The 144,179-nt window shown below is 39.3% G+C and overlaps 1 protein-coding gene, 1 long non-coding RNA gene and 1 other non-coding gene across 3 annotated transcripts; 1 reads left to right on the top strand and 2 right to left on the bottom strand.

The window, feature by feature from the left end:
* Positions 1-35,692: 35,692 nt before the first annotated feature.
* Positions 35,693-142,778, bottom strand: CYYR1 (cysteine and tyrosine rich 1). Its single transcript, XM_027041774.2, has 4 exons — positions 142,115-142,778; positions 136,738-136,840; positions 52,013-52,170; positions 35,693-40,522 (listed from the first exon to the last, which is right to left on the bottom strand). Exons 1-4 carry the CDS (start codon positions 142,185-142,187, stop codon positions 40,338-40,340), a joined length of 519 nt encoding a protein of 172 aa, XP_026897575.2. The 5' UTR covers positions 142,188-142,778; the 3' UTR covers positions 35,693-40,337.
* On the top strand, positions 95,066-134,824 carry LOC128315130 (uncharacterized). The gene is made up of 4 exons (XR_008297579.1): positions 95,066-96,556; positions 102,439-102,522; positions 126,284-126,394; positions 134,796-134,824. It is a non-coding gene; the product is annotated as an uncharacterized LOC128315130 (long non-coding RNA).
* LOC113594452 (U6 spliceosomal RNA) lies at positions 122,710-122,812 on the bottom strand. Its single transcript, XR_003414839.1, has one exon. It is a non-coding gene; the product is annotated as a U6 spliceosomal RNA (small nuclear RNA).
* Positions 142,779-144,179: the final 1,401 nt, after the last annotated feature.

Below are 144,179 nucleotides of genomic sequence, written 5' to 3'. Positions count from 1 at the left end.
TTGGGTGTTTGGGGGATAAGGGCACATGGAAGAGTTTCAAGAGTTGGGGAAGAGTCAGGGATTGGGACAGACTCGAGCATACGGATACCTTAAAGAGGTGAAGAGTTGCCCGGGAATCTGGGCCTCTTGGGATGATGCATATAAATAGTGCAAACAGCTATCATGTGATGAATCCTGGCAGTCTCAAGGCAGAGTGGTGTTGAGTCTTCAAATAGGGAAAGGTAGTGAGGAGTGAGGACACCCCCTTCATGGCTTCTGAGTGATGTGTGGAGGCTGGGGAGACGGGGTGTTATTTTGAGGACATGAGGTTTTCTCTTGTCTCCAGAAGATGGGAATTTTGAGTTATGGAGGGGGCACGTTACCTCAGGATGCAGAGCCAAAATTATTTTAATTAAAGGAAATGCTCTTGCAAATGTTTCCAGACTCAGGGAAAAGAAACCCAAACGATTACGTGGCACACTGATGCAACATATTGGAAAGGGCCCCCCCCCCCCCATGGCTGGTAAAGAAATCCATAAACAGTGAGATAAGAATGTAGGAGAATTCCCACCATCTATCCATCTCTTCGTTGGTTAATTCAGTTTCAGTTTTCTAGCTTTTACAGATTTCGTTTTAGATGTTTCTTACCCAAATTGCCCAAGTAGTCGCTTTGGCTTAATGCTACACTTTAGGAACAAGGCCATTAAGATTTCTTGGCAGAGTCCTGATCGGTAGGCAATCTCAGATATTTTGTTTTGGCGTTCCTTTAGACCTTAATTTCTCTGGATTTGGTGGCATAAAAGTCATTCCAACTGGAATTTATTGAGTTTTGGTATGCACAGTAATTGGTTATGCCCTCTGAGAGCTCCAGAAGAACTCTAAGACGCTGGGTAGCTTAAATGAAAGTGAATGTTGCTTTGCATTTCTCAGCACTTTTTCCTGCTGAACATTTCCAGATAATATGGAAAGTGCACCCCGAGCTTCAATTAGTTTTATTATGGCTATTATTAAAATTAAAATCTATAATTTAAGAGAAGGCCTGCACATTTAGAAACCCCCACCTGTGGACATTAAATTGATTATAGGGCGGAAGCTATTTTATAGTTGTAACCAGAAAATCTGGGATACATAAACAGCCTTCAGCTACTGCCACACATCTCTGTTCTTTATAGCAAAATTCCTGGAAGATGTTTTTATCCTCGTTGGCTACATTACCATCACCTTCCACGCTCCCTGGTATCCACTCTGTTCAGGCATTGTCCCTGTATTGTTCATGGAGGCCATTAATGCTCTCCAGCTTGATTTCCATGCAATGAATGTTTAGTCCTCATCTTGTTCTCTCAACCATGTCTGACTCAGTTGATAATTTTGTTCATCTCAAAATACTTCGGTTGCCTTCTCGGCTCTCACATTTTCTAATTTTCCTGCTTCTTCCCTAGAGATTCCTTATCAGACTCCTTTGCTGACTCTTCCTGGCCTTCCATGTCTGTAAGATGCTGTTAAAAACTCAGGATTCCGTCTTTGGCTCTCTTCTTTCTGAATAGACACTCATTTTGCAGGTGCCCTCATCAACCCTGTGGTTTTAAAAATTATCAATAGAATGGTGTTTCTCCAATCTTTCTTTCTAGCTGTGAGCTCTCCCTGAACTGCAGTCTCAAGTGTCCAACGGTTAGACATCTCTGTTTAGATGCCTAGTGAATGTCTCAAACTTACCAGGACCCCAAACTGAACACTGATTTCCTCCTCTCTCCAGTATTTCTCGTTTCGGTAAATGACACCACCCCTCACCTGCTTGCTCAAGCCCAACTATCATGGCTCTTTCCTCTTATGCCCAAAATACATTTATGCATCCTCTGGCTCTGTCTCTGAAATATGTCTAAAATCCAACTACTTCTAAGCTCCTCGTCATTATTGCCCTGGTCAAAGCCTTTGCCTGGAGTGCCACCAAAAGCCTTATAACTGGTTTTCCACTCCTGTTGCTCTCCTAGAGTCTAGTTTGCATACAGAAAACAAAGAGACCTTTTAGAAATGCCAGTCAGATTATGTCCCTTCTTATCTCAGAACTTTCCAAAAGACTTTGCATGACACTGACCACTAAATACAAAGACAAGGCCCTGTGTTTCTGCCATGCTCCCCCTTTCCCATGCACCTTAGCCACACGGGTCTCCCCATTCCTTGAACACCCTAGATATGTTTGGACCTAGATTTTCACCCTTGCTCTGTCCTTTGGCTACAGTGCTTTCTGCCAAAATCCATACAAACTTACTTTATTATTTTATTCAGGTCTCTGTGAAAATGCCATCTACTCAGAGGACTTCCTAGACCACTGTTTCCGAATACTAACTCCCCACCTGCTCCCAGCTATCTTTCTGAACTTTTTACTGCCTAACGTTAAATTATATATGTATGTGTTTGTTGTCGTTTCTTCCAATGGAATGTAAGCTTCTTAGAGTCAGAGGCTTATTTTATTTCTTTGTTGTGTCTGGGGCACCTCGAACATTTTAAGACTGGGAAAAATTAAATTATTGCTGGTGAGGCGAGCCAGAGTTGGATCTTCCCCAAGGAGAGTTTTGAGAATGGTAAGCATTTGACAGATGGCCTGGAGTTATCTTCTTCTAGCAGTTGTGATGGTCCAAGGGACTATTTCTGATAAGGAAACAGAAAGAACATTTGAAACATTTTACATTTTTATGTTTTAAAACCGCACGGTGAGGAACCAGACCCATAATAAGTGCTCCGCAACTTTTTGTTGAACAAATGAAAGAATGAATACAAGTATACGTATATGGGATACACAGAGATCATGTTACAAATTACTAGATCGTCAGATGATTTATTTTGTGGCTACTATCCTTCCCATATTAAAAATGTTATTTAGTGTGGTAAATAAAATATATTTCACTTAGCTTTGTGAGTTTTAGAAAGATCGTGACATCCTTTGTCTGTGGCTCCATTAGGTTTCAAGGTAAGAACATTCTATAAGTGAAAGAAAAATATGAGTGTATCTTAATTAATTAAAGATATGAATTCTTACAAATATACTTAAATTGTAGTCTGAGAACCATTGAAGACAAAAATTATCTGTGTTTTCAAGCTTTCGCACATCAGGTAACTCCACATGACAGGAATTTCTTGAAAAACTGTATATCCACAGTAAAGACATATCCAAATATAAGCAATATAATTTATTCAATTTTGGAGTATTGTTTTCTTCCAGTCTTGCATTTTCATCATACAAAGAAGTTAGGGTTTGACATTCTTGGGCATGAAATTCTGTCCCCTCCTTTCTGTGCTGATCAGGTTAAATGCTTCTTTCCTTTGCATTTCACCCAGAGCATAACAAGAACTGAGTGTGGACAGAGCAGAGGTTTGGAATGAACATTGGTTAAATTGTCAGGAAATGTGGCTTCCAGTCTCCATTTTACCTCTCATTAGCCATGTGACCTTGGGCAAACCACCTAACCTCTCTAAAAAAGAAGGTATTCTTCTTGGCCTCTAAGAGGGCTTTTCATTCTGCAAGTCTCTGGATTTATGGAGTTCCCAACAATGCATTCCAGGGTGAGATTTCCTCCCACCGAAGTGCACCCATCTTCAACATTGCATGCCAAGGACGAGACCAAAGCAGAGTGGCTTAAAATCATTTGGAATTCTAAATTATGGTCACTCTTTTCATTGCTTCGGCATTAACACGATTCACATTCCTATGTTTTTAAAGTCAGTTCTTTATCAGGAAATAACTTGGTTTGCATGAAATATAAGCAGCATTCAACAAGAGTTGGTTAATGTTATGCACAGGATGAATGGGCGTCTTTTTGCTGATTTTAATATGCCGGCTCTAATATAGTTGAAGGATGCAGAACAAAATCAAGGTTTGTCCTTTTAGCACACTATTGTGCTTAGAGAAGAACGCAAGTTTCTAATATGCATTTTACATGTCAGAATTTTCAGACATGTCCAATTTTTCAAAATCAACTTTATTGGACTATAATTTACAGGCAGTCTAATGCACACGTTTTAAGTGTACCGTTCTATGAGTTGTGCCAAATGTACAAGCCATGGGCTATGAGTTGAATTGTGCTCCCCTCCCCGCAAAAGAGATATATTGGAGTCCTAAACCCTAGTACCTTAGAATGTGACCATATTTGGAGAGTCTTTACAGAAGTGGTCAAGTTCAAATAAAGTCATTTGGGTAGGCCCTAATTTAATATTACAGTTAACTTTATAAAAAGAATAAATTTGAACACAGGGGCATGCACACAGAGAGAATGTCCTATGAAGATTGAAGTTACATTTCCAGAAGCCAAACAACACCCAAACTTGAAGAAAGGCTTGGGTCAGAACCGTTGGTGCCTTCCGGGGAAACATGATTCCGCTGACCCCTTGATTTTAGATTTCCAGCCTCCAGAATAATGAGACAGTAAATTTCTGCTGTTTAAGCCACTCAGTTTGTGATACTTAGTGATGGTGGCCCTAGGAAATTAGGATATACCATGTAAGATATACAACATTCTCCTTGCCCCAGAAACTTCCCTGGCGTCTCCATATGCTCAATGTTTACTCCCTACTCAAGGAAAAATACTGATCTGATTTCTATCACTATAGATTAGTTTCAACTATTCTCAGACTTCATATAAATAGGATTGTGCAATATATTGTTTTCTGTGCCTAGCTTCTTTCACTCATCATATTATTTTTGAGATCTGTCCATGGCTTTGAGGATGTCAGTAGTTATTCCTTGTTTATTGTCAAGTGTTTCCTACTCTCTGCCAGTTGTTGCAACTCAACTGAACAGAAATGTCTGAGTCTGTTTCTGCATTCTCTGTTCCGAAACTATTTTGAAACTATTTTTGTTCTGCTACTCCAAGAGTAACATGAAAATAAATAATTAGTATGCTCTCAAAATAAATTATTGCTGAAACTCAACTCCAATCCTAAAAGAAATGGTTTGACCCAGTAAGTCAGTCAGTCAGTCCCAAAAGATTAATATTATCAACACATCTTCTGGTAGAGAGAACAAATGATGCCATCAAAGAAGCCATTCAGGCTACCATTTTGTCTCTCGTGTAAGATCCAAATACTTGAAGATATTTACATACACCCTAATTTAGGGATATTCCTTCTTTTTGCTTCCTCTTTCTCCATACATGTGCTTCACCAAAAATCCTCTACACGAGCAACCCTGTCATGCCTAGATGCAGAAGGTGGCCCATTAAATATTTATGATATATCATGAAGCTTATCCTTAACTTTGATCCACCCCCAATCAGATAATAATGACTCTTCTCTCAAAAAGTTACTATAAAAATTCCTTAACGTTTAAGTGGTACTAGACCTTGGCATTCTATACTAAGTTTACATTTTCCAACACACTATACCCATTATAATCATGTCATTCTTCAACCTGTCCCTCATACGTGTGCATGCTTGTAACGTTTCACTTGGAATGTTCTTTATTCCTGCTATCTCCAGGGCCTTAAATGGATTTCTGTTTCTTCTACAAGACATCCCTTAACAGTTCCATTTGGCAGCGACCATTCACTTGGTCTGCTGCACCAAGCACTATAAGGAATGCATGATGAACACTGTGTAAATGTTTATTGAAAAAATGAAAGAAATAAGTGAGCACATCTTGGTAATGTTTTTCTCCCTAACTCTTAAGTTCTATGAGGACAATAGTAATTTCCTGAACATAAGGAATTTTACATGAAAAACTAATCTTCAAAGTTCAAACCATATAATAATTCTAAAATGATTTTTTAATGAGATTTCATTTTTAAAAATCATGCTCTGGTGATAATTTACAAATAGTCCACTTTGATTGAAGAGAAGGATGCGTAGTGAAAAAGTGTTAAAGATGTATGATCTGGGGGTGAGCTCTAGATATTTGATGTCAGTCTGTAAGCTACAAGGAACCATTGGAGGCTTTTACAAAATATTTTCTTTTTAAGGAATCTCTACACCCAATGTGTGGCTGAAACTCACAACTCCGAGATCAAGAGTTGCATGCTCCACTGACCGAGCCAGCCAGGTACCCCACCATTGGAAGCTTTTAAACAGAGAAGCCTAAGGACAGTTATAGGCTGGACTGAAAGAATGGAGGGCTAAGAGAATGAAGCAGTTACAAGAGTATCATAAGAGTTAGGATTATGCAGATTTGGGAATCTTGCATGACACCACTATACTGGCAGAGTCGATGGTATGATTATGAGGATTTGGAAGAGGCAGCAACCGAGGGAAGGGCTAGAGTGGACGTATATTTAAAAGACAGGTGTATTGACCAGTTGGATATAGGAAATGGAGAGTGAAGGGATTCCAGAATGTCTTAGTCTATTCAGGTTCCTAAAACAAAATACCATAGACTGGGTGGTTTCTAAACAATAGCGATTTAATTCTCACAGTTCTGGAAGCTTGAAAGTCCAAGATCATCATGCTGGCATATTCAGTATCTGGTGAGTGTCTGATTCCTTGTTCATAGACAGCACCTTCTTACTGTTTCCTCACATGGTGGAAAGGCAAGGGGTCTCTCAGTGGCCTCTTTTATAAGGGCACCAATCCCATTCCTGAGGACTCCGCCCTCATGACTTAATCATCCCCACAGGACCCACTCCCAAATACCATTACATTGGGGATGAGATTTGAACATATGAATTTTATGGGAAAACAAATATTCAGTGCAGAGCATAAGACATCTTCGATTTTTAAATGAAAATATATCTAATATTTTCAATGTTCTGATTCCTCTCCATTTATTATTATTATTTTTAAATTTTTTATTTTTTAAGTAATTTTTACACCCAGCATGGGGCTCAGACCTACAACCCCGAGATCAAGAGTCACATACTCCACCAACCAAACAAGCCAGCCACCCCCAATTTCTCTCCATTCTACTTTCCCTTGTCCTCTTTCTTTTTCTTAGAGTGTAAAGAAAGCTATAAGGTCAGAACAGTGGCTTCAGAATTTGTCTCCATTAGATGGAGTCTCTGATGAATAATAGACATAGCCACTGTATTATGTAGACATTTTAAAATGAAATCTATTTTAGTAACGTTTTTTATGTATAATCAAGTGTATCGAATTAAATTTGATACATAAGGACAGAAGACTTACTTGGCTGAAAATCAGGAAAATGACACCATTTTGAAGGGAGAGCAAAGCAAAACGTACAATGTGGGAAAGATAAGAAGGAAAACAGAGGAAGGGCTGTTGGTAATGTCTTCATGCTTTTGAGCTAATGCTAATCTTCCGTCAGCGATAAGTGTGCAGACATTAGCCAACAATTGCTCTTAATAAATAGCATTTCTGATTAGCCTGACATTCCACATTCCTTTTGGCTTCTCTGTACTTCTTCATATTTTATTGCTTTTGGAAGGTTTTTCAACCTGAAAGTAGCGTATTCCCTATACGCTTCGGTAGAGAAGTAAAAAGAGAAACAAGGAAGAAATGAAGTAAAAGAGAAATAAAATAGAGATTAAAAAATGTCTCACATTATCCTTATACGGTCACAATTGTAGTGTATATTTGTAGCACTCAACTTTCTTCACATTTCACTTTCTTATTTTACATTTATGATAAAATTGAAAAAGCGACCTCACCCCCCCCCCTCATTTTATAGATAAAGGAACTGAGTCTTTAAACATTTAGGTGATGTCTAGTATTTTATAATTTATCATTAGCTTGGCTTTTGGTTCCTTAACTCTTTTTTCAAGTTTCTTATTCCACTGTGGATTGTTTTTGGGGGTTTGTTTTCTTGTTAGGGTAGGGGGGCATGGCAGAAATAAGTGGAAGATCAGTAGAGAAAGACACTTTCCTTTTCTAAGCCAACTGTCTCCTGCACTCCATCTCACACACCCGAAATTCAATAGCAGCAGTGACAGCTATCTGCAAAGCGAGTCTGGCCAAATTCCATCACCTTCTGTGTAATTTTCAGTGGGTATAAGTCGCTGTAACTACTGTTTTGTTCTGCTGTCCTTGACTGTACAGTCTTGGAGATATGGTAGTTTGCTCCCTACATTATCTGGTTGGTCACTGAAGTGGTTTCACACACCTAATTCTTCTGACACATGAAAAGTGAAGCAAAGCTGGAACAAGAACTAACCAATGTGTGCCTTTTGTCCAGAGTTTAAAGAGTGACATCATAATGGGAAAGCAGACCCATGAACTCCCCATCTCCGTGGTTCCCCACCTGTCGTGTTAGTGAGTCACCCCTATGACATCTCTTTGGGTCCCAGTCTGGCTTTGTCTTGTGCAGACAGAGCTCAGCTTTGCTCTGACTCAGCTGGTTGCTGCTCTGACTTGATTGGTTCCCGTCATCTCTCTCAGAGCTGCTGCCAACTTGCGTCTTCTGCAGTTTCTAGCTCCAGCAGCTCTTGGCTTCCTGCCTCCTGACCACTCACCTCTCTGTTGCTAGTTAATTTGCCTCTGTCTGTCTTCTTTACCCCAGACTCCCCAATCCATGTGGCATTTCCCTACCAGCAGGGAGCAAGTACAGGTCTTTTGACTCTGAGATTTGCCTTTTAGTCACTTGAATCCTGTCTTCTCATTGCTCTTGGGGAAAGGGCTACTGGACAGTACCTACCTTTGTGCTTTTCATCTCCTTCCGCATCTGACGGGGCCTTGAATGAGGTGCATGTCTTAGCTTAGAGTGAGGATCTATTTTCCTAAAGGTTGCAGCCTGACCACTGTCTTAACTTAAGTGGGTAGGGGAGGTCTTAGCTCCTCATGGGGCTTGTTCTCGTTATTCCTGGGGCCTGCTACTTAGGATTGAAGAGCTCCACCAGGAAGTGTGAATTAGATTCAAACAATTCTCCTGATTGCTCTAGCAACTGGCAAAGACAGAAGATCTGATTCATGCCCAGTATCCCCTGAAGGTGTCCTTTGAAGTTGAAGATCATGACTCCTCATCTATAACAGTGTTTCCATATTAAAATAATAGAATACAAGTATATTTGAAATTGCACAAAATTCTAATTGTCCATTAAGTGTCTGAAGAGACTCGTATGCGTTAGCAATCGCCTTCTCTTACCGATTTAATCCTTTTGGTGGCTGTGTTCTAACAACATTGAGGCATAGCTGATACCAACGTGGGGGAGAAGCAGGGCCTTAGACACTAATACCACCTATGTCATGACAGATTTCAGCAGTAAATTAAAGCTGAAGGAGTCAAATATGAGGCATGTCGTGCTTAGGATGACAGGGCCATATCCAAATGTCGCCAAGTTTGGCTGTGGCTTGGGCTGGCATCTCCAACAATACTGTAAGCCAGTGGGAGAATGGAGAGACCAGGACTGAGAAGAACCAGTGGTGGTTGCAGAGGTGGCTGCTTGCTCAAACAAGTTCATCTCAGCTTGATCTGGGCTGGCCTGGATTCTCCTTCTGGAACTAATGGGAGGTTTGGAATAGTGAGAGGAGAGCCAGGTCTGGGGGTTGTTGTACAGAAATGAGGGGAGTAGTGGAACTCACTATCAGATGAGAAGTTGAACTGGTTCAAAAGAAGACTCTGGCCTTCATGAGGGAGTACAAATGGCAGGCATAACCCTCTCGTGGGAAGGGGGGAAGGGCGTGGCGCGTTGTTAAACCCATAGATGAGAGGTCGGGGCATTATAGCAGGATTTCAGATCCACTACAGGAATTTTTCTCAGTAGGCAAGTATCTGGCCAATGTCCTCTTCAGGCCCATTAGATGGCAGGTGAGAAATAGAACCACAAATCTAAATGGCGGTTCCTTATATAAAGTCTTTCTTGGTTGAAATGAAATCACTAACTGGGTGGAACGGAATCTTCTGGCTGAGGGGAATTAGTTCCTATAGGCTGTGGGTCAGAGTGACAGTAGCAGTGACGTGGTGACATGCGGTGACTAGCCTTCCTGGTTTGTCCAGGATTAAGAAGAGATTTCTGGGACGTGGGCCTTTGAGTTGTAAAACTAAGACAATCCTGTTTTAACTGCTGGTCACCCTACGAGGAAATAAATATATCTGATAGTCTTGGTCAAGCACCTCCTCAAGTATTAACTCAGGGTTAAATATGAAAAAAAAATTAGCTCTTTATGTTTATACAAAAGTGTGAAATGTGGGCTTGGCAGTAATTTTGGTGAGAAAATAATATTCACTCATTTTTTTTTGCTGATGTATTTAATCATAGAATCTTAGAATTTCTGAGTTGAGATGGAAATTAGATGTCATTTAATCTCTCACTGAGAGAATGATAAAATTGAGAGCCAGGGAGTTTCAATAAATAACTCAAGTTTGGATAGTTAATTAAGGGCATACATTTTTTGCTTGGCCATCCAAATTCTTTGCTTGGCCTCACTAATTTGTTCTGCAGCACCTAAAGCTTTTTCCTTTTTCCTCTTGGCAAGAGACTTTAAAAGAATAGATCCTAAGAATTCTCATCACAAGGAAAAAAAAAATTTCCTTCCTTCCTTCCTTCCTTCCTTCCTTCCTTCCTTCCTTCCTTCCTTCCTTCCTTTTTCTTTCTTTCTTTCTTTCTTTCTTTCTTTCTTTCTTTCTTTCTTTCTTCCCTTTTTTGTGTTTGATGGTTTTTTGTTTTTTGTTCTTTATTTTGTTTCATTTTGTTTTGCTTTGTTTTGGTATCTGTGTGTTAACTGAACTTACTGTGATCATCACAATATATGAAAGTCTAGTCACTATGCTGTATTCCTTGAACTTTTATGTTGCTGTGTGTCAATGATATCTCAGTATAACATGGGGGAAAAAGAGACTTTACCACACATAGAATAGGCTGATTGTTCTTTTTTCAGTTAGATTCAGTCAGCCTTCTTTAGAAAGTTGTATTCAAATCTATTATAGAACTCTAAGAATATCAGGCTGCAATGTTTCTATGACAATTATTGCTCTTACTACCGAGAGCATGACTACCATTATCACAATTACTGTAGTATGTGGGGGAATAGAAGACAATGCTTGTTTCAACCCCAATTTCTTAGGTGGGTTGCAGTGAAGAATACCATAAATTCAAGGAGTCTAGGAGTACTTCTTGGCTTACTATCTCTTCATGGTCCCTACTGTAAATCTCTGAGATGGATGCTGAGCTCTGGGGTCAGTCGATTTATTCTTTCTTACATGTTGTCATTTTGGTTATTGCCTGGGCTATAAGTCATGTTGAGTTCTTGCATCCCTGCAATAGGAAAAGAAATAGAGTATTGCACAGTGACCAAAGCTTTGACCCTGTACACTGTTACAAGAGAATTCCATACCTGCAGAGTGAGTGAAAATGACAAATAACTCTTTAAGCTTCAAAGTTTAAAGGAACAGATCGATTTCACCTGGAGGGTCAGCCTGTCATTTTTCCTTCCATGTATTGTCAGGTCCATCATGTTTAACATGCCCAGAGTAGCTCCTGGGGGGATTGTCTGCTACCGAGAGTCACCAATAGAAGAATGTTTTGAACAAGTGCATGGATAAGATGTGTTCGGGGGCGCCTGGGTGGCTCAGTTAGTTAAGCATCCGACTTCAGCTCAGGTCATGATCTCGCCGTCCATGAGTTCGAGCCCCGAGTCGGGCTCTGTGCTGACAGCTCAGAGCCTGGAGCCCGTTTCAGATTCTGTGTCTCCCTCTCTCTCTGCCCCTCCCCTGTTCATGCTCTGTCTCACTCTGTCTCAAAAATAAATAAACGTTAAAAAAATTAAAAAAAAAAAGATGTATTCGTAGTTTAAAGGTGCTCCAGGTAAGTTCTGAAACAAAAATAGTTCAGATTCTTCACTCCTTAAAATTTACTCCAGATGATCCTTGAAATGGCTCGTTGGTGTTTCATCTGGTCCCCTTCAAGGTTGCACTGAGAATAAATTTGATCTGGGTTAGGAGTTGAAGACATAGACTCATAGTTTGTCTCTTCAACCTCTAAAATTACCAAATGAAAGGTCAAATAATTAAATATCATCACCAATGATGTTGTTGTTGTTGTTAACATGACATCACAGATTTGATTCGGTTGAATAAGAGACTGATTTATTTGCCAAAAAAGTGCCTTGATTATTTTGGAATTGAATAGACACTATTTTTGTGAAAAAACAAACAAACAAACAAACAAAAAACCAAAAACTTCTCATTGTTCCTAGGGAAATTATGGATTGTTGGAATGGTGAAGAAAGAAAATGGATGTTGGGAGGAGTCCAGGAAAGATGTGTCTGGCACGAAAAACTGTGTTCTTCCACAGTAGCGTTGAGCCAGGGAAGGGGAATTGATGTTTCAGAATTAAATGTTTCATCCCTAGAATTCCAGGACTTATTTTCTAAACCACCCCAGAAACTTAAACTTTAGTTTTGCGCCTCTCCAGGTAGTTCTAAAATTCCCTTGTTGACCAGTAGGGAATTTCTAATGGGGAGTTTTTAAATTTGGCCAATGTCACCTCTGTCATGCTCTCACATAAGCACTAAGTTTAATGTTATATAAGTGGTAATAACCTAGAGTTTCAGGTTTCAGTAAATATAAGGCCTATTAAGTACTAAGTGAGGTTCGTTGCTTTTGATACTTAATAAGTGTTTAGCTTAAAATAGTCACTTTTTTAAAATTTTGGCATAAAAGACCTTACATGTACTTGTTGGACAATTAAAGATTAGCTTCATGAGAAGATCAAATTTAGATGGTTAATAAACCCACACCAGATTGCTCTCACAGGCAGAATAAGAGTTTTTCCCTGTAATATATTGTTTTCAATAAAGAATCAGTCCCTACATTAGCTATTCCAATATTCATTACAAAGGAAAACATAATAAACCATATCTTGTCGGATTAAGAAGCTCTTGAATCAACCTTCAGAAGACAAAGTGGAGCTTCTGAATAAACAAATTATATTATGCAGGGCAATGCCAACAGGCAATCTTAATTATGCTATCTTCCAGCATGTGATAGTATTTCTTATGAATTATTGTGGACAAACACTTGGGACAGCCACCAATAGTGTAATTTTTAGAGTAGCTGCATTGTGTGGTGGTTCTTACGCTTTTCTGTTGTGCTTAAGAATGCCTAGTTTTATCATCTTTCTTTAATTTGATTTAACTCACATTTGATCTTGTAATTTGACCAAGAATAAATCTCTATCTAATTAACAAAACGCAGAAGGGAAGTAGGGACAACACATCCCATGGTTTAGCCACATGCAAATGAGCAGGTACTTTCTTTTGGTGCATGCCGTGGAGGTTGAAAACCTTTACATATTTTCCTGTACTGATACACTAAGTGAGAAAGGCAAGCCAGAACCATCTTCTAGCTTATTTTCTCCTGTATAAAAATGGAAAAAATTGTAGTTAATGGATGCTACTTTTAGAAGGATGGTACAAAAAAAGTAGCAAGGAATTTGCCTCAAGCAATATAAAACATTATACCCATGTTTTATGCACAAAAACATTGCTGAAAGTTTTCATTGTATATCTAGATTATAGGAATAGAAGATTAAATTCACTAAGGTTGAACGGGTTATTTGAAATGTCATTGATTAATCTTCCTGCAAAACAGATTTTCATTTCTCATGCTTGCTGGAAGCATGACAGAAACCATCAATAAAGCACCTGTGTTTATAATAGACTTCATGAAGGTAGACAGAGTTTCCATATTTTGTGATATGAAAATCTGTTTTGTAGCCAAAGTTTGGTATAGCGTTAGAAGCACTTTGGGTCATTTTTCAAGTCTGCCCAAATCAAGGAATTCCTCTGAAATGATCTCACAAAATTTGTCCGGATTCACCCGAATGTGCTTCTAGATCAAGGTTTCTGCATAAAATATCACAGAAAAGCAAATTGCCTTTGTCAGTTAGTTTAGTAGTCTTATGTATGATGCACACCTTTCTACTACCTTTGATATATAAGCAATTTGAGGTCAGCAGAAATAGCTTCTAACCAACAGTTTCATTCCAACATTTCCGACATGTACTGTCTAAAATGTGACCAAGATAATGTGATGATTGCTTTCTGAACTTCTCCTGCTATTTCCTCTATAAAAAGCATCTTTATGGGCAGATAATCTGTGACGAGCTTGACTTTTTTAAGGTAGTTTCTCAAAGTGACAACCGTGGCCTATCTAATTTATTTTCCCCCACCTATATGACAGCAATCAACCTGAATATTTAGGTTTTCTTGTGTCAGATAAGATGTCCTAATATTAATGAAGGATAATTTTATGTATTTCAATTTTAATTTTATTTAATTTTTAAATAAGCAATATATTCACATGGTTCAAAAGGCACCAAAGAATATTCATTGAAAATTCTCTCTTCACCCTTGTCTTTCAGCCACCCAATTACATTTCCTGGAGATAAGAATGTCACCAGTTCCTTGGGTATCCTTCCAAAGAGATTCTGTGCTGCATATATAAACATATACATTTACAGATATAAATATGCTATATGTTGGGGAGCCTCTAATGAGCTATGAAGAGTTTCCTGATTTCCTGTGTGGTGTTGGCTCCCTCGTACTTCCAGACAGCACATGCATCAGAATGTCTGAGTGGTTTCCACAGGTGTACCAGGCAGTAGCAGCAGAGAAGCCATTGGGTAGAAAGTGGTGGTGGTGGTGGCGGGGGGGTGGTACGGATGAGAAGAGGTGCGCGAAGCTACACTTGCGGTGAGGTGGGTCTTGAGTGACAGCTTGCAGTAAAAAGTTGAGCCAAGAGGGCATGAGAAAAGGCACAAGAGACATCCAATACACGAGACATTCTGGTGGGATACACAGCCAGCCCATCAAAGTAGACAGGTCAGGAAACAGGTGTTGATACTGAGATTATAGCACAGACTCAGATTTTAATACAATCTAATTCTAAAAAGAGACTCATCTTGAGAATTTTCACTCCATGGATTGGCTTTTCCTACTAGGCTTTTTATTTTGTATTTTTATGTTTTGGGTAAAATGTACATAACATAACATTTCCCATTTTAATCATTTATAAGTGCACAATTCAGCAACATTAAGTACATTCACATTGTTGTGCAACCGAAGAGGCTTTTGTAGAAGAAATGCATGGTAGAAACTTTCAAATATTTGCTCACATTGCAAGTTGCTATTTTATGCCTGTTTTTTCACTTCGGCCCTTGCTATATCCAAAAGTGTATGACTTTGAAGTCTTTCTGTGAATTCACCTTCTGCAGATCCCATGCCATGGAGATCATTAAAAGAACAGTGTTATGTCTGGAGTTCTAGAACTCCATAAATGGCTGAGAAATTCCAGGGGGGAAGAACCATTAAAAATGGCCATTAAATATTGTTTTGAGAAATGCCACTTTCTGAAGTACCTGGACATGCATTATTTGTACTGCTGATAAGCCTGGGCGACATTAAATTGTGCAAAGGTCATTCTCCTAAGCGGAAAGAGGGATGGTTGATTCATGATAGGAGTTGGCTTTAGATAAGTGCTTTATGAAAAACCACATCAACTTCAGATTGTGTTGATGACCATTGGTAGAGATAGGATGTGTCTTGATTATATAATTCTGAGGGAAAAAATATATCTTTCTACCTTTTAGTGGGTTTGTGCACTGGCTGGTGTAAATACGATTTTTCTCCTTTAAATCCACAGTTCCTTAAAATGTGCCTTGGGAAAATACCTAGATACTTTTCAATAATCAAGCATCTCTAATGGCATGTATACTGAATACTAGAATACAAAATTCCAAGAACATGAAGCATTTTCCTCTCAAGAAGCATTTGAGCCTTCCTCTCTCTGTAGGATGGATGAAGCTTCTCACTAATGGTGCCACACAGCACATTTGTAAACTCCTACTTCAGCGATGTCATCAAGTCTGTGATTGTTAGACTCACAGACACAAGCATGTACACAGACACACATTCACACATACAAACCACTGGTTAAGGATCTTGACCCCAAAGATCCTAGTTAGAAATAAGTCATATCAGAGTCACCTTCCATCTTGTACACACAAAAATTTATAAGAATGGGGGTAAATGCTGCTGCTTGCTCTTAGTCTGTTGAGGCTGCTATAACAAATACCATAGACTGAATGGTCTGTAAACAACAGAAATTTATTTCTCACAATTCCGGATGCTGGGGAGTCCAAGATCAAGGCACAGGCAGATCTGGTGCCTGGTGAGAATTTGCTCCCTGGTTCATAGTCGGCTGTCTTTTTACTCTGTCCGTGCACCTGTTGGAAGGGGCAAGGGAGCTCTCTGGGTTTTTTTTTCCTTTAATTAAAAAAAAATATTTATTTATTTTTGAGAGAGAGACTGAGTGTGAGCAGGGGAGGAACAGAGAGAGGGAGACACAGAATCCAAAGCAGGCTCCAGGCTCTGAGCTGTCAGCACAGAGCCCGATGACACGGGGGCTCAGACTCACAAACCATGAGATCATGACCTGAGCCAAAGTCGGATGCTTAACCGACTGAGCCACGCAGGTGCCCTTCTGGGGTTCTTTTCCTAAGAGTACTAATCCCATTCATGAGGTCTCAACTGTCTTGCCCTGATTGCCTCCAACTGCAAAAGGCCCCACTTCCAAATACCATCACACTGAGGATTAGGTTTTAACATATGAATTTGGGGGTGGCACAAACATTCAGTCTATAGTAGTTCTTAAAGCATCTTGTCTAGGGAGATTTACATATAACAAACTTTTAATCATCTTATGCTCATGTTAATAGTTTAATCTGAGCTCTTTGGGGAAATAACTTGCCAATTTTTTCTGAACATGTGGCTATTCTTAAAGAATCTGTGCTTGGTATTTTTGACTTTGCAAATGGAACATAAGTAAATTGTTCAGTGCCTTTGGTATGCCGAACTAATCTGAAGATGTTACTGTGTCTGAAGTTTCCTGTGTCTTATCAAAGAGCAAGAGAGATATGCTTCACATTATGAGGAGCACAGATATTTGCAGCTTTGAAGTTATTTCTGTGTCATGTTCTATTGGATTATTTGGGCCACTGAAATAATTAATTCCGTAAAGGAATATTATTAGAAGACTTTATTATAACTTTTATGCAAGGCTCAAGGCAGTATTTCTCAACTTCGGCACTATTGCCATTTTGGGCCATCTAATTTTTCCATTTTTTTTTTCAATTGAAGTATAATTGATTAGGTAACTATTGTGGAAACCGTAGGACGTTTAGCAGCATTCCTTCTGTCTACCTTCTAAGTGCTAATAGCTCCTTCCCCCATTTGTGACAACCACAAATGTCTCCAGGTGTTGCCAAATGTCCTTTGCAGGGAAGAATGCCCACATTTTGTACTGCTGGCTTCAGGGAATCCTGATTTAGGGCATGGTTTCTAGAATTAGTCTTAATGCCAGTTGCATAAATCGAAGATGCATAAGAACAGCTGTAGCATAGTTAAAATATGGAAATAATCTTCAGCCAATAGCTAAGTAAGTGCATATTTGTCTTCCTTCTTTTAAATCGTGTCCTCAAAGTGAAAATATAGAGTCAAAACATATGCACATTTCGCATTTTGGTGTAGGTTATGTTATCAAGCTGCTCTTCAGGAAGATTTGCCCAACTTACATGCTAATAGGGCGTGAGTTGTCCCCGTACCCCACATCTTAACTAGACACATGTCTTTGGAAATAGGTTTTTCGATATGTTAAGAAAGCCACCAAAATTTTGAAATCATGAATTGGTTTAATTTGACTGTTGAAGTTTGTGATTGTGTTTTCGTAAGCCATGATCATAAAATTCAACATCTTCCCAAGTGAAATCATGTTAACTATATTAGAAGGTTTCAGGGACTCTAGAGAGAGATGAGAGTAAATTATATGTCTGGTTATTGAGACAAAAGACTGTATCAATATTCTTACGAGAATAGTGTCAACTCTGTAGTTGAGCTGATTTTGGTTTAAGTTTCTCCCTTAGAAATTCTGGTAAGGAGTGGTGATGGTATTTAAAGTATTGCATTATTTTTATCACATTCAGTGGCAAAGAAAAGCCTCACCTTCACTTTATAGTGCTTCTTCTCATGGAGTTATTTTTGAATCCCTTTTCTTCAATTGCTTTTGAGAGGCCAGAGCCCAAGTGAAACACAGCTTGGGTCTGGGTTTGATGTGAGATGGTTTCCAGAAATCAGGCCAGTAGCTCTCATTTAAAAGATAATGATGCCAGCCAGGCTTAGAGCCCTCTCCTCTGGTGGAATAAGGCCCAGCCTAGGGCTGAAAGATAGCAAATTACACACTGGAGTTGTTTTTTGGGGTTTTTTTTTTTGTCCCAGGAAGCTCCTGTGAGAGAGCCCATCCTGTGCGACTTTCTTTCCTTCTGCCCCCTTCCCAACTTACCTACAAAGCCCAAAGGACAAAGGCAGTTTGCTTTCAGAATTTGCCTTATGAGTGGATCTCCTGTAACTTTGGGGGTGGGGGAGAAGGAGTAATGGGGTAAGGGACCAAAATTTATCAAACATGTGCAGCATTCTAGCCCCGTACTGGACTTCTTTCATTTCCATGGCAACAACATGACATAGTATGTTAGTCAGGGCTCTCCAGAAAACAGAACCATGTTGTGAGTGAGTGTGTGTGTGTGTGTGTGTGTGTGTGTGTGTGTGTTCAGAGAGAAAGAGAGAGAGAGATTTTATTTTTAAGGAATTAATTCGTGTAATTGTGGGGACTGGCAGACCCAAAATCTGACTGGTAGGCTGAAAACTCAGGCAAGGTTTCTATGCTGCAGTCTTGAGGCACAATGATCTCCTCCTCCTTGGGAGAAACCTCAGTCTTTGTTCTTATGACCACCCATAATTTGGAAGGTAATCTATTTCAGTCAATTGGTTGCAATTGTTAATCATATACACAAATACCTTCACAGCAACATCTAGACTAGTATTCGTCCAAACAACTAGGCACTGTAGCCTAGGCAATTTGACACACAGAATTTACCCTCACAGATGGTTCTTGGAAGCTTAGACAAAGCAATAGCCCACACTAAATGGTGTACCATTTATAGATGAGGAAACCTTGGCTCAGAGAAACTATGTAAGTTCAACGAGGTCCTGTAGCTTGTAAGCAGTGGGACTGGGATTTAAATCTGTCTCTGACTGATTCCCAAGTCTACTGTGTTCATTGCATGTTCATGCCCCACCCCCAACATATACACCTACATGCATTCACACTTTCACACACCCACATATTCATATTCATGCAACACACTCGACCTCACACACACACCTCCTCTGGCCCCACGCATTAACTCTCTTACCCTTTTAGCCTGATCCCTGGAAAATCCACGTCATAGAAAAGAGAAAGTAACCCCTATCATCTCTCATAATCACTGACATCTGAAGGGGGAGGATGCACCATCGAGTGGGGATAAACTGAGTCAGAAAGGAAAGCAGCTCTTACGCTAACAAACTGAAACCTCATGATTTTGTTTAGGCCGTCTTTTAAGAAAATATTCCGCCATTTTCAGACATATGAAAATTATTCAGGGATCTGTAATTGGGGCTGAATCTTCTATGAGCAGAGCTGAAGAGGAAAGTCAATAACCCTATCAAGTGTTTGAAGTATTCTAAAATATATATATTTGGAAGCATCAGTCTTCATATTTGGGGAGCATTTTAGAACTTTTTAGACTCCTTTCTTACCCCTTCCCTCTTTTCAGGGAGATTAGAATATTCCATTTTTTATCAGATAGCTATATCTTAGGGTATTGCGTACCCTCATACATTCAGTGTGTGCACTGAAGCCACTGGGAAATATAAAATGTGAAATTTAAGCAGTTAGAAATCAAATGGCACTACTTCATTGGAATATAATCATTCAACCCCTAAATCATCATGTTTTGTCTGTGAGTTAAGAGGGGGCATGGTTATTTCAGAAAAAGGAAATTTGATTGCAGAGATAGCAGATTTCTTGAAAATGTCCACATTTATCTTTTTTTCCTTTGACTCACCTTATGAGGATAGCTTTGGGAGAAAGCTGGGAAATGCTATGAACTCTTGACTCAAGGAAAATGCTGATCTTACAATGGAAAACAGTGTAGCTATTTTCCAATTGGAGATCTCTCCTTTGAATGTTTTAGGTAGGTGAGCAATTTAAATCTGGTAATTGACATAGAAGACATTTGGTTGGTTTGTACGTTTTATTTAGTAATTGACTAATTTGTGGACGAACAATAATTTATATTCATAAACATAAGATGAGTTCTCTAGATTTTAACATTACCTCCATATCCATCTGCTATGAATGCTTAAATGAGCATCAGACACGCATACACACACCAAATTACTCACCATTAGAAATGTCGAAAGTATTGAAAAGTTACAGCAATAAACTAGAAATTTCTACTTTAGATGTGCACACACTCCTTAAATTCATTTTAAAGGGGAAGGGTAATAATATTTCCCATCTTTACTTTATATCTGCCCAAAAGAATGCACAAAGAATATTAAATATATACCACAAATTACAATACCTTTAGGAAGTGAAAGGTTCGTATGCTGCATGTCAGTTCTGGCAGAAAGCTAGTAAAACATTCCATAAGAACATTCATAAGATCCCAGGACTTACCAGTCCTCATATACTTTTAGTTATTGGCACAACCTTTCTCGTCTCTATTCACCAGCCATAAAAGGGATGAAATCAGCTGTGTATTTTTGTGTGGTAGCGTAGAGATGATAAACATTCAGAATTATAGACAGAACCACACATAGAACCTGATTCTCCAGTCCAGGAAACAATAAATAGAGTGGTAGAATATTTCAGGGAGAAGACCTAAGGGCTTTTAAAAATGAAAATGAGGGGAGCCTGGGTGGCTCATTCAGTTGAGCATCCGACTCTTGATCTCACCTCAGGTCTTGATCTCAGGGTTGTGAGCTCAAGCCCCCATGCCCAGTGTGGAGCCTACTTTAAAAAAATAAATTAAGATGAAAATGAATATTTGAGACCTAATCTTATCCTGTGAATTTTTATTTCTCGATGTGCCTTTCTGAGCCAGCTAAGAAGGGCTGGGTAGAACTTGACCACAGTATTCTCCAGGCATAAGGCAGGGGACATTTAGAAGTAAAAAACAACTCCCCCCCCCCCAAAAAAAAAACCACCCAAAACTTCAGGGAACCAGAAATCCTCCCTCTTAGCTTTTGCTCTTCCCTCTCCCAGTACATCCTTTTTAAAAAAATGTTTATCTATTTATTTTGAGAGATAGAACGCAAGCAGGGGAGGGGCAGAGAGAGAGGGAGAGAGAGAATCCCAAGCAGGTTCCATGTGCCCTCAGCACAGAGCCTGATGTGGGGCTCGAACATTTGTTTGGACAAATGTATAATGGACATGGGTCCACCATTAGAGTAACATATATTAGTTTCACTGCCCTAATAATCCTTCCTAAACTCTGGCAACTACTGATTGTTTTATTGTCTCCATCGTTTTGCCTTTCCCATAATGTCTTATAGTAGAATCATATACTATGGAGCCTTTCTTTTCACATTGGCTTCTAGAAAGGGCTTTTTCCAACCGTAACATACTTGAGCCTTGCTAAAACAACCCAGAAGCAAATGAACCATAGTTGTATAACCAAAAGGCTTAATAAACAAAACCAAATGAAAACAGTCACCATTAAGTAAGTCACATTAAAACAAAACAAAAGGAAAACTCCTGGGTTTCGAAGACCATTGTTCTTCCGCCCCCCCCCCCCCATATATTCTTTATTCAGATACACCAATTTTTTTTAAAATTTTTTAATTTTATTTAAATCCAAGCTAGTTAACTAGTATAGTGTAATAATGGTTTCAGGAGTTGAATTTAATGATTCATCAGTTACGTATAACACCCGGTGCTCATGGCAACAAGTGCCCTCCTTAGTGCCCATCACCCATTTAGTCCTTCCTCCCACTCCTCTCCCCTCCAGCAGCCCTCAGTTTGTTCTCTGTATTTTAGAGTCTCTTTCGGTTTGCCTCCCTCTCTGTTTTATCTTACTTTTGCTTCCCTTCCCCTATGTTCATCTGTTTTGTTTCTTAAATTCCACATATGAGTGAAATTGTATATTTATCTTTCTCTCATTGATTTATTTCGCTTAGCATAATACACCTTAGTTCCATCCACGCTGTAGCAAGTGGCAAGAATCTTTAGATGACATGAGCTATGAGCCTAACTTTAGCTGAAGTGCACACACGGTTGTATTTTGTCTCTTAGTGGTCCTGTCAGCCTTAGGTGTGGATGAAGATCTTCTCTGCTTCCTCTGTGTTTACCTGGTAAGAGCCCCAGGCTGGCTGCTTCCTCTGATTACACTCAGCTAAGCCATTTCACCTCCCAGGATGTCAGCATTCCTGCCTCTGAGATAACATGTTCAATCTTAATGACCTATAATGTTGCTCTTAGGATAATGTGACCTGACAGTTGCATTTGATAAATTCCTACAATTGAATTTAATACATTAATTTTGTAGTGACTCGTGTTTTGTGTTGTTTTTTTTTTTCCTGTTACAGAACACGGAGATTACTGTAATCTCTATGAGTCAAGGGACTGTGCCCATTTCTTCATTGCTAGCAACCCAGCCTTTAGTGTCTGACACAAAATATGTTCTCCATAAAAATCTGTTGATTGAGTAAACGCCCGAATGCATGAATAAGTGGATAAAAGTGATTTTAAAGTGGACGCCTACAAATGTACCAGGCTTACTTTTGGGTAACCTGATGGACTTTTCTATTTTGTTCCCCTTCATATAAGTAGAAATATTGCCTCTACTATTTTAATTTTAACGCTATCTCATAGTTTTAAGGCCTGACTTACTTAAATCCATGCTGAGGACAAGTAGAAGCCAATGTTTTTATTTCCAAACCATATTTCAAGCCTGATGACATGAAAACAGTGCTGCCTGATTGGATTTTCCCCTAATGAATGGACACCATAAAAAGGACTTATGTTCAATGTCAGTTATTCATATTCCCAACAACTTGTACACTCACAACTTATCACTGGCCTCTTCCCCGACAATAAAATGAAGCTCCGCTTTGAATAGAATGCAGGTTGCTCTCAGGTAAAAATACATCCTGACTCGAACAATGGATATTTGCATCTGTCTCTTGGAGGCAGCAACGTGTGGCCATCACTTGGGTGAAATGTAGCAGTCAAAGCAAAATTGCAGTGAGAGAGGCCAATACGCTACTTGAGATATTCTTGCTGTGTAACCATCAGTGTCTGAAGTTCGAAAAAGAGAATAGAGGTGGAACGTTTACGACTCCCTTTGTTCCTCAGGCCAGCCAGTCAGCTGACATTGCTAATGGCATGTGTTAGGGTCATTAACTATCTGAAACATTAAAAATTAATGATACTTCACGTAATCATGGATTTGTACCTTTTGGGTTGACTCGGAGGTATCTGAGGAAGATCTTGGAGAAAATATTGACCCCTGGGGCATTTGGGGCAGGACGATTTTTTGTTTTATGTGATTGCCATCTGTGGTGTACTAAATGCCAGTAGCATCTCCATAGACATAGTGTCACCTGAAATGCTACCACATTGTTTCAAAGACTCCCTGGTTCTTGGTGGTGGTGGTACCACCCGTCATTCTGAATCATTCCCATCAGGGAAGGCTATAGAGAAAAGAAGAAAAGAGGGAAGGAGATCGTTTCTTGAGATGATCACTTCAAATTTAAGAACTGTGGGCTTAAATTTAAATGTTCTCTTATTATAGCATTTGGGCAATGACATCCCATACCCTAGTTTGCAGTTCTGGAAAACACATTCAGTAATGAATTTAACAGATACTTTTACTGAGTGCCTATATTTTTCCAGACATTTTACTGGATGCTGGGTATAGAGTTAGACATTAAACAGACATGCCCCTGGTCCCAGGGAACTTACAGTCTAATGGAGAAAGGGGACAGAACAGAAACAAGTAAACAATATTTAAGTACATCTGGATATAAGTGCTGTGAAGGCAGCACACGGGAGATAGTGCTGCAGAGCAATGGTAAGGCGCCGTTAGAGACCTACTCAGATCAGGTTGTTAAGGAAGCCCTAATATTATCATTTGGTATTTCAAATGAGATCAGGAAATAAGAAAGACGGGGCATCAGTATGTGCAAAGCACAGGAAAGGGTGTGGCAATAACACGCTGAACCAACAAGTGTGGAGAGAAGTGGCATAGTGCAGTGGATAAAAGCAATGACTTTGAGGTCCTGATGACGGCCACTAAGAAGTTTGCTTATCACCAGTGACTTTGAAAAAGTCTGTCTATTCTGTGTCTATTTCCTCACTTAAGAAATAGGGATGTTACATGAAAATATCCTTATGAGTCTATGCAATTATTTTTATTGGCTTGTTCATTCTTGGAAGGTGCCAGAAGAAATTTGTTAGTTCCTCCTAGGATCACAGAACTAGAAATGATCTTAGAGGTCATTTAATCTAACACCTTTATTTTGTTTTCAAGAAAACAGTGGTTCTGGAGAATTCTTCATGGTCCTGAAGCTGGTTAGTGGTAGAGCTGGGACTAGAGTTCAGGTGTCCTGCTTGCTTTCTCAAATAAATAGGTAACAAAACCCAGAGCAGTCGAGAAGAGACCTCTGGTCTATTTTAATATATTACATGATTCATATTCAGATATATGTTCTTAAGAATGCATGTTTCGGGCACCTAGGTGGCTCAGTCGGTTAAGCGTCCGACTTCAGCTCAGGTCACGATCTCACACTCCGTGAGTTCAAGCCTCGCGTCAGGCTCTGTGTTGACAGCTCAGAGCCTGGAGCCTGCTTCGGATTCTCCCAATCTCTCTGTCATACTCTGTCTCTCTCTGTCTCAAAAATAAATAAAAACATTAAAAAAATTTAAAAAAAAGAATGCATGTTTCAATCAGGACAAGAAACAAATGGCACGCTCAAACTGGGTAATTGGAAGAGCCTTTAATGACATGTGTGGGTAGAGTATAGGGAAATTGCAAGTGGTTGCACAGTATACCCAGGCTAGTATCAGTGTGGAGTGTTACCAGCCCTGGGTCTGAATGGGGCAGAGGAAAGAGCTGGCAGAAACAGCTGCTTGATGAGTGAATCCCATGAGAATCAAGACTTCTGTGTAAGAGGCACAGCCCAAATAAATAACCCAAGTAAATACCCTATCCTATTCTTTGTTTTCCTTCTGCTCTCTTGAGGGGGCTCCCTGTTGGCCAAACTCAACCAGAAGCCCAATAGTCAAGGGAGCCCACTGATGTAGTCCATACAGTATGACTCCCTGGGAAGAGATACAGGGGAGTGGGGTGGAGATTAGATCTGGATGGACAGAATGGGAGGTATGTGATACAGAAAGGCTTTATGCAAAGAGTATTTTTAACTTTTCTATCTATTCAGCGTTTTTTTTTTCATCAATACTTTAGGTTATCTTATGTCATGCCGTATATTTGCTTAAAAATTATTATATGATAGATAAACATTTGGCCTTTATTTTGGTTTCTACTGACCTGTCTTTAAGAACATGTCTACTGATTGCCAAAATGACAGTCAAATTCACATAAAAAATTGAAATAAGTAATGAGTCCATCTAAATAGGTTGATAAAATTATTTTCTCAGTTCATCTGAATTTGACCAAACACTAGTTTCAATTAAGTTCTGCTTTATGGAAATTTATTCTTATTTTTTTAATTTAAGTTTTTAAAGTTTATTTATTTATTTTCATAGAGAGAGAGCACGAGCAGGAAAGGGGCAGAGATAGAGAATCCCAAGGAGGCTTCGTGCTGTCATCACAGAGCCTGATGTGGGGCCCAAACTCATGAATTATGAGATCATGACCTGAGCCAAAAATTAAGAGTCAGACACTTAACCAACTGAGCCATCCAGGCGCCCCATGGCTATTTGTTCTTTACTGGGAGACATACTGGGAGTCATTGAAACCACTGTATTTTGCTTGTAGTGCAGAATGCAGTTGCCCACTTTGAATTTCAACTGTTCATTCCCAGCATGTCCGAAAGTCTAAGTGGTAGAGCAGATCCACTGAGATTTTATTTGTATGAGAGATGATGAAGTCTCCTGGGCAAGTTTCATCTCAAGGGAGGAAAAGAGGCAGAATTACGTTCCCATAAAATGTCCTAGTTTTCAGAGAAGAGTAGAATTTTTTTTTTTTTAATGAAAAGAGCACAATGTCTATCACGAGAATTTGTCCTACAGTTATTTCCTTGTAGATCTATGGTCTAAGTTTAAGGGAGAGAAAAGGATGCTAGGTCAAAAATGAAAGAAATAGTTTCACAAGATAGCCCCTGAGACATTGGGAACTGCTTTGAGCTTGGCATCTTCAGTAAAAGAGAAAGAGTTCTTTTCTCATTTAGCTCAGGGTACAACATTTTATTCGTTTGTTAAAAGATGGAAAGAATATAGGAAGCGCTAGCATATTGGGGACTCTACCCTTTCAGTGGCCCAGGCCTCAAGGTGTCTGTGTCCTAACTTTATTGGAGTCCACAGCCAGTAGGTTTCAACAACAGCCAGAGGCAGACACAGCACCCCAGTCATTCTCCAGGATAGTTCTGCCGCTGCAATAGTGGACAGTGACGATGCAACACAGGATCTCCCGCAGCAATGATGGTGCTGGTGGCTGGGCACACCAAACCATCTTACCAGTGTCCCTAGCAGCATGGCAGTGCCACGTGACCTTCGTGCAATTTAGTGGTTGGCATGTCCGGTCAATAACCTCGGTAAAAGAGGAGGTGCAGAAGATGCTACCTGATAACTGAGAGGTCCCAGAAATACTCTGGTGACTCCCAAATCTAATCACAGGTTATACTTTTCAGGAGTCTGGAAGTCCTACAGTAACGAATGAGGCCCAGAAAGGGGCAATACCCTTTATTAGATTGCTCTGGCCTGGAGAAACGCAGACCTCATAAATATTTTAATTTTGACATTCATTCATATATAGCTTTGTGCTGGGCAAAACTACTTTATTCCTGGATTCCTGGAGAATGCTGCTGTTTATGCAGAATTATCTAGAAGACTATTACTGCCTTTTTCTTATTTAAACATTTCCCCTAACTCTTCTAACATATTGCTATTGTCTAATTTATTATTTTATTGCTTGTAGGTATTTTTCCCTTTAAAATTCTGCAGGGATCTTGAGTTTTTTCTTTTACTTTTTGAATGTATAACAGAAAGCCAACAACCAGTTCCATAGGAATATTGAGATACTGACAAAGTAGATGCCAGTGTTTACAGTTTTCATATACTCTATCAACATTCATGACTGTCCCTTCAAAATCACTTAAAAATTTACATCACTCTGCAGATATCCTCTTCCTTTATCTCTCTCTTTTTTTAAAAAATAAATATTGACTCATTCATTTGTACTGGTCCAAAGAAATATAGGACATTCACAGAAAATTCAGAGTGGTTTCTGTATTGGTGAAAGTCATGCCCTGAGAGATAATTGGGTGCAGGTGTCTGCTGGGACCAGGTGCTTTATCAGGGAACAGAGGGACCTTTTACTCTCCATCACATCGAAGTGTACATAAAAGTGGGAACTGAAGAAGAGAAAGTGATGAATTGCAACAGAAGGATGAAAGGAAGGATATGAGTCATTAAGATTGTTCAAACACGTAAAATTATCTGTTTAGAACCCAAGCCATGGAAAGGCAGCTTCTGTGATCAGTGACAGGATCACCACAGGTAGCTCTACAAGCAAAGAGTAAATATGGATATATTTCTTTGCATCATTAGAAATCTGTTCTCACCGAAAGATGTTTTTTTTTTTTTTAGGACTATGAAATGATACATTTACAGTTCCTAGATCTGCAAAATGAGGATGATAATAATACCTATACGATGAGATCGGCAGATTCAATGTAATTAAATGTAAAATGTTTAGAACAGTGCCTGGCACCAAAAAAATTATTATGATGTAAGGTAATACATTTCTAAGGATCATTTCATTGAGAATCTTTTTACAATCGTATAACTGCTTTTTCAGAACTTGGATAAACGCACTAATGCTCTCTATACATATCAAATGATAACAGCACAAAGGATGGCAGCCATTTTATAACCTATTTCCACCAGTTTTCTTTTTCTTTCTCCTTTTTTTTTTTGCTTCATTTCTGAATATTCAGTGTTTTCTTTTTTCTTTTCTTTTCTTTTCTCTTTTCTTTTCTTTTAATTTTTTTTAACATTTTATTTATTTTTGAGACAGAGAGAGACAGAGCATGAACAGGGGAGGGGCAGAGAGAGATGGAGACACAGAATCGGAAGCAGGCTCCAGGCTCTGAGTGGTCAGCACAGAGCCCGATGCGGGGCTCGAACCCACGGACCGTGAGATCATGACCTGAGCCGAAGTCGGACGCTCAACCGACTGAGCCACCCAGGCGCCCCTCTTTTTTTTTTTTTTAACATACCCTGAGGAAATGGTAATGGGAAAACGATGAAATCTTATTTGAGTAAAAATGCCTGTAGCAAATCCTTTGGACACTGCTTGTGAAGTCTAAATTACATTGTAATCTGTTCTATGGGAAATGTGATTTATGAGACAATTATTTTCTGATATTTGGTTGGTATTCTTTTTATGTAAAAAATGAGCCCAGATTTAATCTGAAGAATTGTAGGAGCACAGCTCCCAAACTGGTGTGTGGTCTCGTTCCCACTAAGTGAGTCAGTCAAGAGGAGCATGTTCATTTACTTGAGTGACATGTGTTAATACTGTACTTAATGACACAATCCAGCTACATCTGGATCGATGTATACCATCAATTAAAAACTGAGACTATAGCCTTTGTGCCAGTTCTCTGACCCCTATCTTGGATTACGGACCCCACTGAGAATATGCTACTCACTGTAAACTCTCTTCTTCTAGTTCTTTTTTTAAAAAAATTTTTAATGTTTATTTATTTTTGAGAGAGACAGAGCATGAGTGGGAAGAGGCAGGGAGGGAGAGGGAGACACAGGATCCGAAGCAGGCTCCGGGCTCTGAGCTGTCAGCACAGAGCCTGACGTGGGGCTCAAACCCACGGACTGTGAGATCATGACCTGAGCCGAAGTCAGAAGCTTAACCTACTGAGCCACCCAGGCGCCCCTCTTCTAATTCTTAAAAACAGACATTTAACAAATCTGTAACAAGGGATACAAGGAGAGTACAAACTAGGTAGAAGCAGGGGCAGAAGTGGGAATCTGTGAATTTTGATGGGAGAAATCATCACACCTCCCAGAGTATAAGCCCTTTTGCTACATGTGGGAAGATGAGCAGGGGGTCCACAGAAGTGAGAAGCCTTTTGAAGAAGCAAGTTTGGGGGTGCCTGGTTGGCTCAGTCTGTTAGGAGTCTGACTTGGGCTCAGGTCATGATCTCACGGCTTGTGAGTTCAAGCCCCACGTCAGGCTCTGTGCTGACAGCTCAGAGCCTGAAGCCTGCTTCAGATTCTCTCTCTCTCTCTCTCTCTCTGCCCCTCCCCTGTTCGTGCTCAAACTCTCTGTCTCTCAAAAATAAATAAACATTAAAAAAGAAGAAGAAGAGGAAGAAGCAAGTTTGTCTTATGTGTTCAGGGAGTGGTGAGAGACCCAGGGAGTGGTCTCCAAATGCATTTTCATAGACAAAGCAGAAAGGATTGGACTTTAACGACTTAATTCTTCTGAACTGCCTTCACGTTCTTCCCAGTCCACCACGAAAATAAGGCACAAGTTGTGTGATAATGGAGACATTAACTCACAATGAGATACAGAAATGGGAAAATCAGATCACTTGGTTCTATCCATCCTTCAGACCATGGAGACAATATGAGATCTCTTATTCACTTATTGCCTACGACCAAATGTGATTCAGAAAGGAATCCCCCTGCCTCCCCTTCGCACTAATAGTAGGCGGGCTGCACACACTCGAAAGCTGCTCAAAGCTGGGTAGGAAAAGGGAAAGCAGAGCTGAAACAGGTTAAAATCGAAGGGTCTAGCTGGACATTTTAAAACCATTTATTTCTTAATGCATCCAGAGAAGGCAAAGTCCCCAGCACACATTCCTGCGGTTGCAAACATTTCCTTAGATTTGTTTCCCATGTTTAGTGAAGGTATTCCAGATTAGGTTAAGTAGCAGCTTGGTCCACTGAACACTCATCTGGAAACTCGTCTGGGAATTCTCTTCTTAATGGAGATTAAATATCTTGGCACGAAGTTAAAACAAAGGTTAGAACCGGGGCCACGTTAAGACTTGTCCATAAGGTATGTGGTACATGGTTTACTTCGTTCCCCTGCCAAAATTCGATGTGCTGTATCGCAGCTCATAGATGAAGTTCACGAGAGACACAAACGTTGTGGATCTCAGTTCAGTGTTCCTTAGGAATGCAACACTCACCCAGTCAGCATGCCTCTGGGATCGTCGCGGCTCCTTTCTGCCCCCGTCAGTTCACTAAAAGCAATTTGATCACAGCCAAGCTTGGCCCTGTGATTCTTTCACCTGTGGAGCTGGTACAGTCCTGTTAGGAAAGATTGCCTAAACTCCACATAATGGATCCATAGAGGATGAGAAAAAATATCCCTCCTGTGGTAGGCTGACTACTAAGATAGCCAGTGCTCTCACCTCCTGGTATTTGTGCCCTTGTGTATTCTCCTTCTCTTTTGTGCAGACTTGACCTGGTGCCCTTATTCGAAGGAACTGAACGTGGCGAAAGTGATGGGATGTCAGTTCCAAGATGAGCGTTTAACTCTGTGACTCCCCTCTCGTTGGCACTATGTTTTGCTAACGTGTTCTTTTGCCTTATGGCTCTCGTTGCTTGCTCGCGCTGGGGAAGCAAGCAGACATATTTCAAGTTGCAGGTGGTCCCTGGCCAACAGCCAGTGAGTAAATCGGACCCTTAGTCCAAAAGCCCGCCAGGAATAGAAGCCTGTCAACAGAGTCCTCCAGGAACAGGAAAGAGCTTGGAGGCAGGCCCTCGTCAGGTGCACGTGGAGGTGACCCATGGGAGTCCCTGAGTCAGAGGACCCCACTAAGCCATACCCAGGTTCCAGGCCTACAGAAACTGAGATCGTTAACGTTGTTTCAAGGTGCTAAATTCTCAGGTAGTTTGTTACGCAGCAATGGATAACTATTATATCTGCTCACAGAAGTGGTAAGGCTCAGAAGTGGGAGAACAAGCATTGGAAAGAGAATTGGCATATATATTTGTATCTGTCGGACTCACCAACCCAGAGAGAATCTTTATGACAGTTGTTTTCTGTATACTGTTTATAATCATGGCAACAACCTGGCAAAGGTGGTGGTATTCCCATGTTTTGGGTAAAACCGAGGTTGTGGAGACCAAGTTACTCGGCTCAGAACACATAGCTAGAAGGCGACGGAGGTGAGAGAAAACACGGTCTCTCACTCTGAAGCCTTCATTCCTTCTTCTGCCTTAACCATTGTAAGTGGCAAGGGGTGTGGTGGGGATTAGGGTGGAAATCAGAATCATCTGGAGATCTTTTTGAATCCAGTTATGTTGCTTTCGTTTCTGGAGGTCCTGACTCGGTTTGAAATGAGTTATACCACACAGTGGGGTCATACCAGAAAAGCACTGGACTTACAAGTTCAGCTCTCTCCCTTGCAACTTGGCCCTTTAATTAAAACCGCATTTCAACCACATTCAGATTGAGGATCTGGAAAGCGATTATGTGACCATATGACTTTAGCATTGTGGTGTTAGGGTGTTTTAATTAAGTTAAAAATAAAGCAATAGCACCCAGCTCTCCACTATTTTGACAGACTCAACATAGTCTGATGCATCCTGGACTTGACCTCACTTACGGCCAAAAGTTGGCAAAATGGGTTTGGCTAAGCAGGGACGGATTGGGAATAGAATGGAAGAATGGTAAGCGCGGCTTTCATTTGGTGGTGGGAACAAGATTATGAGATAATGGAAGAGCACACCTCAGTGCCTCACCTTAGGAAGATACGTTTGGCCCTGGATGCTCCTATAATTGCTTCCACAGTGGAGCAGGGCAGTTCAGCAGAACTGAGTAGACTTTGAGATGGGCCTCTGGTTCTGTCTCACCAGCTCCTGGGCCAGGGTCCCTCTTCTAGATTCAGCCCTTCAGCTCTTGCAATACCTCCCCTGCTTCTGGCCCTGAGGAGAGACCTAGTGGGCTTCTTGCAGACCCCAGCCTCACTTCCACAGCAAAGGCCTCTTTGCACATATTTGTGGAGGATGTCACCATTAGCTGGCAAAGCTCAGTTTCTCCTGGACGAGATGACTGTATCCTTCTTCATAACCTCCTTCCTGCTACCTCACTGCACTTTGCCTAGATTTTTCTAGAGCAGCACTGCCCTGTATGGTAGCCACTGGTCACTTGAGGCTATACAGCATTTGAAATGTGTTAGTGAGACTAAAGACGTGAATTTTCCAAAAATAATAATAATAATAATAATTTTTCATCTAATTTAAATTTGATTTATTTAAATTTAAATAACCATATGTAGCTGGTGGCTAATGTGTTGGACAGCACGATTCCAGAGGCTGCTGTCCTTACGTTATTCTTTTGTTAACTTATTTTTGGTTAATATTTAGAGAACATTTTCTATGTGCCAGGCACTATACTTAGAATTTTGCATGTATTCATCCAATTTTCACAAAACCTGATGAACCTCGTTATATTATTTACATTTTCCAGAGCAGAAAGTTAAATTTCATAGAGATGAAGTGGCCTCTCTCAAATAATACAGGCAGGAGTCAGGATTCAAAATAAAGTCTATCCAGCTTCAGCCCTGGGTTTCTGTACAAAAGAATGAGGCTAAATCAGCAGAAATGGAGGGTGAAACAAAACGGACACAAGACAATTAAAATATAACCCTTGGTATAATGAGTCATTTCACTTTATTGCATACTGTAGACACTGGCCACAGCACACACATTGGTTTTTGAACAACTGTAATTCAAAGCTTTCACATTATATGCTGTTTTCCTTTCAGATGTATCATCTATGAAAATATCAGTGAGCCCCAAAAGTCTATACTGGTAACGTTCACCTTTATGCTCTTGTGACACTAACTACAAATAGTAAAAATAGTCATCGGTTGTAGGTCTTTGGGCCTGTGCTGAGCCTTAAGGGTAGCCATAAAACAACTCAAAGAAGAGATATGGTGTGGACTGAAATGGCTCCTATGGGGGTGATGTTTGCAGAACACAGGAGGTACGCAGTAAATGTTTATTGATGGCGAAGATGAGGAGAATTCAATTTCCGCCGTTCCTTTCCTCTCCATTTTTCCTAAGGAATTTACGGTTCATTTGCAACCAACACTGTGAACGTCACAGAGACCCCAGCACTGAGTCACATAGCTGCAGTGTAATTGGATGTGATCACACTTACAGGAGAGAGAGAAAGCACATGTACTGTTAAAACTGTGCTAAAATCTCAGTCACTAGAATAGTCTGGAGCTCTTGAATGCTTTGTGTCTTATAAGCCAGAAAATCGTCAGTGCCTAAGACTCAAGCAAGTACATTCAAAACAAATCCAGCTTTTAGATCTCACTGACAGAGTGCATTTCAGTCAGATCAATGTATTTGAAAGAAAAATATGCTACATATATTAACTACTAAGTTTCCTAACTACGAGGACCGTAACTGTAATTTTAAACCTTAAGGCATTTCTTTTGATTATTTTATTCAGCAAAATTCTTAGTGTCATTTTGGGATTTCACCAAATTATGATAGTGACGTTGGATTAAACTTTTTAGATTTAATTGCCAAATGACACAAACATTTGATCATCTGCTCCCAGTGTTCTTTTAGGCATGCAGTGCAGTGTTTAAACAGACTTGTAATAAAGATCTTTCTAACCAGCTACTAGAAAGTTATGATTATCACAGTGTTCTTTCAATGAACAGAAGTGATACACAGTTTTGTTGTTCAGTTTTATTGAGAAATAACTCACATGCATCACTGTGTAAGTTTAAGGCACACAGCATGAAGGTTTCATTTATATATGTTGTAAAACGATTACCACAATAGGTTTAACTAACATCCGTCTTCTCATATAGATACGATAAAAGGAAAGTAAAGAAGAATAAAAGAAAAAATTGTCTTCTTACGATGACAACTCTTGGAATTTACTCTCTTAACACCTTTCCTATATACCATACAGCAGTGTTAGCTCTAGTCATTATGTTGTACATTACATCCCTAGTGCTTATTTATCTTAAACTGAAAATTTATAGCTTTTGACCACCTTCCTCTTATCCCCCCTCCTCCCACCTCCCACCTTTGGAAACCACAAGTCTGAGCTCTTTATCTATGAGTTGTTACTGTTTTAAGATTCCGCATATAAGTGAGATCATACAGGATTATTTTTGTCTTATTTCACTTAGCATATTACTTTTAAGGTCCATTGTTGTTGTCTCAAATAGTAGGATTTCTTCATTTTTTAATGGCTGAATGACATTCCATTGTGTACACACACACACACACACACACACACCACCCTACACCCCATACCTTCCTTATCCATTCATCTATTGATGGATACTTAGACTGTTTACATGTCTCGGCTATAGTAAATAATGCTGTTATGAACTCATATGAGGGTACAAGATATCTTTTTTGAGGTAGTGTTTTCAGTATCTTTGGTTATGTTCTTAGGAGCAGAATTGCAGGATCATATGGTAGTTCTATTTCTAATTTTTTAATGATTCCTCCATATTATTATTTCCCATAGTGGCTGCACTAATTTATGTTCTAACAGTCTCTTGTGTTCCTTTGAATTTCTATGGTAATAGCTGTAATGTTTCTTTTTCTATTTGTAATTTTGTTGATTTGTTTAATTTTTTTCTCTTATTTCCTTGGTTGGTCTGGCTAGGATTTGGTCAATTCTATCTTTTCAAAGAAGAACTCTTAGTTGGTTTATCTTTTCTGTTGTTTTTCTATTCTCTATTTCTGTGCTGATCTTATTTCCTTTCTTCTGCAAACCTTGGGGTCAATTTGTTCTTCTTTTTCTAATTCCTTACGGCATACAGTTAGGTTGTTTGAGAACTTTCTTACTTCTCATGTAGGCATTTATTGTTATGAACTTCTCTCTTAGAACTGCTTTTGCTGCATCCCATAAGTTCTGGTGTGTTGTGTTTCCATTTTCATTTGTCTCAATAAACTTTTATTTCTCCTCTAATTTCTTCTTTGACCCACTGGTTGCTCAGGAAAATGTTAATTTCTATGTGTTTGTGAATTTTCCAGTTTTCCTCTTATTACTGATTCCTAGTTTCACACTACTGGTATGAGTTCAGTCTTCTTGAATTTGCTGGCCTGTTTTGTGGCCTAACATATGGTCTGTCCTAGAAAATGTTCTAGGTGCTCTTGAGAAGATTGTGTATTCTGCTGTTGGACAGAATGTTCTGTGTACATCTGCTAGGTCTATTTGTTCTATAGTGTTGTTCAAATCCACTGTTTCCTTATTGATTCTCTGTCTGGATGATCTATCCATTGTTGAGAGTGGGGTATTAAAGTTTCCAACTATTATTGGATTACTGTTTATTTTTCCTTTTAACTCTGTTAGTTTTTGCTTTATGTATTAAAGTGCTCTTTTCTTGGGCACCTAAATATTTACAATTGTGTATCTTCTTGATGTATTGATTCCTTTATCATCACATAATAACCTTCTTTGACTCTTTTTTATTATTTTTAAAGTTTATTTTGTCTGATATAAGTGTAGCTATACTTGCCTTTTTTTTCTTTTATTTAAGGTTAAAGTGAGTCTTTTTTAAGGCTGATATTGTTGAATTTTTTTATCCGCTCTGCCATTCTTTTGATTGAAGAATATAATCCATTTACATTTATTGTAATTATTTATAGGTAAGGGCTTACTATTGCCATTTTGCTAATTTTTTCTCATTCTTTTGTAGATCCATTGTTCCTTGTTTCCTATCTTGCTGTCTTTTTTGTGTGTGTTTTTGATTTTTTTTTGTATCAATATAGTTTGACTTATTTATTGTGTTCTCTTGTGTTATTACTACAAGATTTTCCCTTGTGGTTACCATGAGGCATGCATAATATAACTTAACTTATAACACTCTATTTTAAACCTATATTAAACCTATTAATAACTTAAATAGAATTTTTATACTTTACATTTTTATTTCGGCCCCTCACATTTTAATGTTTATTTATTTTTGAGAGAGACAGCACGAGCAAGGGAGGGGCAGAGAGAGAGGGAGACACAGAATCTGAAGCAGGCTCCAGGCTTCAAGCGGCCAGCACAGAGCCCAATGCAGGGCTCGAACTCACCAGCCGTGAGATCATAACCTGAGCCAAAGTCAGATGCTTAACCAACTGAGCCTCCTAGGCTCCCCTCTGCCTCTCACATTTTAGATTATTGTTGTTACAATTTATGGTTTTTTTATATGGTGCAAATAACAACAGGTTATTGTATTTATGGTTATTTTTGCTACATTCTTAAAAAATATTTTTAAACTAGAGTTGTGAATGGTGTATCACTATTACCATATTGCATAATCCAATTGTGACTATATATTTGCCATTGTCAGTGAGATTCATGCTACCTTTTTGTGTTTTTATTTTTGTGTTAATTATAAGGGGAGTTAAAGAACTCCCTTTAGCATTTCTTGCAAGATAGGTCTGGTTGTAATGAACCCCCCTCAGCTTTTGTTTGTTCAGGACAATCTTTATCCCTCCTTCACTTTTGAAGGACAGCTTTTCTGGGTATAGAATTTTTGTTGACAGTTATTTTCTTTTAGTATTTTGTATGTCACCCCATTTTCTCCTGGCCTGAAGAGTTTCTGTTGAGAAATTTACCAATAGTCATATGGGGGGTTCCTTGTATGTAAGTTCTCTTTTCTCCTGGTGCTATTAAATGTTGTTGTTGTTTGCCTTTTATTTTTGGCAATATAATTATAATGTCTCTTAGAGTAGCCCTATACCCTTAGGTTCAACCTATTTGGGATCCTTTGGGCCTCATGGATCTAGATATCCATTTATCTCCCCAAGTTCAGTAAGTTTTCAACCATTTTTGCTCTAAGTAGACACTCTGTCCCTTTCTCCTTTTATTCCTTTGGAATTCTTATGATGCAAATATTGTTGGTTTTCATTATCCTTTAATTTCCATAGGGTTTTCTTTGCCGTTTTAATTTCTTTTTTCTCCTTTGACTGGGTAATTTCCAATGCCCTATCCTTCAGGTTGCTGATTTGTTTCTCTGCATGTTTAGGTCTACTTTTGAAACTCTCTATTGAATTCTTCAGTTCAGTTATTGTATCTTTTAACTGCAGGATTTCTGTTTTTGTTTTTATTTTTTGCTGGTTGCTATTTCTTTGTCAAACTCTTTTTGTTCCTGCATTGTTTTCCTAATTTTGTTTAGTTGTCTGTCTCTGCTTTCACGTCATTCACTAAACTTCCTTAGGAGTATTATTCTGGATTTTTTGTCTGATAGTTTATAGATTTCCATTTCATTAGGGTCAGTCACTGGGGCTTAATTTGTTTCCTTTGGTGGTGACGTATTTACCTGATTTTTCATGAGCCTTAATTTCTTGCATAGGTATCTGAGCATTTGAGTTATTAAAAAAATTTTTTTAATGTTTACTTATTTTTGAGAGAGAGAGAGAGAGAGAGTTGGAGAGGGGCAGAGAGAAAGGGAGACACAGAATCTGAAGCAGGTTCTAGGCGCTTTGCTATCAGCACAGAGCCTGACGTGAGGCTTGAGCCCGCAAACTGTGAGACCATGACTTGAGCTGAAGTCAGACACTTAGCTGACTGAGCCACCCAGGCAGCTCTGAGCATTTGAGTAATTAACCTCCTTTTCCAGACTTTACAGGTTTGTTTTGGCAGAGATAGCTCTTCAGTAGTCAGCTCATTTTAGGTGGGTGTGTCTGTTGGAATGCCTTTGGGCAGGTGGGACCTGCTATTATGGACTTCTTTGGGCAAGGCATCTATTCAGACACTGAAGAGAGGAATGGAGTGTGTTTACCACTGGCTGAAAATACTTGGATATGCTTGCTGGCTTGGTTCCCTATCCATATGAAGCTATAGGATGGGGTCCTCAGTTGTCTTATTCTCTGCTCAGACTTACTAGATGTTTGGGACTGGGTCTATATTCAGTAGTAGATGGAGCTATATTACCTGCTTCTCTGCTCTGGCAGGGCAGCAGCCAGGGCTCAGGGCCCATACAAATCATTGTTTGGGGCACAAATCAGGCCTGAGTGTCCACTGAATTCCCTTGTCAGGTGATGCTGTGCAGATGGAGGAAGCCAAGGGCTGCACTCTCTTCGAGTCCCACGGTATGTAGGGCTGTTAGATGGGCTATGCAGCTTCCTGTGTGCTCTGGTTAAGTTCCCTGCTCAGATAGGCTGCAGGCTGTCTTCAGCAATAAGCAAGGCTATGAATTAGATTCCCTGCCTGGATGCAAGAAGAGGAGCAGCTCTAAAACCAGTAAAGCTCTTTGTTGCCTTAACTCAAGCAGACCCACACCACAAGTTCCCTGGCCAAATGAGGCCATTGGCTCTGCAAACTATCACCTCTGTCTGCTCTTCTTTCAGCTCAAGTGTCACTCGGTCACGCAGCTTCCAGGAATTGTCTCTAGCCCTTCTGGTCAGATGGGGCTGAAGGCAATCTCCACAGTTGGTGGGGCTGTGACTCAGTACCCTTCCTGGGTGTGAGAAAACTGGGCTGTAGGGCTGGCGAACTTCTTGTTTGAGGATGTTAATAAGGCAGATCTGCACCCCTCTGGGTTCCCTGATCAGAGTGTGTCCCAACTTGGCTCTACAGATGAGCAAAGCCCCTGGTTGAGATTACTATTTGGGCACCGCCAGTATGAACTTGGTCTGCCAACATCCATGGGCTGTTTGTTGCAAGCTCCTCCTCATTCTCTGTCACAGTTATATTTACAGTGGCTGAGCCCTGCAATTCCAGTGGTATGAGATCAGAGTAGGGGTTGCCACAGAGTGATCCACCATCCTGGGGCGGGGGTGGGCAGTTAGTTGTCCTCCTTTGGGTTCTCTTTTCCACTGGAGGAACTGGAGGCTCAGGAGACATCTCTTCCCGTGGTGCTGCACTGTCCTGAGGGAGGGGCAATGCAGTCAACATGTAGTCACTTCTCTTACCCCTCTACTACAGTCTGTCTTGGTCTCTGAAGTTCAGGGGGGTGCTTCAGCCTCACTCCTGTGTTCTAGGATTCTCTCAGTGGTGTCTTGTTTTGGATAGTTGTTACTTGTTCTTCTTGTGAGGGGGAGCAAATTCAGCAATGATGTAGGTCACCATCTTGGTGACATCACTCTCCCCCAATATTTTGTCAATGTAAATTTTAAAAACATGAAAGGACCCACATAAAAATATAAATGCTAAGGTTACTTGCAGCAAAATATGGCACATTAGAATTATTTAGTAAAAACTTTTATAGTTGAAGGTAGGCACTTCGTAACATTTGGATTTTGGCAAAAGGCAACCGTTTGGTGTCACTATCATAACCTTTCTATTAACTGTATAACTTTTTCAAGGGAGTAGGTTTTTAAAGTATTACAAAAGAAAAGGGAAACAAATTTGACTAAGCTACATATGAATGGAATTCCACAGAACAGAATCCAAATTCTATTTTCCTCTCTTCTTTCTGTAAATTGTTGTATATCTTTTTTGTCAAGTTCTACGAGTCTACTCCTTGATGTAAAATCCCATGGGAATATTTGGCTTCTAATCTCTTAATCTGAAGAGAAGTATTTGTTGCTTCTGGAACTCAATACGGTTCCCCCCCCCCCCCCACAGTGGAATAACCTTTTTCATAATAAAACACTACTTAAAATCACATGATTTTTAGATAGCAGTAGCTAGCACTTGGCTTTAAGCAGCTGTTGAGTCCCTTTGATCTTGTTTTAGCTGTCAAACTAAATAGAGAAGATTCAACTCTTCCAGTTGTTTTAATTCTTGGAGGCATAGAGACTTACTTCACACTTACCTAAAACATGAACAGAATGTTTGGGGCCCAGTGGATCCATCTACCATTTGATTTAGCTGTCCTTTCTAGAGCATGTCTCTATCAGATAGACAGATTCTGTTTGAAGTCTTGGTAATAGAGAACTTCAAAAAACAATCTAGTGAATAAGGAAGCTCCAACTCCTCTTTCTTATACTGAAACCAAAGTTCCTTGTTCTCATCCAGAAACCAAAGTTCCTGTAGCTTCCATCCAGTGCTTCACAAACAGTGGAAGACACAGAGTGAGCTCTTAGGCACTTGAATAGTATTTATTGATGAATGAAAGAATGAATAATTCTTGTTCCAACTTTTAAAGCAACGCAGAATATAGTTGTCTCCTTAGGTAGTCCAGGCTGTCTTCCTGTCTTTCCTAATTCTTCACTTTTCCAGGATCAGTATTGCAATTTCCTTAAGCAACATGATTTTCAGATGTTTTGTCTATCTTGTTACTCTTCTCTGAATGTGCTTACATTGACCGGTACATCTCTTCAAATATGATACCATCAAATCGAACAGTACGTCAGATGGGGTCAGCTCAGAGAAGGATAAAAACTCAGTGTTTCTTAGCCTGGACATTCCACTCGACATATTGTTTCACCCAAAAATGTATTCCTTAGAGCAAGCCTTTTATTCCAAGCAAGATCTCTGATTGGCACATATTCTGTTCTGGGAGAAGGACTGTTTTCTTGAATTTCCAGGATAAGGAGGGGGTGGAGAACGCTGCGCGGAAGCCTGTGGGGTCGGAGAGTAGGGAGGCGGCAAGTCGGCACAGTATTCCATCTCATGGTCATAACTATAGGGTGGTGGTGCCACTGAAAAAGAAAAGGTAAAGGGCGTCAGACATTTAGCAAATACTTAAGTGTCTACTATGTTTCAGCCACTGGACTGAGCACTTTGGGAGGTGACATAATTTTTGTCTGAAAAAAATCTTAGTTTTATTTGGTTGAAGATGCATGTATATGAAAGGGTAGGTGCTATAAAAAATGGCGCCATTGGCCAAAATGTTTAGAATTGGCTGCTTAGGGAAGTTTCTTGGAAATATGTGAAAGGGCAGATAAATTAAAGACTAGGGGCTAATTCAAGACTGAGCAAAAGCACAGAAGCAGAAGAACACTTTTGTTGAAAGCAAAAAGTACGTGGAGGGTGGAAATGGGAAAAAGTGTTGAGGAATCCGATTGTAGCATCATCATGGAGGGCTCTGAATATCACATAAGGAGTGTGTGATGTGCATTTACTAGATATATAGATATAGATATAGAGATAGAGATAGATATAGATAGATATATAGATATATATTTAAAATTTTTTTACATTTATTTATTTTTGAGAGACAGAGAAAGACAGAGCACAAGTGGGGGAGGGGCAGAGAGAGGGAGGGAGACACAGAATCTGAAGCAGGCTCCAGGCTCTGAGCTGTCAGCATAGAACCTGACGTGGGGCTCGAACTCACAAACCGTGAGATCATGACCTGAGCCGAAGTTGGACGCTCAACTGATGGAGCCACCCAGGCACAACAGATATATATATTAATATGCTGGTAAATATGCTTTGGGAAGGTGATTGTCTCAGCCGTATGGATTGAAGTGGGCAGAAGGAAAGGAGAAATGATGTAATAGCATATGTGAAAGAGTGTAAGGGAGTCATGGCATTGAGTGAAAAAATCAGAAGAGATCTTGAGCAGCTGAGTGCTTACTTGATGACTGGGCAGGTGAAGAAAGAGATGGAGAGTGAAAGAAGGTGCCCAGGTATTGGGCACCCTTTATTGGGCTCCTGCAACTCAGAAGGTCATGGAACCATTATAGGAATAAGAAAAAAAGTGAGGGTTTTTCTCCCTTTAGGCAAGCACATTTGTGAATAGGAATGAAGAATTTCGTTTTCAAAGTATTATTTGAAAATTTTTCTTAATTTTTTATTGTTAGTATATGTCAGTGTGTTTTAAATCATATTTAATACACTTTATCACGACTCTGTATGGATGTCTATTTTGTAGTGTGCCAATCCCGTGTCGAGGGTTGGAAGAGAAGCACCCCTTATGTACTCTATGTCTTCAAGAGCCAATCATTCTGCAACATCTGAGCAACCCCTCTGATGATTTGGCAGTAGTTGAATTATCATCACGATCATGATTCTAATTGGAAATTGACATGACTTAATTGCTTACTATGAATGTAGCCTAAATCACAGGACTACTGTCATAATGATGCAAAAAATGGCCAAGCCTTTTAAACATTACAATGGAAGAAAAGAACAAGCAACATTTCAATAAACTTATTTCTAAAATATCTTCCAGGGTCACCTGGCTGGCTCAGTTGGTGGAGCATGTGACTTTTGATCTTCAGGTGGTGGATTCGAGCACCATGTTGGGTGCAGAGATTACTTAGAAATAAAATCTTTAAAAAAAGTCTTCTAAATTGTGCTCTTACCAATAAGATTACGATAGTGTTCTGATTAATATGCGTGCACAAACATAGGGCTTCACCCTGTATGCAACACGAACAATGTTTCTTCTGGATCCCTTTAACTTGGCTTGCTTTACCAAGAGCTTGATGACTTGAACCACTTACTGATCTGCCTGTACTCAGGGATGTGAGGACACAGGATTGAGTCACCTGAGAAAAGAGGAAAATGGAGACACAGAACTGGGCAGGATGTCCTCTGAGGACTGCTCTACTGAGCAAAGGCTTTGCCAGTGTCTAGTGGGCTCTACAGGCCAAGGCCTCATGGCAGAGGACGCAGCTGTATACAGCTTCTCTAAGCCTGCTTTAATTAAACATTTGGAGTCCGGGCTATCACAAGCTTTGTTTTCTATAACAAAATGGAACAACTCCTGTGGACTCAAAGCACACACTCCCGCTGTATTACACCCACTCCTTTGCTTCATTATATCTAGGAAGACTGAGACAAAGAGATTTATAATATACTTCATCCAAGCTAAGAAATGCAGGCTCCATGTAAAACAGGAAGTTACAGCTGGATACCCATTGAACTGTTTCTTATAAGCATGTGGTTCTAAGCTGTTTTTATACGGAAGGTTTCCCTGCCTCCCACTTGAGGAGCACACGTAGAATGATTCTACAGATTGACTCTGCATCATTCTCTGTCATGAAGCCGTGACAGTGTCTATTTATGTAACAAAGTGTTTATGTTTTGCCATCTGCATTAAAACGGCTAGAGGACATTTCAGTGAGATTCCCTATGGTTTATACAGCTGCATGTTGAACATGAAAATTTAAGATATGATTAGAGCCATATAGCTTTCTACTCATACAGCCTTTGAATTTTGATAAAGTGATAACATAATGCAGAAGAGCAATATTTTGAGGACTATCCATCATGAAATAAACATGGCACATCTTTTATAGCACCAGCTACTGGAAAATATTTTGAAATAAGACTTGTATAACTGTGGACTGTGATAATCTTTCCTTCTTGCGATAATAAGGTTTCACTAGGAAGTAAACTTTTTAAGGTATCAATTCTAGAAAATTCCTGACTAACTCTAAGAGGCTTTGTTCTTAAAGGTCAAATCATCTTTCAAAGATGTATGGATGCAGCTGGAGGGATGGTGCCTTTGAAATTCTTTCATAATCAATATTCCAATTCTATGATTTAAGTAGGGAAAATATGCCATTTATCCTTTTTTAAAATTTAAATTTATCTATTTTATTTTGAGAGAAAGAGAAACCATGGGGAGAAGCAGGGGAGGGGCAGAGAGAGAGAAGAGAGTGAGAGATCCAAGCAGGCTCCACATTGCCAACATGGAGCCCGATGCAGTGCTGGACTCACCGATCGCGAGATCATGACCTCAGTTAAAGTCAGATGCTTAACCAACTGAGCCACCCAGGTGCACTTATGCTGTTTATCCTTAATGTCATTATAGTTTTCTACAATATTATAAAATTTACAGACATTATGTAATTCATAGAAGAAACATAATGCTTTTCATCCACTCAGGCCAACATCTCTAAAGCAAACGTAAAGGGGAAGATACACAGTGTTACCAAAACATATACAACATTATTTAAAAAAATTTGGAAGCAGGAAAATCATCCATAATTTTGTCGCCATGATTTAACAACTATCTTTATATAATCTCTTCTAGTCATTTATGGTTTTTATATCCTTGTAGTCATGTAAAATGGGTATATGCTTTTTTTACTTTGTATTATAACATGGTCTTTTTCATTCTACTACATATTCTTCATAAACTTTATTGTTAATGTCTGCATATTATTCTGACTCTTCAGTTATTTTGAAATTAACAATTTTTTATTATTATAAATAATGGAGTGATGACTTTCTTTCTACACATAGGTTTTTTTGGTATTATTATTTTGAGTTAGTTTGTTAAAATAAAATTCCAAGAATCAACTAACTGGCTATCACTTAACACTTTGGTAATTTAGTGGTAAAAACAACAGCTCTTTATTTTACATTTCTTTGGTAGTAGCTAGATTTCACATTGTTCTACAACCTGTTTGCTGTTTGTAGTTTATATTGGGTGATTTTTAGTTTGTTTTAGGTTGGTAATTTAAAAAGTGGGATCTTAATTCGAATCAAGATATAATTAACATAATATGATATGAACAAATATACAGAAGTGTGTATCTTTTCTAGGTATTTTTCTAAAAATAACTGTCAAAATGATTACTTATATTTTTTCACTTGACATACCAGAGTTGAAAACTTGTACTTAAAATATATGCTCCATCTTTTTTTATCTCTTCTGTGTTGTTTCTAAACTTAGACATTTATCTCCTCTTTCAGATATCTGATACGTGACCAAACTATTTCTGAGGTTTTCCATTTAAATTTATGTATTATTTTATTTGGTGTATATTTTCATCAAAGTTTATTTTTTCTAAATTTAAAATTTTTGGCTAAGCCAAATTATCTACGTGCCTTCTTAATCCTCATTTTTCACATTGCTTTGTTGTCTCTCCTTTTGTTTGTGAAATTTTAATCTATTTGTTCTATCCCAATGAACAAGGCATATATTTTTGTACTAATATCCCATTTAGTTATTACTGATTTTAAATGGTTTTAATATCTGGTAGGCCAGGTGAATCTCATGACTTTTTTTTAACATGTTTCAAAAAAGATTTTCTTACTAGATAAATTGACATATAGCATCATGTAAGTTTGAGATGTACAAAATGTTGATTTGACATGTTTATATATTGCAATATGATTACCACCTGTAATATTAATTAAACAAGGAGCCCACTACACTGAGGTGACTCCACTGTCATGGTAAGCAAACCAAGATGTAAGCCTGTAAATGCTTCAAAGTTACAAAATCAAAACACTAAGGCAACCAATCACAAAGAGCCAACTAGGATTTAAGTTGTAGCTGAGCATTTCTTCACTTCCACACTTTCTCTATATAAGGCAGGGTACTCCTAACAACTTCTGGTTGGTGCTGTCTGATTCAAATCAATTTTTGCTCAGATAAACTCTTAAAAGTTTTAATATGCCTCAATTTATCTTTTAATATACTTTAGCGTTTGCTCACAACTTATTTTTAATTTTTTAAAAATGCTTATTTATTTTTGAGAGAGAGAGAGAGAGAGTGAAGGAGAGCAGAGAGAGAGAGAGAGAGACAGAATCTGAATCAGGCTCCAGGCTCTGAGCTGTTATCACAGAGGCCGATGCAGGGCTCAAACTCACGAATCACAAGATCGTGACCTGAGCTGAAGTTGGCTGCCTAACTGACTGAGCCACCCAGGGCTCCAGCTCACAACTTATTTTTAAAAATAACTCCTAATATTATTGCTAGGAGAAAATCTTCTCCTCCATTGTCTCCCAAATCCCACTACTCACAATTTGCCTGAACCGTACTCAGAGCAGAAGCCCACAGAGCTCCCAGCAGGACCTCTCCACTGCTTCCATCCCCACCACACAGACCCAGTCCTGCCCACTTTTTCTCAATAGTGGCCTAAGATGCGCTTCCCAAAAAGATGATATTATTAGAAGCTGTCATTCCCCTTCCCCTCAGATGACATCAAGACCTAGTCCAGTCATGTTTTACATTTCTCTGTTACCAGAGAAACAAGCTACTAGACAAGCTACTAGAGCATCCTTCATTGTAGACCTCTAACTCTGGAAGGCTTTGCGCATGAATTTAATTAATTGTCTAAACTTTCCCCACCCCCTTTCACTGTACTCAGTAGACCACAAAGTCTGTCGTCAGAAAAGCCCTTTGTATCCTCACCTTTTCATCCCTTTACACTTTACTCTAGCTCAGAATATGAGGAAGTCTTCTTCTAATTGTGCCTGTTTTCCAGAGAAATGAGATCTGCTGAGAGCGAGAAAAATAAAGGGGTTTTTGAGCTTTTGAGAAGAAGGAAGAATACAGGAGATAATTATCTCAAAAAGTGAACATTTACTTTCTGTTTTCATTCAAGTCAGATTTGTCCTGAGAGGGCAGCTTCCTCTACAGCAGTATTAAATCAGAGGTCTTCTTTTTCTCCCGTATGCTATGTCCTATAGGGCCAGCAGGTGCACTGGGTGTCTTCTGGGATTCTCATAGCCATTTTTCAAACCGTGGCTTATGTGCCCTCTTTAAAAACCTGGGCTCTTTTGTAGCACACACTATGAGATTATACTACTTTCTACTCCTCCTCGTTATCAATACCTGTGGTCTGCTCTGCTCTAGACTCTCATCCATTGAAGATTTAGCATCTGGCCCATTATCTTTCTCCACATCATGACTTCTATTAACATTGTTGATGATTTCAACATTCATGTGTTGAAGTAATTTCTAGCCCCAAGATGGAGCTTACTTCTGCCCAGGGTGCTATGGCAGCAAACCAAAGCTTAGATAACCGTCATGTTCCTACGAAGCTCCACTTGACCTGGAACTTAGTAGATCCAGTCAGCTAATCCCCAAACCCCAAGCCAACTCTGGGCTCTATACTTACTTCCTGTTCCTTCTCACTCCAAACAAGGTTTATGCGGCAGCCAATCAGATATTTCCTATTTTTCTCTTCTTTGTTCTTTATTTTTTTATCCTCTAAAAGCTCCCTTCCTTCCACCTATTTTGCAGCTTTCTGCATGAAGACTGTCCACTTCATGAAGTGTTAAACAGTATTTTTAACACTTGAACTTTTTTGCCTGCAAAAATCTTCTTCTCACCCTTGCTGTAACCAATAACGGAATGGTACATATGTAAATCTGACCGCGACTCTTTACCTTTCTAGAATGCGCATGCCAACATATCTTGAACTTCACCTAGATTTCCAGTTTCACTGATGACATTTAAAAGAGTTAATTTAAACTGATGTCACCTCTTTCCTGTCTTCCTATCTTTATTAAGCTTAAATTTATCATCCATCAGTAAAATTATTTCTGTGCATTTATCAACTTTCTTATCTCTTTTTCTCCCCATTGCCTGATAAATCTCCAATCTTGATTAAATTCAACATTTTGGCTCTCCCAGACTGGTACCTAGGAGCTTAAAGTGGCTAGAGAAAAATGAACAATTATAACAACTGATTTCACTTTCAAGGAATGACTATATTCTTAAGTGTGGAAACCCTTGGCATTGCTTGGAAATTATGTATTTCTTTAGGTATTTCCCTGCCCCTCTGAGATTCCTTAACTATAAACATCTCCTCAACCCACTTTCAGAACAAGACTTGTTTCTAATTTCTGTAAGAATATAGGCACAATCAGAAGATACTATCCTCATATCACCAAATCCTTTGATAAGTATATGAAAGTCTTTGTGTGTTCAGTGCAAATACTAATAAGGTTACCCTCATTTGTGAATTCAATGATGCAAATAGATTTTTGATTTCTTTTTTTGAATGTTTAATTACTTTAAAAGAGAGAGACGGCATGGGAGGGACAAAGGAAGAGGGGAGAGAGCAGGTTCCACTCAGCACAGGACCGGACACAAGCCTTCATCTCATGAACTGTGAGATCATGACCTGAGCTGAAATCAAGAGTTGGCCGCTTAAACAGCTAAGTCACTCAGGTGCCCCTAGAGTTTTGAGTTTTTTAAAATTCTTTAAAAGCTTTATTTATTTATTTTAAGAAAGAGAGAGCATGAGCAGGGGAAGGGCAGAGAGAGGGAGAGAAAGTATCCCAAGCAGGCTCTGCACTGTCAGTGCAGAGCTTGATGCAGGGCTTGAACTCACAAACCGTGAGATCATGACCTGAGCCGAAATTTAATCGACTAAACCTGCCAGGCACCCTAGAGTTTTGATTTCTTAATGAAATATTTCCAGGAGATTTTAAAGACCATAAGTCAGTTATTTTATAGAATGCTTCTCAACTTGGCTTTGTCAGATTTTTTTTTTCTTCATGCTTAGATTCAAGCTGTAAACTTTCAACCAGAATCCTACACATATACAATTGTGTCATCTTCAGAGTAACTAATACCCAAAGGTACAAGATGTCCATCTGTCCTTTTTTGGTGACTTTACTGGCTGGTCAAGATGTTGTTTGATTTCTCTACTGTCTGGTTTCTATCTTTCCCCTTATAACTAGCAGCAAACTTGGGAGTAGATACTTGCAAATGTCCTGCCCCCCTGCAGCCTCTTCCCCCAGATTCAGCATCATTAATGACTCTTGTCCCAAACTTTTTTTTTTTAGGTTTATTTGTTTATTTTGAGAGAGGGAGAGAGGAGCATGGAGGGGCAGAGACAGAGGGGAAGAGAGACAATCCCAAGCAGGCTCCACACTGTCATTGCAGAGCCAATGTGGGACTCAAACCCACGAACCATGAGACTATGACCTGAGCCGAAACCAAGAGTTGGCTGCCTAATCTACTGAGCCACACAAACACCCCTAAACTTTTCTTATGATGGTTTTAAAAATGATGATTTTTTCCAATTCCACAACCCCTTTCTACATGTATCCTTTGTCATTTTTCTGTTTGCAAGAACTTCCCCCTCCTTTTCCACTGTTTACCCAAATCAGTCTGTCTATCTATCTATCTATCATCTATTAGGCAATCAGTAGGGGACTCAACAATATACTTCGGATCTCAGATTTCTTGATAGCATTGAAATTCCTTGCTTTCCTTTTGTTGATTTTTATATCTTTGCAAAGCCTTCTGTTGTGGTCTTTCTGTATTCTTTTCTTTCAAGTGTGTATCATCCAAACCTATTTTTAAAAAAAGGGTTAGCACGATCACTTTCCTTTGCTCACAATGAAGTTCTGGAAAGTAGTGGAAGTTATAAGACTTGACAAATAATTGTAATTAAACTGGACACTGTTCACTCTACCCAACATGGCGGGAACAAAAACTATTTTGGAAGGTCATTGTCCAACAAAGTATTGGGGGGGGCAGACTACCTTTTCTCAGTAATCTCTCTAGTGCACAGAAATAGCGTTCACTGCAGGTGTCCTCACTGAGCCCTTTCAGCAAGGAATAAGAATGACCTTGGCCAAATTATTTTGGCCCGCAGGCTGTAGGACTATACAATAAATTGGGTTGCCTCATTTATCACAAGGTTATTTAATTACTGTGAGGAAAAATATGTAATATGTCTACAGATGAAAGATTTTGAAAAGCATTCAATACTACTCTGTGTGTTTTCCTATCTCTTAAGTAAAAGCTTAATTAGTTACTTTGTGAAGGAAATGAGAAGTGATCAAGCACATTATGTCTGTGAAGACCTAGCCTTTTTGCAGTAAAAATGCTTCCACCATAAGGTTTATTATGTTTCTCACGGTATTCGGTTCCCAGAACAATGCATTTACTGAAAATGCAACATGCTGTCGTGATCTGCCAGAATATATGATATATTCAAAAACATGTATCCATGCACGAAATAGAAACTTCAAACCCGAGAAAACATAAGCCCTCACATTCAAATATGTTGTATTTTACATTCTACTTTTATAAAAAATATTAAAAAAATTTTTTTTTACATTTATTTATTTTTGATAGAGAGAGAGCACAAGTGGGGAAGGGGCAAGGAGAGAAGGAGACACAGAATCCGAAGCAGGCTCCAGGCTCCGAGCTGTCAGCACGGAGCCTGATGCGGGGCTCGAACTCACAGACCACGAGATCATGACCTGAGCCGAAGTCGGATGCTTAACCAACTGAGCCATCCAGGTGCCCCCCAAAATATTTTTTAATGTTTTAAAATGTTTAATGTTTAATTTAAGCTTTTTTTGGTCAAGCAAAAGTGTATCTGGGGGCTCCTGCACCACTCAGTTTGGTTGAGTGTCCAACTTTGGCTCAGGTCATGATCTCCCAGTTCCTGAGTTTGAGCCCCACGTCGGGCTCTGTGCTGAGAGATCGGAGCCTGGAGCCTGCTTCGGGTCCTATGTCTCCCTCTCTCTCTGACCCTACCCCACTTTCTCTCTCTCTCTCTCTCTCTCTCTCTCTCTCTCTCTCTCTCTCTCAAAGATAAATAAACATTAAGAATTTTTTTTTTAAGTGTATCTGGAATATTATCTACAGAGGGCTTCTCCTTGCCTTCTTTCTAGTTAATGTCTCTCTCTGACTCCTCTCTGTTCTCTTGAGTTATGGGCTGACCAGGTAAAAACAGGGAGATGTGAAGAATAAAAAACAACCCCCCCCCTTTCTCCCCTTTCCTCGAGTTCTAACATCATTACACTAATCCCAACAAAATTTTTACTAAGTTGGAAAGAATCCACATTGTGAATTGCTTTTGTGTGAGTAAAGGCTACATATTCCAGGGTAGAATTTAAAGTAAATTCTCTAGGTTTTTGTATATAACTACATCAGATCTTGTCATGAGTGGTGTTCCTCTCTTGTTCAACTACATCTGTTTAAATGGCCATTATGTGCCAGTCCCGGTATTATACTTGGGATTGAGTGGTGAACAGAATAGACAATGATTTCTTCTTTGTGGAGCTAATATTCTAGAAGGAGGGGATGGACAATAAACAGTAAATGTAACAATGAGATAAACTATACGGTATCTTAGAAGATTAAAAGTACTCTGGGGAAAAAAAAACTGGGTAGAACAAGGACACAATGGGGAAGGACACAATACACTCTTAAATAGAGTGGGCAGAGCAGCCCTCAGTCAGGAGGTGATTTTTGAACAAAGAGTTGAATTGAGTGCGGGAGTCCATGTTCTAGGCAAAGCCCTAAGATGGGAGTGTGCCCTGTTGTGTTCACAGAGTACACGGAGCATGTTTCTGTGTTCAAGGAAGAGTGTGACTGGAGCCAGAGTGGCAAGAGGGAGTAGAGAACGAAATGACGTCAGACAAATAAAAAGAGGAGCCAGTTCATGCATTGCCTTCTAGCCCCCAGTCAGGAATTTGCCATTTACTTTGGCTAAAATGAGGAACCTCTGGCTTTGACTGTTCCTCTGGAGAGGGTACCCTGAGGTACCCTCTTTTCTAAAGGAGCTGAGAGGGCACCTGGGTGGCTCAGTTGGTTAAGCGTCCGACTTCAGCTCAGGTCATGATCTCACACTCCATGGGTTCGAGCCCTGCGTCGGGCTTTGTTCTGAAAGCTCAGAGCCTGGAGCCTGCTTCAGATTCTGTGTCTCCCTCTCTCTCTGCCCCTCCCCTGCTCATGCTTTTTCTCTCTCTGTCTCAACAATAATAAAAAAAACATTAAAAAAATAAAAATAAATAAAGGAGCTGAGAAAGAACATACAGTGGATGGGAAATTATCTTTTTAAGAATGTATTACATTTAAAACTTGACTCCTTTTTATATGTCAAAATGTACATATATAGACTGACTTAGAAAACTCTACTGTGTAATCACCTAATGTAAAATGGAGTCTTTTGTTATAGAGTCATATGTATTCAATATGTTTATATGTAGAACTTCTAGCAGATTCTCGTCAAATACCTGTCAAATTATTAATGTATTACCTTTGCTGAGAATTTTCTTTGTTGAGAAGTTTGCTATTATGTTAAGAGGGTTTTCCTTGCATAAAGAGGACACATAAAAACTTTAGTTAATACTTTTCCTTAAGACATACATACCTACTAGGTCAGATGCCAGTTTGTTAACACATGTCACTTACACTTTCTCTAGAATTATTTGTCAGAACTCTGCCTGGTAGACACAGTGGGCGTGAATTGTCTATTTCTCTTAACTCCGGCTGATTGGGAATTGCAGTCAATGAGACAGGCATTAAAAATACGAATACCTTCAGATGTGAGGTAGATTTTCTTACTTGGACCTAATTAATCTCCATTGAAAGTTAGAGCTTCAATCTACGTTAATTTAGAAATGCCCTACCTTCTTGGAGATGATTGTGGTGACCTCTTCAATGTTTCCTCTCTCCAAGGCATAGAGCATAACTAACAAATCTGACTCTTCCTTCAGAAGGAGTAAGCGATTGTGCTTACCAGGATAGGAGGAGATGGCATTGATGTGGGTGGTCCTGATGACGCCCACCCGGGTCCCACGGTTGTTTTTCATGCACATGCAGATACATATGGCAATCCCCGCAATGACCCCCATGATGAATACAATTCCAAACACGATGCCAGCAATTGCGGTGCCCCTAAAAAAGAAAAACAAAAGTACATTTGTTGAAAAGGCTCAAAAGTCTTTCAAATACAGCTCCATGACTATGTGACTAATGCTCCTTTACAAATCTTCTTAAGGATAATGTTAAAAAAAAAAAAAGATAATTCCCTGAATCAGTCAAGTGAGTAGTCTTGTGTATTTCAATAGATAGGAAAACGTTATAAGCCGTCAGGGAATCCTCTTTCAGTACAGTGAAACTATCATTCAGATTCTGGTTTTAGAAATCCATATATTTATACGAAACACAATTATCCAGATATGCTCTCGAAAACAATAATTAAAAAAACATTCTGCTGTGTACTTAAGCAGCAAAGGATTTACCTATTGTCTGAGTACACATTTACTGAAAACAATTTGATAAATACCAAAATATTAAAGAAAATTTAACGTTTATCTTTATTAAAACTCTTCACAAAGTAGAACTGGGATTTTTTTTTTCTTAACAAAACAGAGAAAACCAAACCAAACTTTTCTTTTTAAGTTTATTTATTTATTTTTGAGACAGAGCGAAAGAGAGCATGAGCTGGGGAGGGGCAGAGAGAGAGAGGGAGACACAGAATCCAAAGCAGGCTCCAGGCTCTGAGCTGTCAGCCCAGAGCCCAATTTGGGGCTCGAACCCACGAACTGTGAGATCATGACCTGAGCTGAAGTTGGACGCTCAACTGACTGAGCCACCCAGGTGCCCCCAAACCAAACAGTTTTAAAAAATTATTCAGAAAACAGTTACGACAAACAATATTCTCATTAAATTTGGAAACAATGCAAGCGACACCTTTGTTCTTTAACGTTATGTTTTTCTCTGGAAGGCTTTTATCTCTCACAACAAAATCATAGAAGGGAAAAATACCGCATGAAAGAATCACCATTATCATTATGTGCATACAGTATGATTTGTCAGAGTCTACATTTGTCCACATTTTGGAAAGTAATGGGGAAATCTTTGTGAAAGGTAAATTTTCAACAGGCAGCATCATTTCTAGCAATGATTTCTGAGGAAATACAGCATGTGTGGGCACAAATAATGTAACAAGGGTATTTCTCAATGTGTTGTTGCTAATAACAAAATATCAGAAGCACCTTAATATCCATATCAAGAATATTACAAAAAGAAAAAAAATGTAATACACCAGAGAATGAATCCTATATAGTGATGACTTAAAAAGGTGAAGAGGTCCACATGGGTTGGGGTGAAATGTTCATGGTACATGGTTAACTTAATACTACAAGTGAAAAGGCAAATATTCACAGAATACCAGTATTGACAGATGATTGCAAGGAGAAAATTATATTTTTATATTTCAAAATTTTGAATGTATATCTAAAGATTTATTTTAAACATATGGGATCGGTGCCTGGGTGGCTCAGTTAAGCGTTCGGATTGTCATTTTGGCTCAGGTCATAATCTCACAATTTCCTGAGTTCGAGGCTTACGAAGGGCTCTGCACCGAGAGCATGGAACCTAATTGGGATTCTCTCTCTCTCTCTCTCTCTCTCTGCACTGTCTCTGTCTCTCTCAAAATAAATAAATAGACTTTAAACAAAAAACAATGTATAGACATGGGACAATAAAGAAAAATTTCACTTTCTAATTTGGGTAACTCCCCAGAAGTAACCATTTCAACTCTTTCAAACATTGTTTTAGTACCTTTCATCTTATTTCTCATTAATACAGTTACATTCCTTTATTTTTTTTTAATGTTTATTCATTTGAGAGAAAGGAGAGAGAGAGCATGCACAAGTGGGGGAGGGGCAGAGAGAGAGAGAGAGAGAATCCCAAGCAGGCTCCAACATGTCAGTACAGAGCCAGATGAGGGGCTTGAACCCACGAACTGTGATTTCATGACCTGAGCCGAAATCAATAGTCAGACGCTCAACGGACTTGAGCCACCTAGGCGCCCCTTTATTTTTATGGATTATCTATTGGCTCCTCTTAGAAGTATTTGGGAATTTCGATCCCACAGACAAACTTTATCCATGGTTAAATCAGTCATCAGTATTGACATTTACCATGATATTGCTTACTGCTGAGTCAAGCAAGGTACACTGGTAACTTTCATCTCTCTTACACTTACTTTGTTTATGGAATTTCCATGAGTTCCCATCTTTCCATATGCGTGTTGCTATTAGCCCCCACCCCCAAATTCTTAAGAAAATTTTCAAACAGTTATCAGAAGTTGTTAGCATTTTCTTTTCACTAGTATTCTGAAGTTGCATAATGTGCTTGGATTTTTTTGTAAATTATTTTTCCAGTCCCTTAGGATTCTTCATGTCTGGAGACTCATTCTTCAGTTCTTAAAATTGTTCCATAAATGGATGATTTCCATTCCACCATTTTATGTGTTTCTCTTTCTGGAAGCTTTTTCTGAAATAACTTCCAGGATAACTTCTTTAAGTTTTCTGATCTCTGTTTTCTTGAACTACTTTCTGGGGAACTTCATTGACTTTACCTTCCAAAGTTTCATTGAATTTTCAGGTGTCAGATTTTTAATTTCTGGATGCTCTATCTTATCGTCCATTGCACCCACCCCCTTATTGTATAATGTCTTGTTTTCCTTTCATGGATATAGTTTCTTCTAATCTCTGAAGGTACAAATAGATGCTCAACCAACTTGAGCACCCAGGCGCCCCTTTATTTTCATGTATTATCTATTGGCTCCTCTTATAAGAATGGTGTACAATGATGTATAATTTTTTGAAATGTTCTCTTCTACACTTTGTATTTCTTCCATCCTGTTTAGGTTCCTTTTTATGGATTATTTTGATCTGTTTCATGTTTGGCATTTTCCTTAAATGTCTGGTGATCCTAAATTTTCTGCTCTTTAAAAAAGAAGCACTGACTAGCTGCTTGAAAGTTCAGTGTGGAAGGCTACCATTGGACAGATGAAATCCACGGTGTAAGAGCACCCATAGTTTTTTCTTTGGGGCTGTTCATGGTGCCCAATGAACAGGATCCTCCAATGTTATGTATGAGGCAGCCTGACACTTTCTTGGAGCCTAGAGTTTTGCCTATAAGGGCATGAACTTCAACAAATCCTTGTGCTTTTAACAGAGACTGCATCCCACTCTGCTGCGACAGTGGAACCATTCAAAATTAGTCTTCAGTAACATAATTTTTGTGCTTCGAAAGAATGATTTCTAAAGCCAGACTGCCTGGGGTTCCAGCTGTAGCTGAGTAACCTTGGGCAAGTTGCTGAATGCCCCCCACCCACCTAGTTTTCTTACTAATTAAACGGAGGTCAGCCTGGTGATTATCTGACTCTTTTCTCAGATTTCATATCACGAAATATCTGTACTCCTGGACTCATTTGCCAGATATATATCTGGCATATTTTCATGCCATATAAATATCTATCCTATACTTTTATTTATTTAGTTAGTTATTTCATTAGTTTTTGAGAGAGAGAGAGTGTGGGCATGATAATCAGGGGAGGGACAGAGGAAGAGTAAGAGAGAGAATCTTAAGAAGGCTCAACACTGGGTGTGGAGGGCTTGATCGCACAACTGTGAGATCATGACCTGAGCCAAAATCAAGAGTGGGCGATGCTTAACTCCCTGAGTCACGCAGGCATCCCTCTATCCTTTTTTATCCTATACTTTGTTTCTATCCTATAATCTGTCCTAGACTTTTCTAAGACAGGTCTGTGATTCTCGTCCCAAACCCTTGAGGCCAGATATTTCTCTTAAATCAGAAATTTTAAGATTTTGTAAAGGGAATATAGTACATACACCATATATTGTAGGATACTTCTTCCAGGGCCAGCATCCCGAGCACATACACATTTACATTTCCTTAAAAAATTTTTTTTATGTTTTTATTTTATTTATTTCAGAAGAGAGAGAGAGAGAGAGAGCACCAGCAGGGGAGGGGCAGAGAGAGAGGGAGACACAGAATCTGAAGCAGGCTCCAGGCTGTGAGCTGTCAGCACAGAACCTGATGTGGGCCTCGAACCCACAAACTGTGAGATCATGACCTGAGTGAAGTCAGATGCTTAGCTGACTGAGCCACCCAGGCACCCCCACATTTACATTTCTGCAGTAAAGGTGAGAATATTTTTTTAAGTTTATTAATTGATTATGAGAGACACAGAGAGATAGAGAGAGAGAGAGAGAGGCTGAGAGAGAGGGAAAGAGAAACCCACGCAGGCTCTGAGATGTTAGCGCAGAGCCTGACGCACCGTGAGCTCATGCTCTGAGCCGAAATCAGGAGTCGGATGCTTAACCAACTGAGTCACCCAGGCGCCCCAGTAAAGGTGAGGAGATACATATATTTGTCATTGTTTTGTTTGGGGGATTTCAGAACTGCAGATCAAGAATTGTGAACATGTATTTGTTCTTTTCAGAAGAGATTTCCTTTTTATGACTTTTCCCGCTCTTAAAAAACAGAATGCCACTAATAATTCCAATAGACTCCAATAGACTTCTTTAAAATATTCCTACATGTTGAGGCACCTGTGCTGCTCAGTCGGTTAAGCTTCTGACACTTGATTTCAGCTCAGGTCATGATCTCGTGGTTTGTGGGATTGAGCCCCGCATGGGGCTCCACATTTGCAACGTGGAGCCTGCTTGGGATTCTCTCTCCTCTCTCTTTGCCCCTCCCCTGCTCATGTACACACACTCTCTCCCTCTCTCAAAATAAATAAATAAGCATAAAAAAGTAAAATAAAATATTCCTACATGCATCTTAACTTTGTTAGTAAATTATGAAAGCAGAATGTGAGATGTATTTGGATGTGCTGTTATTAGTACTTAAAGAATGACAGAGTCTAACAATTTAATACATAAGTCTTTTCAAAAAAGAAAGATTTATCAAAGGAAATAATTTGAAATAAGTAAACCAAAAGTCATCTGGAAACCTTTTTATTGTAATTTTGAAGTCCAAATAAGATTGATTTGGTGGGCTTAATTTATGCTTCAGAAGTAATCAATGGCCCAATTATTCAGGCATAGAGTTTCCGAAATAAGTGTTATGGAAGCTGTTAAGATATCAAGTTGGTACATATTTATATTCATTAATTCATTTTTTAAACAGAGGAAAGTAGAAAATGAGTCACATTTTGTTTTCTTGTCAGCAGCTCCAGCAAAAGTGCCTGCGAGGTCAATACTGAGGGTGCAACTAATGTGTTAAATGAGGTTTCTGATTAAATCATGATTTTGGTGTCCTTGATCTTTTGACACCCATTAGCAACTGTAAATTAGTTATTAAAGACATGGCACGTAAAACATTTATAGCATTATTTACTCCATTATTAATTAAGAGAAACAATAAACAAGCAGTAACCTTCTGGCACATAAATAATTTGGTTTCGTCAACTGTCGGAAAGAGAGAAGCTATTCGTGTGAGAAATTGGGCATCATGAAAACCTTGAAAAAAAGTGTAGGGAATGTACTTTTTTTTGAAAGAATGGACTGCCAGGTGTACATACTTTCCTTTTTAAACTTTTATTTTGAAATAGTTATAGATTCCTAGAAAGTTGTAAAAATAGTACGGAGAGATCCTTGTGTCTCTTCCGCCCGGTGGCTACAGTACAACGTCAAAATCAGGAAGGTGACATTAGGATGAAGTGTGTGCATAGTTCTGTGTCATTTTAACACAGGCAAAGATCATGCAGTCACTATGGCAAGCAAATATTTTGCCCACAAATATTTTCCCCGTGCTGTTTCTTTATAGTTAGACCCATCTCCCTCCTCCCCACCGTTAATAACTGCTCAAATCACTAGTCTGTTCCCCATTTTTATAATTTTGTCATTTCAAGAGTGTTATGCAAATGGAGTCACATAGTATATCACCTTTTGAGATGGACTTTTTTTACTGAGCATAATACCCTTGGAGCCCATCCTAGCTTTTGTGCAAACCAATGCATTCCTTTTTATCATTAAGTAGTATTTCATGGTATGGATATAACACAGTTTGGTTATCCAGGACCTATTGTTGGGCATTTTGGTTATTTCCAGTTTTGGCTTTTGCAAATAAAACTGCCATGGACAATCATGTACAGGTTTTTGTGTGGGCATAAGTATTCATGTTTCTGGGATAAATGCCCCAAAGTGGGATTGCTGGGTTATTTGAAAAGTATATGTTCAATTTTAAAAGATACAGCCAAAGTATTTTCCTGAAGGGCTGTACTATTTTACATTCCTACCACCAGAGTATGAGACATCCAGTTTCTCTACATCCCTGCCAGCATTGGGTATTGTCATTATTTTGTATTTTAGTTTTTTTTTAATAGGCGTGTAGTGGTATCTCATTGTGATCTTAACTTACATTCCCTAATGGCTGAGGGCAGGGATATAAACATCTTTTTGTGGGCTCAGTTACCATCTGTGTATTATCTTTTTTTAAAAAAATATTTATTTATTTTTGGAAGAGTGCAAGCAGGGGAGGGGCAGAAAGACGGGGACAAAGGATCTGAAGCGAGCTCTGGGCTGACAGCCTAACAGCAGCGAGTCTGATATGGGGCTTGAACTCACAAATCATGAGATCATGACTTGAGCTGAAGTCGGACACTCAACTGAGTGAGCCCCGCGGGGGGCCCCCTATCTGTGGATTTATTTTTCAGTGAAATATCTCTTCATGTCTTTTATTCATGTTCTAGTTGGATTGTTTGTGTTTTTACTATTGAACTTTTAAGAATTCTTCATAAATTCTAGATAGAAGTCTTTTATCAGATATATACTTTGCAAATATTTTCTCAGTCTGTATTTTGTCTTTCCATCCTCTTAACGGTCTTTTGCGGAGAAAAAAAGTTACTTTTAATAAAGTCCAGTTTTTCAATTTTTTCTTTAATGGATTAAGCTTTTGGTGTCGTGCCTATGAATTCTTCACCAAGCCCAAAGTTCTGAAGACTTCTCCTATGTTTCTTTCTAAAAGATTTATTAGATTTATGTTTGACATTTAAACCTATGGTCCATTTTGGTTTAATTTTTGGATAAGGTGTCAGGTTGAGGTTGAGGGTAATTTTTTTGCCCATGGATATCCATCCAACTGCTCCACTACCATTGATTGAAAACACTATCCTTCCCCCATTGCATTGTTTTTGTACCTTTCTAAAAAATTAGTTGGCCCTGGGGCGCCTGGGTGGCTCAGTCAGTTAAGCGTCCAATTTTGGCTCAGGTCATGATCTCACAGTTTGTGGGTTCGAGCCCCGTGTCAGGCTCTGTGCTGACAGCTCAGAGCCTGGAGCCTGCTTCAGATTCTGTGTCTCCCTCTCTCTCTCTGCCCCTCCCCTGACTCATGCTCTGTCTCTCTCAAAAATAAATAAACATTAAAAAAAAATAGTTGGCCATGCTTATTTGGGACTATTTCTGGGGTTTATTTTTCTGTTGTTGAATAGGGTGTTTGGTAAATGATTAGATTCAGCTGGTTGATGATGTTCAGTTCTTCTGTATCCTAGTTGATTTTCTGTCTAGTTATTCTACTAACTGATGAGGGAGGATGTTGAAGGCTCCAACTATACTAAATATTTGTCTGTTTCTCCCTTCATTTTCATCAGTTTTGCGCCATGTATTTTGTAGCTCTTCTGTTGGGTTTGGGCTCCCATTTGACCTTTACTGGTAGATGTTAGGATGGGGCTGTATTTGTTTCCTTTGTGGTTTTGTAGTCAAATTGTTATTGTCTAAAAGATTTCTGTCTTGCGAGGCTGCCTCTTTACTGGTGCCGCGGCTGGAAAGATTAGGCTTTTGTTGGGGCTTTTATTGTATGTGTCCACTGGTGTTTCTGGGTTGCCGGTTACCTCCAAGTCTGGGATAAATGAGTCAAGAGAAAACACAAGGAATTCACTCTTGTGTTCTTTAGGCATGGGAATCCTAGCTGCTCTAGCACCTTCTCTTCACCTTTCAAACTTTTCTTGTTTGTTTTATAAATAACATCTAGGGTTTTCAAGTTGTGCTTAGAGGGAAGAATAGGAAAAAGTAGGTCCAGTCAGGCAATGGGGCTTTGAGAAATAAAATACTGCCCAAAAAGGTAATTGTTTAAAATTATAAAGTGATTTTTTTAAAGCGAAATATAGAAACACCTTTTTAGAAGAGACGAAATGTGATAAATATCTTTAAACATATAGCTGTTAATTTAGGCTGGCGGGGCAAAAATCGTGTGTCATTGACATACATATATGATTCCAAAACTTTTCCTGTGCATATTAGAGGTGCTCAAAAAATCTTTAATAAATCAATGAACGAAGCTATCTCACATTTATTTAACTGTGATGGAAATATCACCTATAAAATTCTTTCCCTGTAATGAAAGTATTTCTTTGTTTAATTGAAACGCAATTGACCTACAATGTGCCATTAGTTTCAAGTGGTCAACGTAATGATTAGCTAACTCTGTGGTTTTGCTACACTCGAGTAGCTGCAACCTGTCGCCATACCACGTTATTGCAGGGCTACTGACTATATTCCCTATGTTGTGCCTTTCATCCCCCTATCCATTCCATAACTGGAAGCCTGTGTCTCCCCTCCCCTTCGTTTACTTTGTCCACTCCTCATCCCCCTCCCCTCTGGCAAGCATCAGATTGTTCTCTGTAGTTATAGGTCTGATTCTGGTTTTTTTGGCCTGAGGTTCATTTGTTTTGTTTTTTTTTAGAGTCCACATATGAGTAAGATCATACGGTATTTGTCTTTCTCAGTCTGACTTACTTCGCTTAGCAGAATGTTCTCGAGGTCCATCCGTGTTGTTGCAAATGACAAGGTTTTACCTTTTCTTGTGGCTGAGTAATATTTCATTGTATGTATATGTATGTACATATATACATTAATATATCAAATAGGTAATATTTATTATATACAATATGTATCAATATAAAAATTATATATATTTTAAAGAATTTCATACTATTTTCATACAGTGGCCACACTAACAGTGCACAAGGGTTCCTTTGCCTCTACATTCTCGCCAACACTTCTATGTCTTCTCTTTTTGGCAATGGCAGTTCTGACAGGTGTAAGGTGATGATAACTCACATGGCTGATTAGTGAATGATGAGTGACGCTGAGCATCTCTTCATGTGTCTGTTGGCCATCTGTAATGTAATGGAAGTATTTCTTACTGGCACTTCTTTATTATTAAATTAAACCTGAAAGGGCAGTTTTCTTGAGAAAAGAAAATGCTGTTAATTTTTAATATTTTAAAAATTTTTGATGCTATTAATTTTTTAAATTTTAACTTCTGATTTCTGGATTATAAAGCACAATTTGAGGGACCACTGGGTGGCTCAGTTGGTTGGGCGTCCGACTTCAGCTCGGGTCATGATCTCATGTTCGTGGGTTCGAGCCCCATATCGGGCTCTGTGCTGACCGTTCAGGGCCTGGAGCCTGCTTCAGATGCTGTGTCTCATTCTCTCTCTGCCCCTAAACTGCTCATGCTCTCTCTCTCTCTCTTTCTCTCAAAACTAAATAAACATTAAAAAAATTTTTTAAAGCACAATTTGGATAAATATGTATGCAAAGACAATTTTCTGTTTTCAGGAGACTACTGCAAAACCTTTCATGAATTCTAAAAAAAAATTTCAGAAATAATTATCTTCTCATGGTATTGAAAAATTCTGTAAGCTTAGTACTAAACAAAAACATTCAGTTTTCTTGGTTATATACAACAATCAATAGGCAAAAATCCAAGTTTGTTAAAGCAAATTACTTTTTTAATTGTTCATTTTAATCATTTATTATAGTGAATGCTGTTTTACTCAGCCTAGTCCCACAGTAGGCAAACTAAGGCCATGCCTAGTTGTTTTAGCAAATAAAAGTTTTACTGGAACAAAGCCCAACCCATCTGTTTACATGTTGTCTGACTGGTTTGGTGCTCTAATGTCAAAGTTGAATAGTTGTGAGACCACATGGTCTATAAAGTCTAAAATAGTTACTCTCACCTGTTACAGAAAAAGTATACTGATGTCTGATTTAATTCACTTGCGAATAAATTAATGTTGGTTTTTCCTAGATGACTTTTTCTAAAACGTTATGCCACTAATGATATTGTAACAAAGCAAGTGGTTGCATAGGCCGGGCAATTTGTACTGAAGATCTAACAGTCTATGGTATTTGGAAGATCTTTTAATTCTATTAATTAGAAACTCATGAGAGTTGCCAAGTTTGAATATACGTTTTGATTACCCCTACTGATATTTACCGTAGTTCATTTCTGTTGCTACTTCAATACAAAAATTACTCCTGCTTTGTGGTATAATAAAAAAATAAATAAATAAACATTTGGTCTGGTCCCAGGGTCCTGGCATACAGCTCTTCAAACCCTTAGAATCTACAGAGTGATAAAAGTGTCTTTTGTTTGCTAATGAGATCACTGGTAGCTGGAGGCCCCTAGACAGCTATAAGAAGAGGGCTGATCTCTAGAAAAAGTCCTAAGCACTATTAATGGGTTGGAACTTTCAGCTCTACTTCTGACCTCAGAGAAAGAGGCCTGGGGCTGCAAATTAGTTAATCACCAATGACCAGTGATTTAATCATGCATGCACAGGGAGACCTCCAAAAAAACCCCTACGTGACGGGTTCAGAGAGCTTCTGGGTTGGTGAGCACAAGATAATGCTGTAGAAGGGGGAGTATCTAAAAAGTGCTTGAAGTTCTGGAAGCTCCATGCCCCACCTCCCCCCAGACCTTGCACTATGCAGCTCTTTCATTTGCTGTCCTGTATTGTATCCTTTATGGTAAGCTGGTAATTCCAAGTAAAGTGTTTTCCTGAGTCCTGTGAATTCTAGCATTGATTCAACCCCGAAGGAGGAGGCTGTGGGAATCCCTGACTTTACAGCCACGTTAGATGGAAGTGTGGGTAACCCGGGAACATGATCCTGGTGACTGGCATCTGAAATGAGGACAGTCTTGTGGGACTGAGTCCTTAAACCTGTGGAGTCTGACGCCAACTCAGGGACTTAGTGTCAGAATTGAGCTGAACTGTAGGACACTCCGTTGACAGAAGTGATTCCTGTCAGGAGGAAAGACACCCCACATGCTTCCTTCTCTGTTCTCCAAAATATTTGCAAATGCCTATTAGTGTGTATTGTTTGACTCCATGGGTAGATACTGACCACCTGCTGATAATGAAAAACTTTTGAATGAAATTATAGATTGAAAATCTGTACCAAAATGAGACTTTATAATTAAGATATTAAATGTATTTGTAGTGGCTCTAATGATACTATAAATCTGTGGTCTATAACAAGGCTCAGAGATAATATATTTCATTCCATAAATAGCTTTTCATAAGTAAAAAAGATTCTCATAATGTTGCCATTGGCACAGTAATACTTACGACACACTTTTAGGGTCAGCACTGTTATCTAGCAACTTAATACAGATATCTTGACATAGTTTTACAATTAAATAATGTTTGCGGTAAATAGTAGATATGAAAAAATACCACTGTGATATTTCTCTTCTTCTCTGACATAACCAACTTACAAATGCATTTTATATGAAAGGGCGGGCCTACGCCAGCCGACTCCATCTTGTTCTGTGTCCTTCACCTTGACCACACCTCCTCCCCTTGAGTAACCCCCCCCCTCACCTGCCTAACAGGACTCGACCCTTCCCCAGGACCCTTCCCCAGCCAATCGGCTGAGGCCATAGCCATTACCTCACCAACTGCCCCCAGGCCCCAATAAAACCTTTGTCCTTTTGAAACTCGCTCTCTTTCCCTGGTATCTCACCGCTGCGTCGGTGCAGGTAGGGGATTGAGCTCGAGCTAGCTCGAATAAAGGCTCTTTGCTTTTGCATCGGACTCGGCTCCCTAGTGGTCTTTGGGGATCACGAATTCTGGGCATAACATATAAAACAGCATAATACAAAGGACAAATGAATATCCTATGCAATCATCTAATAACACCAGTCTCAATAAAATAAGATAATAAAAAGGGCCACAGAAATATTCGATGCCCATACTAGATACAGGCAGAGCTACAGAATATTTCCATTAGGAGAAACTTTGCATATGGATGAAAGAGTTTTTAAGAAGTACATGAAAAATAAGGGAGAGACAATTTTTAGAAGAGGGAGTTTTCTGGGGAAAAAATGACCACGATTTCAAAAGAATAAACTTAAAATGGCCTCATCTCCTATTACAATGAAAATTTGTAAGTGAAACAGAGGCCCTCTTTATTAAAGAAGGGACTACTAAATAATCCTATTTGTTTATGGTGATCCATATGCAATGAATTAAAGCAAAGAAAAAAATATCCCAACTGTAGTGCTGAAAGTAAAATGCACATGTGGACAGAATAAAGCTTGGCAAAATTTTTTCCTCAATCTATTATTCCATTTGCTCAATAACTGTTCTTTTATCCAATGCATTAAAATATTGTGGTATAATATTTTCATGTCCAGAAGTCTTTAAAACCAATATTTTATTCTAAATGTATTGACAATCGATAAGGTATAGGATTTAGTAAAATTCTGAACTGCTTAATTTAAAAATGATGCATTTTCTTGCTTTGATAAGTTATTACAGAATGTTTAGAAAGAAAAACAAACCCAATGGAGTATGGTTTTCAATATTAAAAATATTTAGTTCTGTAACTTCCATTAATTACAAGAGGACCCCGGAACTACATATATCTATGTTTATATCTGTCTCTCTCTAGCCAGCTACACGTACACCTATAATATAATAAAGAATTTATATATTCTCTTATATATAAATCAATCAGAATATATAAATCAGATATATATATCTGATATAAATATATAAATATATACAGATATATTTATATCTGATATAAATATATAAATATATGCAGAATATATAAATCAAGTAAGACTACTATAATTTCAAATGGTTAAAGCATGACCAAATATTGTTATAACCCCATATGTAAAATGCTTATTTTAGGAGGGTAGAAACATCAATCCATAAGATTCTCCCAATAAGTCTATGTTACTTGCAAAAAAAATCCTGTAAAATTCAGATATGCTCAAGATAATTTATTTTGCCTTTTATCATGCTAATCTTCTTTACTAACTTCATTCAAATTATCCTTTTGGGAGAGGTGGTTTACCGGTAACTTCTCTGTTATCCTCATAGTCAAATTAGAACCTAGGGGCGTCTGGGCGGCTCAAGCAGTTAAGTGTCCAACTTTGGCTCAGGTCACGATCTCACAGTTTGTGAGTTCGAGCCCCACACTGGGCTCTGTGCTGACAGCTCAGAGCCTGGAGCCTGCTTCGGATTCTGTGTCTCCCTCTCTCTCTGCCCCTCTCCCACTTGCGGTCTGTCTCTTCCCCCCCCCCCCACCCCCGCCCTCGCAAAAATAAAATAAGCCCTAAAAAATTAAAAACAAAATTAGAAACTAATGTTTCTCTGTATATGTGCTGCCAAAGTGAGCACAATGTTTCCCTACATGAATAAATCTACCTAATCTCCTGACTCAATCCTGTAGTAGAGAGTTGTCTACTTCAGTATTTGTTCTGTATGTTTCCCTTAATAAAAGAACTCTTGCCGGTTAACTCATGCCTACCTGAAATAAATACGATTGCTTACCTCCCTGATTCTTAAAGCTGGTCTTTTTTTATGTGATAAAGTTCTGGAAAAGTAAGTTGTAAGTAAAATATTTTGTGACATCTCTCAAGAAACCTCCTTAAAAAATTGCTTGAATGGGTTTTTTGTCCCTCCATCCTACCCTCCATCTGTCCTGCTTTGTGAAATGAAGACAGCCCTCCTCGGGATGGAGGTTTGAAGGAGATGCTGTATCAGCCTTGAATTGCTTATCTCTGGATTTCATGAGAGAGAAAGAAATGCCTTCAAAAAATTATTAAAACCTTTGTTATTTCACTTTGTGTGTGTGTGTGTTTTTTGTGTGTGTGACACAATCCTTGACCCAAGCTTACATAATACAGATCCTTTGCCAAGATTAGCATACAGTATAAAGAAAAAGAAAACTTCAATATGGAAGAGCAGTTTTAAGTAGCATACAGGTACTCTGACATCCCCGTGAAAAAGTTCCAAAAAAGCATGTCAAAACCAAGAAAGCATGAGAGACTACATCCAACTTCTATTAAATTGGGATCATTCATCTTGCATCTTATATACAGCTAAATTTTAATGATTCAGTGAGAGACCTTCAAGAAATCACTACAATGCCTCGATGTCAAAGAGAATACAAAATGAGAATGACAAATGATCTTGAATGTGTTGTGACTGGTAGGGTGATCTACACAATAACATTTTATCACTGGAGTTCAATGGTAAATGATTTGACCGATGAAGAAAGCAAGAATAATTCAAACCAGAAGATACCCTTTGAGGATTGGTTGCTTTTCAGTTATCTCCACTGACCAAATTTTCTGAACAAGTTCCCCATACCTATATTAGATTTATGAAGTAAGTTCAATGAAGATCAAATGCATATAATAAAATAATAGTAATATTGATAATAATGGTTATTTATAAATTTGACTTTCATTTAGGAAAACAGCAATCTGATTGAAGATTCCCTAAACTATATTCCATGATATGTTCTATACAGTGTGTGGATTCCAAATATCATTTATCCGATTAGCTGCCAATATAGACTTGGGATAGCACAACATAATGTACTGTCAGTCAATGTCTAAATGCAACAATTCATAGTTACAGAAGGTCCTAGAACCTTTTTCTTGCAAATGCAGAAAATGTTTCATTTCATTGTTTATAAAACAGCAACATCTCAAAAAGTGGTATTGATCCACAATTAAATCAGCTTATTTTCCAGTCATGCCCTTGAGGTGTTTGATTTAGTTCTAGCATTATGCCTGCAATTCTAAATGGCCGCCGCTAGATAGCAACATTCATTATTTCATTCATGAAATCGGTTCTGAGCATCTAATGTGTGGTAGCCACTCTTCTGGGTGCTGAGATAAAATCTGAATGATACAAAAAAAATTTGAATGGTATATGGTGCCTGCCTTCAAGAATTTTAGACCCTATCTGTAGGCATATAAGATGAAGACAAGAAAATAAAGGATTTGATCAGACTCAGCAAAAGAGAACTGTTGTTGTTTTTTAAACAGTATAAATGTCATAGACTAAAGACAGCAGCAATGATTTCTTAATACTTCTTAGTAGCATATAAAAGTTTTTGATCTGCAGGGTACCGTTATGAAATAGAAACGGACCCGCTTGTTTTGCAAGTGAGAAAACCAAATCTGTGAGAGGTGAAGATAAAGATCTTCTAGCCAGTTTCATGGTAAAGAATAGAGCTCAGTGGTCCTAATCCCCGCTACAGAGCTGGTTATATTCCAGTGGACTGCCTGCTCTCATTGTCTCATCCATTCAGCAAAAGTTTACGGAGTCCCTTCACTCTACTAATAAGCACTAGGCATATAAAGATGAACAGTCTCGAAGGAAAGCAGAGAAGGAGAGGAGAAAGGATTCCTGGAATGTGTGGGAAATTGAAGCTCTAAGACCTGATGACTGATTGAATTGGAGAGTAAGCAAGAGGCCAGAGTGCAGAATGTCTTCGGGGTCATGGCCCCTTGCTGCATGAAATGCAGTTCATAAAAATGTGTTGAAATGAAGACTATATGAGATATGCAATCATAAGCTAGATTTAAATGGATACATAGGTTTTCCCTACATCCACATAAGTTTGTCTTTCAAACCTAAAAAATTTCCAATTGCTTGTAGATATAATACTCTCATTTATAATGCATTGGCACAGTTCACCGTTTTGAAGTAACCTTTGCTACAACTTCATACTGAGCTAATTACCTTAACTTGCTTATGATAATTACTTTAGGCAGGACTATCTTTTTCTTTCTGTACTTTTTTAAGTCATATTTTGAGTGGGGAAAAAAATCACAAACCAGTTTCTTAACAGTGACTATGGGGATTTCTACTGAAAATGTATTTTGTTGAGATTTAAGTCCTGAGAGTATCTAAGATGTAAGAGAGTGAATCTGAATATGAAAATTCAGAGCCCTCAGAGTAATCTGTTTTCCTTTTCATTGACTCCAGCATGGAGAGAGGCTCACACAGTTATGGACCTGGCAGAATAACAGCTGCCCTCCAGGCGTAGACTTCTAAAAATTTAATAAGGTTCCCATAGGACTTGGGTGGATGTTGGAGGTTGTAAACCTTTCCAAATTAACTGCTGAAGTTGGTAACAGACCTTGATATTGTAATGGGTCGTTGGTAGCGAGCCCATGTGCTGCCTAACCTGGTGTTTCCTCATGTGGTTTTACCAATGGCTAGACTATACATTATACATTGGCCTTCCCACCCTAACAACTGTGATCTTCTTCCTGGACCTTAGCAAGTCCCCATCCTCAGCTGAGACAAGCCTGAAATTGATCACTGTCTGCTGGGGCCATCTTGTGTTTTAGGCTTGTCAATGATTTGCTCAGTTCTGACATTTAGTATCGGCTAACAACTCTCACGAGCCTGGGACTGCCCAGACCCAAGAGCTGCTGTTGGATCACACCTCTCTGCACGTCTTGCTCACAACCTCAGCTGTGCCAGCCTGATGTGGTTGATCGGAAGTGTTACACTTTGGCTTCTTTGTAGGATCTAGCCTCAGGCTCATTTTAATGACTCTTAAAGTCATTCACAATCCATACATCCTTACCATAGCATCAACATCATTCTTTTTCACCGTAGGTGGCTGCCTCTACACAGCTTCAAACAATTTCTGAGCTTTATGGCTTACAATTAGCCATGAGAGAAAAACTGATTTCAACGATGTGTCATTCCAGTAGTTACACTTCCAGTGAAGGAATGAGATTGGCCTAGCTGGAGTTGGGGACCTACCTCTAGATCAACCCACTTGCCCACAGCCAGGAATATCACAATTGGCCCAGCTTGGCTCGGATGCTTGTCCCCAGACCTGCAATATATAACCAATGAGGAAAGATGTGGGGGAAATAGAGATGGTCAATTCAGGAAGAAAGGAAAAGTTTTGGCATACAATGACACAGACTATCACACACACTATAACTTTGTGTAGTTGACATGATTAGGATTCCAGGTCCAAGTTTGAATTTATGAGTATGGGCTACAATGATAGAGAATGAAAAAGACAAATGCCCTCAAATCCTGGTTTTGTCTGTCCTTCATCCAAATATATTAAAGGTGCCACAAAGTCAAAAAGGTAGCGTCAGGCAGGTTTGCACGTGTAGAACTATGAGGATTTCTAGTGGCCATCTATTCTAGCTGACTTTATTAAAAAAAAAAATAATTTAATCTCAAGGTTGGAGAGAATCATGAATTATGCAATATCAAACACTTCTTAGTATCTCTTCTAGCTTAGACACGATGTTGAAGGTTCAAGAAACACAAAGACTGACGAAGACACAGACACACATGCATGTAGTCATGCATGGCATTAGGTGCAAATGGGGAAGCCTAGTCCAGGTTCTATGAGAACAGCCAGTGCCGATTCCAAATGTGTTAGTGTATGTGCTAGCACGTGTGGGTAGAGATTGGGTACGTGTGAGAGTGTGAGTGAAAGAGGGTGCAGTGTCTAAGTGGTTGGGGGGTGTTTGAGGATGGATTCCTGAAGGAGGTAAACCCCTTCTGATTACTAAAAGAAGATTAGGACTGAATCAAAGGGAATTGAGGAGATTAGAGCAGAAGCACACTCAAGATCAAAAGAACAACATATAAATGCCATAGGAATGTAGTGTATCATGAATGTTAAAGGGATTATGAAAAGTCAAGGGCTGCTGGACTAGGAAAGAGGCAAATCTCTTGAAGAGTAAGCCACGATTTAGGGAGCAGATTGGGAGGATCTTCATTGACACTGCCGAGATCTTGGTTTTTTATTGTAATTTATGGAAAACAAGTGAAAAGCTGTAAGCACAGGCCAGTCAAAGAGTAATATGGAGTGGAGTGGAGTTGATGGGTACCAGGCTGTGTCCGGGCAGTCCTATTACAAGATCTTTGTAATTATCTGGGAAAAAGATGTCAAGAGACTGAACCTGACCACAGTAGTGGGATATGGAGGAAGGCAGACAGGAGGGAGTTCAAGAACAGCATAGAAAGTAGAATTAGCAGTGCCTTAAAGTCATCAAGTTCAAACTCTGAAAGGATTATCATAATTCTGTGTTATCCACCAGTCATCCAAAGCTGTTGGACATTCCCAGGACTTAGAAGTCATTGAATCTGGAGGCACCTTATTTCACTGTGCAACACTACCCTGTAAATGTGTGACACTTCAGTGGGATTTAGTTCACCAGAAATCTTATCTCTCCCAAAGAAGAGACCTGTCACAGGGAAGAAGGGAAGGGTCCAGCCCAGAAGGTGCCATACCAAGCGCAGGAGATAAATTTTCCTGGTCTCTCTTTAATCAAGTGTGTTTTCCAAAGATGAATATGTTTATAAAAGGCATATCTGCTCCGTAATATTGTATTACTTAAATTTTGAACATAACGAGCATGCAGGGGTAGAAGGTTTGCTTTATTTGTATAATCAACGAGCTCTTAACCATCCTTCTTTGAAACAACTGTCTTTAAACCTCTGTAAAATGTATATTAAAAATAATAATCTTTGAGTTTTTCTTAGATTGCTTCATGAAATCTGATCTTCTGATCCAGGTCTTTGTACAGTTAGAATCTAACTGGATCAGATGATGCCAGAGGTCCCCTCCAGCTCCCTACCACCACAACCAGTTAGCAGAAATTCCACTTTAATCACACAGCGGCTGCAGGTCAAAAAAAGGAAAGCAAACCAGAGGTGGAAATCTCAGCCTAATGAACATTGAGAAAAGATTAGAAGAGGGTTAAATTTCAGTGTGATAATTAATTACACTCCAACAAGAACAGAATTTTATGAATGTTGGCTAATTGTAATTCAAGCTATATTCATTCACACAAATCTCTTTCCCAACATCACCTCCAATTCTGAGGTGGAAAGAGACTATCTCTTTTCACTATTTCTTATCTCATTTATAGTTAATACAAACAACAATCTCAAGTCTGTGGAGATGTAATTAATTATCAAGGTAGTATTACATATCTTACATAAGTAATTATAACTGCAGGTACTCATTCATATTATCTAATCAGCTCTTAATTAATTATTCCTACTTTGGATGTAGTTTTATCTTAAGGATCTTGACAAAAAATGGTTATACCATGACACAACAGAATAGAAGATATCTTACATGCTATTTTTTAATAAAGAGAATAAAAGATTCAAAAATCAAGTGGATTCTGCGCATTTTTAAGAGTAACTATTACAATGTGATTGAACATTTCACTGTATTCTTTGACATTCCAATAGGCCAAGGGGCTACTCATTCCTTGAGCCATGCCACCTACAGGGAAGGAATTATGCCTGGTTTGAACCATCTGAGTGAACCATCTTTTTGCATGTCTCAGAATTCAGGCAAACTTCATCCTATCCCATCTATTAGGAAAAACTAAAGGCAGGAGGAGTGGCCTGAGAAATAACAATTCTACCAGCGAGAAGAAAACTAGCCAATGTAAACTGTGCAGCCTGGCAGAATACCTATACTTACTCAAGTAACTTCTATTGCCTGTGTGGACAGGCAGAATAGCAAATTACAGTGTAAGTCATTACTGTAGATTAAAGATTCTTCTTTAACAATTCTTCTGACAAATTAATGCTGATTGGACAGAAAGAAGCAGATCCAATAAAGAGCAACACAGCCACAGGAGATAAAGGAAATAATAATCTTTCGTTCCGCAGAGGCACCTAAGGCAGGCAGTTGCGGCAGGAATAGTAACAGCCACGTGCTCCTCTCCATTTCTCATCTTCTCCTGCAGTTTGGAGGGGAGGGACTGTGTGAATAATTCTTCCCGACAGAATCTTAAAGGGAACGATGCATCACTTCCTGTCAAGGTTAGTTAAGATTTGGTGTTTCTTCTTCACCTCTTCCACCCTAGCCTGTCTATGTGACTGGAAGCAAAGGATTCTGGGATGGTAAGCTCACAATATGGGAGGAGGCTGAGTCACCGAGGCATGGCTTGAGACAGCCATGCAGGTGAGCTGCTGATGTGATCAAGAAATAAAATGGTGTTGGGCCAAGCCATTGAGATTTCAGGGTTTATCAGTTTCTGCATAATTATCCTGATTAATGCACTGGTGTGAGTCAGAGCACAGGATATGAAATCAGCATACCAGTTTTTGAATCCCGTCTCCATTATCAATGAGCTCTGTGACTTGACCTCTCTGAAATTCTGTTTTGGGGGCAAGAATCTTGATGAAAGAAAGAGACATTGTAAGGAGTTCCAACTCAGGCAACAAAATGAAGCCCATGGGTGGGCCCTGGAAAGACTACCTTCCAAGAGAGATGAAACTTCCAAGGACCCAGGTTATCAGGCTCCCAGAATTGTAGAGCTGAATAGGCCCCACAGGGCACCTGACTTGGTATAGAATATGAAAGCCAGTCTCATTTTGTCTTGGAATGAAGGCTGCAGTCACCTCTGGATTCGCATTAGATTTAAATTATATCACAAAAATACTGATGCCCAAGCCCTAACCCAAATCACTTAAATCAGAATCCCTGGGGATGAGATCCAGCTAGGGGTTATATTTTTAATGTTACCCTGGTGGTGCTAATATGAGTCAAAGTTGGTAATCAATGACTAAGTGTAACAAAGAGGGTTTAAAGCTGCTTAAGGACTTTCTGCCTCAGTTGAAATTGGTTCAGGAGGTGAAGGATGGAGCCCAGGGGAAAAGTCAGGTGGATTCAGTGATGTGGAACTGAGGAAAAAAGGTGATTTTAGCAGCAATTTCTCAACAAAACCGAGACAGTAGTTTAAGTCAACACATTTTCATTTACAGAAATTAAATGGATGGAGTGCTGTTATGAATGCTATTATTTTCTTTTCAGTCCTATTTCAGATTCTCAAATCTACTAAATGCACTTAAAGTGTGGAAAGAAGTTACAAAATTAATATTCAATAGAGAAAAGTATTTGATTGTTTATATACAAAATTAGTAAAACATTAATAAAGTGGTACAGAAATTAAACAATGCTTGCAACCTTTACATGTATAGCCATTAAAAGAGATGTTGGACTATGAAAATAGGCAGATTGCTGTTTCCCAAATGAGGAGAAAATTTAGCCCAGCAATCTAGAAATTGCCATACTGATTCAATCCCATTGTTTCAATGTCCTATTCTATTTATGATCAACCCACATTTAGCAAGGGAGATCAGTTTCCTACCAGATGTGAATGAATCTTAATGGGAAGGTGACCCTTAATGTCCTATAGTCATTTATAACCGTTACTCAGATTTCTCCTGTTTTTGGACTGCTAAGGTTCAGTGAGATGACAAACTCAAAACTATCTGCTGGTAATGACAGGTATTGATTGGACAGTGACATATTAATTATTTGCTTTTGATGATGTACAGAGGTTACTAAAGAATACTCAGCTTATGTAACTAAGTTGCATCGGCACCAAAGCTTTCTATTTTTTCTTCTTAACTTAAAGTCAAAGTCAGCAGTCTTAATAATTTTGAATAGTCCTTAAAATATTCACACATCTGCTCAGATTTAATTTAAAAATGATCCTTTCTCACCAATGTACCCTCATTAGGAAATACAAATCATAAAAAGTTTTAGGGAACAGCACCAATAACTGATTTCATGCAAACAGTTTGGGATTATGCCAATCAATTCACCATTTTGTGATTTCAAAGACTGTTTTATCAATCTTCTATCACTCAAGTCACAGAACATAAACCATTAACAAGAATTTGGATTTTAATCTATAAGACAGACAAGGTCATTTTTTAAAAGCAAATCAGCTAGCAGGAGTGCTGTGAGAAGCATGCCTACAAAGAAAAGTAGCCATTGAGCCTTTCAGCCCCATTCCATAAATCTTGACCTCTTTTTTCCCTTTTGCTACTAGAGGATAGTTTGCTTCTCATATCATTCCCTAAGGGAAGTTCTTGCACCACATGAGGCTAACAAATGTAATTTGGTCTTTTACTATTTTAAGTTCAAGTTATTAAAATGCCATGGACTCAGTGAAGTGTGGCTCATGTCACATGACCAACCTGAGAAGGAGTCATACATACTGTCCCTGACAACAACATTATGACAATGTGAAACTAATAATTGCTTTTTGGGGTCTCAATCAATTTAGGATCAAGGTGCCTGAATGTTGTGTTTTAAAACATAAGAAATACATATTCTTTTCTACACTGAAAGCCAAGCAAAACATGGTGTTTTTAGGGAGACCCAGGTGTAAATATTGATTTTATGCTCTCCATTGAATTAGAAAGTCTGCATTGAATCTCACGTTTACTTTCTTTATTTCACCTGTGTCATATTTTCATTTGGTTTGAAATTTGAGCAGCTAAATTCGTCATCAGCTGTACAAGAGTTCCATCTTTTACATTTGATAAGTTCTTGAAAAAGTGTGATGGATATATCTCTCCATGTATTCATCATCTATGGATGAAGTACCTATTCAGGTATACGTCTAGAAGCTGTGGACACAACAATGACATAGAAGGTGTCCGAGTGGCCTCTCTACCAGGAAAGAAAGACAACTAAACAAAAAGACAGTAAGAAATATCAAGGAAGTGGTAATTAAAATGAGGTTTGAGAGGTGAGTTAGCCCAGGATGAAAAGAAAGTACTCAGGAAGAAGAAACAACCTGTGGAAAAGCAAGAGAGAGAACAGGGCATATTTCAAAACAGAAAAGTTCAGTACAGCAAGCACTGTATACAGTTTTGATGGCAGGAGGATATCTGACTAGTGGTTGCACACGAGTTTGGTGAGCTAAACTGGGATGAGATCATGAAGGGCTTTGAAAGCCATGGTAAAGGGGAAACTATAAAGCAGAAGGGTTGGTAGCAGGAATAGAGTTGTGTTTCAGGAAGATGGCAGAGAATATCGAGCGGAGGCAAAAATGGAGACAGAGATGCTACTCGGAAGGTTGCAAAAGAGACAAGGGAAGTAATGGGCAAGTATAGTGGTTGGAATGGTGGTCCCCAAAAGATCATGTCCATGTCCCAATTCCCAGAGCCTGTGAACGTTACCTTATTTGGAAAGAGTCTTTGCAGATGTAATTAAATGAAGGATTTTGAGATCACAAGATGACCCTGGATTACCTAAATGGATTCTAAATCCAATGACAAGTATCCTTATAAGAGACAGATAGGGGAGATTTGGCAGACCGAAGAAGAGAAGGCAATGTGACCATGGAGGCAGAAGTTTGAACATGAGCCCAAGGAATGTCGACAGCCATGAGAAACTGGAAGAGGCAAGGAAGAATTCTCCTTTACAGCCATCAGAGGAAGCACGGTCCTTCATACACCTTGATTTTGGATTTCTGCCCCCAGAAATATGACAACAAATTTCTGTTTTTCTCTGTGAAGCAACAGTTTTTGGTAATTTGTTATAGCATCCACAAGTAACTAATACAACAAGGCAAGAAAAAGACACATGAGGCAGAAATACAGTGCATTTGGGACACCGAAAAAAGCCCGTAGAGCAGAATCCAAGGGCATTTGTGAGTGAGAGGCCAGAAATGAGGTTGGACAGCCAAGCAAGAGGCTATATTGGTGAAAAGATGCTGGGTCTGAATGCACATGGGATGCCAAAGTATCAGTGAGTGGATCAGACTGGCTGAAGAAGAACCATGGTCTTGAGGAATGGGAAGAGAAACTGGAAAGGGAGGAAAAAGGAACAAAATGCAGTACTTTTTGGCAGAAAGGGGGTCTGTGGCAGTGCAGAGAGGGAGGGGGAAAGGTCTGGGTGTGGGGAGTTTGCACCCCAGCAAGTACAGAGCAGTGTCTTAGTCAACTCAGGCTTCGATAAACGTACCACAGACTATGCAACTTAAACCACAGGCATTTATTTTCTCGACAGACCTTTCTGGACTCTAGGATGTTGAATATCCAGGTGCTGGCAGGTTTGGTTTTGGGCGAGGGCCCTCCTCCTATCTTGTTCCTGTCTTCCTTCCCAATGAATCTTCCCATGGCAGGGAGAGAAAGCTCTAGTTTCCCTTCCTCGTCTTAGAAGGGCACTAATCTCACCATGGGGCTTCACCCTCATGAGCTCATCTAAACCTAGTCACCTCCCAAAGGCCCCACCGCCTAATATCATTACATTGAGGTTAGGACGGCTGAGGAGAAGCTCTAGCTCCTTAAAAAAAATAACGTTTATTTATTTTTGAGATAGAAAGAGAGAGAGAGAGAGAGAGAGAATGAGAGAATGAGTGGGGGAGGGGCAGCGAGAGAGGGAGACACAGAATCCGAAGCAGGCTCCAGGCTCCAAGCTGTCAGCACAGAACCTGATGAGGCTTGAACTCATGAACTGTGAGATCATGATCTGAGCCCAAATCGGATGCTTAGCCGACTGAGCCACCCAGGTGTCCCGAGAAGCTCCAACTCCTGAAGACTGCTGTCTGAGGGGCCCAGCACAGGGTAAGAAGCTGGCTAGGTATTAGGAACTGAGCTGGAACTTTCCTGTGCCCTTCTTTTCACTCTTCTGTCCTGCAACTTTCACATCGGTTGGTTGGATATACACTGGGGGGTGGGGGGGTGGGGGGGTGGGGGGAGCTGCTGGGTGGGAAACGGGTGGGAAAAAGCACTTGGCCACATTTCTCTTTCCAAACACAGGTGACCCACCAAATACTGTCCACACTGAGAAGATGGGGAGAAGCCTGGGCCGAAGTTTGAAATGTTTGCATCTTAAATTAAGCATTTAAAATTTCCAAACAGGAGGGGCGCCTGGGTGGCTCAGTGGGTTGAGCGTCTGACTTCGGCTCAGGTCATGATCATGGTTTGTGAGTTCCAGCCGCCCCGCGTCGGGCTCTGTGCTAACAGCTCGGAGCCTGGAGCCTGCTTCGGATTCTGTGTCTCCCTCTCTCTCTGCTCCTCCCCTGCTCACACTCTGTCTCTCTCTCAAAAATAAAGATTAGAAAAAAAATTTTTTTTAATTTCCAAACAGGAGTGTTTTGAACTTAGAAGATTTAAGGACTAAGAGTGAGCAGGAAAGTCACAGATCCACCAAACTTTCAGCCACGGCAGGGGAAAAGCTTCCTGTGAAAAGGTAGTGAGTTAGAGTTGAATTTTGCTTATCAAACATCCTGCTTGTTCAATATACTGTTTAGACATTTAAAGAAAAAGACAGACATTTCCTCTAAGACATCCCAGTAATCAATGTATTTCCTCAGAAAACAATCACTAAGGTGGTAAAGGTCCACTCTGAACAGATGCTTCCCCAGTTCTAGTGCTAAATTTAGGATACCTACATCATGGTGTGATTATTAAGCAATGTTTTTCTGTAACTTTGCTACATCTTATCATTCTTAAGAGAAGTTTTTGTACAGAATGCATCACACACAGGTTCCATTTGTTTTCCCTAGCCAAGGGAAAGGTGTGCAACCAGGTAGACACAAAAGACCTAGGGTTGAGCAGCAGAACTGAAAAAGCTTTTCCATTCCATTCACACAGGCTCCCTTTTCCTCCTTGGTTCACCACTTAATCTTTTGGTCTCATTTCCTTCATCTGTACAGTGGTGGTAATGGGTCTCAATTTCATTCTGTGTTCTTGATGCATGGATTCCCACAGTTAGACCAAATACAATTCTGGCCAGTAATGCCCACTTATCTACCTCCCTGAAATGTCGTGAGAATTAATGATGGTCTGTAAAATGCACTGAAGATGAAGAGCACATCCTAAGGGAGTTGTTAAGTATCATTTAAAAGTATCAGTCGGCTCAGGTCATGATCTCGCGGTCCGTGAGTTCGAGCCCCAAATCGGGCTCTGTGCTGACAGCTCAGAGTCTGGAGCCTGTTTCGGATTCTGTGTCTCCCTCTCTCTCTGACCCTCCCCCGTTCATGCTCTGTCTCTCCCTGTCTCAAAAATAAATAAACGTTAAAAAAATTTTTAAAAAAAACTATCAATGGATAAGGATATTTTAATAAATATGGGAAATTCATGCAGCAAAAGGATCGTGGCTTGCTTGCCGTAATACCTCAATGAGTTAGGGTAGAAAGGAATATACATATTATCCAAGTAGAAAAATAAAGCAAAACAAAATAAAGCAAAAACAAAACCTGACCACCCATGACCGTAAACACATGAATAGAGAGATATTCGTTGCATCTTAAAAAATCTAGCTAAATTTTTAAAATAAAGCACTGGTTCACACACCCATGATGTAATGTATGCCTTGAAATTTTAGAATAGTCTGTGCAGGAAGGCAAGGGACTAAAGACAGAGATGTTCAGAAATAAAACCGAGGCAAAGAGATCAAAGATACTTTCCTCCCCAGTTCAAAATGCGGCATGGGCAGAATTCATCTGCTGTGTATAAATTTGATAACTGCTTTTATTGTTGTTGGTCTTGCAAAAAGAGATGAAATGGAGATATGAATATTGCTTGCTTTGGAGGATAGTCGGGGAGCAGATGAAAAGGCACAGCAAGTTTGACAGTAGTAAGTTACATTTACAGAGCAATAAGAGACGAATATGTTATTTATGAATCTGAGCATTTTAAAAGAAAGTTAAAGTCACTGTTTCTTTCCTGCACACTAATTACTCCAGGCTGTAAAGCCCTCCAGCAAACTGGAAATATTAAATTATTTTGGCCTTTACAGTTTCTCTTGGTCTTTGCACCCAGAAGCATTAGGTATGGCAGTGTCTGTCTTTTCTTTGAGAGGGCTCCAATTCCTTGTATACTTTAAAGTGCTGTCCAGGTCCATTCATAATATATTTAATGACAAATTTATTTTCTCTCCCATATTGTTTGTCTTTATGTTGTAATGCACCAGTGGGCTGTAGCTAATTTTAATGTTAAGACGTTTAGTTTAAATCCTCAAAAAATTAAAAATAGAACTACCCTATAACCGAGCAATTGCATTACTAGGTATTTATCCACAGGGTACAAAAATGCTGATTCAAGGGGCGTCTGGGTGGCTCAGTTGGTTGGGCATCAACTTCAGCTCAGGTCACGATCTCAAGGTTTGTGAGTTCGAGCCCCGCGTTGGGCTCCGTGCTGACAGCTTGGAGCCTGGAGCCTGCTTCAGATTCTGTGTCTCCCTCTCTCTCTGCCCCTCCCCCACTCGTGCACGCGCGCATGCGCGCGCTCTCTCTCTCTCTGTCTCTGTGAAAAGTAAATAAATATTATGTGTATTTACTTTTGAGAGAGACAGAGTGCTCCAAGCTGTCAGCACGGAGCCTGATGCGGGGCTCGAACTCACAGGCCATGAGATCATGACCTGAGCCGAAGTCAACCGCTTAACCGACTGAGCCACCCAGGCACCCCTAAAAAAATTTTTTTAAATGCTTATTCAAAGGGGCATATGTACCCCAATATTTATAGCAGCACTATCAACAACAGCCAAATTATGGAAAGAGCCCAAATTTACATCAACTGACATGGATAAAAATATATGGCATACACACACACACACACACACACACTGAAATATTACTTGGTGATCAAAAAGAATGAAATCTTGCCATTGCCATTTGCAACACTGTGGATGGAACTAGAGTGTTTATGCTAAGGGAAATAAGTTAGTCAGAGAAAGATATTATATGATTTCACTTATATGTGGAATTTAAGAAACAAAACAGATTAACATGGGAAAGGGAAGCAAAAATAAGATAAAAACAGAGAGGGGGGCAAACCATAAGAGACTCTTAAATACAGAAAACAAACTGAGGGGTGCTGGAGGGGTGTTAGGTAGTGGGACTGGCCAAATGTGTGATGGGTGTTAAGGAGGGCATTTGTTGGGATGAGCTCTGGGTGTTACACGTAAGTGATGAATCACTAAATTCTACTCCTAAAAAAATAAAATAAGGTGAAATAAATTCTCTGATCTTTAATACCATGTGGAACAGATGGTGCTGTGCTCTTATAGATAAATATTTTTTGTGATAAATTTTTTTTCTTTTTATTCTTTATTCACATATGTTAGTTTTTTCCCCCAAATGTTTGTTTTTTCCCCCAAATATGGTCTCAGTGTATGTGCTGTAGTTAGAGGTGTCTGTTTTATACTCAATTCTGGAGGTAAGTGAACAATGAAAATAAAAGGAGGTGGATCCTAATTTCAGTAGGGCAATTTTATCACCATTAAAAACACTTGGAGATACTATTATAATGGAGAGAATATTCAGGGACTTCATTTATTTTGGATACTAGTGACATAATTTAGAGTCTGTTCTTTCGCCGTGGGACACACTTTGAAACATGTAAGTCCCGCCTTCCTAAACTGCTTATTTTAGTCTTTAAAAAGGATAAAAGTCACTTGAGCATTTGATCAAATTGAATCAAAATGATATTTTCAGAGTATTCTGCATTACATTTTACTGATAAAAATGTAAATGCTATTAAACAAGTCCTGAATAAATGATTAAAAATGTCATCTAACTTAAGAAATAAATCCTAGATTAAAATTTTTCTCTCAACACCTATCTCCAAGATACTAGAAAGTTCTGATATATATCTATATATATCTCAAATACATCTACATTTCTGCTGAATTCTTCCTTTCTTCAAACTAACCGTCTCATCTCATTTCTGTTCACTTTTGTGTCCTCTCTCTGCAGTAACTGCCAGGGATCCCGTTGCCTGGAGACCACTCTTGAACATCCATTGCTGTGGCCTCTTGGAGATTTAAGGCATCTAATAAGGAGCTGACAGAAACCATCAGCTTGCTCCTGAGAAAGTAGCATTTTTTTTAAATCACCATAAAGCACTTGTCTGGATATTACGTATTTCAGGTAACTGTAACAACGAAAGCATAGGATACAAAGAAGGAAAAGTACCTTTAGAAAAATCTAAATTCTACGAATCCATACAAAAAGGAGGTGGGACAAAAAACCTAAATGTGCACTTTTTAAAAATTTTTTTAATGTTTATTTATTTCTGAGGCAGAGAGAGACAGAGCACGAATGGAGGGTCAGGGAGAGAGGGAGACACAGAATCTGAAGCAGGCTCCAGGCTCTGAGCTCTCAGCACAGAACCCAACGCGGGGCTCAAACTCACGGACCGTGAGATCATGACCTGAACTGAAGTCGGTCGCTCAACCGACTGAGCCCCCAGGCGCCCCAACTTTTTTTTTTAAATCGAAGAACGTTTCAACTCCCCCCAATTTTTCAAACTATTTTTTTCAAACTATTCTAAAAGGCTCTACTATCTGTATTTTTAGCTCTGTTATTTTTCTATTAACATTCTTGTTAGCCCAAAGGAGTTGTGATGCAGAAAATTCAATAAAATTACATAAGGCCAACTGTGAAAAAAAGTGAGTGAAGGAGATAAAACACAGCTATAAGAACTCCATATTGCAAAATCAACAAAATGAAAAGGCAGCCTACAGAATGGAGAAAATATTTGCAAATCATACATCTGATAACAGGTTAATATCCAAAATATATAAAGACTTCATACAACTTAATAACAAAAAAGAAAATAATCCAATTAAAAATGGGCAAAGGACCTGAATAGGCATTTTCCCAAAGAGGTTATTCAGATGGCCAACTGGTACATGAAAAGGTGCTCAACATGACTGATCATCAGGGAAATGCAAATCAAAACCACTCTGAGATACCACCTTATGCCTGTTAGAATGGTCATCATCAACATGACCAGAGATAAATGCTGGCGAGGATGTGGAGAAAGGGAAACTTCTCTGGGTGCACTGCTGGTGGAAATGTAAGTTGGTGCAGCCACTATGGAAAACAGTATGGAGGATCATCAAAAAATTAGCAGTCGAACTTTCATACCCAGCAATTCCACTTCTGAGTACATACACAAAGGAAAAGAAATAACTATAATTAAAGCTGTATGGTGTATTTGAAAGCTGCTAACAGAGTAGATCTTACAAGTTCTTATTACAAGGGAAAAAAAACCTTTTGGTAACTACATGAGGTGACAGGTGTTAAGAATGATGACATAATTATAATTTTGGAATATAATAAAATAATACGGACAAATCCAGTAAAGAAAACCCAGAAGAGCCTCATATCACCTTGGGGCATTCTGATTAGGATCGAAGAGTGCAGCACAACTTAATGGTGTCCAAGGATCAAGAAGAGATTAATATTTGGTGGAAGGTATGCCCTGTTTAAGAAGTTAGGATGTATTTGAGTAATATTTTGCATTTCTGGCAGATAAACCATTTTTTAAATGTTCATGCTCAAAGGAAAAAAAACTTTTGTAAAGTAGAAATTTAATGTGAATTAAAACGCAGCTCAGAGATGAAATTAGAAAGAAAACAATGGCCCTTCTTTGCTAAACATTTATGGCTTTGATGCTCTTAATTACACTTTGTTTTGCATACAGTGCCTCATGGTCGCCAAGGTATGGTACATTATTTAGAATTAACATTTCCTCCAAAATTCTTTATCTCCAAGCAAGTAAAAAGCCATACAAGCCTGAACTGCAATTAAGATGTGCCTCTCCATGAGCATTTGGAGGCTGCTGGGAGGTGGTACATTCCAGAAAGCTTAAGAGTGTGCTTTAATAACAGACAAAACTAAATTTCTGCCATATTTCACAATGTGACCATGTATTGGCTGTTCAACCTCCCTAAACTTCATTTTTCTTTTGCAAGAAAAATGCACGTATTTATTGTATTGAACTCCTAAGGTTGTTATGAAAATCAAATAAGTAGGTATGAAACCAGGTCCCTGGAACTTTATAAGCACTTAATAAACAGGAGCTATTATCATTATCATTCCTATTAAGTTATATTAAGCCAATAGGATCATAAAGTTCTGAGACTGAGTTTGAGGGCAATGACGGAGTCACATAGCTAATTGCGAACTGCTGTTTAAGAAAATAAAAGGAAGCTATTTTCTACATAGTACGAAAGAGTACATTCTGAAGAAACTAGGTTAAGATTAGAAATAAAAGTGTTTTTAATGCTTTTTGGAGATGTGAGAGAAGAAATGGCAGTAATGCTGCATTAGGAACTATTTATTCTAGGGAGAAGTATAAAATCAAGGTCCTGCACAGTTCTATCCCATCTGTTTTGTTTGTTTTGTGTGTGTGTGTGTGTGTGTGTGTGTGTAGGTATAACTTACATAAGTAAAGTACATAAATATTAAAAATACTGCTTGATGAATGATTTTATGCATATGTCATGTAAACCCCTACTCATCAACATGTAGATCTTATCCACCATCTCAATAAGCCCCCTTGTGCTCACTAACAGTCAAAACACCATCCAGGCCCCAAAGGCAATCACTCTGTTGATATGAGGCTTCGGATCCCCTTCCCAATCTAGAAAAGGGGCTTGTGAGACATTCAAAGCCTTCATTCTGTACCCTAACTAGACTTGACTCCTAATCCACTGCCTTTACTTCACCCACCTTCAATGTCCCCTTGCCTCTAGCCAACAGTCACCTTGTCATCAACATGCCCTTAATCTAATTAATCTGTACTATGTTAAGTATTCTCTAGACAGGAACAGCTGATGAACTGTGTGACATTCTTCTGATATTTAGGGACTTTCCCTCCACTATACATTAATGACGTTTCATTGCATTTTTTGATTCACAAATTCTACAACCATCATTGCACTGTATTTTCCAAAGCATCCTGGGCCAATGCTAAGAAGGTGCCAGAGAAAATAAGCTTTAAAAAGACCTGAAGGTGAACTGTACAGGTAGCTACATTTTTCTTTTTAAAGTTTATTTATTTATTGAGAGAGAGCCAGAGAGAGAGAGAGAGAGAGAGAGAGAAAGCACGTGGGGGAGGGGCAGAGAAAGAGGGAGAGGGAGAATCCCAAGCAGGTTTTGTGCTGTCAGGACAGAGCCCGACACGGGGCTTGAACCCACAAACCATGAGATCATGACCTGAGCGGAAACCAACCGTCGGTTGCTTAACTGACTGAACCACTCAGATGGCCCCGGGCAGCTACATTTTCAAACTCAAATTCCCCAAAGAAGATTTTCTGGTCCTAGTTAGAGTTAAATCATGGTGCAACAGCAGAATGAGCTTGGTGTTCTTGGTCTGAAGCAGCTCTCCACATGTTTCTATCATCAGTGTGTTCTATGCTCTGAATCTTACCTCGGATACCTGACCCAGGTGCCCAGCCTGGGAATCCTTCCATTTTAGGGAAGAGAAACAGGCCCAAAAGGCGCACTGACCTTTGTAGGCTCCCTACCCGATCTAGGTGGGTGCCCACTTGCCAAAAGGACACTAACCCCTCATTTAAGCACTAGACCACTGATGACTGTACAAGAAAATAAGCCCATAAATGAGCAAAGGATCACAGTTTACAGACGATCACAGAAAAACTCAAATCATTTCTAATATCATCCTTTTCATAACAGTGCTAGTGAGTTCTGAGCTTGGATTTTTCCACTTGCTGCATGAAAATACAAGGACTATAATAATACAACTGGGTCAAAAATCAAATAGTAGCTACAAAAACCCTCAGCCCTCGGGTTGTCATGATTTTCACTTGAGTACGCTCAAGGGTTCATTTTACGTTTGACTTTAAAATTCACACTCAATTTTGACACGAGATGTATGACTGAGTTCTTTACACTACCATCCTGTAAAAACAGATGACTCAGCCACCAGTTCTAACAGCAGATTATTGCAGTCATCATCCAAACATGCCTTATGCTGACTAGAGAGGGCTTTCAAGTTAATGAGGCAAAAACAGCAATGTCCCAATAGAACATACGCTATCCTGTAATAAGAAAAAAAAAAAAAAAAGAACAAAATATAAATACTAAACAATGTGGTATCATTAAAATGTAGTCCCTTAAAAAATCAAGCATCTTTACTTTTTTCCCACTGTTGATTATTACTTTTAGAGTAGCTGCTCTCTTAACTCAAGTCTATTTTTACACAGCTTTAGAATTCAGATCCCCGTAGGAACCAAGAAGCTAGAGGCTGATTTTTCGCAACAGGTTTCCCCTTCATAGTCAAAGCGTCCGCTGGACAAGAAAATGAGGTCAGCCCTAAGAAGAATGGTAATCATTTAATAACATCAGGTGCAAGCCAAAGAATTACAAAAATAAGTCAATCTGAAGCAATAAAAAGCCAAAAAAAAAAAAAAAAACCCAAACAACCCAGAAACCTGAGCAAAAACAAATTCAAAATTAGTGTTTTTTTTAATCAACTTACCCAACAAACTACTTAAAGAAATTACTACATTCTCCCTCAAGAAGGATGTGGTAACACAATGCCATTTTTCTACCCACTGAGCAGCACAGGATGCAGGTCAGCATACAGATGTGACATCCCCTTAATTATATTAACACCAGGCAATAGAGTCAGAATGGTAGAGTTATTAATTCATTCAACGTGGACTAATCACCTACTATATATATCCTTTCCCTCTGTCTCAGGGGCTTGGCATATAAAGTATTGTGTGGTGTGGGCAACAGATATGAGTTCTAAGGCACCACTGAAATACAGTTACATCTGAGGGGCCCTGGAGGCGGGGTCGGGGAAGGCTTCACAGTTGGTATGACCTATAAGCAGAGGCTGAAAGCGGTAGGAATTTGCCAGTCAGACAAGGTGAAACGATATTCCAGCAGAGGGCACGTGCAAAGTCACAGATGTGTGAAGTAGCTTAGGATTTTGGAAAACAACAAGCAGTCTTGTGTAGCTGCTGTAAAAATTGCAATCTAGAAGTGACAAGAGATGTGGCTAAAAATGCACGCAGGAACTTGATGGTACAGGATCTTTAAGTCCAAAGAGTTTAGCTCATCCTTGCAAAGAGGGGAGTGACACAATCAGATTCGTGTTTTAGAAAGATACTTCGTGTAGCTGTGTGCAAAGCATGGGACCTAGGTGATCCATTATGGACTGTCCCAGCAATTTGCATGAGAGGGAACACGGGCTGGATTCGAGGTCGCACTGGAGAAAGTGAGGGGAAAGGGTTGAATTGTGTAGGACAAAGAACTTTCTAGAAATGGTTAGCAATCTCTGGGGTTTCTGACTCGAGCTACTAGAGTAATAAGGGTTTTCTGAACAAAGACCAGGAATCCAGTGGGCCTAAGTTCTGGAGTAGTAGACTGGTGCGAGTGGAGAATGGTTCCATTTTGGGAGACACTGAGCCAAAAAGTGTCTTTTGAATATCCAGATGGAAATGACAAAGCAAAGAGTTTGGAAGATTAATGTCTTCATTCTGTCATTGCCTAGGACACTTCAAGCGCTGGTTTGAAATTATATGCAAGTATTTTTGATGATTTACAGTGGAGGTTCAGGAGAATAAGGACTCTTGCAAGGATTTCTTTGATAGCTTTATGGCAAGTGTTTCAAATAAGGGCACTGTAGTCTAGGGTGTCACTGGGAACCTTGATAGAGGTCTGATTGTCATCCATATAATTTTCAGTGTGAGTTAACACCACCAGCGTCGGTTTGGTGTGAATTAGCCATTCATTCAAACCCCACATCCTGAAATCAGGGTTGTATTGCAACAACATCATCCAATGTAAATAACTGTTTAATGTCATAAATAGGCTTTTAGCAAACAATCTTTTAAAAATATAAATTAAACTATGTCACTACACTTCCCGGTGGTTTCTGCTTTCCCTCAGAGTAAGAGCCAAAGTCCTTATAACAGCCCACAAAGCTGTCCATGATGTGCCTCTTTCTCCTTAACTCTCTGACTCCATTTCTCATTACTGTCTTCCCCCAGTCACTGTATTCCAGCTACACTGGCCTCTTTGCTACTCCTCAAATGTCAGAAACGTGACCATTCCCTTTTGCTGAGAATGTGTTTCCTGCAGATTTATCTGCATGGTTTTGACTTATTGGTCAAATGTTATCTTTTAAGTGAGTCCTTCCTTGACCATTGATTTTAAATTGTGGCAACTAATTTTTTACCAATCCCTATTACCTTCTTTTTTTTAAAAAAAATGTTTATTTATTTTTTAGAGAGAGAGAGAGAGAGAGAGCGTGAGTGAGGTAGGGGCAGAGAGAAAGGGAGACACAGAATCCAGGTTCCATGCTGCCAGCACAGAGCCCGATCCAGGGCTCAAACTCGCGAACTGTGAGATCATGACCTGACACTTAACCGACTGAGCCACCCAGGCACCCTGATATTACCTTCTGCTTTATTTTCTCAGTAGTGCCAAAGTATAATTTTTGTACTCCCTCCCAACATCATAGCAGGAGATAATGGTGATAGCATCTGTTGATAGCATCTGTAGAAAGGATCTAGATGGGTTTTAGTAGAATAGGCTGAGCTTGTGCTGCCTTGACTCACAAGCCCAAAACTCAGTGGCTTAACTGAGATAGCTTCTTTCTTCCTCAAAGTCTGTTTAAGTCAGGTGACTAACCATGATGGCTCTCCTCCATGCAGTGACTCAGGAGTCCAGGCTCATTGTAGCTCATGGCCCCAATCAGTCAACATATGGCCTCCATGCTTGCCCCCAAAAGGAAGGAGATTGTGTTGAAAGGTCCCACAGAGTCTTTTACATAACTCAGGTCAGAAGTGACATACATCACTTCTGCTCATGGTCCAATGGTCAGCTAGTTCCATGGTCCCACTTAACTATAAGAGGGCTGGTTGGGAAGTGTAGTCTTCTAAGGGCCCTTCAAGGAAAGGAACCCTGGGCATTGGTGAGCACTTCTCAAGTTTCGCACAACAGCCAGCTTTGGAATGGCTTCCTTAAGATGGAGAGAGCACAGGAGTAGGATCCAGCAGAACTGAGCATAGATCTTGTTGAACCAGTCACTACCCATGTTGCCCTGAGTAAATCAATCATTACCTCTGGGTCTCAGTTTTCAAATCCACCAAATGGGGAAAATAATACCTACCCTGCTTGTATTAGCGAGACTTTTTAGTTTCCGCTACAAAAGTCTGCAAGCAGAATTACCATATTTAGGCGACTGTTCAAATGCAAGTACATAAATAATGCAGTATGAAGCCTAGAAAGCCTGTCTGGATGAGATATAACGAATTATGCTGTTCTACATCAACATTGTTAGAGCCGTAAACAACGGTACCATGTCCAGTCTTGCTTGCTTAACAGCTGAGATGCCTAAGCAGCGAAGTAAGGAGCTGTTTCCGTACCAGCACTGGTGTATTTTCTATGTACGGAGTATGAAGAAAATGCAAAGGAAATTATGATATATGTTAAACATTAAAGATTACCCAAAGCACAAGTTTGGCGGCTCTTGTGGTATCTGATGCTCTGTTGCTAGAGAGCGTCTACCTACATCAGCTACTAGGCCACAAAGCCGACCCTATGTTCCAAGGATGGAGGTGTAGTTAGGACAGGGTATAATAGTGGCCAACTGTCAGCTATTTGAAAAATTTCATTACCATGTATTTGAGGTGATATCAAAGTCTTTTAAAGACATCAATGTTTACAGATTTGGCTAATTAATGAGCATATTTGTTGTCAGACATCAAACGGTACTGAACGTACATGTAGTTATTTTGTAAGTCACCTCAAGATTGCTTGTGATGGTAAAATTTTAATGGTAATAATGATAATCATGATTATTGATCATTTTTCCGTATGCAAAAAATGTCATCAATAGCAGGTGTAATCTTATAAATAGATGTCATGCAAAATTCTCAAACGTGTGAATTCTACTATTAAAATATGTTTTGGGTTCTCTGGAAAACTCAGTGAAATCTACAGCATCATGACAGAAAGAGTCCAAGTCACCTGTTTTAAAGTGACAAACTGTCCCTATAGAGAGCTTCTTTTTAACTCAGCCTGCCATTTATTTTCTGAGAAAGCTCATTCTGCCTGCATGTATCTATGTCTGATAGACGAGTATTTCCTACATTAAACAGATGGGCCTCCACAGAAGCTCCCCCTATGATTCTAGTTCAGAAAACGTTTCTTGCTGCTAGTAACAGTATTATACACACACGAAACATTAGGAACACGTTTATGGTCATTGAAAGGTCACAGATCGATTACAGCCTAAAATATTAGAGTCCAGGAACCAGTCAGTACTGTGGTAACCAACCCACAAAAATCCATATAAAAATCTGCTAATTGAACTTTGTCATGGAATTTTTCTGCCTAGTCATTGGCCCACATAACTCTACGGTGACGAACAAAAGAAATGGATCAAATAAAGTCAGCTGCAAATAGATACCCACGGCCACGTGCTGGAATGCAGATAGCATATCAACAATGAGATAAAGCTTTCTGAAGCAGAAGGTCACTGAACCAAGATTTCTGACACATGTCCAAGTGCTGGCTTTTAAAATGGAGCGTAACAGAAAGCACAGTGAGTGAATTTTATAGGATGTTTTATGTGATGTTATGATAAAATAGGACCGGGCTGTTGCCAAGCGAATGCTCCTTTGTTTCCTTTTGCTAACAACTTCTATGTACTATTGCCTTGACTCAAGGGTTTGGGTTCCTTCCCACCTCCCACGAAGATTACAACCTCGAGAATGATTGTTTTTCTTCTCTTGAAACACTTCTGCTGCTCTCGTGGATAAAAGACATTCACAGAGCTGGTCACAGTTCCAAGTTGATGACCATACATTGTGTGGACACTTTGGAATAGAGAGTATAGAAAAATAAACAGTCCAAATCAGAAGGAACTTTCTACATGGCAGTTAAAAACTGTGTCCAAAATAGCGCACATGCACACACAAACGCAGATACACACAGCTTGAACTATGATCTCTTATCTCTGTCTCTCTTCTTACTAATCTCTTTCTTATTCAGATTTCACAGTATCGTGCTTGTCTTTAATAAATGCCATCAATGGTTTTCAATCATGGCCTGTATCTTAATTCCAGGAGTATCATTCACATGGAGTCTAGATTGAGGTCAGCAAACAATAACCTATGGGCCAAATCTGGTCTGCTGCTTATTTTGTATGCTTATTAGCTAAAAACATCTTTTTTCTTAACGTTTATTTATTTTTGAGACAGAGAGAGAGCATGAACGGGGGAGGGGCAGAGAGAGAGGGAGACACAGAATCGGAAGCAGGCTCCGGGCTCTGAGCCGTCAGCCCAGAGCCCGAAGCGGTGCTCGAACTCACAGACTGCAAGATCGTGACCTGAGTTGAAGTCGGACGCTTAACCGACTGAGCCACCTAGGCGCCCCTTAAAACATCTTTTATATTAAAAAACTGTTTATTAATTTTGAAAGAGAGGGCATGAGTGGGGAAGGGGTAGAGTGAGAGGGGGGCAGAGGATCCAAAGGGGGCTCTGTACTGACAGCAGAGAGCCCGATGCGGAGCTTGAAGTCACAAACCATGAAATCATGACCCGAGCTGAAGTCGGATGCTCAACTGAGGGAGCCACCCAGGCGCCCCCCCCCTTTTTTTTTTTTACATTTTTAAATGGTTGAAACCAATCAAAATAATAATATGCTGTGAAACTCAAATTTCAGTGTCCATAAACAAGGTTTTATTGGAGCACATCTATACTCATTTGTTTATATGCTGTCTGTGCCTTCTTTTGGCTGCAAAGGCAGATTTGAGTAGTTGCAACACAGACCACATGGTCTGCAAAGCCTCAAATATTGACTGGCCAAATAAAACAGAAGTTTGCCAGCCCCCACTATGCAAATGGGACCTCCTGGGGTTGAGTAGTACCTAGCCTGTGTGGCTGTCTACTACACCTGATCTCTAATACTCATCCTTTTAAGTGCTTTTTCTCGAGCTAGGCATTTAAGATTTTCCATAAGCTAGGCCCAGACCAGATTCTCTCCAGCCTTCCCACCCACTACGTACTCTTTCCTCGGTACCCTGTAGCTTTTTATGTTGCTTCCATGTTCTAGCTGTGTGTGTGACATCTGTGTAGCTTCATCTGTCTGTTGATATCCAACCTGAAATCCCAGCTCAGATGTCACTTTGAACCTGGCAGCTTAGAAATGCGTCTACCTGATGGGATTCGTCGCTTCTGTGAATTCGCAGTGTCTTGATCTTCTCTGACACACTTACCGTATCTTGCCCTGCACTCTACTTAGTCATACTCTTGTGTCATTTCTCCTACTTTGTCCTGCAATCCTTGAGTGTAAAGACTTCTTAGGTTCCCTTTGTACCTTTACGAATGGTGTGGGTATGGACAGGCCTGGTGACGATCCCGGTAGACTGAGGGACAAATGCCAGCATCCATCCAGGCCTCTGCACACGGGCAATCACGTATTTCCTTAGTTGCAGTGTCCAAGGAAATTCCAGTGGCATGGCAAAAGACCCAAGTTAGTGCTCTAATAAAGCTGCTATGGGGAGGGGTGGCTCAGTTCCATAAAAACAAACAAAATCTTGGAAGGGCACAAGCCCAGGACCCAATCCAGAAGCAGGCAAATACACCGAAGAACAGACAGGCCCTAAACATCGGCAACATTCAGTAAGTAGTGAGATTCCATTCACCGGACCGGGGTCCAGGGCAACAGAGCCAATAAAAAAGGGGATAAAGCGAGGCTGTGGCGTTTGGCCAGGAGAAAATAGCAGCCGGGTCTTAGAAAGACCGGAGTTGTAAAGAGGTGACTGGGCAAAAGTCCAAAGACAGAAACACACTCAAGGTCAGAGCTAGGCTACTACCAAGACAAGGACTGGAGCTGAGTCCCAAATATTGTGTCAGGACTCCTTAAATTATTCTTGCTTAGGTTTGGATTTAATTCTGAGATTTATAGAGCAGAGAAATCTATAAAGGAGGCTTAAGTGGCTCTAGCAGTGGGGGAAGACAAGAGACGCAGAGGGAGGGGGAGAGCAAAGCCTGGGAAAGGCCAGGGTAGAGAGAATTAAATGAGCCCTAACCGCACGTCAGGCCTTGATAAGGCTTTTACTTACAATACCTCATTTGACATGCATAAGAGCTGCGAGGAAGCAGCATATCCCCATTTTACAGAAGAAGAAACTGTGGCTGAGAGATTATTAGTGGAGCTGAGGTAAGAAGGCAGCCATAAATGAAGCCACACCAATTCCCCCTGCTACCTACCATTGCCCGTCACACTTTTTCAATACATATCTATTAAATGAATAATGCAGATAGAGAAATGACAAAGCGGTCTTTTTACAGTTCAACATGGTAAATGTGAGAGCACAGATATTTGTCTCTTTTATTACTGGCCCATTTGAACTCAAACTCACAACTCACTCATGGGTACTCTGTGTCCCATGTGCCAACCTGCACACGAAAAAATCTAAAAACATATTGGTTGCTGTGGTCAGGTGCTCTGGATTTCTGGCCTTCCAAGTCATTTTCACAAACATGTCCAAATTCCATTTCCAGATTTATTTTAGTGTGCTCAGTCCCCCTGGGTACTCACCGTCTTCCAATTAACCCTGGTACACCTCGTTCCCTGCATGTTAAATGTTCCCTCAATAAAACCCTCCTTGATCTCTTTATGCAGAAATGGTATCTCATTCTTTCCTCCACTCTGATAGACATTTCTTTCTATACGATTTATATGGCTCTATCCTTAATCTGAAATAATAGTTGCATATAAGTTCCAGGAGCTTTAGAGTTTGTTTACATCTTTTTGTCCGCCCCCCACCCCCCACCCCAGCAACAGTGCCTTAGAATGGCATTCATACAAAAAGTGTTCAAAAATGTATTAAAGAACAATGTACACACGAAGTTTCACTTTCTTAGGCTCCTCAATGTGGGCATTTTTTCCCTCGGAGGTTTGTTCCCACACTCACCTTATGTTTGACTTGGTTCTTTTCAATTAATACAGTTCTTTCCGGTCACTGGAATTCTTTCAAAGAAGCAGTTGTATGAAATGGAAGACGACGGTATATTGAAGGTAACTAAGGCTTTTCATTTTATGCCAGTTCCAAAGCCAATGTAAGGATCTGAGTCTAAAAGTACTTCTCACTACCAGTAGGATATACAGGCCTATTGGCATACAATCTGTTTTTCAAAGTCTTTAACAAAAATACTGATTCGAGTATTCTTCCTCTGATCGTGTATTCTTCTAAGAAGTGCTATTTAAATAACTGTATAATTTCTTTTATTGTATAATTTACATCATTGTAACAGTCTGATAGTTCACAGGGACCCCTTGAAAGACTTATATTTAGAACATTTTAAAAGCGTATTAAAAGGTATTTTCTTCTCATTTGATAAATATTAATGCATTTATTGATGGACAACCATTTAGGGTTGTCCTAAATTATGAAAAAAATAATCTTGAGTGTGCAGTTATTATAAGAAAGTTAACTATTACTAAAGCTGAAAATATAAAATATATTCTTCTGGAAACTGCACCTGAAAAATATTAATGATAGAATATCTGATGGTTTCTGCTGGATAAGCTCCCTCGTTTTGATAGAGGCCTCCCCAAATGCAATCATTTTAAATTGTCTGTGTAAATAGACAATAGTAGCCATGTAAATTATGGCTTAATATACATAAAACTTAAAGCCACTTATATTGGCCTCTAGAATGTGTTAAATACTTTAAGGATATTGCTTTAAAATTCTTTGCTTAACTTAATATGAAGATTATTCTACAAGCCAGCAAGTAATGAAGGGATTCTATGGAATAATAAAAGAAATGTTTAGCCAGGATTTAAGAATTCACTAGGATAATCTAACCAATTATAATATTGACTATGATTAAGGCTAAAAATAATGTACCTATCAAATAAAGTGAATTATAAGAAAGAAATAGAACACCCTGTATAGGATTATCTGAGCTGATTCTTTCTAGAATCCTTTTTTTTTTACTTTTCATGTTATATGCAGTTTTAATATGGTATTACTTCTAATCTTTCAAGTACTACTGTCAGATAAACCTAATTATTTCCTAGAAATGGCTTGCTACTGAAAGAAAAATGTAGCAGAAAACTTAGTCGCCCATATAGATATATTCAGTTCATATTAAAATATTTCCTTCTTTATTTTTTTCTCTAAAAGAAGACTCAAGTGGATGAGGTATCAGACATGTTGGCAAAAGTAAGATGAAGGTGGGTAGAGAAGGCATAGCAAATCCCAGGACTTGACACAGACCAGACAATTCTTCATTAAGTCTCTAGGAGCCCCGGAAATTTTCCACAGATATTTCTTGGGGACTATTACGAATTGAGTATTTGTGTCCCCTCAAGATTCGTATGTTGAAGGCCAAATCTCAGTGCAATATATTTGAAGGTGGGGCCTTTGAGAAACAATTACATTTCGACGGGGTCAAGAAGGTAGAGCCCCATGATGGGATTAGTCCACTTATGAGCTTGGTCTCTCTCCCCCCACCCCACCCCCGCCTCCATTGGAGAAAGAAAGCAGCTGCCTCTAAATCAGAAACAGGGGCCGGACCAAGCACTCAACCATGCTAACTGATTTTAGACTTCCCTAGAAGTCTAGACTTCCTAGAGCTAGAAGAAATAAATGTCGATTGTTGAAGCTACCCAGTATGGTATTCTGTCACAGCCAACTGGATAGAGGATAAGGATTGTCAGTGTTCCTCTCACGTGGCCCTTGAAGTCTTGGCCGACAAGATCATGAATCTTGGTGTCACAGCAACTATGCTGACTGCACACAGCTTGCTGAAGATGTTGGTGCCACTCTCTGAGCATTTGGGAAGGCAATGCTGAGACGTGTCTGGTCCTACATCTGCAATCGTCTGAGATCCAGACTTAGACACCCAGCATGGTTGTCTAGGACACTAGTTTTTGAAGCTATTGTTTTAATCTCATTATGAAAAGAAGAAATTATGCTACTTTACTCCTTGTACATCCGTGTTTTATGAGGCTCTCAGACTATTATCCTCCTAAAGTTCAGCCTGCTGACATACCAACAAATGGTAGGATTTAGCTTTATACCAACTGATTACCTTAAGAATGGGAAAGGGCTCAGGATCATGTCTCACTCTGAGTTCAAAAATTAGTTGGGGCACCTGGGTGGCTCAGTTGGTTGAGCGGCCGACTTCAGCTCAGGTCATGATCTCACGGTCCGTGAGTTCGAGCCCTGCGTCGGGCTCTGTGCTGACAGCTCAGAGCCTGGAGCCTGTTTCAGATTCTGTGTCTCCCTCTCTCTGACCCTCCCCCGTTCATGCTCTGTCTCTCTCTGTCTCAAAAATAAATAAACGTTAAAAAAAAATTTTTTTTTAAATTAGGCAGTAATTTACATTCTTGAAGTATCATTGAAATCCTTGCAACAGATGTCTTTTCTCCCAAAATTGAATAGATGTGGTTAGAACCATCCCTGTTCCTTTACTCAGGGCTGTCTGTGGTCAGTGGCAAACATTTTAATATAGATCCTAATGGTAGAGACAACATCGGTTAGTTTTTGTACAGGATCCTGTCTTCTTATATATTGTTGTATCTTCAGAATGAATTAATATGTAAATCTTAGGCTGTATAGTAATCAATTCATTCATTTGACTCAACAAATATTTATTGAGAGCCTACCATGTGCCAAGTACTATTTGAGATATTTGGAATACATTATTAAGACACTTGTCCTTGAAGAGATTACATTTTGGAAGGAGTGGAGGAACAGGCAATAAACATAACAAAGTATAAATATTGTCAGAAGATATTAAATTCCACAAGGAATAAAACGATAAGTCAGCAGGATAAGGAGGATCAGAGGAAGGGATACAAGCGAGTTGAGATACAACGACTTGAAGGCGGTGAAAGAGTTGGCCAAGCGAACACCTGGAAAAGGGCACTCCAAGCAGCCACCAGAGAATAATTTGGGTCTCAGATAGTCAAGCAAGGAGGTCAACGTAGCTGAGGGAGAGTGCCGCAGGGGGAAAATGGTAGGAGATGAGGTCAGAGGTTAGCAGGTCAGGTCCAGAGGGACTCGGAGACCATTTAAGAACTTTGGCTCTTACTCTGCATGGACATAGGGTGCTGCTAAAGGGCTCTGAGCAGAGGAGTGACATGATCCAAAATTGGGTTTTGGAAGGAATCCCTCCGGTTGCTGGGCTGAGAAGAGACGGTCAGGAGTGAGGGTAACCTGAGAAAGAGGACTAGGAGGCAATGGCAGTAATCCAGGTGAGAGGTATTTTTCAGAGATGAAATCAGCGACCTTGGTTCCCCATGAGTTAACTTACCGATGCTAGCTAGCCCAGACTGAAACGACTTTATACATATGCTAAAGAAATCTATTTAGATAGATGCAGCTCTGCCAATACATTTCACCTCGAGAAATGCTCGGGTATGCTTTTTAATTCTTACATTTTGTGAGCAGGTGGTACAATGAATGGACACCAACTTCAAACAAACTCCCATAAGAACCATCGGGACTAACTTACCCGAAAGGAACATTCAAATTCACATCAATCAATAACAGCTAATAATGGCCTCCGTTAATTTGTTTTAATTTTGACCGAGTGATAATATTGCCATCATTTTTTTTTTTAACAATCCTTGATGGAACGGCTACCTCTGTTGACCTCTTGAGTGTATCTCGTCCCAAAGAGAATGATCAACAAAATCAGTCCTGGATACACGCTATACATTCTGTTATACCTACTCATAGCTCATCTGTGACATAGCTCCTGAATTAAAAGCAAAGAAAAAAAAAAACAGGAAGAGAGAGAATAAAATATTTGCTCACATCTGGGAAGAATTCAACTAATTTCTTTAGCTGACTAAGGTAGGATTTAAAATGTTTCTCTCTCTCTCTGTCTCTCTCTTTTTGGAGCTCCTTGTTAGCTGTTTTGCCCTTCAGGAAAGGATCTGTTGTGGTATGGATTGAAAAGGTTACACTGTGATCATTTGCAAATGAATTCTATCTGGAATGAAAATCCACATCGTTTCATACTGATGTTGTAATGTTCTATGTGATATTTTGTCAAAACTATATGCTGCCTACAACATGATATTTCACCTTTAGTTATTAGCACATTGACACATTATGAGAACAGTAACAGTTGGCAATGTGAGCAATATTCCAACTATAGAGAAGATTTACCATATATTTTTAAAAGCTTACAGAAGATACTTTCACCTAGTCTTGATCTATCCCATGAGGGGATTTTAGTGGGCTTGAAAGCCTCCAAAATTATTTGCAAAGTTGTGTGTTCATATGAATTTGTGAAATGATCCAACAGTTTTTATCACAATCTTAAAGGAACCTGTGACATCACCCCTCTTTGGAAAAAAAAAAACTTAAAAAAACACTGACGTGGAAAAATGCACAGATGGTACTTTTTAAAGGTTATTTATATATCAGAAGAATACTCTCAATTTATGTACAGTTTGATTGCTCACAAAATTTAGTTTTGTTTTGATCAAAATGGACCTTTTGCTTTCACATCTTGATTTTCTAGAGAAAATATTTTATTTTACCTGTCATTATTTTTTTATAATGAGACAGACCTTAATTTATTTCAATCAGCACTGATGAGTCCCTACCATAGACTGAGGGATACAATGATGAGAAAAGATAAAAAGACCAGGTTCTTGACCTTGAGAATCTCACAGTCTATCGGGAGAGATGGAGACACAGCTATTGAGCATAAATTGTGAAAAACATTATTAGGGAAATGAATTCAATGGTGGTTTTATCCCTGGGATAACTGATTTCCCAGAAAAGATCTGGGTTATTGGCACTGGGAAGATGACTATGTTTTTCTAGGCCAGGAAGAAAGAGTGTTCTGGGCACAAAGAACAACAGGTATGAAAGCGTGACCGTTCAGTTTTGTGAGAATACAGGCTTGGGGGACGGGGTGGAGAGCTTGGCTGAAAGGAAGTCTGGAAAGATGAGGCCAGGCTCCAAAGAGCCTTGGGACCATCCTAAGAGTTTGGAGTTGCGTATGTAAGGTGAGGAAAAAGTATTGAAGGTGTTGGATAGAGGAGAGAGAGAATCCAATGAGTTTAGAAATCTGACTCTGGTGGATAAGACAAGGCCAGACCGAAAATACCAGGAAGCTCCTGGAAAAAAAAAATCTTGAATTAGTAATAGAATAGATATTCTTGTCCCTATTTTTTATTTATATTTATATATATTTTTATATATATTTATATTATTATTTTATATTTTTATATAAATATATATAAATTTATATATTTTATATATATAAAATAAATATATATATTTATTATAAATATATATATATTTATATATATATATAAATATAATATAAATTTATATTTATATATTTATATTATATTTAAATATATATTTAAATATAATATAAATATATAAATATAAATTTATATATTTATATTTCTTTATTTTTTTATTTATACAAATTTCTTTTTTATCGTAGCCTATAGAAGGATCACAATCATCTTCCTCTCTCTTGTTCCCCAAAGTGGCTCTGAACTGGGGTCCCTGCTTTCTCTCTTGCCCCTTACAATCCAGACTCCACATGAAAGTGAGTGGCCATTTACAATAAAATACAAATCAAATCATTCTCCAGAGGCCTCAGCCCTGACGAACTTCCTGACTAACGTCTGTATATTTCTATTTCTTTTTCTCCCATCTTCTTTTTGAGCCCACTACTACAACTCTGTATTAACTAAGTGACTGTATGAGCCTTATGGGAAACACGTCACCTCTGTGACTCTTGGTTTTGTTTGTTTGTTTGCATCTTTAAAGTGGTGTCGGAACTCTTGTCCTTACTTCAGGGTTCTAGATATCAAAGGAGACAGGAAGGTGAGGCATTTTAAGATTCAGGAACCCCATCTAGGGAACAAATCCCATGTCCTCCAAACACTGCGGCCCTGTTAATTCTCAAAAATCTGAGCGAAGGCATTCCTTTCCGTGCACAACATAAGCCAAGAGTTCAAGTCAATCACTTGCAATGAATTAGACAGTAAAGAAAGTTGACTCCTTCAGTGAAGAAGCTCTGGACACTTCTATTGTTTTTTATTTTTCTTGCAAATATTGTGTTTATGACATGAATGATCAGAAGTCAAGGAAAGGCTGCCCTCACATAACTTTATTCTGTCCAGGAAACATAGAGAAGGGCATTTGGACATTTGAAGCAAATTAAAGCCAGAGCAAAGGCCAGAAGCACTGCCAGATTCCTACTTGTCTTTGTCCACAGGCCAAAATATTACCAAAACAAGTGTTTCCTGTCAATAAGCTGCAAGCACAACTTCTAAAATATTACGGTTTTTAATTTTTTTTCAGGCATGAAGTTCCGTAAGCTCATTATATTTTAATTATGTAGCATAACCCAAGTTACATAACAAATTAAAGTCAAACCACTGTTACTTTTCTCAAGGAATGCTGTATAAACCTCGAAGGTTAGAACGTCAACCAAAAAAGAATATCTAATAGTAATTCTTTATATTATCCACGAATTTAGAAATCTTTCACTTTTAAGGACAGTTATTTGGTTTTTTTTAATTTTTTTTATGTTTCTTTATTTTTGAGAGAGAGAGAGAGAGAGAGAAACAGAGCATGAGTGGGGTAGGGACAGAGAGAGAGGGAGACACAGAATCTGAAGCAGGATCCAGGCTCTGAGCTGTCAGCAGAGTCGGACGCGGGGCTTGAACCCACGAACCATGAGATCATGACTGGAGCCGAAGTCAGATGCTTAACCAACTGAGCCACCCAGGCGCCCCAGTTACTTGATTGTTGAATGGTTCCCACTTTCATCAAGTATAACTGGCTTATGTTGGGATTCCATTTCGTTGCTGTCTCTGTACATTTCTTTTAGTTTGCATGAATATGGCCAGATGAATCATACATAAAGAAAGCTCAGCTCCTCCAGAGCACTGCTATTTTGCTAAGAGCTCCACTGCCAAATTCAAAGCTAAATTCAGGTTTTAGGTATCAGAATCTTGCATAGGTCCCCGGAGAATATTTTGTTCAAATAATGTAACACCTCAGCGATCAGAGGTTCTGTTCACCTGTTGTGCCTTTAGAAATACGATATTTTACAAAGTCTGAGGTAATGAATATTAAGGCATTATTGCTACCTTTTTTTAAAAAAAAAGCTCAGACAAAATATAGTGAGACAAAGGAGTGGACTGTTTTATGAAAACATCATACAGAAATGTCAAGAAATAAACTTTAGCAATTCTATAAAGAAAGGGTAAAGGAAAAACTTAAAAATCTGGAAATGCTCTGGTAGAAATCTGGTTAACTATCAATCAAAAAGAAGCAAACCATTTTGGCAGAAGAGAAATAGAAATATTAATTTTGAGCCAAAATGTTATCATTTTGTTAGTTACTGAATTTCTGCTTTTAGCTCAAAAGGTTTACAATTAAAAGCCTTTGGTCTCTTTTTAGAAATTCCTGTAAATAGCATTTGCTAGAAATTTGTTGGAAAGACCCTAAAATGGGGAAAAATGTGAAAATAAAATCTAAGATTCAGTTCAATCTACTGAGATGGTATCTTTATTTATATAATCGGAAGAAATGTCCGAATTGGAAATCAATTTGCCTTGTTATTGAGGAGCTCGGTTACTGAGTATCTGTGGCCATCAGACAAGAAAGTGTGTAAGAGAAGGAAGCACATTCAGATAAATCTCTCATGAGCTTTTTCAACACAGGTTTTCTGAGACAGGCAGGCTAAACCATAAAGTTTTGTTGGTTTGGTATCTATTTCACACACACCTAGTCCACTATTAATAGCAAACAAAGGGACATAAAGAAATTAAAATACTGAGTCCTTCCTCTCTATGTTTTACAAAGACACTTTACTTATTTTGCTTATTTCTCACAACAATCCAATAGTTGTGTATTGTCATTGCCACTGACCATACAAAGACAGTAAGGCTCAGAGGGGTTTACTAAGTTGTCTAAAGTCACCTGGTGAGTAAGTGGCAAATGTGCGATTTGAATAGAAGTCTACTTACTGAGTTCAAAGCCCATTCTGTGTCTGTCACATCAGATTTTGTTACATATGCTCCTTTTGCATTGTTTTAGAAAGGTACAAGAGTTTTATGAAATAAATGAGCTTCTGATAAACTGGATACAAATGACCTTTTATAGATTGAGTCATGTATTCATATGGAGCACACACATGTAATTCATATATTGAATTAATGAGTGTTATGCATTACATTTGTAAAGCATAAAATGCGTGAAGAAAACAGATAACCACAACTTTGAACTGAATCTTAGAATACAAATGATCACTCTCGGCTTTGCTTCAAAAGGGGGAAATGTATACAGAACACGGTTTTGCTGGAGCCAGCAGCAGCCATTGGCACGGGCTGGGAATCAGGGCACACTACTGTAGACCCGGAGGCTGGCTGGACCAACAGTGTGGCACAAAAAGACACAAGATCCTGAAGGCACAGGGAGACACAGCTTGCGACCGTCAGGGACAATACCACCAGTCTCTATTTCACTTAATTTAAAATTATCAGCTGCAGGTAATGTTTTTGACAGAGGTCACTGTAGTTCAGTGCTACTGGATTTTACGTTATTAAGCACTTAAGCTGTTTGCTAGAATGATTGACGAGCAGAGGTATATTAGGAGGCCTTTAGAGGGAGTTAGCTCTTAGACCTTTGGTAATAATGGGTCTTCAAAATAAGGAAGCAAAAGATCTTTGGAAGTTCCTTGCCTTTTTTTAAATTAATTTTTTGGGGCGCCTGGGTGGCTCAGTCGGTTGAGCGTCCGACTTCGGCTCGGGTCATGATCTCGCAGCTCATGGGTTCAAGCCCCGTGTCGGGCCCTGTGCTGACAGATCGGAGCCTGGAGCCGGCTTCAGATTCTCTATCTCCCTCTCTCTCTCTGCCCCTCCCCTGCTCATACTCTGTCTCTCTCACTCTCAAAAATGAATAAATGTTAAGAAAAATTAAAATTAATCTCCCTCTCTCTCTCTGCCCCTCCCCTGCTCATACTCTGTCTCTCTCACTCTCAAAAATGAATAAATGTTAAGAAAAATTAAAATTAATTTTTTCTTGAAGTATAGTATCGACACACAATGTTACATTAGTTTCAGGTATACAACACAGTGATTCACCTTCTCTATCCTGTATGTTGTACTCACTGCCAATGTCGCTACCATCTGTCACCATGCAATGACGTTACAAAACCACTATGTTCCCTGTGCCGTAACTTTCATCCTTTTGATTCATTCATTCCGTAACCTTCTACTCCCCTTTATCCATTTTGCCCACCCCCCACCACTGCCCCTCTGGCAACCACCAGTTTGTTCTCTGTATTTATGGGCCTATTTCTGCTTTTTATTTGTTCATTTGGTTTTTTTTTTTTTAGAGTCCACATATGATTGAAATCACATGGTAATTGCCTTTCTCTGTCTGACTTATTCCAGTAAGCAAAATACCATAGGTCTGGCCATTTTGTTGCAAATGGCAACATTCTTTTTTGTTGCTGAGTAATATTCCATTGCATATATTGTATATACACACTACATCTTTATCCATTCATCTATCTCTGGACACTTAGGTTGCATCCATATCTTGGCTATTGTAAACAATGCTGCAGTAAACATAGTGGTGAATGTGTCTTTTTGAGTTAGTGTTTTCATTTTCTTTGGGTAAATACCCATGAGGACTCCTTTCTTGACAGTTTTATGTTACTGCACCCATCCCATTTTTTCTAGTGACAATGATGAGTTATGGCACAACACTGATATAGATATCTTCAGGAATACGAACATGTATTGGTCAGCAGCTCTACAACGATGGTGAGTACATGAACAGGTCTTCCATTGGAGACTAACAAACCCACACTATATCATTTGACATACACTGTGAAGCTTAGGTTGGTCAATCTGCTTGTATTTGTGTGTTATAAAAGTCGTCGGAGCTGAGAAATGCTTATGGAATTCGAGCCCTTCATAATCAGCCCGCACGATCGTTTTCTGCCGTAATCAAGTTATGTGTTGTTAATGGAGGAATTTTACTGGTATAGAAGTTGAGTATCCTGTCACTTGGGCCACATGGCATGCAGCGCGTGCCAGAACTGGTCGTGACAAAACATCAACTAGGCTGTTACTGTTGTCATTGGTGTTGGTGGTGGTGGTAGCAGGGTGTGTGTGTGTGTGTGTGTGTGTGTGTGTGTGTATTTTGTGTGCGATGCTTGGCATTGGTTCTGAGAGGGGACCAATTGCAAAAGTGAATGTTAGCAAACACTGGTCATGGAACATAACCAGCCAAAGCCACTTTTTCACAGCAAAAGGCCTAGAAGGTTTGAAGAATTTAAAACTCAGATGTATTTGCTCTAAGACTGATTCAAATAATATAAAATTTAGTAGCAAATTCTAAGTACATGGAGCTGTAAGCACACCTGTCATGCTATTCACCAGTACTTCTGGCACTCTGTCGGCATGTGTCTCAAATCAGTGTAAGGAATTTGTCAACCCGAATCTCAAAAGAATGACCTTGTAAAATACGTTGTCAATATTTCACTAATATCACTATGATGTGTTGTCAGTTGCTTATTTACTTGTCTGATTGCCCCATTACAATTCATTGTAGGCAGAAATCATGCTTTATTTCTTTGTACGCTCAGGAGCTAGCAGAATTCTTTTACAGGATGGGGGCTAAATAAAGGGCTAATGTTAAATGAAAGAATCAATGAATAGGAGTCACCGCTTTCTTACTTTATCACACTCAGCTTCAGAGTCGGTGGCCATGCATTCCGTCTCTACTGTGTGTTAATATACTGGATATTTTCTTACCCCTCCTGACCCACCTTCCAGCCCTCTCCATCTTGCTCAATAGTCAGGAAGGCTGACCCATAACAACTGTGCCAATACACCAACTTGCCTTTCCGACGTATGCTTGGGTTTGGCCAAACTGGATATGGGGGATTGGAGGTTGAAAGGAACAGGAGAATGAGTCCTAGGACGCTATGGCTATCCCTCCAGTCAGTTGGCTGCCTTCTAGGGATAGCCATAGCTCTGGTGGGAGGTCCTTTTCATACAGGTACTCTGTCTGAACTTGGGTAACTACTCTCTTTCCTTGTCCCTCTCAGTCTTAGAGATTGGGAAAGGCTCTCAGCTGTTGATAGCCTAGAACATTGCACCATCTTTTGTTGGTTTCTCCAGTCCCCATCTGCACCTTTATGAAAGATCCTTTTATTAAACTCTCTCCAATCTCCCCTTTGAGTGTGCTGCTTCCTGCTAGGAACTTGACAGTTACCATATGGCTGCTTGCATAACTCTTAAACAATTAATGTTACTCTTTACGCTTGCAAGGAAAATGGGACTACTCCCATTTTAAAGAATGGCTGTGACAGAAATACACTCTACCTAGAACTTGCATTATTTCCATTCACTCATTCATTCTTTGTTCATTTTGTTTCCCAGAAGCCACTGGGCATTTGTCTGTGGACATTGCAGCTGCTAGGTGTAATTCCTGTTAAAAGAGTGGCACAGACACAGCCTGGCTCAAAGTGAGTATCTCTTTTGGATAAAAGAGTAAACTAGTTTAAGGGAGTAAACTAGTTTTGCTGAGTGAGGGAAAAGAGCAGGAGGGGGAAATTTATAAAAGGAAGAATGCAGAATACTTTAGCTATTATAAAAAACAATACTGGGGCACCTGGGTGGCTCAGTCGGTTAGGCATCCGACTTTGGCTCAGATCATGATCTCATAGTTCCTAAGTTCGAGCCCGGTGGTGGGCTCTGGGCTGACAGCTCGGAGCCTGGACCTGCTTTGGATTCTGTGTCTCCCTCTCTCCCGCTCTCTCTCTCTCTCTCAAAAATAAATAAAACATTAAACGAAGAAAGAACAGTACTGTTGGAGTTTTGCTCATTCTATTCGTTTGGGTGGAGAGAGACAGGCTTATGAGACCTTTACTATGGCTATGGAGGAAAGTCAATGAGCTTTAAATCGGGTTTTGTTACAGCACCCTTTAAAATGTAAAAGACTCTCTAATTTCATTCATTATATACGCCCTGTCAGCATTCTGAGGGTTGTCTGAGGGCCACAGTAGGTCAATGGTCACTCTCAGATCCCACCCTCCAAGGGCTGCTTCAATTTCTCTATCAGGCTCAAGAGTTGAGTGAACTCTGAGGTACTTTCACGTGGAGATATTTGTAACTTGCCTCTCCAGTAGACCACCAGTGCGTTTGTATGTCTCCTTACGTAAGACTACTTAAGACTCAGAGTTTCCAGAGAAGCATGAGAGAGAAAGATGTAATATATCGTTGAAAGCCACACAGGTCTTAAGCTCTGCTTTTCTATGAGCTGTTTTATTGTGCTTTTAACAAATGGGCATATGTATGATCTACTATGAATTAAGAAATAGTGTACATTACCAGAGGAAGGCAATATCAAATTATAGAATTTCAAAATCGGGTATGGCAGGAACTTGGGATTTTTTTCAGATGGTGTAAGTCTCCCTACTTAGTACATTTTAAACACCATGGCCTCCATACTTCAGAGGCTTTCATTTTAGAAAAGCATGGCAGGAGTCACTCTAATGTGATTATAAAGGGCCTGAAGATTTGCTTTTAAAATGCAATACGTAGGTAGAAAGAAAGTGGTAACTTTTCCCCTTTGATTTCCAGTCACTATTTTTATAACACTGGCAGCCCTGAGACACTGGAATGGAAATGGACCTGCTTCTGGATGTTACCTGAGCACCACCACACCAGCCCTTCGACTGGCTCTTTGCATCTGTGCCTTGATCTTTATTTCTGCATTCCCCCAACGCATCATTTCTATATCCTCCAGACTTATTCTCAGCTTTCTTGATGCTAGGTGCACTTGTTCCGTCATTCAATAGATATTTATGGAGAACCTACTGTGTACCAGGCCCAGCCAAAGATCCTGCACTCAAAGAATCATGCGAAAGAGCCAAGAATTTGTAAACGCTGTGAAGGAAAAGTACAAGAGTAGGAGCATACAGCCAGGGAACCTTACATGATGTGTGGATTCAGAGAAGCTTTCCTAGGGGAATTATTGGAAAGGACTGTGATGGATAAGTGTGCTAATTAATTAAGTGAAGGGTACAGGAGAAGGCCTAGGGAGAGCTTATCAGATAGAAAGAATGGTATAGGCAGGGACTCAGAGACCATGTGGTGCTAGAATCAGGTACTGATGTATGTAGTGTTTGACTTAAAACCACTGGGCTCCAGGTAACTTATGCATAAGATCAAGGCTCAGATACCAAAGGGTCCAAGCTGGCTTCTTCTATGTTGTTCTTCGGTGTGGCATCGCATCCCCCTATGGTTCACCACCCAGAACACATAAAGAGCAGATGTAAGACCGAAGTAAGCCACAGGGCAATGCTTGACCTCAAACTACGGAGAAGGAGGAGCCTACCGCCATGAGGCTGGTAGGCAGACAACTAGAAATATCTGGTAAGAACAGTAGCGGTCACCATAGAGATGAACTTTCGTTTATCAGATACTGTGGTCCGTGGAAAGAGCAAGTTACTGGTACCCTGCCTAAAACCAACCCATTTTCTGCCCTCTCATTTTCAACCAGCTGCCCCTATATAGGTGAATAGGTGTGGGTGGGGGCATTGTAGGGGAGTGGGAGGGTGCAGAAGTGGAGATCAGAAGGTGTTCACTAAGCATGGCAATGATTTGGAAATGGAGACTAGGCAGAGCAAATAAAACACCATTTTCATTTTTTTGACTTTTTTTCCCACTTCCTGGAAGAAGGAAAAGAGTAATGTTGTCCTTAATGTTATTTTCCACACATCTGTTGAACATTTTATTGAAGCTATCTTTTTCTTTTATTTTAGAGGGGCACAAGAAGAGAGAATCTTTTTGTTTTTAATGTTTATTTATTTTGAGAGAGAGAGAAAAGTACACAAGCGAGCAGGAAGTGGGGAGGGACAGAAAGAGAGAGGAGAGAGAATCCCAAACGTGGGGCTCCATCTCATGAACCACGAGCCAAACTCAAGAGTCGGATGTTCAACAGACTGAGCCACTCAGGCACCCTTATTGAATCTATCTTCATTGAGTTTTCAAGAAGTCCTCTGGATTCTTTGCTCCTTTGTATGTGTATTGTTCTGGTCTTGTTTTACAGATGAAATAGAGTCTCTTAGTTCTCTCTGGATATTAATCATGATGTTCTTTTTTCATGAGTTTATTTTATCACTTTGTTCCTCTCCCTTCTTTGTTTCTCCCTATTTTGTTTTGTTCTGGCTCTACCTTTCAGAGTAGAGGCTGTCCTTAATGTCTGGTCTTCCTTAGCTGTCAAATCATATTTAAAAGTGAGGCCCAAATGAACTAGACTGGGAAGCATAAGTGTAGTTTCGTGATCTGTGCATCTCACTATGAGATCATTTGTTTGGCTGGGGGAAATCTCCAAATGCCTGTATCTGCATTTTAGGGGTTCTTAACCTATTTTGTGCCATGCGGTCTGGTGAAGCCTGTAGACCCTATTTCAGAATGTATTTAAATGCATGGAACCAATTATAGCAAAGTTTTAAAAATAAATCTGTGAAACAATAATATGTGCTTTTTATTAATGCATCATATAATAAGCTTTAGAGTTTGATCTAATAACCACTGAGGTAATGATGAATGAAAATATTATTTCAAGATATATGCGATGGATAATGTGATAAAAAAGATTACCGTGATTCCTACTGGTGACAAAGTGACAGGTACTGCGATTATTACAATGGTTTGTTACCTACATTCAACAATGACAGAGATACTAATTTGCAGGTTAGTGGAAACAAAAATGAATTTTTGTGCTCATGGACCCTATGGTTAAAAATCCTACTGTAAGTCTATACTTTTGAGTGGATCCATTTTCTTCCAGAAGGCACTTCACCAATCTCCAACCTCAAGTATGTATGCCTGGCTGCAGGCCTTTCCAGAGCCATGCAGGGAACAAATCTCTCTTCAGTGGGAAGATTTTCCCATAGTCCCTCTGATTTCAGCATAGTAACTCACCCTCCAACCTCAACTCTTCTTGCTATCTCCAAATCCAGAGGCTATCTGATCAAACCTCTCTAAAAATAGACCCCAGGTTTTGTTTTGATGGAGCCAGGGTGGGGAGGGAAGATGGGAAGTCTGGCTTCTCTTTTAAGGATGTTCAGTTCAGAGGCACCTGGGTGTCTCCGTCGGTTGAGCATCCAATTTCGGCTCAGGTCATGATCTCCCAGTTTGTGAGTTCGAGCCCCGCATTGGGCTTGCTGCTACCAGCGCAGAGCCTGCTTCAGATCTTCTGTACCCCCCACCCCCGTCCCTCCCCCACTTGTGTTCTCTCTCTCTCTCAAAAATAAATAAATCTTCAAAAAAAAAAAAGTTCAGTTCACACTCCAGATTTCAGCCCCATTTTTTGCACACCTGCGTTCCAAGCACGGGTTGTCTCCAGTCTGAGTATTTTCATAGTTTTATGCGAAAATGACTGGCTTTCTGGCTTGCTGCCTCAACAGACTCAGATTGCTGCGTTCTCCAGTCTAAAGCAGCTACCGGTGGTTAAACTATTTCCCAGATTTCAAAATGTTACTTTTGTTGTCTGCTGTCTTCTTTTTGTCCTTGTGAATTTTTTTTTTCTCTTAATTCCTTTACTGTCATTGCTTTGTGAGGCTTCAGGAGGAAGTTCAGATAGACATTTGCATTCAGCCTATGCTGTTTAAACAGCGCTTTGATGCATTCATAAATTCATAAGTAGCATTTTATTGTGTCTGGGATTCACATCTTTTTTTCTGCTCATAGTAGCGTATCTCCTTCTCTCTGATTTAATATCAAAGTAAGTGAGACAACAAGGTTGATATGCAATGCCACTTTAAGGAAGACATCTATTCTGTGTTTTAAGGAAATCATTTCTTAAAGAACTTTTCTCAGACTCTCCCTAACTGCTTTTAGTGTCTCTGCTTAGGACACTACACTGAGTTTCTCAAAGTCGACAACCAAGGATGGGGGCAGTTTTTTCTTCTGGTACAATGGTAAACGTGGAGTAGCTCTTATGGGTACAACCCTACCACAGGTAGCAACTGAGTTATTCGTCAGTATAAAACACATCTCCTTGAAGTCACTGGAGTGAAACGAAAAGCAGGCATAAATTGGAAGAGAGTCAAAACTTGGAAGAAGCGAATAGGAACTGGTGAGTTTCCTGTTGATCAGGATTTTTGCTAAAGGGCATGCGCTGGTCAGATTAAACAGATTCACTAAATCTTGGATAGAAATCTTTGCAGTGTACCATTTTTAAGAATTAAAGGTCAGAATTTAGGACTGTCAAAGCAGATGGAAAATGAGGGAGGAAATCAGGGAAAGGAGAAACTCTGGGGAAAGGGGGAAGGGGAATATCAAACTGTGCACATAAATTCTGGGAGAAAAAATCAGAATGGCATCTGAACTATGCATGCATAAACCGTGAGCAGCCCTAAGGCTAAAAGAATTGAACCGAGATTTTAGCAGATACCCACTGCAGAGGTGACAAACATTAGGACTTGAGTCCTGTCACGTTAACTGCCTGATGAAACAAACAAACAATCAAATACGCAGGGAAATACCAGAATATAATCTCTATCATGTATTTTTCACAATGTCCAGGATACATCTCAAATTACTAGACACACAATCAAGAGGAAAGGCAACTGAGATGACCCAGACGCCAGAATTAGAGCACAAAAAATTTAATTTAGCTGTTATAAATATGCTCAAGGATATACAAAAATATATATTTGTGATAAATGGATAAACAGGATATCTCAACAGCGAGATAGTAACTATAAGAAAAGAATCAAACAGAAATTCTGGAAGTGAAAAATACAGTATCTGAGACAAAAACGTCATTGGATAGGCTGGACAGCCATATTGGAAATAAAAGAGTCAGTGATTGAAGATCACTCCACTGAAATTATACAGTGTGGAGAACAAAGAGGAAAAAAAATGATAGGAAAAAACCTGAGTCTCAGTGATTAGTGCACTGTATCAAAAGAGCGACTACATATGGAGTTTTAGAAAAAGATGATAGAATTGGGTAACCCAACATTTGAAGAAAGAATGGGCAAAAGTTTCCAAAATTTTATAGATTCAAAAACCTCAGAGAACTCTATGTGGTATAAATAGAAAAAAAGCAAACAAACGAACACAAGAGTTGGAAAGGTGACAGTTATTAAACAAATGAAAACAAAAAATAAGGAAAATCTTAAAAGTTTCCAGAAGAAAAAGGGACACATAACATATACAGGGCAAAAATACAAGTTACCAATGACTTCTCTCAGCAGAAACACTGGAGGCCAAAATATAGTTGAATGACATCTTTAGAGTGTCAAACAAAAACAACAAATTGTGAACCCAGCATTCTCCATGGAACAGAAATAACTTTTAGGAATAAAGGTGAAATAAAGGCAGTTTCAGATTAACAAAAACAAAGGTAATTCTCCAGCAGACTTTGCGTTCAAGAAAAGCTAAAGTAAGTTCTTCAAGCGCAAGGGAAATGATTCCAGATAAAAATTCAGATTTTAATTAAAAACTATTTATGACCATTTAAGGTAAACATCCTAGCATGTATAGCTTGTGTAATAAACATGAGAACTATAACATAAATTACAGGGTGTAAAAAACCTGTAAGATTGCACTAAAAAAACCCAAAAAGATTGCAAAGTTATTACACTTTATGTTATTAACTTCCAACAGACTGAAAAATCAAGGACGTTTGTTGTGCTTTGTAGATCACCACTAAAATAATAATACAAAGAGGTAAGCAAAACAGCCCCTGGATAATTAAAATGAAATTTTAAAAGCAATTTCAATGAGCTCAAAATGATAGGAGAAGAGGGACAGAGGAACACAAAACAAATGGGAAAAACAGAAAACAAATAGTAACCACGTTGACCTAATCCAGCCACATCAAAAGTTACGTTAATTACAAATTAAATACTCCAATGAAAAGGCAGGAATTGTCAGAATTGATTGGTTAAAAGGCACTATATGCTGTCTGCCTGGAAGTTACTTTAAATAAAAAAATTCAGTTAGATGTACTCTGAATTCAAAGACTTACTTAAAGGGGCGCCTGGGTGGCTCAATACGTTAGGTGTCCCAACTCTTGATTTTGGCTCAGGTCATGATCTCATGGTTCCTGAGTTCAAGCCTTGCAATGGGCTCCCCACTGACAGTGGGGGAGCAGGATTCCCTCTCTCTTTCTCTCAAAAATAAATAAATAAACTTGGAATAAAACTCTCTTAAAGACAGGGAAGAAAACATATAAATACATAAATATTTTCATAATGCTAAAATAAAAATTGAACAGAAGACTTAATATTCAGAAATGCATTTGCACTTAGAAACAAAAAGTTTCAAAATTCACGGGGCAAAAATTAGTAGAATTAAAGGGAGGAACAGACAAATTCACAATTTTGGTTGGACTTTTAACAACTTCTCTCAGCAGTTAATAGAACAACTATGTAAGAAGTCAGGAAGAATACAGATCGCCTGAACAGGACTATCAACAACCTTGAATAATTGACATTTATAGAACACTGCACCTAACAAGTGTAGTATACAGCCTTCTTTTCAAGTGCACAGGGACCATTCACTAAAGCCACATGTTGGACTAGACACAAATCTTTTCTAAAAAAAAAAATTTAACCTTTATTGTTGAGAGATAGAGAGAGCACATGAACATGAGGAGGGGAGAGGCAGAGAGAGAGGGAGACACAGAATCCGAAGCAGGCTCCGGGCTCTGAGCTGTCAGCACAGAGCCCAATGCGGGACTTGAACTCACAAACCGTGAGATCATGACCTGAGCCGAAGTCGGACGCTCAACCGACTGAGCCACCCAGGCGCCCCCACAAATCTTAACAGAGTTTAAAATTTGAAATATTCCAGAGTATGTTCTCCAACCAAAAGAGAACTAAATTAGAAATCAATAATAAAATGATATTAAGTAAGAACATTTATAAATATCTGGAATTCAAGAAACACACTTCCAAGTAACTGGCGAGTCAAAAAAAGAAGTCATCAAGGAAATTAGAGTACACTTTCATGTCAATGATCATGAAAGTTCATCATAACATTTGTGGGATGTAACTCTATGATGCTTAGAGAGACACTAATACCTTTAAATGGCTATATTAGGAAAGAAGTTATAACATCAGTGATCTAAGCTTCCAACTTAAGAAGCTAGAAAAAGATCAGTGCAAACATAAAATAAATAGGAGGAAATAACTAAGACCAGAAATCAGTGAGTGAGAAAACAACAGAGAACATTAACAAAGCCCAAAGGTAAAAACCAAGGAATGAAGGGCTACATGGAATCTGGGCAGGGGACTTAAGTCCTCTTTAGCCGAGAGGGCATGTCTGAGATCCAGGCCACTGTTCTTTACATCCCTGGCCACTCTGCCCAAGAAAAGGAAGCTGCCCACTGCCTCAGGTTTCTCCAAGACTTTCCACAGGGCTCCTTCCAGGAACTAAGCCCACGAGGGCAGGGACTGTGTGGATCCCAGGACCTGGGAGATGTGACTGCTCAAACAATATTTGTTGAAAGATCACCCTTGCAAACCCACCCTCAAAAAAATTTTTTTCTTTGAAAATATCAATAAGATTGAAAACCTCCTAGATAAGACAGGCCAATTTAAAAAAGAAAGAGAACAAGAATATAAATTAGCAATACTTAGAATAAAAGAAGGTTTATCACTAAAAATCCTACAGATAGTAAAGGATAGTAAGGGAATATTATGAACTTAATAAAATTAAATTTGAAGATTCAGGTGAAAAAAATTTTTTAAAATATATAAATGGAAGTGGAAAATTTAAATAGCCTCATGAATATTAAAAATTAAAATTAAAGTCATTATTAAAAACATTCCCCCAGGCGCCTGGGTGGCTCAGTCGGTTGAGCAGCCAACCTCCACTCAGGTCATGATCTCGCGGTCTGTGAGTTCGAGCCCCGTGTCGGGCTCTGTGCTGACAGCTCGGAGCCTGGAGCCTGTTTCAGATTCTGTGTCTCCCTCTCTCTGACCCTCCCCCGTTCATGCTCTGTCTCTCTGTGTCTCAAAAAAAATAAAATAAAACGTTAAAAAAAAATAAAAAAAAAATATTCCCCCAAATAGAACTGTAGACTCAGATGGCTTCACTGATAAAATTCCATCCAGCCTTTAAGGAGAAATAAATCAATCTCACAAAATTCTTTCAGCAAATAGAGATGGAAAGAACACATGCTCAGCTGTTATATGAGGTTGGTATAACCCTGAGCACACAACAAGACTTTACAAGGCAATAAAATTACAGACCAATTTCCCTCATGAGCATAGATGCAAAAATTTGTGACAAAGTCTTTACCAAATTAAAGTCAGAAACATATAAAAAGATTTTTAAAAAAATCATGACTAAGTAGGGATACTCCCGGGAATGTTAGGGTGGTTTAAAATTTGAAAATCGATATAATTCCCATTACAAGAAAGCTAAGCATACAATCATTTCAGGAAAGGCAAAAAAGTATTTGATAAAATTGAACCCACAATCATGAGGAACAGAAGAGAATTTCCTCAATCTGATAAAGAAGATCAATGAAAAAAATTTCAGCTGTCATACATTAATGGATGTTGCTTCTTCCTAAGTTCTGGAGCAAGGCAAAGACATTATAACTTCTATTCAATATTTCTAGGGCAATGAAGTAAGAAAAAAAAAAGCATACACATAAAGGAAGAAGTATAACTCGGTGTGCAGATAATTTTTTACATGGAAAATCCAAACTACTGTACAAAGTAATTACTAGAGGTACTAGGTGAATTTAGTAGGGTGGTATACAGGATTTATATACAAACCCTGATTATATTTTTATATTCTGCCAGCAAACAGAAAACAAATTTACAAACAATTCCGTGTATTCAAGTGTTAAGAAACAAGTTACTACTCAGGGATAAATTTAACAAAGGCAAGGACTGAATCATGTTTACCTGTATTTCCACAGTGATTAGCAGAGTTCCTGGCAAACGGAAGTTTTTAAATAAAATGTACAATATAAAAATAACACATTTAATGCATAAATATATAAAATTTAATATTTACTAAATGTGCGCTATAACAGAGATTTAATTAATGTCTTAGGATGTTAGAAATTGTTTTCTCCCTCATCTGTCTGTCATGGAATAAGTGTACCAGACAACAAAAGATAGCATCATACGGGGGGGCTACACTCCTTCCTTCCCCACTTGGACCTGAACCACTTTTGCGTCCCAGCCAGAGTATATGTACTGAAATTGTACTTATCACCTCTGCCCATGTACCATTGGCTGTAGGTTAGTCACATGGTCACACCCAGCTGCAAGGAGGACTGGGAAATGTAGTGTTTATCCTGGGCAGATACTGTGCTCTGTGAAGATTACATTACTACGGAAAAAGAGAGTGGATACTTGAAGACAATTAATGGTTTCTGGCACACCAATCCTAACCTGGCAGGTACAGTCAACAATGACTCTAATTTTAATATTTTATTGTTCTTCCAGCTGCAATACTTTGAAATCATCATTGAGTTTAGAGTTCATTTCTATAAACTCACTCCCTAGAATACAGAGCAAGTTCTATTCAGCTGCTGTATTTGTTTAATCGAATTATATGCAAATTATCACTTTTAATCATTAACACCCTAAAATATGTACTTCTGAGACCCACTGTAAATGCAGAACACTTAGAAAACTGAAAACCTACACTGACCAGGATTTATGAATTACAGGCTAAAACAGAAGTCACAGAATAAGATTTATGCCTGATCAAATTATAGATTTTAGCATACTGACTCATAAATCAGTCCCTAGAATCTCAAGGGCAATGAAAGGATTTATAAATCAAAACTTATTTAGGATTTATTAGCTGAATGTTTATCGTAAGAATGCAATGTTTATAAATCTTGTCTGACTTACACAACTAAATTTATAAGCTCTTTGTAGTCAGGGTCCATCTCTGATGACACTTTTGACGGGTATAGATTGTGATGTATACTGGTGATACTTAGGTTACATTGATTAATGACAGGATCAGAAGGAAAGATAATTTTATTAAATTTGCTTAACATGTAAATGGGTTTTAAAGGTTAACTTTGTAATTAAAACATAGCATCTATTTATATATTTTTACTATTATAGACAGATGGGTTTAAATATTTAGAGAATAACATAAATTATAATTTGAGTATAAAATGACACCAAAAGAACCATTTAGCTAACTGGCAAAACCGTTTCAGAACAGGTTAAATGTTCCAGAAAACATTAGTACGACATTTCTGTACTATGAATTCTGGTCTGTATTTAATTCCTAATTTGGAAAACAATTCTATGTTAAAACTATAAATTTTATTACAAATACAAGATATTTGTACTATTTCAACAGACTTTACTTTTAAAGTTCTGTTTTCTCATTTATCACATTCTTTCAGGGTCTCCAGATCTGCCTCCCACCTGGTGAAATGGTATTCTTTAATCTAGCTGACTTCCTCATTTGGTTTTATTTCTCTGCTCAAATATCACATCTCTAGGGCCCACCCACATCGCTCTCAAGTTAAGCTTATTTATTTATTTATTGAAATAAATTTATTAAAATAAATATTTATATAATTTAGAAATTATATAAACATTTATTTATTGAAAGATACTAAGAAGCAACTAGAAGGTAGGGGCGCCTGGGTGGCTCAGTCGGTTAAGCGTCCGACTTCGGCTCAGGTCACGATCTCGCGGTCCGTGAGTTCGAGCCCCGCGTCGGGATCTGTGCTGCCGGCTCGGAGCCTGGAGCTGCTTGGGATTCTGTGTCTCCTTCTCTCTCTCTCTGCCCCTCCCCCGCTCATGCTCTCTCTCTCTCTCTGTGTCTCTCAATAATAAACAAAGGTTAAAATTTTTTTTTACAAAGAAGCAACTAGAAGGTTAATTCCCAAATAGCAAAGTGAATGAGAGATCGCACATGCAGACAGTTCTATGGTGAAGTTTCTACCTCCTGGTTAACTCGGTACTCCTAACAAAGTGAAAGATGGTTCACCTCATTCACTTTTCAATAATGAAAGCTTAAACAGATACTTTAAAATAACTTGAATAAGTGCTGACATTAGGTGTTTTCTTAGATGGACATGGGATGGACCTTGCTACCTTTAGATAGTAGAGATTTCCAAAACAAAATAAAGCAGGAAGAATTTGTAACTGTTAAAACAAAATGCAATTTCAGTACAGATATGAATAAAACTATGATCTGCTTAGTCTTTTTTTTTAATTTTTTTTTAATGTTTATTTATTTTTGAGACAGACAGAGACAGAGCATGAGCAGGGGAGGGGCAGAGAGAGAGGGAGACACAGAATCGGAAACAGGCTCCGGGCTCAGAGCTGTCAGCCCAGAGCCCAACGCGGGGCTCGAACTCACGAACTGTGAGATCATGACCTGAGCCGAAGTCAGATGCTCAACCGACTGAGCCACCCAGGTGCCCCATGCTTAGTCTTTTTTTTTAATGTTTATTTATTTTTAGAGAGAGAGAGAGACAGACAGACAGACAGAGTGTGAGTGAGTGGGGGAAGGCAGAGAGACAGGGAGACAGAATCCGAAGCAGGCTCCAGGCTCTGAGCTGTGAGCAGCACAAATCCTGACGCTGGGTTTGAACTCATGAACTGCAAGATCATGACCTGAGCCGAAGTCAGACGCTTAACCAACTGAGCCACCCAGGCACCCTTGCTTAGTTTTCAATTTAAGAAAAAGTTAGGATAATATTTCTATGTGCTTTAAGTCTCTTGATTTTTCTTAAAATGTAGTTTTAAAAATACAGTATAAAAATTTATAAATAAAACATAAATACAAAACGACTTTAGGAAGTCACTTCCTATTATCGAACAGGTTTGGTTCAATATATCCCCCTCCCCTCATCCCAAGGTCCAATAATTGCATTGATAACAATAATAATAATTAATAATGGTAATAATATAACAGCAACTGATGTTTCTGCTATAACCTGATGTATGTAGTCCCGGGTTATGAAAAGTTCTACAATATCATGAATTAAAAATTAAAAGTAATAGGACTACAGAGTATAGACAGGTCAGTTAATCAAAAACCAGTGGTAGGTAGATCAGCGTTTCTTGGAGTCTGAAGAAGTTCTGAAGGAGTCTGAAGAAGAAGAGTCTGAAGGAGTTCTTGCAGACTTTTGAGGACCCTTTATTTTGCAGAAGATACATTTGATTAACTGACTGACACAACTCAGCAGAACAAATTCCTTTATGTTTTACTACATTTTGTGGCTGCAAATTCTTTGAGCTCCTTTTCATGAAACAGTAACTCGTAATATCTTTTCCTAGACAGAGAAGAGAAAGATAATGCAGTCTTTCCTCTAACATGATGGATGGGGCTGTTTGATCATTTGGGGGAAGCGTTCCTATACAGAAATGACTAACAGTTACAGCTATATATGGAAGTGACTATAAACCACATAAATATATACTAAACTTAGAAAAAAATATATCCTACAATTCCCGTTACCCCCCAGCTGGTCCGTAAAACGGTACAGCCATTCCAAAGCCCCTGAGGGAGAAGTAATTGAAGTGGAAAGATTGTGGTCTTAAAAGAAACAGTCAAAATATCCTACTTTACAAGTTCTACAAAAATGCACCCCCTTCGATGCAATGAAGGGGCCCATGCAATAAAAAGAAAGCTTCATTAGGGCCACCATAGATTCTACTGAGCTCAGACTGAGTATTCCAGCAACAATAATGGATGCTCAGGAAATAACTTGCCCAGCTCAGGCAGGAAGCTCGCCGTGGCCGGAGGCTGCCTCAGAGGATATTAAAAAGGCACAGAGGCGCCTGGGTGGCTCAGTCGGTTGAGCATCCGACTTCGACTCAGGTTATGATCCTGTGGTTCGTGGGTTCAAGCCCCGCGTCGGGCTCTGTGCTGACCGCGCGGAGCCTGGAGCCTGTTTCGGATTCTGTGTCTGCCCCTCCCCCACTCGGGCTCTATCTCTGTCTCAGAAATAAATAAACCTTAACATAAATAAATAAATAAATAGGCACAAAAACCATCAGGTGGAAATGCCGGCTCCCCAGCACTGAGGCAATGCAGACGGAAGCGTAGTCTACCCAAAGTCAAGAGCTGAGCAAGGCTGAGGGTACATTTTTCTAGATGGGGAACCCCAGGTGCAAAGACTCATTTTTATTTTTCTTACAATAGAGCAAGAGAAGGTCTCCCATGTGCAGCATTTAAGCTAAGGGTCTGGGCCTTTCCTGGTGAAGACTGTATTTACATTCCTACGTTTTTGATTCTCTTTGCCAAGGAAAAAATGTTTGAACCAGCAGTTTCTGTGTTACGCTCATGCCATTACCTGCTTTGCCCAACATGTAGCATATAACTGATAATGATGGAGAAGAAGAGATAGTAGCCAAAAATTATTGAGCACTAGCTCTTGTTCTAAGTGGCCCATAAGTTCAAACTAATCTATTCTTCGTAGCCACCCATGGGACAGATTCTAATATTATCACCATTTTACAATCCGTTACTGTTGGTAACGGTAAAAGCTCTGTAAGAATGACTGCTGTGGGCTTACCAAGAAGTCATTGGTCATTCCTTCTATTCAATTACTTTGATCAAACCTAAGTAAATCTTTATAGCCTTTTATTTTCAATAAAAACACTCCTGGAAACACTTACCATAGTTATTTGAACTGTCTTTGTTAGGTCTGCATAAAGGCAAAGAAGTTATGGTTCGTTATATGACAATTCGATTCTATTTCTTAATTTGATAACTAAACAGGATAGTAGAGTCCAAAATGAAATGTACTTTGGTATAGTTAACTTAGACTCGTGTAGCCCAAGGGCTATTTGTTGATTAATAAAAATATAGATTTCTGGCTCCCATTTTGGACCTACTGAACCTGAATTTCTACATTAGGTCCTAGGAAAATGTAGTTTTAACAAGCACTCTCAGGTGATTCTGATGCATACTGAAGTTTAGGAACCTCTAATTTAAACCAATGTAGGGGCGCCCGAGTGGCTCAGTCAGTTAGGGGACTGACTTCAGCTCAGGTCATGACTTCAGCTCAGGTTTGTGGGCTGGAGCCCTGCGTCAGGCTCTGTGCCGACAGCTCAGAGCCTGGAGCCTGCTTTGGATTCTGTGTGTGCCTCTCTCTACTCCTCCCCTGCTCATGCTCTGTCTCCCTCTGTGTCTCCAAAACAAATAAATGTTAAAAAATTAAAAATAAATAAACTAATGTAAATGCTGTGATATCTCTACTTTCCTATGAACAGACATAATTAATGTCTGGTGTTTACAACTGCAGGGCATTTAAAAGCTTGGGTGTGATTTAAGAAATGGATAAATACGTTTTTGTTTCTTGTATGCTAATATAGCCTTAAAAGCGTTATTTGAAATAAATGACGCAGCACGGGGGAAAAATAACCTACAAAGTGGTGCAGGTCTTTAAATCATACTATCGATTAATGGAAACACCTGGGGGTTAGTCTTCCTAATAGCATAATCTGAAAAGTAGAACAGATTTTACTGGCTTTGGATAAATCATTTCAGGATAAGCTCTTTTCCCTCATGAACTACTTTCTTCCTGCACCAGGAAAGGAATGAATTCTTGGGTCTTGCAGTTCCTGGTGAGTTCTCCTTGCTCATAAATATTTAGATTAGAAGAGAAAAGCCAAGATCATTCTTTTAAATAGTTTAATGCATTTTTTTTAAATGTATGAACATAGTTGGGAAAGCCTGCCACTGATTAGATTCTTGGTTTTAATATTCTATTCTTTTCCCTTCTGAAATTCTCTTCTACGTTTCATGAAGTAATGTATTTCTCTTAATAAGCCTAAGTTGAAATTCATTATTGTAGTCACTTTTACCACAAAATTCAATTATCGATTCTCTTCATTTTCTGTTGTTGTGTCTTTATCTTCCTTTCACGTCACCTGCAGGGCACTCTGTCTATCTGGTACTTTTTCACACAGAACGTGAGCAGGGGAAGAGCCGAGAGAGAGGGAGACACAGACTCTGAAGCAGGCTGCAGGCTCTGAACTGTCAGCACAGAGCCTGATGTGGGGCTTGAACTCACGAACCGTGAGATCATGACCTGCAGTCGGATGCTTAACTGACTGAGCCACCCAGGCGCCCCTGCATCTGGTACCATTAAATTAATATCTCTGCCATCACTGCGACGGGTTTTTGGTGCACTACACGTGTGGGGCACCTCCTTAAATATCTCATTTCCTAGTTGAGGTGATTACACATAAAAATGCCAGGAATTGCCAAGTTTTAGGTTGGTTTAGAATTAGAATACAGTAAATCTAAGCTTCCGTGGTATTATCTACAATTCGCTGACATGACTCACAATTAAAAAGAAAAAAGATGAACAAAGGGAAAATGCAAATAATTTCATCTAACCCTGTATCTACGTCAAGAGACACACACTGCTTTCTCCTAAGATGCGCTTCAGCAACAAACAATGAGTCTATTTGCTGTTTACAGAAACCAAACATCAACAGTTTGAATTTCTCTTTTTGATGGTTATGTCTTCTTGATCGATGGACCCTTTTCTCACTGTGCAATATCACTTTTTATCTCTGGTAATACTTTCTGCTCTGGACTTGACTTTGTCTTACACTCAAGTAGCCACACTAGCTTTCTTTTGGTTCAAGTTTGCACGGTCTGTATTTTCTCTATCCTTTTACTTTTTTTTTCTTTTCATGGCTTGATAGCTCATTTCCCCCCTCCCCTGCTGTATTAAGAGATGATTAATTTAAAAATTGCATAAATTTAAGGTATACAACCTGATTATTCAATATTTTCATATATTGTAAACTAATCACGACAATCAAGGTAATCAACATATCCCTCATCTCACAGGTACCTTTTTCTTTTGTGTGTGTGTTGAGAAAAATGTAAGATCTATGCCTTTAGCAATCACACAATAGAGTATTGCTAACTATAGTCACATGGTTACACAGCAGATCTCCAGGACTTAATTCACCTTGTATACCTGAAACTTTGTACCCCTTGACCAACATCTCCCCATTTTCCCTCCTCCCATTCTTTTAACCTACCTATATCATCGTAGTTGAAGTATCAGGTAGACAAGACAAATTTCTGTCAGTTAAAAAAAAAATCCATTCTCTGTCCTTTAGTTGATGTGTTTTGACCACCCATGTAATTACTGATACGTTTGGTCTATCATGTATTATTTACGTTCTGTTTGTTTTCTTTGTTTTTCATTCCAATTCCCCTTCTCTCCTGCCTTCTTTTAACTGTATTATGCTATAGGTTTTTGCTTTGGTTCTTTTCTTTTCTTGCTTTTTGTTTATTTTTAAATTATTTTTAATTACTTTTTTTAGTGGATGCTCTCAGGATTGCAGAACACATACTTTTCATCATTACTGAGAATCACTTTTATACTTTAGCTGGAAGGCGGAACCTCACTGTCTTACAGATCCCTTAATCTCTCCGTGTTATGCTATGGTTGTGTTATGCATAGCATTTCCCTCCACTGAAAGTACAAACCTACAATGTATATGTTTCTGCATCCAACAGTCTAACATATTTTAAAAAGGACTCAAAAGGGGGAAATTACGCTATTATATTTACCCAAATACATGCCAATTTTGTACTCTTCTTTCCTTTCTGATATTGCAAGTTTCCTTCCGGCATCATTTGCCTTCTTTCTGAAGAAGTTCCTTGAGCAATCCTTTTTGGATCAGGTCTGACTGCTAAATATTTTCTTAGTTTTTCTAAACCTGCAAATGTCTTGGGGCACCTGGGTGGCTCAGTTGGTTAAGTGTTGAACTTCAGCTCGGGTCATGATCTCACCGTTCATGGATTTGAGCCGCTGGTCCGGCTCTGTGCTGACAGCTCAAAGCCTGGAGCCTGCTTCGGATTCTGTGTCTCCCTCTCTTTCTGCTCCCCCACCCCCCCCCCACTCTTTCTTAAAATAAGTAAATAGACTTTTAAAAAATCTGAAAATATCTTTATTTCACTTTTATTCTGGAAGGATATTTTTGCTAGTTATAGAAGTGTGGACTCATCTTTCTGTTCTTTCATCACATAAATCACATCACAAAATGTTGACACTTTGTCCTCCATGGTTTCTGATGACAAATGTGGACTCCTTCAAATCGTAGCTCTTCAGGAGGTAATTTGTTGCTTAGTTTTTTAGCTTCTTTCAAGATCTTATTTTCTTTACTTCTCAGTAGTTTGATTAGGATGTGTCTGGTATGGATTTCTTTAAGTTTCGCCTCTTGGGAGTTTGTTGAATTTTCTTGAATATGTGGTTTCTCTCACCAAACTTGGGAAGTTTTAAGCATCGTGGTCCTCTTTTCTTGGACTCTGTGACATCAACGCTAGACTTTTCCCTGAGACTCTGTTCTTTTCTTCTTCTTCAATATTTTTTCTCTCTGTTGCTCAGATTGAGTAATTTCTACTACTCGGTCCCCAAGTTCACGTATGCTTTACTCTACTACCGAGCCCATCCGGTGAATCTTTTAAACCTTATCTCCTGAATTTTTTTGTTCTGAAATTACCATTTGGTTCTTCAGGTTTCCTATTTCCTTCTTTTTTCTGTTTCAGTCTTCTCATGAATTTCAAGTAGTGTTTGTCCTTACTTTTTGGGTCCTATTCATCCTAGCTGCTTTAGAGGCTCTATCAGAGAATTCCAACATGTCTGTTGCTTGATGACTGTTTGCCTTTCGAGTTAAGATTCCTCGTTTGTTTGACTGTTTGTTTGTATGCTGGGTGCTTTTGAATTGTATCCTGGACTTTGAGTCTTATGCTATGAGGATTTTGGTGTGAAGTGTATGGAGAATTCTGAGATTTTTGTTTCAGCAGGCGACCAACCAGTTTCAACTTAGACCACAAGCTTCAGTCAGACTGCTGGTTGTGGTTTTAATGTGAGTTCCATTTCCAGAGCCTTTGCAGTCAGGTTTGGATCTAGTTGCTAGTTGCCTAGCCTGTGTTCAGCTCTCAAGTTCTGTGGATACCGTTTAGGGTTGGATCCATGCATTTAAAAAAAAAAAAATGAAACGCTGCACATATTTGCATGCCATCCTCACACAGGGCCTTGCTAATCTCCGTATAGTTCCCATTTTAGTACGCGTGCAGCCAAAGCGAGCACAAAGATCTCACCGGTACTTTCTGGTTCCCTGGGACAACACGTGCAGTTCTCTGGTCAAAAAATGGGCTTTATTTACTTTGCTCTCTGCGCGTTTCTACAAATGGGCTCATAGCCAGGGTGGACCCCAGGAGGACAAAGACAGAAGAAAAGCAGTGGGGATTTGCCCCATCGTCCTGGTATAACATCACTCTGATCAGAAAGGAAGATTCCCCTTTCTCGGAATGTTAGGCTCCTGCCAGGTTCTGCTGCTGCCATTACCCCTGGCCCTGTTGCAGCAACCAAAGGATCACTTGGGAGCTACGCAAGAGAGCAGAGCAAAGAAAAAATATCGGGGTATTTTCCCCCACGGTCTTCCGGCACGCGGAGTCCTGGGTTACTTAGCTGGAGAGATTCTGCTGTATCTACTTGACTGTCCGTGTAAGCTACTTCTGTGTTTTGGGCTACGTTTAGTCCAGAGTGGAGTAAGCAGAGGGGGGAAAAACAACCGGTAAACTCATGGCTAGTTAGGCAGTACTTTGAATTTTGGTCTTGTTCCCCAATCTGTTTGCTACTGTTTACTTTCCATACACCTGAAAGGGCTTTTCCTGCCTCCCACCCCAATTTTATAGCTGTGTTCAGTGGGAGGCAGAGAGTGGAGCGCCCTTTCTGTGTCTCCCCCAGAACTGGAGCCAATCCTTGCCATGAACGGTAGTGAGACGAAACGATTGTACCACAAACGCGAAGCAAAATATATAGCATGTGCAATAAGCTGGCTGTTTCAAGCCAACACACTGAGTACACAGGAATTCATTTTAGGACTGATAGACCTCAGCTGATCCTTGCCATGATCAATGGCTTTTTACTCAGCATAGCATCTGGCATTTACTCGTTACCACTGAAAATATTTTCAATCTGGCGATGTGGCAAATGTAGGTTATGTACAATATCATCAGAGGCAAGTCATTGCCTTTTTAATTTTTGTCTTTTAAGCACTAACTTACTGCTGATTAAGACATTTTTTAAAAAACCTAATCAGGGCATTTCTAAGCTTTTACATGCAAAGGCACACTCAGATCTATAGAGTACTGTGATCACTGCTGAAATGGTCAGCAGTTAATGTCTATCTATTTTTGAGAGAGAGAGAGAGAGACACACAGAGAGAGGGAGAGTGAACAAGCTGGGGAGGGGTAGAGAGAGAGACACACATAGACACACACACAGAATCTCAAGCAGGCTCCAGGCTCGGAGATGTCAGCACAGAGCCCGATGTCGGGCTCGAACCCACGAACTGAGAGATCATGACCTGAACCGAAGCCGGACACTCAACCAACTGAGCCACCCACGTGCCCCTAAGTGGTCAGCAGGTAGAACACGTTTTTTGTGTATTAATTACTGACATGTCATCCACAGAGATGAACCAGGCTTATGTACAATACACATTTCTGAAAAATTGTGAATAAAATAAATTTTGAAAGGGGAATTAATTGGAACCCTATAAGGAATAGTTTAGTAAAACAAATCATTGCCTCCCCGATATTTGCTATTACCTGTGTGCTTTTTTAATAAATCAGGTTTATATATTTTTATTTGGACTTCCTTACCCCAGTGTTGAGTTGGCTTCTCTGATTCATAGGTCAGCCTAGGGCAACATGGAGCGTTTGTCTATTGTATGCACATGACTTTCTGGGCTGTATTACGCTTTTAGCAATTGCTGGGCGGCAGAACACTGTGCTTAATTAGTAGATTTTGTGGTTAAGAGATGGTAATCACGTTTGATTAAAAAGGTCGTTTATTTCATTCAAGGCTGAGGGCGCTTTCCTGAGGACAGAAGCCTATGTTTTGGCCTGGAGGACCAAGGAGGTCTTACACCCAAAGTGGCACTCACTTTGCAGATCAGTCATGGATTTCTGAATGACCTTGGAGAAGTCACTTTGCTTCTCTCTTCTCAACTCCAGAGATTTGCAAAGCCCGATGTTTTCATTAATGACAGGAAAATGTGCACAGTTCTTCTAGATGTTTTTTTTTTTAGTTTATTTATTTATTTTGAGAGAGAGAGAGAGAGAGCAAGCAGGGGAGTGGCAGAGAGACAGAGGGGACAGAGGATCCGAAGCAGGATCTATGCTGACAGTAGAGAGACTGATGTGAGGATCCAACTCACAAACCATGAGATCACGACTTGAGCCGAAGTCGGATGCTCAACCCCCTAAGCCACCCAGGCACCCCTTTCTAAATGCTTTTAATAACAAACATATCCTTTAGCTAAATTCTGAGAGGTAGGCAAGTTGTTACTACTGTTCCCTCTTTACAAATTAATAAACCCAGGCTTGGTGACATTAGGAGAATAAAGTTTGCAGAGCATAAGAGCAAGAGAAACTCAAATGCATTTTTTGTGAATCCAAACATTCTTGGTCTTTCTTCTACAAGTTCCTATCACTAAGACTTCTATCAGTTAATAAGAGAAATCACAAAGAATTGTTTTCTGTTGAATTCCACCTGGCAAAGGGCAAAGAGGTCTATTTGCTTAACGTAAGGATACGTATTGCTCAGGATTGCAATTGTCAAGTGGAGTTTTCACCACTAACTTGATACATTTAAGTATTTCTTCACGTATAATACTTTGGAGGTTGACCTTATATTATTCCTGGTGTCTGCAGAGAAAGAATGTTGTATCAACGTTGCGTAGGTGATTATTTGCAACCACAGGCGGCACTTACTTTTTGCAAAATGCAGCTCAGGGAGATACAGTGCTGCCCACCTTTTTTAACAGCCTGAATTCATACAGAGTATGTTTGGAGTCATTTGTCATGTTTTGCTCTATTTTTGGCAGATTGGTGCAGGGGCATTAAAAAAAAAAAGCATTCTTGTCAAGTGTCAGATCTTTCTTCTTCCTCTTTCCTTACAAATGAATACTGAAACTACAAATTCCATTTGTCTCCGAGTTACTATAGGTTAAACGGTCGAGGCTTTCACCCGTGGCCCTTTCGGTTGGAATCCTATTTCACTTTATGAGGTTATCACTGCCCTCTGAAATTTTCATCAGCTATGGGTGTGTTCATCCTAACATTTTGTAGGCGGGAGACATGGGTTCTGGCCCATAGCTGCCCACCAGAACTCGCCCAGGATAATCCCGTAAAAAGCACCGTGTGTGCCTAATTCTTCCCTCCTCAATTTTGTCAGCAAAACATTTTATCTCCCCAAATTATGCAAGTGACTCGAGTTGCAAGGAGGCTGTTCCCTTAGTAATCATGGGCTGGCATCCTGGAAGGAGCACACTCACTCCAGAGATGTGACAAGAGGTCAAATCGTCATAATCAAATCGGTCTTCAAAGTCTGATCCCTATCATCTGATTATAATTTATCCTAAACGGTGTGACTAGAAACTGATGCGCGGTTACATAGAGACCATTCCATTAATGACACCTGATTTATACTGCAGGAAAAGAAATTCTCTGAAATCAATAACATTTCCGAATTTGTTTTGTATTTATCCAGGTGATACATATTTGTGTAGAACCCACAATATATCCGGTTCTTCAGGAGCACATGAAGGACTGGCCTGCATTTAAACAATCCATTATGGGGGCGCCTGGGTGGCTCGGTCAGGTAAGCATCTAACTCTTGATTTCGGCTCAGGTGATGATCTTGCGTTTCGTGGGTTCAAGCCCCACGTTGGGCTCCTTGCTGTCAGCATGGGGTTTGCTTGGGATTCTCTCTCTCTCCCTCTCTCTCTCTCTCTCTCTCTCTCTGCCTCTCCCCCAATCTGTGCCTCTCTCTCAAAAATAAATAAAAACTTAAAAAAAAACACAACAGCCCATTATGGATCATTCAGTTGGTTCCACCCTCTACCTTTGATGGTAAATTGCCACACTGGCTTCTTACCTTCTCAGGGTCTAGAGTATGGAAGGGCAGAAAGATAATTTTGGAACCTGAGCTAAGCGATAAATAATAACAGAGTAGAGAAAGGATAATGTTATGGCAGCATAAGGGAGGGAATTTAATACAGATGTTAGGGGTAAAAAAGCGCTCTCCCCAAAGTACAGTGTTTAGGTCTCCATAAGGTCTTACAGCAATGAGTAGTGTCTACTCATCCCTTTTGAAATCTTCAGATCTGCCGGAGCCAGTGGGGAGTGGCAGTAAGACGTCGAGCACACACAGTTTTAAGTGCCAGCTCATTACACGGTAGCTGTATAAAATTAGAGAGATTACCCAGCTCTGAGCTTAACTTCCTCATCTGTACAGACAGGGAATAACAATACCTCGGTCTCATGAGGGCCATTCTGAAGATTAATAAACTAATATATTTTTAATTTAATTAATTTAATTTAAACTAATACATTTTAGATAATAAAACACAAAAAGCACATAGGAGAAAATAAGGACATTTAGGGTCCCCACCACGGGAGGTATAGTCAGGCTGATTAGTGAAGAACAGATCAATTTACACAGAGGCGAAGGAATATCGAAGGGATAGAAAACACTCTAAGGGAGGCTGAAATAGATGTAGAACACTTTTCAAAAGACTGATTAAATATAGAAAGGGAAGAACTCACGGTGTATTCCCGAATCTCCCCGGGGCTCTCTGGTTGGCTTGCTGTTCTCTTTCATACACCTCTCTCTACACCTTTTTCAACCAGCACCTCGAGGCTTCGTCCTCTCAAATCTATCTGTGCCTGCTCTAGGCTTCCCACGGAGTTCAGATTAGTCCATTTCACCATTTGAAGACCCACTGAATTGAGCCCATAGGCTATAAAGTCTATTACCGCTGCTCCCCTACTGGCCAGCCACTCAACATATTAAAAATGGAATTAATTCCCCTCTTGGAACCTTCTTGAATATTTCCTATTAGTTCCAGCACACCATCCACCCAATCATCCAAAGCAGAAGCTCCAGAATTAAATGTGGGCTTGTTCTTTCTTTTAGCCCCAGTCACTAGCCAGCAGTCCTCCAGTTCTAATCTCTTCTACCGTTTCATTCCATAGGTTAGGACGTTGTCAAGTCACGCCAGCCTCCTCTACCCAAGCGTGCTTGGAGGCTGGGCTGTGACGACAGCCCATCAGAGGTGGTGAAAATTGCAGAATTTCGGGTCTTACCCCACAGCTACCAAACCAGAATCTGCATGATAACGAGGGGCTGTTGAGGCTTATAATAAGAAATTTATATTTGGCCCTCCTTCTATTTCTGGCACAGAGCTCCCCAGATGCTTGAAATTTCCTAAAGGTGTCTTTTGTTAGGTTAACGAGGTGACTTTTGGAAAGCATCTGAGGATGGGGGCTGGTGGCCAGGGCAACCAACCAGGTAATAAGGGATGGAAAACTTTCAGTCCCACCCACCCACCTCTGGGGAGGGGAATGGGGCTGGAGATTGAGTCCAATCATGCCTCTGGAATGAAGCTCCCATCAAACCCCCAAAGGACAGAGTTTGGAGAGTTTCCTGGTTGGTGAACACACAGAGAGTTGGGGACAACAGATTGCTAGTGGGACACAGAAGCTCGGAGTATTCTCCCCAGGCCTTGCCCTTTGCACTCTTCCATCTTGCTGTTCCTGAGTTGGATCCTTTTATAACCAAGTAAAATGTTTTTCTGGGTTCTGCGGGTCACTCCAACAAATGCATCAATCTGTAGCTGGTTGGTCAGAAGCACAGGTGGCCACCTGGACTTGCCCCTGATGGTTGAAGTGGAAGGATGTCTTGTATGATGGAGGCCTTCACCTCTGGGATCTGAGGCTCTGTCCACACGGTAGCAGAATCGAGTTCATTGCTCAACGGTGTCTAGGCGACCAACTTGTCCCAGTTTGCCAAGGGCTGTCTCCATTGTGGCACTGAAAATTCTGCATTCCAGGAAATCCCTCAGTCCTGGGAAATCCTCAAATTCATGTATACCCTTCGCTCCCTCAGATATTTACACATTTACCACATGCCCATGTTTCCTAAGTAATGCACAGAATTATTTTATGTGTTTAACTTCACACAAATAGTATGTTTTGCACAGTCTATTTCTGTTAGCTCTTTTTCACATAGCATTACCAGTTTTGAGATTTATTATAGTGATGCATTAACATGCACAGATTTTTTTTAAGCTTACTTATTTATTTTTTAGAGAGACCGAGACAGCATGAGCGGGGGAGAGGCAGAGAGAGAGAGGGAGACAGGGAATGCCAAGAAGGCTCCGTGCTGCCAGCACAGGGCCCCACCCAGGGCTTGAACTCACAAAACCATGAGATCGTAACCTGAGCCGAAACCAAGAGTCAGACGCTTAACCGAATGAGCCACCCAGGTGCCCCAACATGCACGGATTCACTGTAATTTCTGTATCCCGTTCCATTGTATGAATGTAGTCGATCTATTTTCTTCTGATGGAAATTGAGGTTGCTTCCAATGTTTTGCTAGTTTAACACGTCTGCCAGTATTATAAATCTTGTTGCATATTTGGGAAATTTGTAGGGAATATACGTGGAAGAGGAATCACTAACCTCCAAAGTATGCCCACGTTCATCTTTACTGTACTTGGTCTAATTGCTCCCCAAGTGCTGATAACAGGTGACGTTCTTTCCCCAGCAATGTGAGCTCCGTTCACCTTGGCTCCTGCGGCTCACTGAACAGCGGCTCATGTCACACTGAACAGCACTGCCAGCCTGAGGGGTGTGAGATGGTATTTCATTTCCCAGCTTTGGCTCACTGGGTAGAGCATCTTCTATACACTTATTGCCCTTCCACTTCTCTGCTCTCTTATTTTTTTTGTGCACGCACATTGGTCATGTGGATTAAAGGTCAAGATTAAGAGATACAAACTGCCTGTCACAAAATAAAGAAGTCATGGGGATGAAAATCTTTTTTAAGAAGTATACAGTTCATTGGTTTTTAGTTTTAGTAGCTGTACTTGTGTTTTTACCTTTTATTTGAGAACTCTTTCCTATCCTGATACCATAATGTCATTCTCTCCCTTTTTTAAAAGTGATAAATGTTTGCTTCTTGCATTTATATAATTAATCCAATAGGAACGAATAGACTTCTGGGTGCGGTGTGACGGAGTGAGCGAATTTAATGTTTACCCATATGGATAGCTAATGCACCATTTATTGAATAACCCACCCACCTCCACTGGTCTGTAAGGCCATCTGTTATCTGTCAAAGCCCAATATATATATGAGTCAATTTCTAAGTTCTATATTCTATTGGTTTACCTGTAAACCAATATCACACAATTTATTTACTATAACTTTATAATAAATCTTGATGTCTCCAAGGCATGTCTTCTCACTTTGTTCTTCTTCATATCTTTTTTTCTTACACCCTTCGCTATCCCATGAAAACGTTACACTCAGTCTATCAAACTCATCAACAACAAAAAGAATGGTCTTGTGGGTTGTGATTAGAATTCCACTGAATTTACATACAGTTCAGGAAGAACTGACATATACCAATATTGATATCCTTACAATATTCACATCTAAAATTTGATAGATCTTTTCATTTCTGTAGCTCTTTCTTCTCTCAAAATTTTTATATATTTATATTACTCCATAAATGCCATGCATATACTATTACTGGATCTCTGACTAGGTATCTTATCATTTTTGATGTTATAAACGAGGTTTGGGTACACACATACATATTACATTGTCTGAATGTTGCTGATATAGAGGGATGAACTAATTTTTGTACGCTGAGCTTATATACGGCAATCTTGGTGAATTCTCATTCATTTTTATAGTCTGAAGAGTACAGGCAATCATAGCATTAATAAATAACAACTTAGCTCCCCCTATCCAATTCTTATCACCTCTTTTTAACTTGTCTTGTTAGTTACACTGACCAGGATGCTGAATAGAAGTCCTAGATGCCAGCTTGCCTTACAGATGGCTTTAAAGGGAAAGGTTATATATAATATTGTACCACTAAGTCTGGGGTTTGACATAGGGTTTTTTTGCTTTTTGGAGATTTTTCTTTTTTGAGATATTTATAAGGTGAAGAGACTTTCCTCTGTATTCTTAGTTTGCTAAATCTTTTCTTTTAACTCCAAGTAAGCGATGCATCTTATCAATTGCTTTTCTTTTCGAGGTTAATCTTAGAATTACTCTCCTTCAAGAAGCTTTCCTAGAACCCTCAAACTGGACTAAAAGCTTCTCTTCCCTAATTCCACTGCATTTTGCACTTTCCCCAGTAGATTTAACTATCTCTTTATAGGTCTATGCTCCCCAGTAGCTTATAAATAATTCAAGGACAAGAACCATGTTTGGTTCAAGGCTCTATCCCCCAGAACCTGGTGTACAACACAGAATCTCTGTCTACATATTTATAGATACAAATTCCTGAGAACGTTCTAGAAACTTCATCCATTTCTTTCTAAACACAAATTATGTTTCTGACATTGAAGCTTAATTTACAGAGGCAGTTACGATGAAATAGAATGTAAGATTTGACAGAGAAGAGTTTTAGATTTCTAGATGTTTATTGTATAAACATCTTTATAAAAAAACCCATAAAATAGAAATATCTTCTGAGACACACTGACGTGATTCTTAATCAAACAAAATTTGTTACTACGTTTGAAGCCAAATTCATATTTGTTTTAACATTATATTAATTATTTATCTTTGTGTCATACTAAAGGTAGACCCTCCCCCCTCACCCCACCAACTTTGGTTTGCTCAGTAAGCACCTTTCAGAGTTGTTTTTCTCATATCTAAGTACTAAGAATATTTTATTTTAATTACTTTAAATGATGTTCCCAATACCAAAGGGCCTTTCAAAATACATTATGTCCCAGTCAGTATTTGAAGAGCCCCACGTGTTTTATTCAGAACGTTCAGCTACTAAATGAGCATACGCTTCAAATGCCATTTGAAAATATGAAACCTTTATCTTTTAGCTCGGTTTTGCTTTCATGCGTAACATGGTTCTAAAATCACAGTGGTGATATTTATTACCTGTCTTTGCAAAACTGTGGGCAATACATCTTTCACATTTCATTGAGGAGAAAAGAAACTTAATCCCACCAGGATCTCCATTATTAGTTCTTCCTCTTGATTTTTTTCCCCACGGGGATTTTGTGTTGGCCAGATGGTGCTCTGAGGAATCCCTCGACAGAGCTGTATTTTACAGAGGCATACTGGAAAAGCAAATATCTATTTCTGAATAAAAGGATTAAATCTTATATCTTGTTATCGGGCTCACTAAGTCCATCCTAGGCATTATTGGGCTCCTATTCGACACCAGACAATACTTTTTTTTTACTCACAGAGCAGTTTCCCTTCACGTCCAGTAAAGTTTTTACTTTATTCCATTACTGACAGTAATTAGCCACTCAAGTGCACCCTCTATCCCCTTGAATTCTTCCAATGCTAAAGAGTACTCTACAAACCACGTCTTTATGCTGGATCCTCTCCCTCAGGCATGTCAATTAAACTTCATCAGCAGCAAAAAAATTGAAATATCCCTTTCTATATTCATCACAGATATTTATTTTTCACGGGGAAGAGTGGCTAAATGAAATGTTTGAGAATCATTTTGATGAGAAATTGTTTACTTCTTGAGTTGACCCAATTCTCATTTTCAAGCACAGTGAGGCTTTTAATCTTCAGGTAATTACCCTCATGATGACAAAAAGTCTCAAAAAGGGAGAAATAATTCCAAGGTCACGTATCCTGTCATAAGTTGTTCTAAATAGCGCAACATCTCAAAGTGTTTATTCCAAATCCTTTCTTTATGGCATAAAGAAGATAATGTCCATTTGGTACCCTTCTCACCCATGTCCTTTGCCATAGTAGTACCTAAGAGTATGTCATTTCTATATAAAACCAGCTATCTTAATCAAGAAAAATAATACATTATTTTGTTTCAGTTTTGTTAAGCATGGCCACTAAAAGTATGTGAACGTAAGGACCTATCTTTTGTCTTCCCTACTTATTCGTATGTTATATTTAAAGTTTAACCTTCCTTCTACAGCAACATTGAATAACATGGGTTCTCAAACTGACCAGTTCCATTCTTATATCTTTGCCTTTGCAAGTGACAGTCTCTCTCTGGAATGTACCTCCCTTTCTTGGCTGTCCATTTATATAAATATCTTTCAATACTCTGATCCAATTCCATGTTTATGAGACTTTCCCTAAACATTTCTTTCCAAACACATATGCACAAAGACTTGGCTGTTTTCTCTCTTCCTGGCCCTCCAATAACACTTGATAGATTAATTCACTGAATCAGAATTAAATGTTCTGCACTTTCTTCTCTTATGAGATTGTGAGATCCTAGAGGTCAAGGTGTATCATTTATTCATCCTTGGATCCCAGAACCTAGCTCAGTACTGCTAAAGTAATTAATGAGCCCTCAATATGTATTTGTAAATAACAGATTACATAGTATATGCTGACTTCTGTGAAAACATTCTTAAATTCTGGAAAATGGGACTATTTTTCTATATTGAACTTAGTATGTGTGACCATAATGATCAAAAATAAATATGCTATTTAAAATAGACTTATTGTGGTGATCATTTTGCAATATGTACAAATATTGAATCAATATGTTGCACACCTGAAACTAACATAATGTTATATGCCGACTATACTCCAATTAAAAAGTAGATATGCCATTTTAAAAGTTGAATTTTAAAATTTTTCAGGAGACACATGTAAAATTAAAAATTCCTGACTGAAGGGGTGCCTGGGTGGCTCAGTCGGTTAAGCGTCCAACTCTTGATTTCAGCTCAGGTCACGATCTCATAGTTTGTGAGTTCAAGCCCCGTGTCAGGCTCTGTGCTGACAGTGTGGACCTTGTTTGGAATTTTCTTTGCTTCTACCCCACCCATGTTCTCCCTCTCTCCCTCTCTCTGAAAATAAACAAATAAACTTTAAAAAATTCCTAACTGAAAAAAGAAAAAAAAATGTGGGGATGTAGAATCTAAATTTATTTGTCAAAATTAACTCATATTTAGAATGTAAAATGTCTAAAAACAAGGGACCTGAGTAATGTAAGTAAGGCTTTTCAACGAAAAGGTAAATTTAGCTCTTGGGATCTCTTTACAAATGAACCTTAGTGGTTCATTTGTAAAACAGAAAAGGGAGTTGAAGGAAACAGAGTTAGGGATAAACACCTCTCTCTGATTATTTTAGAGGGGCCTCAGCGATGAGTATTGACTGCACATTACCTTACCGATTTGTGAACGGTTTAGAATGACCCAGATTGTACTTTGCACTCTTTTTAGTTCATTTTAAGCTGAGCCAAGATATCTTCTATTTTGAAAACATACAAAAATAGAAAGCAAATTATAACCAATTTATAAAATTAGCCATTTAGGATACATTACATCCCATTGTGTTTACAGCTTTCTTCCTTATTACTTTTCTAATAAGGACAAAGATTTAACTTTCCGTTAAGATGATTAAAATGATTTTAGCAAGAATGTGCCTGGATACTTGGAAGAGAGGAAGGTAGTTTATGTGTTCCAAAATAGCAATATTTGAAAACATGTGCATGAAAGAACTTTTGTAAGCATTCTTGGAATGATTTTGTCTCTATCTCCTTTCCCCCCACAACTTAAAAAAAAAAAGCTTTGGGTGGAGTTAAGAACTCTTTTCAAATCTTAAACAATTACTGGAAATCCTGAAAATGTATTCTCCTTTATTCAGTGGGGGAAAACACTTTAAAGCTTCTCTTTATTTTTTCTCCTGAGAATTGTTTACCAAAGGATTTACTTAATGGCTTCTATTTTGAACACAGAATTCAGTTATAACCGCCTGAAATATAACGCCATCTGTGTTTATTCTCCCCCCAACTCAAAACACAATTCTTCTCTTCAAATATAACCAGTCCATGGCCCTAATAACCCAGACAACTAGATCAATTCCACTCTTTACTTTAACCAAGGGTAAAATTAAAGAGTTACAACGCATACCATAAAAATGTAAATCTGAATGTCAATATAAAACATACAAAAGCGCATCTGTAAATTTAAATTTTTAAAGTTCTGATTTTAGTAATTTTTTCTTCTCTCTCTATTCCCCAGGGTGCAGTTAGCTGTGAGGTGACAAATAAGGACACAATGCACACAGTAATGGATATTAGTGGATGGGACCAGGAGGCAGGGGACCAGAGAATCACGGAATCACTCTGAAGCTTGTTTCCTCAAATCTATACCACCTTTTGAGCCCACCTGCACCTCTCCCTGAAACACCAACAGCTGGCATGTGGAATCCACTGGAAAATGAAATTGGAATTTAGTAATTATGTATTTTAAATTGTTTTAAATTGCAATTTTTTTTAATGTTTATTTATTTCCCAGAGAGAGAGAAAGACGGAGCGTGAGCGGGGGAGGGCAGAGAGACAGAGGGAGACACAGAATCCGAAGCAGGCTCCAGGCTCTGACCTGTCAGCATAAAGCCTGACACGGGGCTCGAACTCACAAACTGAACTCATGACCTGAGTTGGACGCACAACTGACGGAGCCACCCAGGCGCCCCTATTTTAAAGTACTTCAAGAGTGAGAAGTGACATACAAATGTGAAACATCCTTATATATTTATATTGAGCGTATTTTGAGCTGATTAATCCCGTAAATATCATTCTGACTGATCTCTAATGTAAGAAGGAGACTTAAACCCTTTTTCAGCAAGACTTCCGGGAGAAAATGTCAAACATTTTATTTAGAGTTTATTTTGCATTTCAAGAATGCTTAAATTCCGTTCATCAATCTTTATTACAGCCTGACAATTCTTAGAGCCATGGTAGACTTCAAGAGTATCCTGAAGTATGATTATTTTTGGCCTTATTCAGACAGTTATGATCTCCACTATCAGCCCCAACTTTGATTTTAGAAAGTGTATGTGGTGCCAGCTCTTCTGTCCTCAGGGAATGGAGAATGAGTTATCGTGATATTCACTTGAAAAATAAAAACTAAGGTGCTAGTCTAAAAGACTAGATCCTGGCTGTTATTTGAAAGCCACATGTGATTTTTGACTCCGAAAAGTCTTACGTTCCTAATTTTCTAATTTCTTGACTTTAAGATCCATGTAGAAGAACAAAGAATTGCAAACCCTTCAGACATACAACCCTGAAGGCCGTTCCAGCTTCTCCATGTCCCTTTGCCCAGGGCATCTCCAAAATAAATTTTCTATTTGTTATGGAGGAATGTTAAACACAGTCTATGCGTGTTTGTTTCACTCGTGTTTGTACTTGGTTACCACCGTATAGGGCTGATGCTTAGACTTTCTTGGGCTCTAAGCTTATTTCCCGAAGTTCTTCAACATACATTATGTAGAAAATTGACATTTCGTATCTTAACTGTTTTTATTCATAATGTCTCTCATCTACTGAATGAGATAGACAAATACATGGCAAAATACACTAGCCATAATTAAATGACAAATTCTAACTTACAAATCCTTCAACAAAGCAGACAAAACCATATAATTGACAATGTTAAAAAATGATCAGTAAATGCATGTGGTCGACTAAAAACATTGTTATTATAGAACACAAATTAAGCGTAAAAGAATACTTCTTAACCCTCTTCTAATAAAAGCAGCTTATGTTGCATATCACTTTGCATATTTTGTTAGATAATATAACACTGTAGATAGTGATGAGTGTTTAATATTTCCAGGGAAGGCTTTATGTCAATAACCACTCTTTGGGCACCCGTGTGGCTCAGTCAGTTGAGCGTCCCACCCTTGATTTCAGATCAGGTCACATCTAGTGTTTCATGTGATCAAGCGTTTCATGTGGTCTCAGCTCAGGTCACACGTAGCATTTCATGTGACAGTGTGGAGCCTGCTTGGGGCTCCCCCCCACCACCCCGCTCCACTCACCATCTCAAAATAAATAAATAAACTTAAAAAAATAACCCCCTTTAAAATTTCTTGCCCCTACCTCTATACCTTGGTACTTTGTGAACACGTAACTGAGGAATGGAAAGAGCATCAGTATTGCCGAACTTGACCAGTACTCACGAGAGGATATTCCCAATATAGGCGTAGTAGGAACAACAGTAGGGCGTGGCCCCATCACAGCAGTAAGATCTGCAGTCTTTGCCACACTGAGCAAGGCAATCCTCTGCAAAAGAAACACCACACACGTCCTTTACAGTTCTGAAATCACAGCTTCATGAAAAATATTCTATTTTATGTCTCCATCGGTCAGCAACCACACTTCGGTGCATTTAGATATTCATTTTGCATACTCAGAATTCTAAAACATGAATAAGCATCTAAACTAGTCTTCCTTCCCTATTGGACGTAAATCCAGAAGAGGCAAAGACCATTCTGTTTTGAATTTCCTTCATCCAACACCATAACTGGTAGTTGGAAGTGCTGAACGGGACAACGAAAGGAGGAATGAATGATCCAACAGATCAGCCATTCAATTTTGCAACAGAATTCTTATAACAATTTCGAAATGATAAAGTCTTTTGACTTGAGGGTCACATTAAGGTCATTTGATGGCATGTGTTATTGACGTGTTTACTGTCAACTGGAGATACTTTTTAGATAATGTATATTTTTATGACAATGCATTATATGTTACTCTTTCTGTACATTTTGTTTTACCCTCTTAATGACAGTTTGCACACATATGGTAACACAACTGAGTCTGCATATCCTGTCAATTCATCTGGATTGGAAGACAATGGGTTAGTTGTAGGAAGGCGTTTCCGTAGATAACTATCTTGTGAATAATTAACAATTTATTTAATGTTGGATTTAAGAATCAACAAGTTATGAAACAGCACTACGGGAAGGGAAAAAGGTGCTTTCTGAGTAGAAAGGACATGTTGGAGCTGATAAAGCCAAATTACTGTCTTTTTTCTTCCATCTGTTTTCGGCAAGGAAAATTAGACCCCACATTTGAATAAAAATTGCCCTGGCTTTTAAAAATTCTTCGTGCCACCTAAATGATTTATGTTTAACAAGTTCAGATGATTATTTAATTACGATCACTGGTATAAATTATCATGGATATGTGAGTTTGAGGTACATGATTAGAAACGCACTAAATATAGTCTGGTAATTTAAGTTACATGTTCAAGAATCACAAAGGAAGTCCTTTCCAACTCAATCCCTAGAGGTAATATCAACTATTATCTAAATTATGTAACACTTTTGCTTGTCTGTCAAACCATAACCGAAAAGTACAAGATGTTACATTATGTCTGTGTGTCCAGGTGATTGATTTATCCAGAAAGAAAAATTTAGATTTAAAAAAATATTAATGTATATTTATTTTTGACAGAGAGAGAGAGAGGACAAGGTGGGACGGGCAAAGAGAGAGGGAGACACAGAATCTGAAGCAGGCTCGAGGCTCTGAGCTGTCAGCACAGAGCCCGACACGAGGCTTGAACCCACAAGATGTGAGATCATGACCTGAGCCGAAGTTGGACGCTGAACTGACTGAGCCACCCAGGCGCCCCTAGATTTTGTTTTTAAATCACCTCCCTGACAGGATGATTCTTGACAAATGAATGTCATCACAAAGTAGCAAAGTTCATTGATCTTTTTCAATAATGCATGGCCTTTGCAGAACACGTGAAAACGTTCACCTTTTTTCCCCCTCCATTTTACTTCTACCCCATAAATTAATAAACCTTAATGTTTTCTTCTGAGATGAGGTAAGAAGAAAGGAGAGGAAGAAATAATTACTTTGTAAGATTCAGTAACTCTACTGAAAACCACTGCTAAATTTTGAAGACAAGAAGCACAATCTAATGACCTACTGACAGGGTATGCTCTTTGCAGAGTGCATCACACTTTTTAAGGCTATTTATCTTCTCATTTTTCCCTATGAACTTCTATAGCTCTCATTTTTAGTGCTGTTTAGTTAATTCAAACATTTAGATTAGTTAGTTGTCTCAAGAGGCTTAACCGGGATGTTTTGCTGCATGTTCTCTAAAGCCATTCGGAGAGTGGAAGAGCCGATGTCCCCATTTTTTCTGTGTGAGCAGGACAACCCATATGTAAGTAGCTTCATGGGGTGCCTTCGGAATGATGCCCTTGATAGTGACGTCTTATTAAACTCTCCATGAATATCAAAGGTTCAATTACTATTATTGTATTCCAGTTACTACTATTATAAGGACGTGGTGTTATCAAAATATTTTGAACCAATGTTACAGGAAACCAACATCTTGTAGCCAAGGAGCTGGATTATACCTGCAGCAAACATCAGGATCATGTCACAAGTTGTTCCTTATTTTGATGGCATTTTCTAGCACTCCTGTCTACTTCCCAGAATTAAACAACTGACAAGGGCAGATGTAAGAGTATGGCAAACAGATTCACAATCACAACATTCTCAAACTGAGGTTTTGACCACACGTCAAATCTTCTATGTTAGTTGCTCTCTCCAGTTTAGTGGAGAGCAATTCTGTGAAAATCGGATTTGGAAGGCACCGGAGCATTTTCTCACTTGTAAGGAATGGAACATTCCAATTGTTTCAGAAGATAATTGATATTACCTCTAATATTCGAGTGAATATTCTTGAAAAGTAGCCAGTTCAAACTTTCTTCAGTGACTTGAATCAAAGGCATGATGTGGAAGAAGGTTCTCCAACCCTCACCCCCACCTCAAGGAATTCGTGGCACAGGAAAAGCGACATCTGGTTGCAAAGCACATGCTCAGAAATGGCTCTTGTAAGCTACAGCTGAGGATAAGGGAGGAAGGAAAGGGAGGGGACAGCAGTCACTGGCTGAGGCTGGGAAGGTAAAACCTTGGCCAAATCCTGTCTTTGTTGCCTGCGGTGGGAGTTGGATAACAGCATAAATGTCATCGGGTCTCTTTCCAAAGGTGGTTCCACAGCAAAACGTGATGCTTTAGGCACAGAAACTTCACCCGTACCTCCTTGTCAAAGGGAGCATGAATTTAGTGCATCTGCTTTGGGGGAAAATAATTCAGGTTATAGGCGGTGCATCTACATAGGTTTTTGTCCCATTAAAGCTGGAAATTTATTTAACAGGGTGTCTCAACTGTTAGATCGGCATTGTTTCCTCATCATCCCCCAGTCCTCACTTCCAGCCACATGTCGTAGTTCCAACCAAAATGAATTCTGTATCATGACAAATATATATCTCATGGTTTTTGCCTTTGTTCACATTATATCCTCCTCCATTTCCTTATGTCCAAGGCTTCCCTATCTAGTCCCTAAATTCCTCCTTAAGTTCAATTTCTCTGAGCGATTACTTATTGGGTTCTTCTTATGGGCCAGGTATTTTGCCGGTCTCTGAATATCATGCTGAACAAAACAGACATCATCTTCCTGGAGCTTACTCTCCTAAGCCAGCCATGAGGTTCCCTCCTGTGAACAGTTCTGGCACATGACTGTAATTCGCCTATGACACAGCCTTTTATACATCGTAATAGGCCTCCTTTATCTCCCAGATGAAACTCAGAGCAAGGCCTCTGTCCTATATAACACTCAAAATGCCTCACTCAGTGAATATTGGGTAAATAAATAAGGCAAACATAAAGGGATTTCTGAAGCAAAGAGTTCGGGAGTTAACACCAAAGAACACACTGGCTAAATATTTCTTATCAAAGATAGTAAGTTAATTTAGTATTATTGGCTTGTAGTTATTCTGTAGCTTTCGAGGGGGGTATGCCTAAGAAGAGAAGAAATGAAGGCAGAGAAACTTTCTAAACTAACCAAACTTGTTGCCAGAAGGCTTTGCAGATTTCCTGAACCCTGGGGATTGTTCACCAAGCACAGGGTGGGGTGGGGGTGGAGGTGGGGTGGGGGTGGGGTGGGGAAACAGGACGAAAGGAAGGAAAAGCGTGTGCATTAGAAGCTTTCAGTTTACCACAGGGAATAAAATAGACAAGAGTAAGTTGTTGTTCAACGGTGTGCTTGAGTAAAGATGAGTGAGGTTTTGTCCTATTTTCTTATTTTTATTTTTGTTTTTGGATAAACAGAGGAGTTGAAAAGAATCATTGCTTCAAATGAACGAATGGGAAGATTTTACTATAAAGCCAATAACGCAATTGTTTCTTTTAGCTTCGCAAATTCTGGAATACACTTTAAGGTACAGAAATACGCAAACGGATTAGAATGCAGTTTCTCCTCATTAAGTAGGAAGTTCTTTTCCTACTTTGATGAATTTTTGCATTTGAAAGTCAGAATTTTCCTTGCAATAAAATATCTTTTAAATAACTTAAAGACAGCCACTAATTCACATTTTAGTGTATAAATTGGAAATTTCTATAGAAGTTTGGGGAGTCATTTCTGGCAAGGTTGAATGAGAAGTTCAATTCTCTTGACGTTCACGTTCAATAATGTTGAAGAACCTCTTCATGTCAGTCGCAATCTTCGTTAAGTATCAAGAAATAAATCACAGTGCTACATAAATTTACTATTGCAAGGTCACAGGTAAGCCTGTGATTTTTTTTTTTTTTTTGTCCTAGGAAGCGAGAGACATGAAAACATTTTACAAAGAACTTTGCTTTCAGCTTCTTTTGTGAATAGGAAGCAAATGCAAAACCACATGTGTAATTAACTTTATACATGAATAACCAGTGAAAAGCCATTTTCAGTTCCATATCAATCATGAAACAAGAAAACCGCTTTGCTCCATCAATTATTAGCAATTCTCAGGAAGAATAATTAGGAGGAGGGAAATGAAATTCCTTTCACCTATAAACAGTGCTTCACGAAATCGATGAAAACAGGATTAGACTCTGGGTGAATTTACGCCTCCCGAAAACCTCCTATTTGAACTCAAAGCATCCAATTATCCAGACTACCACACTTGAGAATCATCTTCTAAAGTGAAAAAAACAAAACAAAAAACCCGATGGTCTAAGGCTTTATATTTCGAAATACTCAGAATGTGGGGGTAGCAAGGAGAGGAGATAGACAGACTACCTTGAAATGGAAAAGTCACCACATTAGTTCATGTTAAAACTTCAGCAAATACCTCTGAATCTCGGGTACTTTAAAAAAAAATGCTTTTCTCCCACCCCTCAGTCTCTGCCCTCAACCCCCAGATTCCTGAGTCGTGGACAGAATCAATGGAACGCTATCCAGAGAGTGAAATCCTCTAAATGTGCGTTCGGGATTTTTAAATTGGACTGGGAGTTTTAAATTGCTTGCAGAGAGAGAAGGGAGGAGGAAAGGGGAAAGGGAAAGTTAAAGAAAAGGAGCAAAACAAAACAAAACCTCGGGGGAGGTCGAGCCGAGGGTCGCAGCACGCCGGCTTCCCTGGCTGCCCGGCGGGGACCACCCCGTCTCGGCTCTCCCACCAAGGTCCCCGTGCCTCCCGCCCAACCCGCGTGGCCAGAGGGCGACCCGAGCTCAGTCCCAAGTCTCGTTCCCCTCTCCCGCCGCCCCAGGCCACTGACCTGCGTAGACAAAGAGCAGGACCAGCTTCGGAAGCAAGATTCCTGGACCCCCGGGCAGCCTCAGCGCGTCCATCCAAGCCGGTGGCCGGAGGTTGCGCGCCAGGACAGACGGACAGACGCACAGACTGGAGAGAGGGCTGATGGGGGGGAGAAGGGAGAGCCCGGGCCGCGGAGGAGCCGGAGCGCGGTCAGAGGGAGAGGGCAGCGCTCCCGAGAGGGGGGTCGCGCGGGGACCGGGCCATTGCCCTGAGCGTCTTCGAGGGGAACCCGGCCGTGGCGCGCGGGGCTGCGCTGGGGCCGAGGTCTCTTTGTCTCTGCCCGCGGCGCTCAGGCGGCAGGCGAGGCAGCCGCTCCGGCGTCCTGGGCCACCCGGGCTCACATTTCATCTCCGCGGGTGGCACCGACGCGGGGCTGGGGGCGGGGGTGGCCCCGACTCCTCCCCACCCTCGGGTTCTTCCTTCTGTGGCTTGAGTCCTGGAGCAAGAGGGAACTTCTTCCAGCCCGGTGCTCTGGCAGTTGCTCTTTTGAATTCCAGCCCTGCGCTCCAATTTTTCCTTTGGAGGCAATAGGTGAAGAAGAATCTAACTTTTCACCTTTCAACAAAGGTAGGGCAGTTGCAGGGTTGAAGGTTCTGGACAAAGGAAGCCACTAAAGAAAGCCCAGAAGAATTGGAAAGTCAGAGGCCGTGTGTAGCTTCTCTGCTGAGAGCTGATAAAATGTTTATTTGTTAAACACCTAAAGCATCGTTAGTAAAGTGGAAAACAAAACAAGAATGTACACTGTCATCGCTATTGGTTGATGCTGTTCTGGAGTTACTGGCCTATGCAATTAGGCAAGAGAAAGAAAAAAAGTTATAAAAATTGGAAGCAAAAATTACCACTGGCAAATGATATGCTTGTATATGTGGAAAATCAGACAGAATCAACTATACAGCTCTTAAATAGAGTTACAGAGACTCAATCATTTTCTTTCATGCAAATTAGAATCGATTAGAAAGTTCTGTTTTAGGCATGAAAGGAAAAAAAAAGCATGAGTAAGTGAATAAAGATAATTCTCTTTATTTATTAAAGAAATTCAAAAGAGTGATGAATGGGATAAGCCTCAACAGAAAATAACCATATTATAACATCACAATGATTGAAACAGTTTTCATTAACACTAGAATAGATAGGCTTAATGGAACAGACTGGAGAATCCAAAAATGGAGATACATATGCATAGAAATTAAATTTATAGTTTTAAAAAAGATACTTTTAAAGCAGAAGAGGAAATGATGGGTTACCCAGTGAATAGTGCTGGGGCCTTAAGTGAGCATCTGTGGATTCTTATCTCCTTTCATCAAAACAGTAGCATACGAATCAAGTATTTAAACTTGAAGATGCAATTATAAAAATATTGGATAAAAAATGGAAAGATGACATGTAAATAATTATGGAAAGCTTTTCTAAGCGTTATATGATCTCAGAAGTCATAAAAGAAACAAATTGACCAATTTGACTCCATAAGAAATAAAACTGTCTGTATAGGACAAGCCACACATTTAACTGGGAAAAATATTTATAATGCATAGGATAGGTAAAGTCCTGATCTCCTTAATATGTAAGGAACTTCAAAATCAATAAGGAAGGGGCACCTGGGTGGCTCAGTCGGTTAAATGTCCGACTTTGGCTCAGGTCATCATCTTGCAGTTTGTGAGTTCAAGCCCCGCGTCAGGCTCTGTGCTGACAGCTCAGAGCCCAGAGCCTGCTTCGGATTCTGTGTCTCCCCCTCTCTCTGCCCCTCCCGTGCTCATGCTCTGTCTCTCTGTCTCTCAATAATGAATAAACATTAAAAAATTAAAAAAAATCAATAAGGAAAAGAAAACCAATAGAAAACTGAGCAAGAATATTAATAGATTGATCTACCTATCTATCTATCTAGGTCTTCTAGTCTTCTAAACATCCTAACTCCCCAAAAAGAAATGAAAGTGAAAACCAAAATGACAGTGAGACATCATTCTTTCATATATCAGATCAACCAAATAAATAAATAAATAAAATAAAAAATAAAAACCAACAACCCAACT

The sequence above is a fragment of the Acinonyx jubatus genome, chromosome C2 (genome assembly GCF_027475565.1).
Source record: "Acinonyx jubatus isolate Ajub_Pintada_27869175 chromosome C2, VMU_Ajub_asm_v1.0, whole genome shotgun sequence".
Classification (NCBI taxonomy): domain Eukaryota; kingdom Metazoa; phylum Chordata; class Mammalia; order Carnivora; family Felidae; genus Acinonyx; species Acinonyx jubatus.
Note: the sequence above shows the minus strand (reverse complement) of the source record. Positions and strands in the feature narration are given on the sequence as shown.

What these genes read in the sequence shown, in the direction of transcription:
- CYYR1 (XM_027041774.2), bottom strand. Translation starts at nt 142,187, where the DNA reads ATGGACGCGCTGAGGCTGCCCGGGGGTCCAGGAATCTTGCTTCCGAAG. An exon ending in CCTGCTCTTTGTCTACGCAG is followed by an intron (nt 136,841 to 142,114) that starts GTCAGTGGCCTG and finishes TTTCTTTTGCAG; the next exon opens with AGGATTGCCTTGCTCAGTGT. An exon ending in TATATTGGGAATATCCTCTC is followed by an intron (nt 52,171 to 136,737) that starts GTGAGTACTGGT and finishes TTTCTTTTTTAG; the next exon opens with GGGCACCGCAATTGCTGGCA.